This window comes from Cinclus cinclus, chromosome 7 (genome assembly GCF_963662255.1).
Source record: "Cinclus cinclus chromosome 7, bCinCin1.1, whole genome shotgun sequence".
Lineage (NCBI taxonomy): Eukaryota > Metazoa > Chordata > Aves > Passeriformes > Cinclidae > Cinclus > Cinclus cinclus.
In genome coordinates, this window is record NC_085052.1 from 3,707,147 (window position 1) to 3,851,325 (window position 144,179).

Genomic DNA, 144,179 nt, shown 5'->3' on the forward strand with positions numbered 1-144,179 from the left:
CTTCACCTGCCCTCTGTCCCCTTTGCTGTAAGAACTTTCCATAGCACATTACAAAGCTTTTTCCAGCTCTGCTATGATGCTGATAACCTGCAGTGGCCATGGAGCCTGAACATCTTGGTCCCTGTGGAATCTGTGGGGTAAAAGTCTCTGGGGATACCTGGTGCCAGGTATCTGCATAAATACGGAGACAACAGCAGCAAAAATTGGGTGGGATATTCCCTGGTACAGAGCACCAAACCTATTCAAATTTCAGGAAATGAGCACTACCCCTTACTGAACTGGCAGCTTTGATTTGATCAGCTTCTGCATCCAAACCTGAAACCAGAAATTCCCATGGTGGGCTTAGGGAAAATCTAGAGTAGGAATAAAAACCAGTAACACACTGCTGATGTGAAATGCATTATGGTCTTATTTCCAGAGACAGCCTCTGCTATCAGATGATGACAGACATGAGTGAAGCCAGTAGGTGGCTAAAAGGAGCATTTGTGGGATAAACATCACCCAGGCCTTCTGCTCCTATTGCTGATCATGTGGGAAACATGCTGGTAGGGCTGGGAGCCTTACAGAAGTTTTAGTTCTATATTCCTGTATGGGGAAAAATGAAATATTGTTCTGTTGTGACAGCTATAGAAAATGCTTAGATGTGCCCTTTAATTTCCTTCATCCATCAGCTCAGATTGTTTTTAAATGGGGATCATAGGGGAGCCATATGCTCAGAGATGTTCTCAGTACACTGTTCAGTGGAACAGAACTGCCCTTGCTCCTTAGCAGGCTAATTCTTCACTCTGATGCTGTTTTCTGATGGAGTTTCCCAGCAGTTGGTGGCCTGTTCATTGTGCAAGGGCCATTTCAGTGAACTCCAAGCTCATATGGCAGAAGAGCTTTTCCCACTTCCTTCTAATTGCCGCAGACCTCTCCAAATGCCAAGGATGCACACGGGTTTTGAGCAGAGACAAGTGCAGCTGAGCAGATCACAGCAGAAGATTGTTGTGAGGTGCTGTATTCATTCTTTGAAGAGTCTTTCCCTTGTCACAAGACTCATAAACGTGTCTGCCTTTTGCTCCCAGAGGGACAATGGGTCCTTCTCACCCCTCTGAGCACTCAGTGAAGTCTGTGAGCTCCCTCCCCACCTTTCCCTTTAATCTGCAAGGTTTGTTTCAGTGGGATTCAAGCTTTGCAGAATTCATAACTTGAAGAAGATCCTGTCTCAGATCCCTTCGAGTGTGAAGAGCTTCACCTTTTTTTTTTTTTTTTTTTTCCCAAAAATAGCAATTAGCTCTGAGAAGGTGCTGGCACCGGAATGCCCACAATTGTTATGAGAGATAAATACTCACAAATGCCCTTTTTTCTTTTTGTTTTTCCTCCCAGCCTTTTATTGCTTATGAAGGAGGCGCTGGAAACAAAAGGAGGGTCAGTTAAGGTGAGATTAAATTATTAGAATTAGATAAGGATGAAGTTTTACAGTGAAGGTGATGAGGCTCTGGAACAGCTTCCCTCATCCCTGGAAACATTCAGGTAGGATGGGGCTCTGAACAAGCCAGTCTAGTGGAAGGAGTCCCTGCCCATGGCAGGAGGGTGAAAACAAGAGAATCCATAAGGTTCCTTCCAGCACAAAGCATTCTGTATTCCATAAACTTGTTCATTTTCAGGGATGTGCAGTCAGACCCTGCTCCCTGGGCTGTTTCTCTTGGAAAGGAACAGGTTCCTGCATGAGGCTCAGCCCAGTGCCTGGGGGCTAAAAGGTGGCATCACGTCCAAGGAAGAGGAGAAAGAGTAGTTTTTAAGGCTGATGGAAATGGCAGCACTGGGCATTGCATAAATATCACCTGCTGCTTTCTGGGTGTGTAAATCAAGACTGGATCCATTCTGAGTACGAGATAAAATGTTATAAAGTGCTGTACCCTGAAGGAAAACGGGCAAGAACTCTGTTTCTTTTGCTCTCTGTAGTAACAGCATGGGAGATGTTTCATAGAACAACATCTGGTTACAGAGTGCAAACAAACCAACAATTTATACAGGGGCACGTGAAAAGGTTTGACATATGGTATTTATTTATGAAATTCAAAGAGCTGTCTGTATTCAGTTTACATTCGAATACTCCCACAAAGAGACCTCACGTGTAGGCTGAAATAATTTTGTTTTATTTACTCATGATGCTGAGCTAAGTAGCCTCTAATTAGCAGACTCACATTATACAGATATCAATCACAATTTTCCCCATGGAATAGATGGATACAGCAGTGTTTTCTACAATAAATACCAGCAACAAAACCAGAAGTGAGAAAAAAAATTCACCCAACAAAAACGTGAAAATTCTGTGGACAGCATTTGAATCAAAACAAATTTCTAGAGTAACAATATATAAAATGCAAATATTAAAATAATATTAACCACCCCAATCCTCAACTTTTAACATTTCTCATAGGGGAAACAGAAGCTGTAAATTTGGAATGGATTGTTATGATAATCCATTTTGATCTACTACATAATACCAGCTAGAAGGAGTGTTTTATTAGGTTATTTCTACAGCAAAATTCACTTTTAAAGACATTCTCACTTCTCTATCACATCTGCCAGCAGTTGAGCTGTTCCAATAAAGTTTAGCCTTGCTGTTTAAATTCACAGCTCATTTCTGTTCTGCTTTTAATTTGTTTTATCAGTTGGTTTCAGCTACTAGGACTGACAATTCCACCATTTGCTAAGCCAAAAGAGCCCTCTGCTGTTGGAGACCTACTTCCACCCAGGGGACTTGTAACCCACAGCCAAGAGTGCAGTTGCATAGTGCAGAAAAACAAGTTTTTAAACTTTTGGAAGGCAGAATTTCTTATGCTGGCAACCTTCTCGTAGCTGTGTTCTGAAACATTTCCAAAAGCTGCCAGGAGCTGTGTGGGTTGGCATTGCAAACCCTGGCATTTCAGCTGTGGTGGGATTCTAAAATACCCTCTCCCTCTGTCCCTTCCTTTTGAACTCTCAGATTTCACCTGGAGCTCATTGCTCTTCAAAACAATTTTGAGAAAAATGGCTCAAGTTGAGATGTTTCGTTTAGTGAGAGCCAGGCAGCCACAAAGCGTGGATTTGACACTCAGAGAGAAAGCAAATTCTGTGGTGTGTTGGTGCTGTTTTGGACTGTGTGTCACAGCATCACCACTCAGAGCAGGAGAAAGACCTGAAGTTTCAAAAATGTAGAATTACAGAGCCTGCAAATGCCACCAAAGCTAGAAAAAGTCCAAAGACTGAAGCTTCCTGACTGATTTTCACAGCTCTCATTAAAAATGTGGGAATGGACCTTCAACAAAAGCTCTGCTACTGCAAAGTGCAAGCAAAGCGCTGGTGGAAACTCCAGGTTTCTGTTCTGTGAACATCAGCTGTGAGAGTTTTTTTCTCTTCTGGCTGCTGCTCCCCTCACCCTGATGGACCTGGATCCCCGTGGGCTTTTCCTGAGGCTGCTGGATCCTGCAGAGCAATCCATGGTGAAGAAACAGGGGCACAGGGAGTGTCCCTCTGACTAGCACAGGCATTTAGGGGCACCTCAAAAAAGAAAAGGAAGGAGGAGTGGACAGGGCAAGCTGGCTGCAGGCACATCATTAAAGACAGTCCTTGGAGAGTAAATTCATTTTGTGAAAGCCAGGACTGGGTCATCTATTCCAGACAGGATGAAATGCTAATTTTCCACATTTACAGCAACTTAGAGCTGCCTGTGCCCCAGTGTGGCAGGATCATCTCAAACCAGCAGGCCCAGAGCACTCAGCTGTGGCAGCAGAGATGGGGCTGGATAAAGGAACAGGCATGGTCCTGGCAGCTGCTTTTTTATTATTATATATTGTATTATATTATATTATATTATATTATATTATATTATATTATATTATATTATATTTATAATGAAAATTTCTTTGCGACCTCTTGTAAATGGATCCATGGAAAATGGAGATGATTTCAAAGACACATTCAAGAAGCTGAGAGTGAATAGGTTCCCCTGAGACAGAGGCTGACCTTAGCTCTGCCACCAGTGGCACTGCAGAAATCTCTTTAGAGATTTCTAAAAATCTCTTTTTTTTTTTTTTTTTTTTTTTTAGAGATCTCTAAAAAAATTCTGAAAGTGGACTCTGCTTTAGAGGGCCTCCTGCACTAATTGATGCCCAGCTGAACTGAACCTGATCACCAGACCTCTCTCACCTTTTCCTGACGTTGGAAGGAGATTCCAGAGTCATAATCTCTTGGCCCAAATCATCACAGCATGTTGATTGCAGCCATGTAATTAGTTTTATTAGTGCTCTGGATGTGGTTACCAAATCCCAGTTTGATTCTCTAATTAGCCTGTCTTGTTAACTAATTGGGTTTTTATATCCATACTGTGAGGGTGTTTTCTCTAATAAACTTTTGTTTCAACTGGCCTGACTCATTGGATTTTGACAGAGAATATGGAGGCTACAGAGATTCAAAATTACTGCCACAGATTTCCTTTCCCATATTCTCAGTTTTATGAAATGCAGATTTTTGATGCTCTGGGTGAGGGACAGTCCATGGCTTGAACTGACTTGTTAACAGCCAATGCAGAATTTATGTGGGCAGATATATCATAAGTGGATCAGCCACCATAAAACACTATTAATTTTAAATTTTATTACAATGGGTTATTATGTAGTGTATGTTATAGGTTTTGTTCTGATTTTGAGACAGATTTTTGGCTCCATATTTGAATGCAGCTACTTCTTGGTGTCTGCACAATTAAGCCCATGGATTTTAGGGAAAATCAGGATCAATAAGGCAAATATCCCTGGAAAGCTCCCAGTCGCCCCTCCCACGTGGTGAACCCACAATATCATACAAAGAAAAGAAAGAAGATTTTAAAAAGAGGGAAAAGTAGATCACAAAATGAGGGAAATGATGGGAACCCAGAGGCCCTCAAAGCAAAGAAGGAATCACACTCCTGCAGCTCTCTCCCAAGAAGATGCTCCCTGGGTTCACCCACTGCCTGTCTGGGGGATACAATAACATTTGTCTGGGCACCTAAAAATCCCATTTACACCTTAAATTAACCCATCCTCCCTGGGCTTGTCACAGGATACGTGCTGGGGGGGAATCTGGGGACTCAAACAGGTCTGGGCAGGAGGGATGGCTTTTAGAATTAATATCAATAATAATAATAATAATAATAATAATAATAATAATAATAATAATAATATCAATTAATATCAATACAAGCCAGAAGCAGGAAACTCCCTGAGAGAGCAGCTACGTGTACAGAAGGGGACACTCACACCCTCCTCAGTTTAGGGTCATTGTTTGTACCGAGCTCGTTTGCATTTTAAGTTGTTCTTAAAGGTCAGCTTGGCTGCTGCTGCTGTTTATTTGGTGTTATGATCTGCATTTATTTAGAGATGAAACAGGAGCGATTTGAGCTAATCTGTTCTGACCACTATCATGCAAATAGAAGTGGTAATCATTAACTACCCAGAGCCACTCAGAAAGAAGAGTTAATTAATTGTAGGCACACACACGTACCAACCTTTTCTTTAAAAAAGCTGCATTATGACATCAGCCTTCGAGAATGTCAACAGACATTTTAAAAGAGTTTCTGCTGCTTTTGTCCAAGAGCGTTCAGCTCCCCAGAGCTTCTGGAAAGGGAGTTCAATATCCAATTATAACAATTTTTACCATCCAGATCATGAGCCTGTTCTTCAGAATTAGCCCGAATGAATGAAAAGTGTGGAGAAAAGAGAAGTTACACATCACTACCAGCTGCATGTTTTTCTGGACAAACCCAAATCCCCGACCTCAGTTTTAAACCCTCATTTAGCAGCGTTTGCAGAGGAGTTCAGGCTGCTGCACAACCACCAGCACAGCTGCTGCTGCATCTCTTCCTGGTGCCTCCTGGGCAATCCCTCTGACATCCCAAAGGGAACAGGGATTCATGGCCACCACCAAAATCCAGCCCTGACACAGCCCACAGATGTGATCCTCTAGGGGTATCAGCTCAAAATTCAGGAACTGCGGAGCTCTTTTGAAAAGCAACTAATCTTCTGCCTTTAAAAATGTTACCGCAGATCACGCTTGCTGTATACAGAAATCGATGTTTAGAGTACAAGTGAAATTTTTGCACACCAGATTTCCCCATCAGGGAAATGTTGTCATTTCAGTGAAAAGTATAAACTTTTTTTTTTTTTGCCTCATTTTTTTGAAAGTACCTTTTTATTTGAATCAACTATAAACATAACTGGTATTTTAGGTGTTTTGTTTTTTTCCTTTTGTGGCAAAGGAAAACCATGGTTATGCTTTATCACCAGTTTAACCAGGAAATTTGCAGAAATGAGACCTCAAAAGCTGCCTTAGCAGAAAAGAAGCTCTTACAAATCCCTTTTGCAAACGTGCCTGTAAAACCTATTGAGATTTTACAGTTTGTAGATTCTTCAAGAAATTACAAAACAGAGTGCAGGTGACCCTATTGGAAAGATGCCAAGATTTTTCCTGTCTTCTCCTCATTAGGATGGTGGAGCACCATTCACCATCAACTTATTAATTGCTCGCCTTAATATAAATTTTAAAAACCCCAACAAAACCACAGTTATCTTCGTTCAGTATACAAATGCACATGAAAGAACAAGTGAATAATGCTGATAGGTGTCCTCAGCTGCATAAAAACACATACTTTCCAAGGAGAATAAATGGAGGGAGTGAGTTACAGGAACTTTAAGCAACATGGGCAGAGTTCAGAGCAACACTTTGCTCTGCTATTCCTCAGCTTTCTGTGCTCGTGGTTGACCTTGTGTTGCTGCAGTGCAAAGAGAGTAAAATATGCAAGGAGCCCTCCTATGCCTGGGGAAAGGGAGTAACTCTTGGAAAAAGGGAAGTTTTCCTCTCTCTCTCGTCCTAAATCTGATGTTTAAAGAGTGCAGTATTGCTGGTTATCTCTTGAAAGATGAACTTGCATTCTTGGTTGTCCAGAATTAATAGTTTCTTATAGTTTATGGAAATGCAATGATGCCCACTCTGAAGAGACCATGATCACAACTGTGCCATTTTAAACCTTTCCTTAAATACTTATTTTCTGACAAGGAACTGAACGAGACTGACAGAGCAAGCACAAATGTCTGTCTGCAAAGGCAGTGTTGTCTCAATAGATGGCTGTTTGGGCTGATAATAAAACCTCCTGGGTTTATCCTATTTTCTTAGAAAAAACTGCTGCTGGAGAACACCAACACCATAACAAGAACAACCAGGAGCCACATGAAACAATGGCCAAAGGCATGGAGGCCCAAGCTACAGAATAACTGGGTTCTTCTGGAAGGGAATGGAGATAGAAATCCAGGGAATCCATCACTAATTGAGGTGGGCTGAAGGAAGCTTTTTGGGGCTGCTGGAGGCCGGAGCTGGCCACAGGCCATGGCTCTGCAGGCAGGGCTGCTGGGGGCTGCATGCAGTGTCTGTAAACACTGTTATAAATGAGAAACCAAAAGTCTCGATATTTATCAAAATTGAGATTGCTTTATTTGATATAGACGGAGCAAGCAGCGCTGGGGAACGTGAGGGGTCACCGCCCACTCCACGCTCCATCCAACCTTGGTTTGCAGCCTCTTCTTATAATATGGGCTCTCCTTGCAATCAATAATTTTTGGTTTTTTTGTTGTCATAACTTTGCCAGGTAAGCAGTGGTGGTCGAATAAACATCCATAAAGTTTCTGGGCAATAGTCAGTCTCATAAGTAACAATCTGGTCTTGGTGGATAAAAACGAGCAAAAATTGGGAAGTCTGGTCTTTGTAGGTAGGCAGCATTGATGAAACAAAGGCAGGAGATCTGATTTTGCAAAATCTCTTGGACTATTGGAAAGTCTGATTTTGCAAACTGATAGTAGATACAACTTATTTAGCATAACGGGGATTTAAAACAGAATGATTTAATAGTGTATTTTCCTCTTATCTAATGTCCATGCTTCACTTCAGACCTTAGTATTCTGGTTTATACAAACCCCAATACTTCTATGATTAATACGAATCTTTTATCAGTTATCACAACACCATCTCACTTAGAGCTTCCTGAGAGGAAAATCAGAGGATTAGAGCTGGGAGTGGGGTTTGCAGCCAGCACATCTCACGTTCCTGGCAGGTCACGGGAGGGATGAGCTTGGGGTTGAGTTTGAATCCTGGCTCGTGGCGCCGTCTCTGCCGTGGCTGCAGCAGGTGAGCCAAGGCCAGGCTGTTCCTGCAGCAGGGAGGGCTGAAATGCTGAAAAGAATTGAAATAAAGGAAGTTTAAATCAATGACAACAGGCACCCGCTTACAAATTGCAAGGATTCTTTTTTTTCCCCCCAGTTTAATGTTTATCTGTGGAATTTGGCTGTCTGTCTGGAATGTACTGTCTTGCTTTGCCTTTCGCTACCCTACTGGCGTATTTTAAGCTTCTGTGTATTTTAAACATTGCCTTTTAAGTATTTTTATCTTTTGTGGCAGTCTTAGACAAGTAGGCAGGAGGAATTTGCACATGATTGGGCAAAATAACAAGAAATAAATATTTTCCATTGCAATTACAAGGTTGCTGTCATCCTGTAAATTATTTATGGAAAAATACACTTAATGCCATTACCCAGATTTTCCAAGATAAAGGAAGATGAAGCTAAGGTTGCTGCACTGTAACCCATTAGTCTGGTATGTGTGATGGATCACAGTCAGAAGTAAACCATGTAGAAAATAGCTGTAAGTGATCCTCCAGCTGAACTTTTGGAGCTTATTTTCCACTACTAAGGTGTGGATACTTGTGGTAAAGCAGAAGAAACCTTTCTAGGCATATAACATCCTCCTTCCCTGCTGTGTTATTGGGAGGGAAGTTTCCTTCTCCCCTTGCACTCAGGGGGAATATGTGTGATTTAAATCAAACGTGCCTATAAAGCTACATTCCAAGCACTGATGTGCTGCCTACATGTCTGGAAGCTCACTCAGGAAGAACTTTTGGCATTGTGCCCTCCTGCCCAGCCTGTCAGCCTCGGGAGGGCTGTGCAAATCACACGCCAGAGATGTTGGTGCAGTACTTAGGGGAGGCTTATAAAAAAGACAAAAAGTGATTTTTTTTACAAGGAAAGGTAATGATAGGAAAAGGGGGAACAGTTTCAAACTGAGAGAGGGAAGATTTAGATGACGTGGTTGGAAGAAATTGTTCCCTGGGAGGGTGGACAGGCCCTGGCACAGGGTGGAATTCCCAGAGCAGCTGTGGATCCCCTGGATCCCTGGCAGTGCCCAAGGCCAGGTTGGACATTGGGGATGGAGCACCTGGGACACTGGGAGGTGTCCCTGCCATGGCAGGAGATGGAATGAGATGACTTTTAAAGTCTCTTCCAACCCCAACCATTGTTTGATTCTGTGATTCTTCTCCAGGGACTCAATGCCTAGGGCTGCTCATCACACTGAGTTCAGTTTTGCTTCGTATCTCCAACTCCCCTGTCCTAATTGAGTACCTTTGGCTCTCTTCCAGACCCTCAAATTGTCATTTTTGCAAGAGAATTCCTGTGCTTGGGTTAGTCTGCAGCTATCTGTATGTTGAGAAATCAGCTAGCTAAAGAAAACAGAAAATTGTTAAATTCACCAACGCAGTTTTCCATCCCTGGGGTTATTAGCTTGGCTGTGTTTTTACTATTCAGCCAATTTTCATGACATGTGAAGGGAATTTATTTGCCATCTTGAGTTTTCCATTCAGTTCAAATGAAATCCATCAGGAATCCCAGCATCACTAGAGATGAGGGCACTGCAGATGGACAGACTTCGGGGAAAATGAGCGGACAGACAGCTTGGTGACAGGGCAACACAATAGGACACGCATTTCCAAAGCAACTACTAAATAAATTATCCTCCATGGGGCTCGAGGGAGTAAAAATGAAAAAAAATATGATTTTGTAACAGTTTGGATCTGTTGGAGATGATCCAGATGTATAGGAAGAGTGTGGCAGTTTTGTTAAGACCAGTTTTCAAAGGACTGTTAGCAAGTGACTTCCAAAATTCATAAAATATTTTTCTCTCATATGACTGTAATCTCATCTAAAATACATGAAAAGTACCCTTAGAACCTAAAGCTGTCATTGAACATTACATAAAAATTTGTGAGTCCATGATGGAGTTCTCTGGAGAAAGAGGAGTCACGTTTTTATTTTTCCTCATTTGTCAGCAAAGAGGCCTTTGGTAACATTCCCTGCAAAGATGTGGAGCCTCACACGAGTTCCTTGTGAGTTTCTGCTGGGATTTTGTCTGAAGTGAATAAAATACAGATGAAGAATGCATTTGAAAATGCTTGGTTGTATTTAGAAAACACATCCTATTTATTACAGCTCCAAACCACCTGTGGAAGGAGCTGGGGAAAATAATTATGGGATGTACAGACACCAGCCCAGCCTCAGGCTCAGCTCTGCAGATGTCCCATTCCCCAGGCTGCCAGCCTTGCAGGAGCTCTGCTGATCTCATTCCCCAACCACTGCACATCTGAAATCTCCCGTGATCCGGAGCCCTGTGGTCACTGAGAAGCAGAGAGAAGCCATAAAGCACAACATAATCCCAAGTGTGGGGGAGATCTCCATAGCAAGATTTGTATGGAAATCTGGGGAAGTGGCACTGGGAGCCTCCTTGACTCTGTCATGCCTCACCACGTGGAGGAGAACCTTGGTTCAGCCTCTGGGCTCAGCCTCTCCCCTGACACACTATGCTAAATATCTTAAAATACCAAGAAGAGGAAGCCCTTCCCAAGGCAAATGTGTGGGGACCACAGGAAGGAGAGGAAGGGAAGATCTTAAGCAATAAAAGCACATAACAGCATCCCTAAAATTCCAGGAAAACACTGAAATTGCTTCCTACCAGTTTTGTTATCAATCCAGTTACAGCAATAAAAAAGGATTAAGAAACTCCCTTGTCTAGGTGCTGATCAAAGGAGCCAGCAGCTCTTCTTCCTTTTAGTCACAAGTGGTTTCCTTTCAAAAATATTATTATTATTTCTGAGATAAAGCCATTTAACTCCTGATGGATGGTTCTGGAAATTGCTCCCCACTCTGCTGACAAGCTTATCTGGCCTCAAGTGAGGCCAAGGTATTTTGCTTGGACTGAGTTTGCCATAACCAGTAGGGAGCAAAAAAACCCATATCTGAACTGCACTAGGGGGTGCATTTGGCTAAATCTCAGTGTTTCCAAAACCAAATTCAGTAACCTAAATTATATTGACACCCTTTAGGGTGAAACTGTTGGACTCAATAATATCCCTAGCACTCTTGATCCTATTAATGACTGGGATATACAACCACACTGTGAGAAATTTACTCTGTCTTAGAGACCCTAAAGCTTAAGCATACAAAGATAGTTAAAAAAAGGTGGATGCTGATGTCCCAAAAATCTCTTTCAACCTAAGCTATCCTGTGATTTTTGGAAACAAAATTACATTGGATAAATTTTAAAATGCATGGTAATTTTTTATACCCTGCTTTATTTGGCAGAATTAGTGCCAAGTCCTGTGTGAAAAATACCCAAAATATTAGTGCCTTTCAAACAGTGAAACTTTATAATTTATGTTATGCCACCTATTAGTAAGAATATGCATAGCATTAAAACTTCACTGTGCTTTTAAATCCAACCATTTCACCTCTCAGATAGCCTTGTCCAGCATGCTGGCACAAGCCCTTTTTTAATGGCTACAAGTTAAGTTCAAACAAGTTTATTACACAGCTGTGAAATTATACTGGCATATCCGGTAATGTAAGCCTGACACCAATCTCTGTGTGACAAGTGAAAACTCATTTCATTGCTTATTGCTTTCCCTTCACATTAATTCTTGCATTTTCACTGTTTTCACAAGTGAATGCACTATGGAAGGTACCTTCAGTATATTGTCAAAACTACACGATTACGAAGATAAAATTAGATCTTCATGTATTGACTTTAAATGTCACTAAATTAATCAGTTTGTGTTGCAATCATATGAAAATGTTGCATTACATTAAATATTTCTTCACCCAAAGTAATCCCGGCCATGAACACTGCTTGTATCCGAAAGGGATAATTCCTGGCTCTTCTGTCTTTTTACAATCTGTAAATGCAGAATTTTAAGGACTACTCTCCGATGATGCATTTGCCAGCTCTATCACATTGAGCATAACAAATATTTGTACATTTATGTGCCATCTTCAGTTCCCACTGGACTTTCATCCATGACTTCTCAGGCTACACTTACACTGCGGATATTGAAGAAATCCCAGGAAAAAATGACCTTTCAGACAAACTCCACACTGCATTTCCCTGCTTCTGCCTGGGATGTGTTAAACACGCTGCTCACACTCCACATGGCACATGTGCAGCAATTTCAGTCCAGGAAATTCCAGACTGAAATGTGAGAGTCGTTACTTTTTGGGATTCAAATGTTGGCAGGTAGATGGTGTCCACGGGGACTTGCTGGAAGTGGCTGCTTTCATCCAAGTGAACCAAACAGGGACGTTCCAGACAGGCTGTGAGCACAGCATGGGAATTTCATCCCTTTTACTGCAACTGCTCCATATAACCACCGTCATCCACTCATCTCTGTTGTCTCAATGCTGTCTCGGTTTTGCAGTTAAAATAAAATCTACGCATTCAGCTTGCCCATTTTTGGAAAATGCAGACAGCTGTAAACCATTGACTGGTGCAGAACTACAGTCTTTCCAATGCTGATGAATCAACAAAATACAAATAGAATAAGAAAAAAAATGAAAATATTAGCTCTCTTTTTTTGTAGTGCTAGCATTAGAGAATTTTTAATCCCAAGGCAGCCTCTCCAGTCCTTTTCCTAGTGATAATCCTGCTGTCTTTGGTCCAGCAGTGGCTGCCAAATGCCAGGGCAATGTGCTGTTAACACAAAATCTACAGACATTCTGGGGCATGAAGAAATGTATTTCCCATAATAATAAAAACCCACCAGGAAAACGATTACGTTCTTTGCAAAAATGCCAGAAATTCTTTCTTTGGCTTTGTTTATGTCAATGGTTAACCTTCCCTTTCTTAAAATTCTGTTTCTCCTCATGTGCTCAACACAGAAGGAAAAAGTAAAGAAAACTCTGGGAAAGTGTAGGTAGAGAATTTTCATTTCTCCAGAAGAATGGGGCTGATGCAGATGGATCTGACCTAAATATCCCCAAATAATGATGATGGTGGGTGCAGCCCCTGCTTGGCATTCACAGCATTTGTGCCATGAACTAATTCATCACTTTGAGGTGCTCGAAACAGGAAAATCCCACAATTCCATTTCTGGCTCGGGAAAGGGTTCATATAGTGAAAATGATATCACAGCACGGGGAAGTATAAGAGAACAAGGAACTTTTGTTTCCATGGCAATCTGAGCTCCTTCTCCAGACACAAGCACAAAGGCAATATGCTGAATGATTATCTGAAGGTCATGTTGTTCTTAGGAGAAAAACTTAGGGAGAATGCACTGGGATAAATTCCCCAACCAGGATGCACACTGCATTTCTAACCAGTTCAAATAAGCAACTGCTGAAGGAAATAATTGCCTTCATTAATGTCATCAGCTTAGTTTAAAATCTGTTTGCCTGAAGGGAACAGCAGACTGCTCAGGAGGATATTTTTTACCAGTATTCGACATGCTCAGAGACAAATGTTGAGATTCTGGGTATATTTGGCATCCCCCAAATATACTATATATTATATATATATATACACAATATGTATTATATTATATACACATATATTATTTTACCCACCTGGTAAAATAATTATATTCCCTGTAAAGTGAAATGTATCTTAAAAATATGTAAAATGTCTCCATATAAGAGCTTGTTTATGTTTCTAGTCATTTCTTCTGTGGCAAGAACCACTCCTTTAAGGATCTGCCTTATTAACAAGTGCAAACAGGGCTTTAAATGCCAGGATACTCAGGGTGTGCAGGTGAGCAGAACCTTAGTACCTGTCTCAGTTAAACGTGCAAGAAACAGGCATCAAAGAGCCACATAAATGTTCAATGCAGTTTCCTTTGTATTTCCCAGAGTCAGTTTTAGGTTTCCATTTCCTCTGAGATGGTTTGACCTTGTTGACAGCAGGGGTAAATGCTTTATGTGGCAAAGAAAATCACTTTAGAAAGTGTAATTCTCTTTTCTTGCTCCATTCTGTGCTTCATGATTTACTACAGAGCTGAAGTACAAAAGAACAGAAACTTCACTGGTGTTCAGGAGGAAAGTTATTTTTAGAGTCATTTTATTGCCAAAGCATATAGAAACCTTATGTGCTACCTCAGAAAGTTACCCTGGAATGGCAAGGAAAACAGAGATGCCTGGGGGGGTTTTTTTGGGTTTTTTTTGGGTTTTTTTGTTTTTGTTTTACCACGAAGCTCTGTTCCAACTAAGAAATGATTTTCCAAATGAGAAGTTGCAGAAGTCACTAAGCTGTTTGAAGCTGAAATAAGCCTACATGTGTGGTCACTGATTGTGTGGTACAAATGCAAATTAAGATCCTCAGCAAGGACTCTGCTTACAGGTACAGCTTTACTTTCTCCCCACTGAAATGCATTCCTGAATCTGCACTTTCCAGAGTCATGTAGGTTGGAAAAGATCACTAAGATCATTAAGTCCATCCATTAACCCATCCCTGCCAATCCCACACATGTCCCCAAGTGCCACAGGCACCCAGCTTTTAAATCACTGCGGGGATGGGGACTCCACCACTGCTCTGGGCAGCCTGCTCCAATACTTGACCACCTTTTCCATGATGGAACCTCCCCTAACATCCACTCTAAACCTCCCCTAGCAGGGAGGGTGCCCAGGGCAAGGAAGAGCTGGGAGTGCCTCTTTTTCCAGAGGTGGTGTTGAAATTAGCTCAAAATACGCGGCTTGAGAAGCACTAACCCAACTTAGAGAGAAAACCATCATCTTCCAAATTAATCCTTCTTGGAACAGAGGGGGAGCCCCTGCTCATTTGCAGACCACAGCGTTTCATGTCTCACTGCAGCAGGAGAACATTTAAAGCCTAGTGTAGAATGACTTCTACACTGTCACTGGCATCATTTCAGGGAGGGTGATGCTAGTTGCAGTTCTTTTCTAAAAAAATCTCCACTTGCTTTATCTCCTTCCACATCAAGGGCAGGTTTTTACAAGCTTTTGTGATACTTCCCAGGAAAAAGAAAAGAAACAGCCCTTAGGCCCAAAACATCTTGAGCCCTCAGTGATCTTAATACTTCTGTGCCACTCTTAGGAGAAAAGGCTCCTTTCCTCTAAGTTGTTTTTAGGATGCTGACAGGTAAAAAAAGGTAATAAAGAAGTAGATCAAAACTGTGCCTAGAGACAGACTTTTGTGTGGTCTCAGCTGGCTGAATTCATGTACATCCCAAAAAGAGAGGTGGGTGTGGAAGGTGAAGCAGTGAATCCATACCCACACCCACACCCACAGAAAGTATTAAAAACCCTAAAAAAGAAATGCAGGGAGCTGGTTATTTGCACAGCTTGATACCCAGGAAGGTCTATTGATGAGTGTTGGGATGAATTAATCTTTCTGAAAGGTAATTACAGACAGAAAGGAAAGAGAGAGATGTCTGTGGTGACTGAAGGAGGAGAAGCAATGGGTTTAGTGCTGCCTGATGTCCTGCGAAGTTCTTCCCAGTGAAATGCAAAACTTCTCCAAATCACATTCCTCAGGTCTTTAATTAAAGTACGCTCAACTTTGAATTTTATGAAAATGCTTCTTGTTATGCTTGAAAATGTAAATACTCGTCTCTGTGTCCATCTTTTAACACTACAGCGACTTAAATAATGAATTGCAGCTCAAGTTCCTTTAGTTTCCAAAAAGCCAAGTCCTTAATGACATCATGGAAGAATTTATTTTTCTACTAATTCTCTGGGTGTGCGAGTGTTCATAATGTTTTCAGAAGACTGACTGTGCTACAAATGGCAGAGAATTTAAATGGCAGAGAAATTAAACACATTTTCTGTACCTGAGCTCTGCCCTCAGAAATTGGATCAAGGCAGGAGGGAACTGGGTACTCAGGAAAGGGGAAACAAAGTAAGAATATTTGTGAAATCACTAAGAGAGGATTACCAGGATATTCAGCCTGTTCCCACACTGCTCCCAGAGGCAAAAGTGACAAAGCCATCTATTACAGATAAAAGGGTCTGAAAGTTTGATGGGAAGCAGCTCTTCATCAAATAGTTTATTTATGTATATATGTATAAATCAGTGAAGCAGTGAAAAAGAAAAGTACATATTATTCTAGTTTTAAAAAACAAGAATTTCTATATTTAAAATAGAAAGATGCCTAGTTTTCAGGTTTAAAGGGGGAAAAAGAAGTAAAAGCTCAGGATAAAAATACAGCTACATTTTTATAAAAGGAAGAACAACAGACACAACATAATCACTACATTCCTTTTGGGATAGCAACTGAGAAAGCAAGCCTGATCATTGCATATATGAGATGGGATCACCCACAGCCTGGAAACCAAATATATCAACAGATACAGGTACCAAGACATGAAATGATGCTTATTACTGTATTGAAATTATGAGAAACACACCAAAAATGCGAGCACAAAGCCAGAATAAAGACTGGGGTAACAGATGTAACGCTTTCTCCCAGCTGACTGGATCATGGCAAGAAATACAATATACATGATGAAAATATAAGCTGGTATTTTCAACACAGGAGTAAGAATTCGTATTTCATGTGAGCCAACTGTTGCACATTTCCTTCAGCACGGAAGGTTATTTTAGAGGTATGAAAAAGATGAAAGATAAGATTTTGCTCTCAGACAAATTGATTTCATTACCGACACTGGCTTGCGTGTGTGTAGCACAAAAAACACCCTGGTCTGCTGGGAAGATGTTTCAGGGAGAACAAATATCAGGATTAACCCAAAAAGAGTGGGAAAAAGGGCCACAGATGAACCATGCTCTTCGTGGTTTTCATCTGGGCTGAATCCAGGGACCTTCCACGTACCCCAGGAGAAGCCTCTTGTAACTTGGCACATGAGATGTGTTGAATTGTATTAGTTATAGATAACTTGCTATAAGATGCTATAAAATAATAAGCTACTGCAAAGCATAGCTAAAGCTGTGTGATTTAAACTATAGCATTTAAACAATAAACTATAGGTTACTATAAAGTAAGATAACTACAGATATATAAAATATGGTCCTATATCCATAAATTAAAATATAGTTTTATATCTATAAATTATACAGATTTTTTTTGTTGCATGTATGCAAACTAATATAAATTATAACTTGGGACATGAGATGTGTTGAGTTGTATTAGTTATAGATAGCTTGCTCTGTGTTGCTATAAAATAATAAGCTACTGCAAAGTATATCTAAAGCTGCATGATCAAAATGATATTATTTAAACAATAAAGTTTAAGTTACTGGAAATTGATGTTACTGTAAGTAACTTAAAGTTTATAAGTAAAGTGTAAGTTACTATAAATTGATATAACTATGTATATATATAAAATATAGTTCTATATCTGTAAATTAAAATATAGATATTTTAAAATAAAAAAACATAAAATTAAAAGTCAGATATTTTATATTTATAAGTTACAGAGGGGTCTTTTTGTTGTATGTATATAAACTAATATAAAGAAGCGAGGCTGAGACTGATGCTTGCTGGAGATGGATCCTACATTGTAAAAAGGTGTGGGGGCCAATAAAGCGCCACAAAAGGGAATAAATAACTTGTGTGGAACGGGGATCGTCTGCGTGGCCGGGGTGGCGGTGCCAGCCGATGACCCCGGCCAGGCACGGGCTCTGCTGCCCGCCCCCGTGTCCCGGGACAGGGAATCGCTCTGCCCAGGGGCTGGGAGGAGAAGGCTGCCTGCCAAGTTGGCTTTTCTTGGAATAAGCGCTCTCTTGGATGAGCCGCGCGCAGGAGGAGCGAGGAGCCCGGGGACGGAGCGGAGCTCGGGATTCGGGAGAGGGCGGCAGCTGCAGGGCAGGAAAGCTGGGGACCGCACCTGCCCGGTGTCCGTGCGTCGGTCCGGCTGTCCGTCCGAGCGTCCGGCTGTGCCCCCTGCCCGCAGCCCCGGGCTCCTTCCCCCGCCGCTCCCGCGGCGCTTTCCCAGCCGCCCGAACTCTTCCCTCTCTCCAGAGAAAGTTCCGGCATTGCCGCGAGAAGCGAGCGATGATCGCCCGCGGCCGTTCCGGCCTCTGCCTCGCTCTCTGCACCTTTGGGCTGGCACTGCTCGCGGATGTGTCCCGGGCTGTCCCCGTGGACGATCAGGATTACTACCTGCAGGAAATTACCAGCAGGGATCATTATTACTCCTTTCCGTATCCTGGGGAAGAGTTCTTTCCTTTCACGGAGCAACCCGGGGGGGAAGGACCTGTCCGGGCTGCAGAGACAGAGGAGCACCCAAGGTTCAAACCGAGCAGGAAGGAGTTAAAACAGAAGAAAAGCAACAAAAAAGGAAAATCCGTTCTTGAAACGTCACCAGGTAACTTTCCACCTTCTCCTCCAGAGTTCGGAGCCTGTTGAATCTCACGCTGACTGTGACATTTAGCACTAATGAATATCCAGTTAATGGCAGTCTTGGTAATAATAACAATAAATGCGGTTGTGGTGATGATGATGACAACGCATTAAATTTTAGTGTCCCACAGAACAGACCTGCAGAACTTTTACATGCTTTGGAACAATCTCTTCACTTGAAAGGGAAAGAGTTAAAGAGTCGGAATGTATTAATTCTGCTGTACTCCGGCTAGTCTGTGGTCTTTTCCTTCTTAATTATTCTTAATTACACTTGGCAACTGGCTTGCTGTGAAAGCTGCTGTTCTATAAGCCAAAGAACAGATTTCATAGTAAAAGGTGATTATATATAGTGACACCTTACCCCTTGTCACTTTCATCTAAGGGAGGTTGCTGAATTAATTTCGCTTCTAAACCTGGGAATTTCTCGGAGATTTCACTTTGAAGCCCTCCAGAGGAAGATACATAAACAGAGATTTTCCTGGTAAAGACTAAGCCCTAACGAGCTCAATTTGATTATTGACCAGTTAAGTAAAGAAATTAGACAGCAACAGAAACACCTTCTAATAAAAGGTGCCACCCTTAATTCCATTTTCTGAAGTTTGCAGAAACTTGGTCAGCTTTTACCACCCACTTGTTCCCATTAACACCTGATGCACAACCCCAAAAGAGTAATCCCTTTCTGTGTTCCCTGACTGTCTGGTAGGGACTTTGCTGGTTTGGGATACTTTGTGAGTTTGGTCCATGAACTTTAGAGCTGTAAAATTTTGGGGCTAAATCTCACTCCCCTACAGCTGAACTTCTCTTTACTTCAGGAGGAAACTTCATGTTAATGACTGGGGCATATGACACAAAATCTGTGATTTAGAACCATCAGTGCAGTGAAACAGGGGATCAGGGGTTGTGGAGTGGCTTTAACTTTGTCCAGTGACACCCAGCAGATAGCAAACAAAATGTTTTAAATTTAATGTTAACATTAACAGAAATTAATTAGCGTTTGTGCAGCAAAAATTTGGGCTTTTATACTAATAAATAGTGATAAGAAAATGTAATTTCCAACAGCTGGGAAACCATTTGTGGGGCAGGGAGCGTGGCTTGTCAGGGTAACTCCAGGCAGAAGAAATGAAGGGTGGTGGCACATGCACCTTGTCTGGGGAGCAGAGACAGGAGACATCCATGTCCCTGTCCCCTCAGGGCCAGCAGCTCCCCAAGGGGATGACACTGCCTGAACCACCTCAAGGACTGCCTTACCACGTTTATTATCTCATTAAGGTCACTGCAGTCTACATGAGATCAGCAATCTGTCATTTGTTTGTTTTTTTAAATTAAGGGGGAAAAGGCTCTGCTTTCCACCTCCACAGATGGAATCAGGTGGATTATGACAGGACAAAGGGGGAACCACTTCCCACTGCCAGAGGGCAGGGATGGATGGGATATTGGGAAGGAATTGTTCCCTGGGAGGGTGGGCAGGCCCTGGGACAGGGTGGAATTCCCAGAGCAGCTGTGGATCCCCTGGATCCCTGGCAGTGCCCAAGGCCAGGTTGGACATTGGGGATGGAGCACCTGGGACACTGGGAGGTGTCCCTGCCATGGCAGGGGTGGAACTGGGTGATGTTTTATAATCCTTTCCAACCCAAACCACTCTATAATCTAAATTCATGATCATGGGAAATGCTTGGATATTAAAGCTCTGTAATTAGGTTTTTGATTCCTCATTGTGGTGGAGACAATTGAGATTTCCATCCTGTGGTGGGATGCTCTGTGGTTCATCTCTGCTTTCACCTTCCCTGTTGGCTTTTCCCAATTTTCCCAGCACCTGGGGATTCACACTTGCTCCAAACATGACAGTGATGAGAACAGAATCCAATCCATGAGGGCAAAGTTCATTTATCTTTACAGACAGGCATCATCCTCGTTCCCCACCTGCTGCACTGAGCACAGGGGGAGATGCTTGAGATGCATCACCAAAAGCAGCTGGAAATGGCTCAGTCCCTCCTTCCAACAGCAAGTTTGGTCTCTTTGGACACAGCTGAGCTTCCAAACTTCCACCAACCATGTGCAGGAAGAGGTTTCGAAGCCTCTGAGCTTTGAAAAAAATAGCCAGAGGTGCAACAAGCAAAAGATCTCCTCCACCAAACTCCTGCTCGATGCAGGATATGGGTGATTGACATCAACTCAGCAAACTGGCCGCTGGATTTATTTATATGGGAGAATTCAGTGGATTTCCCTGGGAGCAGCTGAACAATTTGAACTGCAAGAGGCACAGTAAGCCCTGAGGTGAACAGCCAGCGAGGAGAACGGGCACCACTTGTTCCAGATGTGAGTGAAAACAGGAGGGTTTCAGCAGGAAGTGTCAGCCAGTTTGAGCTGCAGTGTTAAAAGTTCTGTCTATCGTATTTTAAAATCTCTCTTTTCTCCTCAGCCAGAGGCAGGCAAGGGCAAGGTCCTGCCAGGGCAGTAACTCTGAATGCGTAGCGCCATGTCCCCATGTCACCAGGAATCAGTTTGGAATGAAGATCTGAAAATCAGACCCTCACAGAGATGTTTAAATACTAACACATACCTACATTTACTCACATTTGGATAGTAAGAGGCCAGTTAGAGATAATAATAGCAGCTGTCAAACAGATACCAATAATAATAACAGCCATAAATCTGGCTGGGTAAGAGTGTGTGTTGTGCTTACATGTACACAACTGTGTTTATGCATCTCTCCAGAAGTGGAATTAATTTACTGGACATGCAGTAAATACCAAAATTTGGGGTTTGTGAGGCTCCCTGGCTGGCAGGACATGCGGGATTAATTAGCTGTAACAAACAATAGCCTGGCTGGGAGCTGGGAAGGAGAAGGAGGAGGAATGGGAATGTGTGATGTGCCCTTTGGCTGAGCAGCTGGTCCTGATCAACCCCAGCTTTGAATCAAAGTGGAAATCAAATGGAGCAGTCTCAAGGACATGGCACTAAACTGATGACACACACTCCATTTATTTCAGCTAATTACTGAAGGTGGCCAGAATATAGATGTTTGCAATCTGTGAAATATTCATGTAGAAAGGAATCCAGTTGATGCCCGTGGGTTTGTGATTTTTTTGTTTAAAATATTAGAATCAATAGTCAATTGCAAATAGTCAGTTCAGGTAAAAGTTAAGAGTATCTATCTGCCTCTTTGCCCTTTAAATGCCTCATAAACTAAGTGGTACTAGGTCATCCTTGGAAGGCAAACATTTGGATTGACAGGTTTTGTGTATATAAACAGATTTCCATTTTCTAATTCCATCCTTGTTTGCACAGGCCTCTGTCCAAAGCCCATTCAAATCAGTGGAAAGAGTCTTGTTAATGTCAGTGTTTTTCTTTTAATGAGGCTTTTAATAGAGTTTGATACATGGTGCCTCAGCTACCATCTGTGGGGCAGCTCCCTTCAGAGTCTGGGGGTCTGACTACAGGCAAAAATTCATCATCAAGAGATTTATGGGGCTGAGATGCCCAATAACACTCCCCAATGTGGCCCAAATCTACCACAGTTCAGTCTGTAATTATTTTGATTTTATCTACAAAACTTAAACTTGTCGTTCTTGTAGAGCCATACCTCAATTCTGAATGTATTTAGAAAATAAAGTAATGATGTTTATTTGCATGGCAGTGCTCAGAGTGGGGCTTGGAGCACATTTGTTCTGTATTTCAGAGTTCTCCCAGTGTTTGATCTATGCACATTTGTTTGTGTTTAGCTGAAATCAGGATTTCCTTTGTCTCATCTCATTTGGTGCTTTCCCCAGGCTTGATGAAACTCCTCAGATGCAGCAGTGTTTACTTGCCCCATATTTGTTTATTTTTCTGCAATCTCACCACCTGTTCAAGAATGCAATTCTTAAAGGGTTTGGTTTGTTATTTCTTTTTAATTCATGCGGTGCTCAGGCTGGGCCAGGTCTTTTCTGGGACATGTGTATGAGGAGGAGTCAGTGATGGAAGGCAAGGACAGGATAAAATGGACAGTGCGGGCAAACATGGAAATAATCCAGCAGCGAGAATCTGGATTTATAAAAATGGACTGATAGTACTTTAATTGAGATGTTTATTAAGATAATGAAAGCTTGGAAGGGAGATCAGTGAGTGAATGAGGAGGGAAAGCTGAATCACAGGGTTGTTATTCAGGAAAAACTGGAGATATTTTGGTGCGAAATGGAGGCGAGGATCTGAAGAGTGTGTGAAGTTAAAAACATGACAGGTTTGGGGTGTCACTGGCATTTGCGTGGTGATTCTGTTCACTAGAAAGAAGAAATGGCAGAGTGACACATAAAGCATTGAACTGACATCACTTGAGACCTGGTCACCAAAATACACCAGCACAGAATTTCCCATGTGCTGGGGAACCACCAGAGCTCTTTTCTAGTCCTTTGGTATCCCCTTTCTTAAACCTCCCTCTCTGAGCAGCCCAAAGTGGAGCACTCCTGTGACCTACAACACAGATTTTAATTTTAAAGCTTTTGCTTAAACTTCTCATAAGAGGAACTTCTAAGAATGAACCTCCCGGCCCTAGGTGGCTATCCCATGAATTTTAATATAACCTGCATTGCATCCTAATTGCCATATGTGACAAGCAATGTGGCTTTTAATGAGCTTTCTTTCATCTACCAGCCTCTATTTTCTCCTCAGCACACCTAAATTATGCAGAATAATGAAATGTTCGCTATTCCATTTAAGAGCCCGTCCTTTAAAGAATGTAACAACAAAAGAGGACAAGGGATGACTAAGAATGAATAATGAGCAATAGGCTCAAAATTGGCCAAACCTTTTTGATTAGCATCTTTCCTTACCCATGGCTTCAATGAATAATGTAACATGAGAAAGAAAAAAATGGGAATAAACACATTTGATTATGCCAGAGGAAACCACTTTCAAAGATAATTCTTCTAGCTGCCTTCTCTGAATTCAACCTCGTGTTTAAGGTGAGAAAAATGTCTCTTTAAAAACATCCCTTTAAAAAGGGGATGATTTCACTGAATAGATTTTAATAGTCTCAACCTGAGCCTAGAGTAGTTCCTGAAATGCCAGCATATTATGAGACATTCATTAGCTGAATTCAGTCTTGGGGTTTAATGTTATTATCTGTTCAGTGAGCTGGCTAGACAGGTCAAACTCATGGCTCACAACCAAATTTCACTTATTTCTTTTGGGTTTGGGATGAAGATTTTTGTCAGCTACATGAGCTTCAAATCTGTCAGAAAGATGAAGTAGTGGAAGTAGAGGCTGTGGTGCAGAAGAAGTAATTTCCTGAATTTTCAGTATCTGAGCTGGGATTTTTAAGTCTTGCCCAATTCACTGTCTGTGTAAAAAGCAAACTACAAAAGACTGGTGGTGTGAGTATAGAGTTGGGATTTAAGTGTCATATTCACACAGTGGTTGTCTGTGATTTTATTGTTATTGTGAACAGGATGCTCTAGATTTGGTCTTCATGTCAGGCCTCTGGTGAGGTGATGTCTCACGAGAGGTGAGATTATTTGGCTGATGAAAATATAAAGATGTGCCTTTAACACCGGGTTCTCCAGGAAGATGGGAACAAGTAAAGCTCTGATGCAGTCAAAATGACTTGCCTTTTAAAATGCGCTTTTAAATTCAGTACCTGGAAAATGAAATGAGGGTGTTCAGAGGAAAATGGCCAGCCCAAACGCAGGTCTCCACCACTGCTGCTGTCTGGTTATTTCCTGGTGAGGATTCCTGAGCCACAAATTCCTGCATCTTTCAAGTCAAGCCTTGCTCCCCTGGAGCCTTATTCTGGCTATTCCAAAAGGTGTTTGGTGTGATGTTTGCCTATCTAATCAAGCAATGAGAAACGCCTACATTAAACCATTAGTAAAACACACTGCAGTGTTAATTCATTACTTCTGATGCAGCCACATTTATAATTTCCTTGCGGCACAGCAAAAGCAACATTTCTGATTCCATCCCCCTGCGATTTTAACATCCCAGTGTGGGCAAGAGCAAGGTGTTCTGGGTGTCTGCTATGTGCTGGAAGGGATGGAGCCCTACCAGAGAGGAGCAAGGCATTTTATTCTTCATGCACTCGACAGGCAGTGCTAAATCAACCTGACAGATGTAAAAGGAAAACTGTTTCTCTTTTCTACCCGTAGCTAAAAATGGCAACGAAAAAAAGGTGAGAAAAACAAGAATAATGAAGAGATGCCAGATGGTGACTCAGGGAGTCAGAGTGCCTGTGGAGGCATCACAGGGAGCTGTGGATCACTTAAGGCATCTCCAGAGTGCTTGGTTTTAGCTGTTAATCCCTCCAGCCCTGAATTGAATTAACAAAAGATACTCTGGTGAGTCTGCTGATAGATATCTAAATTCCTCTTTCGGACATAAACTACTTCCCTTCTGCTGGGGAGCATCCCAGTGGTAGTGTGCAAGGCTTTGCAGCACCTTATTATGGGTTAAAATGGAGACAAGGGATTCATTCCTTATTTGCCCTGTGATTTGCATCATTTTTGCAAACAAAAAAAGGCTTTAAGTGACTTTATGATTCTGGAGGGCTGTTTAAGGAGCTGTCTTATAAATGGGAATCTGCCCCAATACAGTGTGAAGCATATTTTATAACAATACATTTCAAAGAATTGCATGAGATAATACTGCTTTGTCAGAAGTGGAGAAACTAATTTTACTCTTGGCTTAGGAAGAGTGAATCATTTCCTATTCTAACACACGAATGCCCCCAAACCTGCCCTGCCTGGGCTCTGTGGGGCTTTTTTTTTTTTTTGGATTTGACATTGCAGAAAAGTGAAAAAAAGCTGGCAAGCTTCAGAGGACCACAGTGACTTCCAGTAGCTGTGACTCGTGGCTGGAGCTGAGTTGATTTAGGAGTGAAAGTCCCCAGATATGGGATTAATCTTCTGTTTCTTTGTGGTTATTTACCTGTAACTGTACAGGCCTGTAAGTAACAGAATAATGAATAACCTGAATAATAGAGTTTTGCTCCTTCTATCACACAAGCATTAGCGGGATGCTGTAATTGCAAAAGTGCTGCTGCATCCAGCATGCCAAGCAAGGGACACAGTAAAAGATGTGTACATGAGTTAAACATAGATCAGTCACATGTCCTTTTACTTTCTGTTGCAAAGTGTATGTGGTCTATAGCTTCTAGCTGCTGACATAGAAAATATTATTGTCAAAGTGGATAGTGGAAGTGATTGAGTTCTTTTTTTATAGAGGGGGGGTTGATTACTTACAGATTTATTTTGTGTTTTTTTTTTTTTTAATGAATTGCTAGACAGACTTCTTGTGTGACTGTACATCAGGCTGGAGCTGCGGGTGAATTATTTAAGGTATGTGCCTGGTAAAACTGTTCTCCTATAATGTGTAACTCCCAAAGACCAAGTCCAACTGAGATCTTCCATGAAGTTGATAGTAAAGAATTATGTGTGTATCTGTGGTTATAAACCAAAAAAAAAAAAAAAAAAAGGCAATTCTGGAAGTTTGACAGTGGGACTCAGTTGGATAAAGCACCAGAGTCCTCTATTCCTGTTGATTCTTTCTTTTGAACCTCAGCAGATCGTCCAGACAGTGGCTGATAGACCTTCCTAAATCTGATTTTCTTGCTTAGGTTATTTGGATTCCTGAAGATGATTTCTTCCCTACTCTCCCATGTATCACAACTTTAGTGGTTTTTCTTGTTGCTTCCCCTCATTTTGTCTCTATGGGATTAATCCTTCTGGCTGGGACCTAGGGTGAACCCTCACCTGAAGGTGAAGCCCAAATGTCCCTGCTTGTTTTCCAGGAGGTCTGCAGTCCCCACTGTCCCCAGATTTGCTTTTTAGTGTTTTCCCATTTGAACTTTAGAAAGCGGAGCAGTCTCCCTTTTCAAGGGAGTTGTGTTTGAAAGGGGGAGCACAGAGTGAGGCTGAGCATCCCCTTCCTTTCCCACATCCAGGATTTAGGGGAAATGCCAAGCCCATCCACCCTGGTGTGCTGGGACAGGACAAGACACACTGTGCTGTTTGCAGTGGGAGCAAACTGAAACCCATCTTTGTCCCTCTTTCCCAGAAAAGAGAGTATTTTTAAATTCTCCCCTTCAGCTACAGTGGTTTATGGTGAGAGGATTATGGCTCCTCATGACTTTCAGGGTGCTCCTAAAACATCTGTTGAAGGAAGGGAACAGTTCAAAGTATTTTGGAAGACCTGGATGTCAGCACTCTGCACCTCTGGTACAACCAACCACCCCTTAGGGCAGATTTGGCCTGAGCACACTCTTTTTTTCTCCCCTCAAGATAATTTTCAACAGTGTTCTGAATTTTCCTCATGCACAAGACAGAGGATGTCTGAAAGCAAGGGACCAAATCTCAGCCTTCCCAAAAATGCTTCCCTGATTGGTAACAGAAACTGCAATTTCAGCCTTTTCTGTGTGATTGCCTAGAAGTAGAACTTCAGCGCTTGACAACAGGATTTTTCTCCTTTTTTTCCCTTAATTGCTCATGTACTGAAAAAAATACTGTCAAAGGTTGGACTGGATGATCTTGGAGGTCTTTTCCAAACTTAACGATTCTGTGATTCTAAGTTACAGGAGGCATTTCAGCAACAGTTTAGAATTGTGTCTGTCATCACAGGCTGGATGGGAAGTACCCTATCCCAGAGGACAGACCCAGTTTTATCCCAGACTGTGCAGACTGCACTGTCTTTAAATTCCAACCAAAAATTCCAACGAGAGCTCTGCCAGAAGTAAATCTGGGCTATATGTGGTCTATATAGATGGCTGGTGGGGAGGCTGGAATTTCCCATGGTAACTCTGGAGTGGATTTGGATTTGTTACTGGATGGGGCTTACCCAAGAACATGGGGATGTGCTCCAGCCTTCAGTGCATGTCCCTGGAGCAGGAGGCTTCCCCTCCTGAGGTGAGGCCAGAGCTCTTACACTGCTGGGGAATAGAGGGATGAGGAGAGGAGTAGCCAGGCCCAGCACACACCCCAGCTAAGACAAAGAACAGTGGCTGACAGCTCTCCTGGGGGATATTTTGTTCCTCAGGCTCCTCTGGATCATTCTGGATCTCAGCAGAACTCCTGCAGTCTCCCCATATGAGTGGCTCGGATCTAGACCAGCTCCTCTGCCTTTCATTAGATACATGGAAGTGACAAAAAGGGACCCTGAAAACCTTGATTCCATCTGGTAGTGGAACAAAGGACGGGGGGATCACACAGAATCAGAAATGTGAGTGATCTCTGCGTGTTCTTCCAAAGACCTTGGCAGATGCTGACAAAGTGAGTCCAGGTACTGCAGAAGCCAAGAGATGGGTGAAAGGCATGAGCCTCAGAGAAGAAAATGGATAAATTCCTCAGCTGCCAAACTTGTGGGAATGAGGGGTGTGGGATCCGAGGCTGCTGCCACGTGGGATACAAAATCCTGCAGGCACATCTGATTTGTTCCATATTCCAAATATCTGCTTGGCTTTTTTGGTGCTTGAATACAAGTCAAATGGCAATCAAACATGTAGATCCCCCTGCTGTCTTACAAGAGGAATAAAATGGGAAACTTTAAAAAATGCTAGATAAAAAAGTGCTAGTATGGAGTTAGTGCACATAAAGTGCCACAGAGCTCTTTGAAAAAGTGGGCAGAAAATAGCACAGAACTTTTCCTCTGCGAGTCTTTCTATATTTCTGCTCATTAATCCTGAATCAGGTATTTTTCCTTTCCAATTAGGAAGTGGAAAAATGAGGAGTTATAAGCTCAGGGAAGCTTGCCTTGAAGCTTTCCCTATTCCATGGCTTTTCAAGTGCAGAACACCTGTACTTAGCAAATACTTTTGGCTCCTGTGGATGGGAAGGAGGATAGATTCTCCGAGGCAGCACTGGAGTTAATAAGCCCCAAATCATGACCTGAGCTTTTCATATTAATACATTGATGTTTTGCAGTGGAGATGAATCTCTTGGTGACAAATGTGGGCACTTTTCTCCAGGGAAAGCGTGTCAAACCTCACAGGGCAACTGGTAAAAATTAGAGTTTATCTGGACGCACTCCTGAACATTCCTCCTTGGCTCCACGGGCTGGGAAATGCGTTGCCTTGGGCTTGGATTTTTGTGCTTTCAGCCTGGAGCAAGCAGACATGAATGCAGTCAGTTCTGTGCTCACTAATAACTCATATTCCAATTCATCTGGAGCTCCTGACTTTGCTTTTCACCAGTGAGGCCTCCAATGTGCCAAATGTGGAGCCTGTGATCATGAGTCTTTGCTGGACCACAGCTGAATTGTTAAACAAAGCAGAAAAGGTGTTTGGACAGAATGAATTTTGGGAATCTTTTGCAGGCTGCATAAAGCTGCAGGACCGTAGGAAGCTGGAACAAGGAGAAAGGAGCTCTGAACACTCAGTCATTTGGGCTGGAGAGGTGCCCACCCTTGGAGATATTTGTCTGAACCTTGCTTGAACTGCTTTATCTCCTTTGCTCCATAGCTTGGAGCCGGAGATTCACACCAATTTCCCAGCTTGAGCTCCAAACCTTCCCTGCAATCCTCTCAGAGATACCCAGAAGCAATGTCTTTCTCAATTTTAGCATTTCTCTTTCGGCAGCCCGGAAGCTCAGAGCCTTGAGAAAATGCTGAGTGTTCAGAATTAAAAAGATAACAGCCAAGCCTTTAAATCCACGGATTCCTGATGCTTGCTTGGGCTTGAGGCATTTTAAAATATTTATTAAGTTATTTCCATAAGATGACTTTTTCATTATTAGTTTGAAGGCAGGTAGAGAGGGGGAAGTTGAACAGAGAGACTCTGATGCATCCAAATGTCATCTTCACAGTAGACACATGAAAGCTAAAAAGTTACCTGAGAGCTGAAATCCTTGGGAAGATGAGCAAAAACTCAGGGAATCACACCTGATGAAATGTGGGAAAGGGAGAGCCTGGCTGCAGAGGGGTCTTTCTGAGCTCCTCAAAAATCATGCCTTTCTCTAAAATTGCTTTGGGGATGAACTGGTTCCCCTTGCAAGCTGGGCTCTGTCCTCAGATTTTCCATGTTTTGCAGTGGGATTCCTGTGCTGTCCTGGGGTCTGTGTCCCCTAAATGAGCCCACATGCAAATTAGAGAGCTCTTCCCAAGGGAACCCTCCCTCATGCACCCCTACAATTCCACTCCTCTTTTCTTTCTTTATTTCTAGGGTTTGGTTTGGGGTGTAGTGTTTCTGTGGTTTTTTTTTTTTTTGTTTTTGTTTTTGTTTGTTTTTTTTTAATAAAAGAGGGTACTCATACTTCAACCCAGGCCTGGATTTGATTTTCTCAGATCTCAGATATTTATTTTTTGAAATGTTGCTTTTTGATGCTTTGAACTCTTAAATCCTCTGCTCTCAGGGTGCTTCTCAAGGGTAAAACAGCTTGGACATAGTGGGCTTTAAAAGGAAACAAGAAAGCTCTGTTATATGAGTTCCTAAATCTTTTGCTTTTCTGCACTTCTGGATATATCTAAAGAACCTCTGGTTATTTTCTATGTGCACCTGGCCAGTTTTTTTCCTCCTCCACTGAAGCAGTTTTCCACTCTTTGGGATTTAATTGTGGAAGTTACTTCTGACATTTTAGTGCTGTCTTGGAACTGTGTGTCAAAGAATATTCAAGAATTCAAAGAATTCTGTCTATTCAAAGAATACACAGTCTATCAAATGAATAATCAGTTAAATGAAAAAAAGAGTACTTAAGTGAGAAGCGGAAAACCCAAGCAAACTCATTTTTTCTGTTACTCTGCTCTAGAACTTACAAACTGATTCCTTTTCAAGCTCAAGTTCAGGTTTATTGTAACAACACAACTTTCCCCTGGATCACTGTCTGAGCAGCAGCTCCAGGCACTAATAAAACCTGTATACCTTATGAGAAGTGTTTGTAATTATTAATTTCTCTTATTATTTCCTATGGAATAATAACAACAGATGTGATGCTAGAAACAAACAAACAAAAAGTGTGTGAATGTCTAAACTTGCTAGAGCACACACCAGGTCTTCATAAAACTCAGATCTTACACTTTATAAAAACCCAAGCTGGATTGGTTTGAGGTATTTCCTGTCACAGGCTCCTTTTATAGGTTGAGTATTTTTCGCAGATGTGCAGCCTGGCAGAGGGCTGGGCAGGGAGGGAGGGCAGGGTGACAGCTCCAAGAGACCCTGGGGCTGGAGCAGAGCCTCCCAGCGATGCTCCCTCAGCTGCTGGAGGAGAAGGGCTGGGAATTCCAAGGGCTGAGGGTGGGCTTGGCAATCCCAGCCCACGTCTGAGGCTGTCGCTTGTGCGAGGAGCTGCGTTTGCAGCCTGTGTTCAAACTTCGGTGGCATCACTGAGGAGCAGCACGTTGTTGGGAAGGTTTCAGATTGACAAGGATGAGTTTTTCCCAAGGCAGCAGAGGACTGATGATGAGGTCAGAAGGATGATCCTCACCCAGGTCTCACTGCAGATATAGACTGCTGCTACTCTGCACTCTGTTGGCAATTCGAGTATTTTTAACTTTAACAATAAAAACATGAAAGCCGACAGCTCTCAGCTGAGATGAGTTATGGCTCTCGGCTGCCTAAAGGCACAGCTCATGCTGCTCCATCAGTGTGGCTCTGGAGTTTTCTGGTTCACATCAGGAGCTAAGTCAGAAACCTAAACGGGGAGCAAACAGCCTATGAAACCCAAAACTGAAGAGCCAAGTGCTTCTATCCACATCCGTGATTTACTGGTGTTAGGCTTTGAGCTACATCATCGAAGGAAGTCAATTCATCTGTTTTGGTATCATTTTCAACTAATTTTCTGCCTTGTTGAGAAGTAAAAAAAATACAGTTTTGTCTGTGCTGGAGCTTAACTGGATTAAAATGTGAATAACATTAAGTGGAACTGACTGGGAAGCTGCTGATTTCAGTCTTACACAAGTGTAAATTTAGCACTTGGGAGTGGAGGTGTCTGTAGCAGTGGGGATAAAATTTAATGGCTCGTCACAACTAAGGAGAACTTTACAGTTTCTCAGGTTTTCCCTGCTCCATGTGTGTGGGCTTCATGGGTGTGCTGGGGAGTGTGAGAAGGTGAAAGCTGGGTGATACCAGAGTAGTGCCATTTATTGCAGTGGAATTAGGTGTTTCCAGAGAATTTCTGAAGCCATTCTTGTGTATCTCAGCCACAGGTAAGCAATTCTGATTCTCAGCGTGGAGCATTTGCAGCCCCTTTCCTGTGTCCTCCCACTTGGATTCTTCCTTTGGGCCACCTCAAGTTCATGATTTTTTTTTTTTCCCCAAAAGCATGACTGTGTTGCAAAATCCTCAAAAAAAAAACCAGCCAGAATTCTGAGCAAAAGTGTATTTCTAGGACCAGGAGTTATAGATGCTTTCCAGTTTATTTATGTTTTAGGGATTTCATGACTGTGCTGTCATTCTGCCCAGGGAATGTTCTATACCAGTTATGGATATATTGGATATATTTACTGCTGTGTAAAATTCCTACTACAGCTCTCGTGGAGGGGAAGGGGAATAATTGCACCAGAAGCCAATTTTATACAACTTCTTATATATTTATCCTATTTTTGGTAAAATGCACTCAAATGGGATTGCTAATATGGTTAAACTTGAGCTCTTCTAAGATGTCTCATTTATTGAGCCAGGGTTGTGTCTTAAGATCAGAGTTATTTCTGTCTTGCTTTTATACTTGTTAATAATATTCCAAGTTTTAATGTTTATTTTTGATGGCTACAGTTAATGCTCTCAGTGTAGAATCTTTGCTCTTGCAGTACACCTCAGTGACCTGGTATTTTTAGCTATTTCTGGCATGAAGATGTGTTTTTAATGGTAATTTTTGTCCTGTACCCAGCCATTGTGCAAGTGGTCTGTCTCAGTTTTGTTCTCCATTTTTTTGGCTAAGTCTGTTTTTGGCTCTGGTAAAAAGAGGATGGTTCTCATTTTTGATGGTTGTACTCAGTGTTGTGGCTTTAGCAGGAATTACAGAAAGTCTTCACCCTCTGCTTCAGAATAAAACCATCAGAGGATACATTTTAAAATTAATAGCACAAAATTCAGCCTTTGTCAAAGCTCATAATAAAAGTTAAGAACTTATATGATATTTTTCAGGCTGGGTTCTTTTGGCCACTAAAGAAAATGTGTTTTCTTCAGAGTGATTAAATTAAATACTTTCTCTGCAGAGAGAGAGGAGATCTTTGCAGATACAGGTACAAATTGGAGGGTACCTGCTGCCACATCACAGATCCCATCCTCTGCCAGCCTGGTGGCAGCAGAAGGCAGCTCAGGGAGTGAATGTAATGTCTGGAATTTAGATGAACATCTTGAGTCTGATGGCTTGGCCAGAAAACTCCCAGGCACTCTGGAAACTCCTGCCTCCAGCTGTGCCAGGAAGAACAGAAGCTCTTCCTGCGAAATGTTTTGTTGCATCTCGAGCCAGCCACAACCTGGGCTTGAGAGAGAGCAAAAATGGGAAAAGTTAACGGGAGAAAATGAAAAAGTGTATTTTCAGAATCTCATTTGGTTTCATGTCGGTCCTGACCCAAAGAACCCAGATAATTCTTCATTTATTCTTTGTTTGTTTTTTAATCTTCAAGAGCAATCACAAGTGTATGTTGCAGTGCTGTGATAAATATTTCCTCCTCAGAGAAGTCCCTGATGTTGAAGACCTCAGTGCAGCATTTGTTGCTTATCCTGGAAAAATATACAGCTTCAATGCAACATTAACCAATACTTAATGTGTTCTTAGGATAGGAAATTTTGGCATGTCCTTAATTCTTTATTTGCTGTTTGGTCTGTGACTATAAATCAATATTTTAGCTTCTTTGCAGGGGATTTGTTGTAAGTGCACTTTGCTTGCTTTGCTCTCTCAGTGCTCTGGGAATGGGTTTTTCAGAAAAAGTAAATAAGAGCAAAATGTGGTTGAGGAACTTTCAGCTGCCTCAAGATGCTGCTTCAAATGATCTGGGGGTGTAGGGTGGCTGGTGGCCTGAATTCAGGCCAGAAAGGAAACCTGTAATTGTTGTTAGCAACACTTCAGATATGAGCAGAGTCAGAAAACCACTCAGGAAATCCAAGGACATTTTTCCAGGGAAAAGCTGGGCCATAGCAGCTGTGGAGTGTAAGTCATGAACATCTGTGGGAATTTCACACTTCCATGATCACATCCTCAAAACAGCAACATTTAGAGACCAAATTTGCACCCACCCACTCCCCCCACCAATGCCCTCATAAATAAATTATTTATGTTATATATAAAAATATATAACAAATTGTTTAGAAAATGGAAAACTTACTCTGTTTAACTCAGCCCCTACAAAGGCTGTCCATCACAGAAAAGTAATTAAAAGATATTTTCAGCAAGGTGAAGGTTGTCAGAAATGTGCTTTTATTGTTATTTCACCTTGCACGTGCATTGCAATATTAAAGTACTTTGCATACCTGTGACCTAAGCATAACTTTAGGCACAGAAATTAGACTTGCCAGAGTTCCAATTAAAAGTTTCTGCTGTTGAAAGATGAATTACCAACCACACTTTCCATAGGAAAACCTCTAAATTTAGCTGCTGGGGCAAAATTTATGATACTGGCCTCATTAAGAATTTTTTTTGTGCAAGACCATAATGACCTAAGAATAGTACAGACGGTATAATGAACATTAAAGTCTTTCCCACAAAATACACGCTAATTTGTGTGCCTAATTTACCTGTTTCTGTAGGCAAAGTCACAATCTTGCCTCTTCACTGCACGTTGAATTGTTTTGTTCAAACAAGACGTAAATCCTGAGTCTCCCCTGGGAGAGGAGATTGTCAGAGTGCACAAAGCTGATGTTTCTCCATTTCCAGATCCCAGTATCTCTGTTCATGAGGACTTAGACCAGCACAGACTTGTTGGAATTGAAGAGGATTACAGGTGTGGCTCTTATGATATGGACTGAAGAAGAAGAAGAAGAAACGTGATGCTTCTCTCTGCCCTTCCATCTGAAAAGCTGAACATATTCCAAAATTGATGGGAAATCCTCTTAAAGTAAAAGAATTGTTTGTCTGCTTTGCCTCTGAAAGAGGAGGACAGAATGATTTCCTAAATGCATCTTTATTAGATACAAGAGCCATAAAGGCAGTCTGGACTTACCTGGCATTCTTTACTTAAAGCAGAAGGAAATAAAAGAAGTGAATAATTTAGGCAATAGAGATGACCACAAGTGTTTTCCTTGCCTGCTAATACAGTTGTGTGATAGAGAACAGCTAAAATTGCAGCACAGCACCTGAAATGATACTGCAGCAGAGAGGGAAACCATGCTGGCTCTGCAAAAATGGGGTTTTTGAGCAGAGCTTCAGTTGAAGATGCTGCAGCAATAGGACAAAGCCATCTTGAGGATGAAACTGCTTTCAGGTATCCCCACACACGATGAGATTGAAAACTGAGCCCCTGCAGGCTTGAGAGGGGAGCTCAGCTCCACATTCAGGTATTGTTTTGCTATAGGCAAACCCAGAATAAGAGGTGAATTCAGGTTTCGAGAGATGAGGTGGAGATTGAGCTGATTCCTGGGTGTTTCCCCTGCTGATTTTAAGGGACAGGGAATTTCCCCCAGTGCTCAGGTACCAGAACTGCCTTGGTGCCCTGGCTGGGACTCCTGGGAGAAGAATAATTTACATTAATGGACACTGAGATGTGGCCATTTAGCATTGCTGTAGGAAATCTACTCTGGAGTAAAATCCTCACAAGAACACACTTCCACAGACAAATGTTATTAACTCTGAATCCAAGCCCTGTCTCTTTTTACAGCCTGGAATTAATTCCTTTGATCCAGACATCGTTTTAATGGCCCATTTCTGAAGTGAAAACCTGCCCATGGCTGCAAATCACACACAGAATCATGGTTGAATATGGCCCAGGAAGGGAGAAATGTCCACACCAGCCCCTTCCCTGCACCTTCAAGCTTCATGTTTGCTTTTTGCCTCTCTAAACCAGAAATGCTGTAGGTGAACTTTTAAAATAAATTCTTATGTGCACAGGATGTGTATTTCAATGTCTCAAAGCTACAGCTGAATGCCCTGTGTTTTATAACTATTAATTTTTCAGCTGGTTAAAGAAACAACCAAATAACTGGGTCGTTTCCATCTGAATTCATTATGCAGTGGATTCACACAATCCCTGGTCATTCCCACTGTCCCATTTCTGTAGCTTTCGTGAGGTTTTTTCAAACTGGCATGGAGAGTACAAAATCATTAAGACAGCCCTACTGGTTGAGTGGAAATTTTCATTGTTTCATGAAATATTTCTTCAAGTTAAATAAAATATATTAAAGCAATACTTTAAAAAGTAAAGTTTTATGAATGCCATAAATCAGCTTCTTTTCCTGTATATTTTTCAAAGCTAGGCTGTCCTGGTTGTCCCCAGTAGCTTTTAGAAGCAAGGGACGCACACCCCAACAAAGTAATTTATCCAAAATTAAATTCACAGTAAGACTCAGAATTTTTTTTTTTCCAGTAGTGATATGGTAACTTCAGGCGGATTTTGTTGTATTATGTTGAGTAAATTTGAGGTAATCAGAAGAGGCTATATTGAAAAATTTGTCCCCACCATCTCTGTACATTACAAATTGTTAATGGTCTACCTCTTCCTCTTTTCATCCCCTTATTGATGTTGGACTTTGTATGCATGTGGAAAACATTTGTATTCCTAAAGTGTTAATATTCAAATATTATGGCTATAAATAGAAGACATAATTTTATTTTAAAGCAAAATAAAAAGTTTTCTTTTGTGGAAAACTGAATGAATGCCATACATCCAAGCTGTTGCAAACAATAGTCTTGATGATTCCAAGAATATCACCCCAAGGAGGGTTACACAGATGGAAATATCTAAAGGTCTTTGAAGGCAAATCCTGCTGCTCTGCTCTCACTTTGGGATGTCCACTGGAGGAAGAGGAGCCAACACTGGAAGAAAGTATTTTCATTAATTTTCAGCCAAGTATTGGAGCAAAATATTCACCTTTTTTCTTACCAAAATTAAAAACAAAACCAACAAAAACAAACAAACAACAACCCCAACAAAACAAAAGACAACTTTGATTTGGTTAATTAGTGAAATCACAGACTAAAGTCTAGGGAAAGCAGTGTTCTCCTATTAATTTATATGGATAGCTTTAAAAAAATAAACTCCAGGATACTACTGAATTGACAGTAAAGATCCTCATGATTTCACTTGGAATATTGTAAGGCTTGAGCAGACTGGGAAATGAGAGTGTTGTGAACAATGCATTGCAGGGTTTTCATCAGAGTTACCTGTTCTGCCTGTTGGAGTCACAGCCCAATCTTGGTTTTATTGACAGATCCTGCTAAATTGAGCATTTCCTAATATTTGCCTGGTAATCTGATGCATCCACAGACAACACAAGTAATTCATCCATGAAAAATAAAGAGCAGTCAAGATCCTTTCTCTGAAATCCATATGAACATTAATTATTAAGCTTCAGTTTTTCTAGAAACTGAGATAAACGTCAAAATACTCAGGGAATTTTTTTCGGCCTGGAAATTCCCATCTCGCAGCCTAAATCCACAGGCAGCCCAGGAATTCTGCAGCTTTATAATGAATTAATGACATTTTATTCAGAGTAAAACTAAACCCGCTTCTTGTAGCTGCATGGGCAGGTGAATATCACTGCAGGGAACCTCACCCTGCTCTGAAAGGAGCTGCCAGGCTCCAAAATACTGCATTTCCTAAAGGTTTCATCAAAATAGGGTTTTGCACAATGGAGAGCAGTGGTGGATAGGGACTGTGCCTGTGCATCCCATGGAGCAGGGATGTGACACCTGGGGTAGCTCCATAAACATTTGCTGCAGAGAACAGGATGTGAAACACTGAGACTTTTCAGCTTTTATTTTATAACTCCCAGCAGTACCTGTAGATCACCCCTTGGCTTTGGTAGGAGCAGCATAAACACTGAATTAATTGATATTTTATGAACTGAACGTGCAATACCAGCTTGCTTTTATTTTTCAGCTCAGACCTGGGACAGGTAGTTCTGGGTAACTTTTGAGTGTGGGGAATGTTGAGATTGTTCACAGAGGAGTATGCACAAAGTGCCAAAGCATTCTGAGGATTGCACCATGAGATTGATTTCCAAACCTGTCTTAAAGACCAAACTTGTTAAAAAAGGCAGGCAGTTCCCAACGATGTAATTTACTCCCAGTAGAGATCTGTCAGAGCCCGAGAGTTCTTCCAGTTGGAGTATGATGAAAGATGCAACAGTCTAAAAGGAAATGAAATTAAAACAATCAAACAATCAAACCAAAATCCTCCCAGCTATTCCTTCCTCTGGATTTCATTGCACATCCCGTTTCTTCTCTGTTTTGGATAATTGAATTGAAATCTCTTTGAAATGAGGAGCTGCCTGCATTTCAGCTGTTATGTAAGACTAAGATCACTCTTGGTACTTTAGAAAATATATTTATTTCTAGCTTTTGTCTTTACTCCTATTGGCCCTGGATTTGTGTGAGAACTTCCTAAGGATGAACAAAGAAACAGCAGCATGAATTGACAGCCTGTGTCATTTTTCCTGAGGGATTTTAGTTCGTTGTGAACTAAGGAGGAGCCTGGGAAATCTCATGTCTTGCCGGTTTGTTCCTAATAATGCAAAGCTGCACCTGAAAGTTAAATACAGCCAGGTTGAGATTCTCAGGTACATTCCCACTGCCCAGGGCAGAGTCCCCATCCCTGCAGGGATTTAGCAGAGCTGTGGATGTGGCACTTGGGGACAGCAGTGCTGAACATGGCAGTGCTGGGAGAGTGGTTGGACGTGAGGATTTTCGAGGGCTTGCCCAACATAAGTGATTCTTTCCTAGTTTGATAACCTCATGACATTTTGGTGAGTAAAAAGCCAAATATTTGTCTGATAATCACGAAACAGATTTTTCCCAACCTCTAATCTTCCAAAGCCAAAGCTCCAAGCAGTGCTTTGCTAAAGTAATGGCATTTGCTTTTCTGTCCTCGAGGACGTGCAGAATTTAGGGCTTAGAGAGCTGGTCCTTGGTTCAAAATTGCTCTGTTTGTGCTTAAGCACCACCTCTGCAGAGCCCAGCTCCCTCTGGGCTCCCAGACCTCTGGAACAGATGCTGTTGTGCAACGAGAGGGACTCTGAGTGAAGTTTCCAGAACAGATTTTAATTAGAAACATAACTTCATACAGTAGCTTGGAATGAGTACAGGGAGGAGAAAAAAAGAAAAATCCAAGCAAGAGATGAAAAAGAAAACACCAAAAAGGAAAATTAGAAGGGCGTTTTACTGGTGTTTTGTATTGAAAAGCTCTGGACAGGAAATACTGTACATATCTGTGAAAAACTGAAGCACAGAGCAAGCAGTAGTAACTATCTGAGCCCCTGAAAACGGTGTAAATCTGCATTGTCTCATTGATTTTCTGAGAGCTGCCATTCCTCATTGACCTCAGCATTGCTGTGCTCCTTTATTCCATGGAGGACCCCAGCCAAAATCCAGAAACTTTGAATACTTGTTTGTTTGGTGTTGTTTTGTTGTTTTGTTCCGGTGGATTTTTTTCCCCCCTGTTTAATTAAAATTTAATCAATCTTTTGTTTTGTAGATTGCCCTCCACTTGGTCTAGAGACATTAAAAATTACTGACTTCCAGCTCCATGCCTCCACAGCAAAGCGCTATGGCCTCGGGGCTCACCGAGGAAGGCTCAATATTCAGGTAACATCAATTTTTCTCCTAAGTGGGAGAACGGCTCCAGGTTGTGCTGCTGAATTAAGGGAACCAGTGGATAGTTATTGGTTCTGACTGCTTTGTCAGCTCATGTAATTCAAATGAAGGGGAAACACTGGGCTTGTAGAAGGGACTAAGTTTGATGGATAAGCTTTGGGTTCGTGGGCTAGTTAGGAAAATGCCCAAATTTGGTGTGCAAATCCAGACAGAGCTCTGTGAGCAAGCAAAGGTGGAGGCTGCTCCCTTCCCAGCTCCACATCATCCCAGCTCCCTTCACAACCAGCCTGCAAGGAAACTCACACAGCAAGTTGCTTTGTTCTTTGTTGTTTGCCTGTAGTTAATGACAGTGGTTAATTGGAAGTGTGGTTTCAAGTGAAACCCTTTCCCTAAGGCAGTCTATTTTCAGAAACAGTGATTATGGCATCCAAAAACTGCTTCAGTTCAGAACTCTCTAACATACATTGCTGTTCAGCTTCTTTTGTTTAAGATTAAAAATGTGTTTAGGTGCTTTGCAAATGCCATTTTCCCATTTCTCGTGTTTCTGTTTCCCACTTTATTATTAGTTCTCTGTCTGCTCAGGGCTGTTCTCTGAATTACAGTCTGTCCAGCTAAAAATGCATGATAAAGCACAACACTTAGAGTCATAAACAGGATATCAGCACTGAGCCAACAGTGAAAGATCTCTGAAGTTTATTTAATTTGTTATGTTTCATTATTAGACCCCCCCCATTTGTGCTTCTCCCCAGCTGCAGGGGTTTGGTGCTTAGGGGGCTAAGAGGGATGAGCTCTAATCAGCAGTGCCATTCCACATGGTTCCCTCTGGGAGAGGAATCACCCCTGGTTGAAATCCCACTGTCCACAAACATCCCTCTGAGCTTTCCTCTGGGGAAAATACCTACGTACTCCTCTTAATTTTTTTTTTTTTTCAGTGTTTGTTTTCATGTATTAAAGTAGGTCAGAAATCTCAGTGAACCACTTTGGAAAAGCCAGCTGGGGGGAGTGGCAGGCAGCCAGCACAGAGGTGGGAATGGGCTCTTCCCTTCCAATCCAGTACATGGGGCTGTGTGCAAGGGGAGCTCCCACCTGCAGCCTTCATATTTACTGTCTTTTGACAGCCCACTGGGGGAGTTTGTGTCTTTACTTGATATTTTCTGCTAGGAAAAAACCCCTCGTGATCACAAAAATGGAATGCAGATGATATTCAGGAGGGTTCTAGAGGAATGCTTAGTTATTTTATTACAGTCTTGTTTATAAATGGCATAAACCAAGGACTGTGATGCAAACCTCTGAGTTCTCTGTTGGTTCTGGCTGCTTATTTTTCATGCTGTCCATGAAGTTTTCATGAAGTTCAATTTACTTAAACACAAGACCACACTGGTTTAGACTAGGAGTCCATCCAGTCCCGTCATCACTGGTAGTGTGTTAAAATAAATAGAGAGGTGATAAATAAATATTTTATATTTTTATATATATATATATATATATATATATATAATAAATAGAGTGTTACCAATGGCTGATGTGTCCTCTAAATAAGATCTCCAGAGAAACCAAGGGCACAGTCTTTTACTGGGAAGCAAAGCAGAAGAAAAATGCCGCTCATCTCTTCCCAAAATTTCCCAAAGTTAGTTTAGACCAATTTTTTTTTACCCCTACGGAAACTGCAGATAGAGTAGTTCCCTAAACACCCTCACCACATAGGGTTACTACTGCTGTTAAAAAAAAAAAAAAATTGGGCTTGCCTTTATTTTTCTTTAAAAAACAGTTTTCTTTGGGCTTAGTTAAAAAATAATAGCACAAAAACTTTTCTAAACCTGCAATGTGCAGGTCCCTGCCACTGGGGGTTCAGTGCTGCGTTTTACTCTGCATGAAGATTTCTGAATTTCAGTCATATTTAGAAGGAATTTGCTTCTAACTAGGGGCAGGTCCTGCAGGTGGCTGAAGTGTCAGGTGGGTAATGAGATCCCTGGTGATTTCTCTTGGCTGCTCAGCACAGGAGGTTGCAGCGTGCTGGGGAAAGGCAAAAGGCACTGGGATTTCAGCTGCTGTGTTTTCCTGCTGTTCAGAACTGTACTTGAAGGAAAACACTTGGCTCAGCTCAGACACGCTGATGTGCCACTGGAATTCTGTGAGCATGCTGTGCTCTGGGTATGGTGACAGCAGTTTTATGGGCTGCTGCCCTTGTCCAGTGATCTGGGTATCACCAGAGAGCTGTCACAATGTTCATGGGACTGTGGTGTTCCTCCCCAAAATAATACAAACTCCTCTCTCTGCCCAGCCTCACCATCTGATGTGAAGTCAGCTGAGAAGCTCAGGGCTCTCCTCAGGTGACTGGCACTGCCTCGATTCACAGAGAATTTGCAGAATAATTAAGTTTTTCAAATGCTTTTCAGGGTTTGTTTTGGTTTTTCCCTTTTTCCTGTTTAGATTATCTGAAGCACATGAAATTAATCAGTTTGTGTGTGCTTTATTCCAGAGAAGGACAGGCTTAGGACTGGATAAGACTTTGCAGGATCTGCTTCTCTTGTGCCCTTGAATTGTGTGGGACTTGATTTTCCTCCCAGTCCTGCCTGAATGTGGGGATTAAGGTGGGATTTTCTCAAGGGCACAAGCCATGTTAGCAGAACCCCATATTTTGGAGATCCAGCTGCAATAGTGGTACAACCAGGAGTAATTTAACATCATCAAGACAAATCATGGCATAAAATAATATTAACTGAGGCTCTCTGCCTTCAGGGATAAAATTCATTAGTATTTGTCACTTATACGATAATTAAGAGTGGTTGAAACTTGAATAATTTGTCAAACTATTGTTTCTTTCCCTTCCTCGTTTTCCTGGTTGGAGAAACCCAAACACTGAAGATTAATCAAGTACAGCAATCCCTGCAAACACAGGCAGCTGTGTGCAAAGGAGACATCCCAGTGCCTGAAGGGGCTCCAGGAGAGGGACGTGGGACAAGGCGTGGAGGGACAGGACACAGGGAATGGCTTTAAGCTGAAGGAGGGGAGACTTAGATGGGATATTGGGAAGGAATTGTTCCCTGGCAGGGTGGGCAGGCCCTGGGACAGGGTGGAATTCCCAGAGCAGCTGTGGATCCCCTGGATCCCTGGCAGTGCCCAAGGCCAGGTTGGACATTGGGGTTGGGACACCCTGGGACAGTGGGAGGTGTCCCTGCCATGGCAGGGGTGGGAATGGATGGGATTTGAGGTCCCTTCCTACCCAAACCATTCCATGGTTCCATGATTGTCTTTCCAGGTCTCTGTTTTATTTGAAAAGCTGCATTATCTAATCACAAGTAAAAGACAAAATTATTGAAGATTTACTCACAGCCTGTGTGTTTTAATTCTTCCCTACTGGCAGTGCTTGCTATAAATATCTGTGATGAGTAATGTTCCCCCGCCCCACCAAACTTCTATGGTAAAATAATTTTTTTTTTATCATCCTGCTGGGAATGGAAAAGAATTTAAGCAGAGGTGGTTTGATATTTGGTGTATTTTTACTGATGCCCCAGCTGATTTGTGGCAGAGGACTGGAATTTCTTTTCTTTATTTGAATACATTTTGGTAGTATCATCTTCCCCCTCATTATAGAACAAGGCTTTTAGAACACTGATATTGTAAGCAAGTTTTTATTCTGCCTTGCACACAACTAATTTGGAAGAGAAACATGAATTAAAATGCAAAGTCATATCATTTGTGAGGGAATTTGTAACCTTCATCATATTTTCTGGGTACCTAATAAGCAGCTAATTTGGTTTAGCTGCATAATTTTCAACTTTCACACTTGGGAATAACTTACTTGTGAGTGACAGAAAAAAGTCTCTTTTTCTCTGTCCAAAAGGATTGTTTTTTTCATAAGACACTGCATGTTGAGAATTTTTTTTGGTATTTGATTGAAGCACAAACTGGTTTAGAATTGGAGTCACTCTTGAATATTCTGTGAAGAGAAAAGGGATTTGTTCCAAGACTTAGCCCTGGCTTCCAATTTTCATTAGCTCCTTCAGTTTCCTGCTTTTGAAGATAATTTAAGTACCTATGCCATAACTTGAATCTGCTTTTTGCAGTAATTCAATATAGATTTTTAAAGTTCAAGTGAACACCTCACTGAGTATCTTGATCTGTATTATTTGGTAGAATACTTGGTGATAACTGTACCCATCTCTCCAGAATGATCATTTTCCCAGAGAAATTTAATAGGAATTCTAATTACTTGACTGAGTCTGTAAGATTTTATTGTATAGAAACAGTTTCTTGAAGTGGCCATAGGGAAATAAAGCACCTTAAGTTAAAAAAATATAGACTTGAAGCTTGAGAAGAGAAATTGTAGCATAAATTTCTTGAGTTTTTTTTCCTTCAGAAATATTTTTTTCCTTCAGAATCAAAAATAGCTTTGCATTGATTTTTCATGTAGTATTTTGTGCTGATTAGACACAGATACCTGCTTGTTTTTACCCAGTAAAAACCTTTTCTTTTTAGCTTCAGAGATGCTGATATGAGAAAATAAGAAAGCAGGGAGAAGTAGCAGCATGGGGTTTCGTTTGTTTGTTTGTTTTTGTGTTTTTAAAATTATTTTTATTTTTAATGTATTTTTCCTCTATTTAAGGCCAGAGTATTTGAAGCTGTGGACAGCTGAGACTCCCCATATTTGATACGCAATTTAAGCTTAACCTCGTTTAAACCCAGTTGAAACCGTGGATACTCAAGAATGTAACTTAGGTGGGAGGGTTTTTTTTTTTGTTTGTTTTTTAATTTTAATCAGCACTTTTTTCACACTTTTTTCTTCTGCTTTCCACTTCTCATTGCAATGTGGAGGAGAGGTCTATTCTGTGATGAGCATCACACCAATGGGAAATTCCCTCAGCTTCATAAGGAACAGGGATTGGGAGACAGGGGGACTTGTTCTGCAGGAACTGGTGGAATTTCCCCAGTGTGAAGGGGATTAGCAGGATGCTGGTTCAAGGTGCTCTGTAGATCTTAACACTTCCTGGCAAAGTTTTAAAAGCCTCAGGCTACTTCAAATTCCATCTTATTTTAAAATGCATAACTCAGGTCAGTGACCGTGTTTGTGTTCTCGTGTTTTCCCATTGTTCTGCTCACCTTGAAGAATTTGTCTCTCATTGTTAATAGCTTCTTCTCTGTGTTTTTTCCTTTGATTTTTATACAAACTTCTCCTTAAAATACCAGAGTTACTGCATAGAAATAGGGGGCTTAATTTAATCTTGGTAGATGTAGGAAAACAAATAATTTTTAAGCTGCCTTGTCTCAGACCTGAATACCTGAGAAAATGAGAAGTTTTAGGAATTGAATCAGTATATTGTGTTTTGCAGCACTTCCTTTAGATGCCATCAGAGCCACCCTGGGAAAAGGGATTAACCACAGCATCCTCTCCGAGTTAGAGCCACCCATTTGGGTAGAAAAATTCTGTAAACCTCTTCGTTTTCATTTGGGAAACATTTAAACTATATCCATTCTTGGAATTGCACGGATGGCAATGATAAATCCACATAAACCACAGACGAAATAGCACAAAAATACATGTAGCCTCAGAGGACCACATGGCAAAGCTTCTGTGCTCTTTATGGCAGAATCCAGCTTGGTGCCAAACATTTCCTGGGCTTTAGAAGGAAAATAAATCTCTGAAGGCTTCAGATGCTATGTTTCATTAAATTCTACTTCAGATTTATTTGGAAAACAGCTTACCCAAAATACCTCCAGCTATTTCTTTGAAAATGCAGGGAAGGCTGTTGATGATGGGTTTCCCAGCAGAAATTGGGATACAGGTTGGTGCTCAAGTTGGGGGACAGCCAGAAATTCCTGAATTTTTAACCTTTGCCACCCTTGCTATGAAAATTAATAATTCTGGTTCTGGTGGGAACTAGTGTTACTGTTTCCTTATGCTTTGCACTCTGCTTTGCTGCTTCCAGGGAAAACAAGACTTTCTAATCACTGACCATTACTTACATGGGCTGGAGCTGGCTTTTTAGGACTTTCCAAACTCTGCAGACCATGTGGATAATTTGTTCTGGATAAAGGCTGTGGCTCTGGGTCTGTATCTCCATCAGACCACAAGAGCAGACTGAAGCTCTGTTTTATCTTTTCTGACTTAAATTTATATTGTAAATATTCTTCATTTTCAAAGGAACTTCCCAGAATTTCCTGCCCTGCCTTGAGTAAGGAAATATTTTGGTGAGGTCCTCAAGGGTCTTTAAGTGGTGCCAGAGGAGTGAGGGGGATGAATGATGTGTTCCTTTCTTTTTTCCCATGAAAAACCTTCGGTTTCTTAGCTCTGATTTATGGTCAGCTTTGCCTTCTTTTCAGGCAGGTGTTAACGAAAATGATTTTTATGATGGTGCTTGGTGTGCAGGAAGAAATGACCCCTACCAGTGGATTGAAGTAGATGCTCGAAGGCTGACAAAATTCACTGGAGTCATCACACAGGGAAGAAACTCCCTCTGGTCGTAAGTACACCCTGCCTTTTCTCCATGGGATTCTGAGCTTTCAGACCAAGGAATTCATGTCCTGATGTGCTTTGGTTCTTCAAGGAAAAAAAAAAAATCAGAAAGAGTGGAAATGCCATGAGAATGGGGCGACAGTAAAAGGCAAAGTCATTATATCTGGCATAAAATAGAAGTTTAAGGGTAGCAAACTTCTGTGGCCTTTACACTCACCTTGTGTTAATCTTCCTCATTTTTTTTCCAGTATTTAACTTGATTAGCTTAGGTTATATTTTCAGGGAATTTTTAAATTTAGTTTGGAATAACCATGACTCTTTGAGATGTCTTCATCCCTAGGTAATCACCAAGTAATTGCTGTAATTCCAAAATAACTTGATTTTTACGTAAGCAGATAAAACAAACTTTATAGTACTATATGTATATTTACATATATATTATATATGTAAATGCATTATTTATACATTAATATATATAAGTAATTTTATTAAAAATATGACTTAATTACATATCTGCATTTAATTATGCAAATATATATCTTGAATATATTAAAAATATGCTATTTTTGAGCTTTCTGGCCACTGCTTGTGCTAGAGGATGTGCTCATGGCACTTAGAAATAAGTGTTTTGCCCAGATTTGTCTGCATTTACTCCTCTGTGACTGTTGTGAAGTGTACATGAGGGATGCAGCAGTCAGGTGGCAGGAACAGGAACTGGAGGTGAGGATTTGGGGTTTTTTCCTGGTCTTTAGGTGTTTGTTTGGGTTTTTAATTTGTCATTGAGGCTCACAGCTTTATGTGAGCAGGTAATTCCACTTGTGCTGCTGGATCTTTCCCACAAGTATGCAGGAGATGCACAACCACTCTGACAGATCCATTCTGGTCAGAACTCTCCCTTGCAAAGTGAGTGTGACATGTAATTGAAGGCAAACCAGAAAAAAATGCCCCTATATCTTTGAAACAGAATATTTTTCTTTCAACAGTTTAATTTTCTGTGGGTTTTTTTGTTTAATTTCTTCTAACACGGTTGTGGGAGTAGGTGCTTATTTGGCAATAAGGTTTCTATATTTATTCCAGATTGTTCTGTGGTAGGTAGATAATTACAGTAGCAAAGCCTTACTCTTTTCTTTATTCATCTTCTTGACATTGCTGTTCCTCTCAATGCCAGAGCTGCACTGCTTCATCCTGTCACGCTTCTATTTTTAGTTCAGCTCTTCTAGGAGTTTACAGCAGATCTTGACACTCTATTTATAGCTGGTATTCACAGTCATCTTGGGGTTTTTTTGTTTTGTTTTGGTTTTTTTTTTTTAAATCATAGAAACACAGAATCACAGAAAGGTTTGGGTTGGAATGGACCTTAAAGACCATTGATCTCCAACTCCCCTGCTAGGGGCAGGGAATTTTGATTTTGCCCTCTTTCCCCATAAAAATTGGTGTGCAGAACCCCGAGGGTCCTGCAGGTCCAGGCTCCTCCTGGATTATTCCTTGGATTTGAGGAAAAGCAGGCACATTCCTGCCTGATAGGAGCAAAGATGGTTTCAAGAGAACCAGCTGTGCTGTAGGGCAGGTTAATGTCTCCTGAAAACACATCCTGCAGGACTGACCTGTGCCCCATGGGAGGGGCAGGGGGGTGGGGAGAAACAGTCCCAGTAAGGGACAGAAGAGTGGGTAGGACTTGTACTGGGGTGGGCAGGTTCCTTGGTGCCTCTTTTGCTCAGAAACCAAAGGAGACTCATCAGCTCCCTTCCCTCAGCCTCAGCTGCTGCCTGTGCTGGGATCAGAAAGGATTGTTTGTGATATGAAAGGTTGTACCAAAAGATGCCCTTCTGTTACCTGAGGCACCTTCCCAGCTTTATGAGGCTGTGTGACAAGAGGAGAGTGCTTTCATGAGTGATGGAAACATATGTTGGAGAATAATCTTATTGTAGGTGTGAGAGCCAAAAAAGTACCTCTCTGATCTGTGTTGTATTAGAAGTGAAATCCTGCCAAGCAGGGGAGCCGAGGTAAGATTTTTATTTAGTCCAAAGCCTTGGAGACTTTCCCAGCTTTATATTTTAAAAATAAAAAATCAAGGCACTGAAGGAGGACAGGCTTATATTAGATATTAGTAAGAAATTCTTCCCTGTGAGGGTGGTGAGACTCTGGCACAGGGTGCCCAGAGAAGCTGTGGCTGCCTCTGGATCCCTGGAAGTGTCCAAGGATGGAGCTTGGAGCTACCTGGGAGAGTGGAAGGTGTCCCTGCCCATGGCAGGGATGGAACAGGATGGTCTTTAAGGTCCCTTCCAAGCTAAAGCATTCTGTGATTCCATGACACTGGGGAAAAAGAACGAATAAACCAACTCTTTTGATTGAAAAGGAATTTTTAACCAAAAAAAAAAAAATAAATAAATAAATAAATAAATAAAAGGTATTTCAGTGGAAGATCTCCCTGGATCAGATTTGTCCCTGTCCTGGTCCCTGTAGTTTCCTGCTGCTGACTTAATGAGGACATTTAAAATGCCAAGGGAGGGCAGGCAAGGACACCCTGCTGAATCCTCTATCAAACATCTTAGTCCTTCACTGCAGCACTTGAGTTCACAGCAGCCTGGCCTCTGCTCTCCTGTGTGTGATGCTGCAGCCAGGGCTCCTTTACTGCTGCTGGACTCGTCCTTTCCCTCCTTGGGAGCAGCTCTGGCACCTGCAGCCTGGTTTTGTTCATGTCCACTGCAGTCAGACACGATCTGCTCACGTTCAGCTGTGCTCACTGGGGTTTTTTTTGGGCTTTCTATGCAATGATGAGCTGAAGGTTACACTTCACACAATGCAAAGAGCACAAAAATGCTTGGGGTTTCTGTCTCCTGTGCACTGGCAGGAGCTGCTTGTCCTCTCCTGCTGTTCCCTGTCTGTCTCCTCTGGTGGATTGTGGCTCCTCTTGTCCATCCTTGAGACAGGAGAGTCCTGAGCAGGAAGAGGCCGAGTTGCAGAAGCAGCTCTTGAAAACACGGATGACCTGATGGGAGAGAAGGAAACTGAGCCTGGTTTGTAACGAATACTTGGATTGTTTAATCATTTCCTTCTTAAGGAAAAACACTTCTGAGTCAAATTCTTTGCTTGGCTGTGAGTTCTGTGATGATCACAGGCAATCAAATGTTTATCCATTTTTAATTTTTTTTTTTAAGCCTGTAACAAGCAAAACCAGGCTTTGAAAAAAACAAATACACAAATCCTGGATTTGAGGAGTCCTTCCTTTTACCAGTCAAAGCAAGCACATGGGCTCGAGGGCTGTTGCTGTTCAGGCTCCTCAGTCATTCCTGGGAAACCTGAAATCATGGAAAAGAGCTCTTTTGCCACCATAAATGGGCTAATCTGCTTAGATCATCCAGAATATCTGCAGATGATGAATTTCACAGAAAAAGGGCAGCCCAGCTGCAAGAACCACGACTTCTTTTTGATTTTTACACTGAAGAAGTCCAAAAATCAGGAGTGCCACAAGTGCTGATTAATAGGAATAAAATCCAGTGCCTTGAAAGTGAGCAGAATATCTGTTGCTTTGGGGGAGAAATAATATCTGTAATTCTTCCATTCATATTATAAGTGCTACCACATTCATGCTGCTGCCAACACATCTCCAGGTTTTAGGAACCAAATATCTTTAAACAACTGTTCAAGGCTGTAGAGTGGGACAGTGGAAGCATCACTGTGGAATTGTGCCATGGATTTAAAGCAATGATGTGGTAGTTTAAAATATGCACTCTCTTGACAGAGGGAAAGAAACTATTAATCACTCTTAGCAGTTTGGCAGGAATTTGAAAAACAGAGTAAACTTGTTTCCCACAAATCAAACTCTCTTCTGATAATTCAGCATCATCTTTTGTATCAAGAGAAAACCCACATGTCAAAATAGAGTCAGTGGGTGCTGACAGTAATACAAAGCTTCAGGCTGTGTGAATGCAGAGGATGTTTTGGTCTTCAGGAGAGGATGTAATGTTGCAGTGAGTGAGATGTATTTTCTGAAAATTAACCTTTCAGACATGGTAAATTATGAACTGTCACCACATGTCATGGGATGACAAAATGACAACAATAAGAAGAAGCATGGATCAAACTATGTGGGCAGAAAGTTGGAATTCTGCAGAAAAATTATGAAATTTTTAGAGAAAAATTAAAATACACTTACTTTGAAGCATGTTCTCTTTAAGACCTTTCAGCTTCATGAAAATATTGAGGATTTTTTACTTTTATGCAAGATATTTGTCTTTAGGGAAAAAACTGTAGGGGGAGCATCTTAATTTTTCAAGTCTGATTTGGGCAGAGGTTTTTTTTCCCCTGTGTCTTCCAGAATTGCAATAGCTCTTAAAAGGTTTGAGGAGACACCAAATCAATGGTGCTTCTGGCTGGAAGGAATGACTTTCATTATGGTGTGGTTCTAAAGTGACACCCTTTTATGCTGGTCACTTATTTTCATTAATGCTGAAGAAATATCTTAGCTAGAATCTGGTGTGGACACCACTGCACACTCCCTACTGTGTCACTTGTTTGATTTCCCTGTGCTGCTCTGTGGGGACAGCAAATAATAAATATCCAGCAGATTGGATTTTGTGTCTGATCATGCTTTTCCTACAGAAAAGATTCTTGTGATTAAATAGGGGAATGATTTTGCTGGGTTTTTTTTTTTTTTGGTATCACACCCTCGTGTGCAGTGTAGCTCTTCATGATGCCCCAGCATCCCTTTTGACAAACTGTCCTGAGGGAACTGTAGGTCTGTAACAAGCTGGGTGCCTTCCAGAGACACAGTTGAGGATAAATTTAGGTCAGTGCAATTTGCTTGCTTGCTTCTAATTTCAGTGGTACATCGTTCTGCTCTTTAGTCACAAAATGAATGTGTTGCCCCACATTTCAACTTATTGCTGCACTCACTGGCATTTTCTCAGAAGCTCAGATTTGGTTTTTAGGCAGTCTTTATGGGGAGATGGTAATTTCCTTGCTTGCAAGGCTGTAAAAATCAGAGTCACAGAATCATTAAGGTTGGAAAATGCCTGTAAGATCAAATCCAACACTGCCAGGGTCTTTCCAGCTGTTCCTGGTACTAAGGTCGTGGTCCCAGTAGTAACAGTGGCTTCCTGAAGAGATCACATTAGCATCTTCAGTATCCCAACAATAACAGGGGAAAGACCAGTGATAATCCTTCCAGTGACACTGTGGTAGCATTCAGGAAAGTGGAGTGGATATTCACAGGTATTTTGAGCTGTTACCACAATCTAAGAAAGGAGAATTTTGCACTGTGCATATGCAGGGTCAAAATTCAGCAGTGCAGTGCTGCTTGTGAGAGCAGAGAAGAATAAACCCTAAACCCTGTCCAGCTCACAAGTACAACAGACAAAGCTGGCACTGACTTTCAGGGCAGTTCCTCCTGTCCCCATGCAGAGGCTGTGAAAACACACCTTGGTGAAACTTCAAGTCCAGTGGATATGTCTCAATGTTTTATCCAGATCATGTAGCAAAACAAGCAGCTGCTGTGTGCAGACTCGAGTAATTCTGGTGCATTAAATCAGTGCAAGCTGTTATTTGCCCTGACTGGGTGACAGGACTGCAGAGATTATTACAGCTTTCCCAGACTCAGCCTCATGGAGTGAATCTGTCCAAATCCATAGAAATCATATCAAGTGGATTGATGGGAGTTACAAAACAACCTGAACTCGTTGCTGAAAAAGCTCCCTTGAGATAATGATGTCAGCACTTACATGTTATACTAATGTTTATGATGGGTTTACCTAATAAGTTATATTTTCTCCTGGTGGAGGCTTGGTGAATCCTTCTCGTGGGCTTTCATGAGCCAGCCTTTGGCAGCTGCACCTCCAGGGCTCTCCATCTATTTGTTTAATTTCAGCCCCTGTGCCCCGTTGATTTTTCAGCTCAGTTCTTGTCCCCTGCCCAGGATTTTGTCACAGCCTCGGTCACCCTGGTGAGCACTCCCCACCTCCCCTTGGCTCTGGGGAGCAGCCTTGGTGACCAGCTGGGGTGATCCTGCATGGGTGGGGTGCTGACAGCACACCCAGGGACAGATTTATGCTTTCACAAGGTTTTTTGACAGAAATGTCAGAGCTGATGCTGTTCTGTTGTGGGTCTGATTTGTCTCGGGGATGCTCTGTGACTCACTGGGAGGGAGGGAGCAGGTCACTGCCACCCCCAGGGACAGCTCCTGCTGCTCACTCTGCACTCTCCAAGGGTGCTGAGGAGTGGACAGCACCTGCCCTGCTCAGTGAGCCTCACTGGGGATGCTCAGAATTGGGAAAAAAAAGCTTTTTAACCTCCACGAAAGGGACTTGAAATCAAACGAGCTGAATCCTTTTGGAAAAGGTGACTTCCAATGAATTTCTGCATCTGCTGCAGCAGATTACTCACACTCGCTCATCACAGCCTGGAATTGTGTATTTGGCACATGCACAATGACTTGTTGCCATGAAAGTTGTTGGGTGGGGGTCATGTTGGGGTCATCAGGCTCCTTGTCCCTCCACTTGTGCCCTTCCCAAACCAGGAGTGGCACTTGGCCATTCTCTGTGGGCTGGGTGGCAGTGAGACCCTTCAGCATTGCTGTAAACATTCTCTCAGCTGTGGACACAAGTGGCAGTGTTTGTTTGGTTGATTGCTCTTAGGGCTTCTCATTCTCCTGCATTTTAACATTCACCAGATGAGGCATTGCCTGTAAAGTCTGGATTTTTCTCCTCGAATGCACAGCTGATTTACAAAGGTGAGATAGGCACAGATAGAAGGGAAAATTAAGAATGCCACAAAAAGAGGTTCAGTAGAAAAGGCTTCACAGCTTGGTTGTGTTCAGCAGGTACAGAGGATCTGACGTAGAAACAATTTCAAACTCAGATCTCGTTGCAAAGAATGGCCCAAAATGAGGGGTGTTAAGACCAAAATGTTTGGGGCAGGGGATGTCTCTGACCCTGGCACCTCCAGGAATTACTGGCTGAATGTAAAACAGCAGAAAGAAACATCCACAGCTGGCACCAGATTTTCTAGAAAGTCATAAAATTCTTGTAAGAACCTGGCTGTAAGTTGCAGATGTTGGGTTGGAAAGGTATTTGCAACCCTAATCCCTGTTTACTGAGTAAAGCTTTGAAAAATCTGTGCTGAATTCAGTTCAAGCAAGTGAAATTCTGGCTCTGAGCTTTTCTTCATAGGGCCTCCAAAGAGGTGGATTTCACAGCAGAACGTTCATTTCTCTCAGCTAGAAGCAATTTTAAAAATTAAACAGTCAAAGATTTCAATTATTAAAAAAAATACCCTTGCTGGCTAGTCAGTCTTCGTCTCCTAAATCATATTTATTTTAATTAGTTTGCAAAACTTGCTGGGCTACCTGCTGGCTAGCCTGGGCATTTTTTGACTTGGCTGATTTGGAAGCTGTTTGGCAGTGGGTGATTTAAAATTTTATCAGCATAAATATTATTATAGAATATTAATATTAATGGTTTTACATTTAATTGCATCTGAGTACAAATTAATTTTTCAAGTAGAAAGCCATTTAATTGCCAGCCTGCTGATTCTGTTTCATGAGTATCATTTAGCATCAGGCTTGTCCAGCATTTTTTTTGGTATAGAGAATTTGCTATATCGAGTATTTTAGCATGTCAATTAATTTATTATTGCCGGGTACACATTTATTTGCCTGACTGGTTCTATTTTATATTAATTTTCATGGTTTATATTGCAGATAAATCAGGTGAGCCTGACAGCACAAGAATAAACTGCTCAGTTGGAGCCAGGTCTGTTGTAGATGATGGTCATGGGAGCTCTGCTGGTGTTTGCTGGTCTCATTCCAAGAATGGCAGAGAGTCATGGAATAGTTTGGGTTAGAGGAGGCATTAAAAATCATCCACTTCCAATCCCTCTGCCATAGGCACCTTGCACTGTCCCAGGCTGCTCCAAGCCCCAGTCTCCAACCTGGCCTTGGACACTTCCAGGGATCCAGGGGAGCACACATCTTCTCTGGGAAGCCCATTCCAGTCCCTCCCTACCCCCACAGGGAAGAATTCCTTCCTGATATCCCATCCATCCCTGCCCTGCCCATCCCATTCCATGCTGGCAGTGGAAGCCATTCCCTGTGTCCTGTCCCTCCATCCCTTGTCCCCAGCACTTCTCCAACTCTCCCGGGTCCCTTTTAGTCTCTGGAAGGGACTCTGAGGTCCAGTCCAGAGCCTTCTCCAGGCTGAACAACCGCAGTTCTCTCCAGATAGGAGGGTGCTCCATCCCTTTGTGCTCCATCTCTGTCACTCTGGGCTTGAGCTCCTGCTCACCAGCACCTCAAATCACCCGTTCACCTCAAATCACGTGGGGTTTCCTTGATGTGGAAAAGCATCCTCAGAGGTGAGGATCAAAGGGTTGGATTTATTTCACCTGTTGTTGGTTCAGCTTTCCATGATTTAGAAGCTTGGCCTTGAAACACTACATGCAGCTCAAACAGAATAAATCCAAACAGTCCCTGTTCTCAGCTGATCCACTGCCTGCTGCAGCCTGGGCAGGAAAAAGCCTGGATTCTCTCCACTGCTTCCCATTCAGCACTCGCTGTGTGTTCTCCTGAGCTGGGATTCAGAAAGAAAAGTCAGGAAATTGTGTCAGGGAAGGCAGGGCTGGGACATGTTTTGTTGTTCTGGTGCTGCCCATGCTTTTTTTTGCCTATGCTCAGCAGCCTGATGCCATGGTTGGATAAGGAAAAGATGATTACTGGGACAGGAACCTGCCAAAGCTGTAGGAGATCTGCTTTTAATTCTGTGCTTTGATTCAGGTTTACTCTCTCTGTCCTTGGGCAAGTTATTTAATCCCTGAGCTTTTCTTTTTGGATGAAAATGGAAAAGCAGGACGTTTCTATGCATGACAAGAAACTGAATTTGAAATGGAAGCTGTTTAAATAAGCTTTGTTTAAGGCCAGTGCATTACAGATAAAAATCAAGTAATTAGTAATAATTCCAAAATCCACCACATTAAGTGAATTTGAATCATATTTTGATTTTTGCATTTACTGCCTCTGAAAGGAACTGATTATTATTGTCAGTGGATACTGAGATTTTTCAGATAGGCTGCTTCTGAAGAGATAGGGCTGCCATAAATTTTAAAAAAGGATTATTTAAAAGGGATGCACCTGAATCCAAAGGATCCCTCTTAAGTCTTGTGATCTTTTTCCTGTGTGGAGGAATTTTGTAAGGCAGAAGTGGCAGAGGGTTGAACTGGGGGTAACCTCAAACCCTTGTGGATTGTCACTCAATGGCTTCTGCATTGGCTTACCCGCTACCAAGAAAGAGCTCGATAATTAATGCACTCTTTTTTGAGTGCTGGCCTAGGACTTCCCTGGAATTCTGTCTCCTTAGCTCTATAAACCCAAGAGATATCTCTATTTTTCTCTTAGGAGTCCATTGGTAGGTCCTGGGAGATTTTATAGAGCGAAACCAGAAGAGCTTCTCTAAAACAACAGCAGGGACATCCTGAGTCTTGGAAAACATAACAACTTTCTTTCAGCCTACCGTAGACAGCTTTATTGTCCAGGGCTGATGTGCCCCCAAAAAATTGGATGTGACAGAAACCTCTGTCTGCAAATCCCAAACCCGGGGAGATGGATCTTGGTGTCACCAGGTAATCACACAGACAAAATTCCCCAATGCTTCTCCGAGCACAAGGCTTTGCTTTAGCTGTCATGTTCCTCTGATGGATTGCCACAAAAAACCTTTAGATTTCTGTGTCTGCATGAATAAACCAGGTGTTTATGGAACTCCTGGATCCTGGCGTGCTGTTCTTGCTGCAAACAGGCATGGAGCACGTGCAGCACATCCAGCTGCTCTCACTGGGGTTCTCAACCCTCCTGTGCCACACTGGGGTGGGGAAGCTGCATCTCCCGGGGAGATTTGGTGAGCTGGATGTTCTTGTGCTGGTCTGGAGCTCTAGAAGTGTCTGGGATTTGAAGATACTCAGTTGGAGCCCTGAGCACTAGGCTCTGTCAGTTTTATCTTCCAGATCCTCTTGACCACAAGAACACACAGAGTTCCCCTTCCCCAGCATGGGGGATGTGCTTTTAGGGAAAAGGTGCCATTTCTCAGGGGAGTCTGAATTTACAGGAGTCTTCTTAATCTCAGAAGTTGTTTTTATTACGGCACTGGGGGAAGGATTTAAGCCCCTGAAGGCAGCTTTGCATGTAGTGCCAGTGAGGGAATGATCTGATCCCCTGTGATGTTTTTATTCTGCTTCTTCCTTACAGGCAAACACAACTGATAGTGCGTGGTGTGTGCCTTCATACATTGCACGATTTACCTCATCCATGACCCTCTGAGGTCCTTCTATCCTGCCAGTGGATGCAGTCCATTAGGATTTTAATTGCGTTCTGCCTTTCCATGGCACGTTACTTGTTGCCACTCAAGATGGAAAACGTGCAGGAATATTTGTCAATGTTTTCCTTTGGGAAAAGTTTGAACTTTTGTAATGGTAGGGAGTGAGAAAACCGAAGTATGTTAAATAAAAGTCCCAGCTTAGAAATGTCACTGTGACAGCAACATTTTCTCATGCCAGTAAAGTGAGCTTGTTCTTTTAAAACATCCTGTATGTGCCATGATTTTCTTACAAAAGTCCGTCGATGGCTGTTGTGGTTTTCTGTGACTTCAGGACTCTGTTTGAATTTCTTCTGCAGATGTTGAGCAATGAATATGGATGTATTGTGTTTGCCTTCCTAAACTGATCTGTGCAGTTGAAGTGAAAAAAGTTCTGAATACTTCAGAAGCAATGATGTTATTTGGTTTGTGGCATTGCCTATTTCGGTCATTTAGCATGATTTTGAGAGATGGCCAAGAATAGTAAAAAAAAAAAAAAAAAAAATATGCAAAACCCCCCCCAAGCCCCAATGTCTATCCTTGCCTTGGACACTTCCAGGGATCCAGGGGCAGCCACAACTTCTCTGGGTACCCTGTGCTAGGGCCTCACCCCTTTCACAACCAAGAATTTATTCCCAAAATCGGATCCAAAGCTACTTTCTTTCATCACCCACGTCCTGGCACTCCATGTCCTTGCCACAAGTCCCTCTCCTTCCTTCCTTGTCAGCTCTTTTATTTGACAGAGTAAATCAGCCTTTCTTCAACTCAAGAATACCAAGGGAAGAAAGTTCTTTGCAGGAGTTGGGAGAAACTTATCCAGCCTGCTGAAGTCACTGTTTATTTTGCTGTGTGTCATTTATCATTTTACAGCCAAATTCTAGAGATGCCAGCACGGCACTTCTCAGCTCTCCAGTAAATATCCTACCCCAGGAGCCCTTCCACTGAAAGGAAAACAATTAGGATTTTCAGAGTGCTGCTAAATTGTTACAGTTGTTTACCAAATACTAAAGTTGTGTGCATTACAAGTGATAGATGTACCCTTCTTTTCATTATGATAACAAAAAGTTGTCTGCTTGGCAATAGTCAAGATTTTTCCATTTAATCTAACATGAATGGCAAAATCTATTCAGTGAAGGAAGCTGGTGAAAGAGTTGCAAAGGACTGGTTTAGTGTCTAAAACAGAGCTGGGTTTGTTCAGTAAGTTTTGGGGGTTTTTTGTTTTTTTTTTTTTTTTTGTTTTGTTTTTTTCGAAATCTCATTTTTTAACTTTTGGGGGCATTAGTATAGAATGTCCAGAAGTGATTTTTTTCCAAATCCTACTAAATATTTCCCTCATCTTTGTTTTCAGATGTGTAAAAAACCTCAGTAGTCTGTTTTGTACAAGGCTGGGTGAACTGGGGCTGATGGTTTTACTCTTGTTCCATCCTTGTCCCTTTTTTGGTGTTCATTAGAAGCCTGACTCTCCTCAGTGAGCACATAAAGGCTGGTTTGTCCCTTCAGACACAGGCGCAGTGGGTTCAGTGTGGGTGTGTGTGTTCGTAGGTAGTTTGCTATTATTCGTTGATTTTAAAAGAAAAATCAGAACAAATCAAAGTTGTATTTGTATAGGAGCAGCACAAGGGGGACTTCTTAGGTTTGTCTGTCCTCCCAGGCACTCCCGATCTCCAGTTTTTATGCTCTGCTGCTTCTCCAACACCTGCCCCAAAGGCCCCTTTTCTTCTCTCCAGTGCCAAGAGCTTTCCTAACCCTGCTTTCACTCCCAGCCATGGGACTGTGGCTGAGCTATGAACCTGTGCTGAAGAGGAGCAGCCCCAGAGCCCTGCAAGTTGCACGGAATAAATACGGAATTTAATCATCCTGGGCTGACTTCATGGTATAAATGTTCCTCCAAGCCACAGCTCTCCTCCAAGGCCCTGCCTACTGAAATGAGGTGTTAGGGGGGAAAAAATAAATCACTGCTGTGCTTTTTGAGTAATAAACACGAGAGGACATTTGGGCATTACCTTCTCCAGCCTCCTCCACCCCTGTACACACGTTTCCAAGGGTAATGCCCAAGCAGTGTGAAACTCTACAGCTTTGATCCAGAATATAGGAAGCAGCATTTTACATTTCCTCTTCTTTAGATGGATCGAGATGAGGCATAACTGAAGTATTTGACTTTTTTTAAGATGGAAGGGGATTTTGCTGTAAATCAGATAAAATTAGAAAAATCAGCCTTTTGGGGATTGATCAAGATGTTGTTGGAGTGCAGTAGTCCTGTGATCAATTGTCTCTCTGTCCCTATCCCTTGCTAATAAATACAAGAATAACTTCAGGCACCAGTTATTCTTCGTTGAAAGAAATGGAATTAGCTGGTTGAAATTCACAGATGTTTTATCCTTGAGGATTTATTACTTTTTTTCCCATCCTCTCTGATAATAACAGCAGAACTAATAAATGTTCTGCAGCTGAAAAGATGATCTTTGAACACTGCATAAATCTGTTCTAGATAAGCCATTTATCCCAAACTCTGCATATAAAAGGAGAAGAGAGGAGAGGAGAGGAGAGGAGAGGAGAGGAGAGGAGAGGAGAGGAGAGGAGAGGAGAGGAGAGGAGAGGAGAGGAGAGGAGAGGAGAGGAGAGGAGAGGAGAGGAGAGGAGAGGAGAGGAGAGGAGAGGAGAGGAGAGGAGAGGAGAGGAGAGGAGAGCAGCAAGTCTTTCACCTTCTGGAATCTCAGAATATTATCTCACCAGGATTTTGCTTCTGTGTGCTAGGGTTTCTGAATAGTCTGCTGAATCAGATTGGCATGACTTTGCCAAATGGGATCTCCACTGCTTGCAGCCTCATAAGCCTGATTATATTAAATAATGTGCAGTCATTCTAAGTTCTGAAAAATAACTTACTTATTCTCTTTTTCAAGGAGTAACTGGGTGACCTCTTACAGAGTGTTGGTGAGCAATGACAGCCACGCGTGGACTGCTGTGAGAAACGAATCTGGGGATGTGGTGAGTAGAACAAAACACGTGTTATGAGGAAGAGCAGAGGTGGGAAAGCAGAGGCTGGCCGCAGATTATTCAGTGCCAGCATCTCTGAGTGGTCCCATTGATTTCAAGAGCAAATCCCAAGGTACAAAACCAGACACAGAATTGCCCAGGGGAAATGGGGGGAGTTGCCATCCTCGAAGAGCAGTTCTGGCCTGAGCCACCATCAGCCTGAAAGGTGATTTTAACATTTCTGCTACCAAAACCACTAAGAGACAGTTTGAAGCACTGACGTTGCCATCTCCCCCTGTTTGGCCTGCCCAGATTTTTGAAGGGAACAGCGAGAAGGAGATCCCAGTGCTGAACATGCTGCCCGTGCCGCTGGTGGCGCGGTACATCCGCATCAACCCCCGCTCCTGGTTCCAGGAGGGCAGCATCTGCATGAGACTGGAGATCCTGGGCTGCCCCTTGCCAGGTAAGAGCCTTTCTTAATAAATGTTGGCATGGCTGCCTGTGGCAAGACTCAAACGTTTCGTTTCCTTTGGGTGGCTTTGCTTTTGGTGTAATATTTATCTTTAGGGAGTGGGGTTATGCAAAAAGAAACAGAAATAGCTGCCCAAACCCACAGACAATATCAGGATAGCTTTTGATATGCAACCCATAGTATCTGTAAGCACCTTTATTAATAAAATAAGATTGCATGGATGATCTAACAAGACTTTCCTTGTTGTTTGGGCTTAAATGCAGTGCAATACATTTTCCTGAATGCACATGTACAGTGGAGACAACAGAATTATGTACTGGGACAGGCACTTGCAGATGTCTCAAGCTTCTAAGGCAGAAAATAACAATTAGATAGCCTGTTTTTAATTTTTTTTTTCATTATATAAGCCATAGGACTTCCCTGAAATATTTTGAAGGCAAATCCTGCTGCTGAACTAGTCCTCAGTTTGTAGGGAGGAAGGAGGGGAGTTGGGGCTGTAAGGAATTTCTAGGATATTTCAAGTGTTATTAAATCCAGCACCATCCTTGGTAAATCAGAAGTAGGGGGGAAATTGTCCTGTGCTATTCAAGGCCACTTAAAAAAAGAAACCCAAACCCATTCAATATTGTTAATTCTGCCAGAGCCATTATTCTGCCAGGCACGTTGTGAATAGTCTTGTGGTGGATTTATGTCTTAATTTCTGTTTGTACTTGTAAATAAATACTTAAAAAAACCTCTTTTCTCGAATATTTTCTAAATTGCTCACTACTCATTCAACACCTCTCATTTGCTTTTTTTCTTTGTTATTTTCTTTGATCTTACATTCTGGCACCATGGGGATTTGTTTTTTGCAAAAGTCTGTGAATAGTGTTTTAAGAAATACTATAGCCAGAAAAAAAAAAAAAAGCCTTTCCAGAGCTTTTTATCACTGCTTTTACAGTTCCTGCCTCTGTTCACAACTTGCTGCCTCCAGTTCCTCTGGTGATGTAGGGTCTTCACATGCCAAGCAGACACAGCTTGATTTTTGTCCTTGAGATGTTTAAATACTCAGGGGAAAAAAACCCAAACAAACAAAAGAAAAAAACAACAACAAAAAAATCTGTTTGGGGCGTGGAAGGGGTAATTCTCTGCCAAAGAGGAGCGTGGGGCAAGCACTGTGATAAAAGTTAGTCTGTAGATGTGTTAGCATGAAGCCCTGGAATTCAGCAGCACACAGAGAACTGCTGTCAGTGGGTAGAAAACACACCCTGGACTTGATGGCAGTGACCAAAGGTGCCTGTGCAGGTGATTTTCCCTGTTTTCAGGAGGATTTTGATTTCTTTTAGCTGTGGGTTTAGAACACTGCACCTCTTTGGTTCCTTGTTTCCCATCATGATGGGCAATTGCACAGCCAGTGTTTCCCCTCAGCTCTTGAAGGGACTCTCAGACAGCTGTGATTTATCCCAAATTCCCATGTGGAGCTACATTCTATAAACCAGGGCATGAAGCTGAAGGAAAATGAGCCTTTCTTCAGCACCATGACTTTTTACTGGCACACAGGACACACTCAGAGGTCTCCAGAAAATAACAGAGATGACACCCAAACTGTTCTGTAGGGCAGTTTGTGGGGAAGTTCTCAGGATTCCTTTCTCTCCCCTAAAATAGCAGCTAAAGAGGAAAAAGCAAAAACGTCAATATTTGGAAGGGTGATTTTTATTAAGTTCAGCAGTTCTTTAGCCTGGATTCTTACTGGCTTTACACCCATCCAAGGCCACATTCTGCTTGGCAATGTTGGCATTTGTTACCCTTCAGCTTCACGGGCCTGTGTCGGTGGGTGAAGCTGGGAACACATCTCCACTTTCAGCACTGTCCTGCTGAGTGCTCTTCCAGCTTTTCACAGATCTTGGATTCACATGGAAACAGCATCAGTGCATCCCCCTGGTAGTCATTTATTGAGTTAATTGCCCGCAGTGGCTGATTCAGTATGTTCCTGAAAGAAAATACCAGAGTCATTCATTGAGAAGCACAATGGGAATGGGGTGTGTTCATTCAGAATGTAATTGGGATGAAGAACTAATAGGTTTTGAGAAGTGCTGACCCATCTTTTTAGCTCAGAAAGAGCTGGCCTTTCTTTCTCCTTGCTCATTTTGCTCATTGCACGCGAGGTGCCCGAACAAAGCTCTTCCTCAGGTTCCAGAGTCCTTTCCATGCACGTGTTCTTCCTGTAGGATGGGACTTTTTTTTTTCTTTTTTTTTTTTTTTTTGCAGCTCCTTCTAAGTGGACTCCTCACCCTTTATTGGTGTCATTTTGCTTATTCCAGATTAAATATCTGCATGGTTTGGCCATGGGAGCAGTGGCTTTGACAGTGCTGCTCTAACACTCTGTATTGACTGTGGGACTGGAAATCAAGGGCTCTTCTTTGCTGGTGTTTTTCCATAAAAATGACCAATTTTCCTAAATTCACCAAAATTAGGAGGTGGAGCTCTGTTAGTTCACACACCTCTAGCCTTTCCAAAGGCATGGGGAAATACCTCAACAACTAAAGGAAGGTGGAAGGAAAAAAAGCTCATTTTTCATAGCTCTGAATTTCTTTTCATGTCTTCTAGACTTGTGATTTTAGGGTTTATGCCTTTATTAATCCCTTAATATATGAAAACATTTGCATTCAGGATGTGGTCTCTATCAGCTTTCCATCAAGCAGGCTCACGAGGGACGGTAATAAGGAATAAGGAGAAAGGATAAAAGAAAAAGAAAAAAACCTGAATAGGAATGATATTCTAGGAGAGGTTGAGATGAGATGGAAATGGTAAAAGACAGTTAAACCCCATTCCTGTGGGTAGGACTGTCCATAAAACCTGCTGCATGTGGCAGATCCACTAAAAATTGGATAAATCATGATAAAACACTATTTGGACAACAGGAATAGAGAAGTTACTGCTTATCTAAGCAGTATTATAGAAGAAGATTGTAATTTTTATCAGTGAAATGCTTACATCTTATCTATAACATACATTTTTGTTGTATCTTAGCCTAGATTGGACAAACAACCTTTTCTGGACTGTTACAGTAGCTCTAATAAAAAAGAAAGAAAGAAAAAAAAAAGCAAATCTGTGTTGCCCAACTATGTCAGTGGTATCTTTGGGCAACAGAAGGGATTTGCTGTTTCACCATGAGAAAGACATTTATCCATGGAGGAAAGATGCCAGAAAATCCTACCTATAGCATGAATCAGTGCTGCCATATCTCAAAAAAAGGGGGCAAAAAGAGGACAAAAACCACAAGCATTTAATTCCCTCTCCACTTCCCAAAAATGCTGGTATTTACATAGAGGGAGAATGACACACACAAGCTTTTGCAATTGCCTCAGAGGGATGGATGTGCTTTCTTTACCTTCTCTTTCTCAAACTTAAAGAAGGTCAAAAAGAAATTTCATGTGATCAAAAGCACCCAGAGACTGGAGAGAGAAAATTAGTTGAGTTCTTCATGCATTTATTTATATTGTAGAGTATTCAAGGCAAGAGGCAATTATTTTAATGGAATAAATTCGTGATGAAATTTAATTTTTAATAGTTCCTGTATAGAAAACTATCAGCGGTACCACGATTGTGCCATTACTTTGAACTCATGATAAAAAATGAACTTTAACAGCTCTGTAATGGAGCACTGTGTTTTGCAGTGGCTTCAGTCTTCGTTTTACTGCTTCTCTCTTAGTGCCAGGCTACCTGGTCAAGTCTAGAGTTGGGTTCATTTTTTGATAAAAATGTGATTTTCTACAAGTATATTTCATTATAAATGGTCTTGCAAACAGCAGTTCTAAATCCAGCAACTACTTCTGAGAATAAAAGGAGAAAAGAGTCAGTTTATAGTTGAAAAATACTATTTCATTGCTGATTTCATGTGTGATGTTAATGCTCATGAGCAGTGCTCATGAGGCTGCCATGAAATAGATCATGTGGAAAAAAAACTTAGGATCACCTGATGTGGCTGCCAGCAGATTTATTTCGAGATTAACATGTGCTGTCTGTGAGATGTTCAATTTAGTGAAGACAAGTCAAGTTCACTTAAATTACACCGAAATTAAAAAAAACCCCAGTCATTTGTGAAATAGCACGTTGGGGTTTTTAAGGCAGTCTAAAGGACTTAAACAAGAATATTCTTTTTATTAAAAACTTCTCTGAATCCCTTGGATTGCCTTCATTATGCCCTTCATTTGGAGCACTACTTCTGACAAGCTGAAATCTGCTGGAAGCATCAGAGCTTCACTGGCTGAGGTGCTGTAGAGCTGCAATAAGTGAAAATCTCCCCCTTTTTTATTAATCATCTGCTGAGGAATTGGTCCTTTCTGGTACTTTTCATGGGCAGTTTTCAGAGCCCTCATGGAGCAAAAAGTTGGGCATTGACCCACTTGGAGTTCTGGGGTCCCCAGCACAGGAAGGACATGGAGCTGTTGGAGAAAATCCAGAGAGGTCTCAGAGATGGTCAGAGGGATGGAGCAGCAGGAAAGGCTAAGAGAATTGGGATTGTTCAGCCTGGAAAGGAGAAGCTTCAGGGTGACCTAACTGTGACCTTCCAGTAGCTGAAGGAGCTGACAAGGAAGATGGAGAGAGACTTTGGACAAGGGTCTGGAGCGACGGGACAAAGGGAATGGCTTCCCAGTGCCAGAGGGCAGGGTTAGATGGGATTTTGGGACAAAATTCCTCCATATGAGGGTGGGCAGGCCCTGGCACAGGGTGGAATTCCCAGAGCAGCTGTGGCTGCCTCTGGATCCCTGGCAGTGCCCAAGGCCAGGTTGGACATTGGGGATGGAGCACTGGGACAGGGGGAGGTGTCCCTGCCATGGCAGGGGTGGGAATGGATGGGATTTGAGGTCCCCCCCCACCAGCCCATTCTGTGACCCTGCGAATCTGTGATTTAACAGCTTTAGTCACTTGTCCATCTTTACAAAGAATGGAAGGATGAAGGAGCAAGGCGCCTCTACCGGCAAACCTGGTCACCTCTATAGGTGATGGGAAGACAGATTAGTGCTGGAGAAAAGCTAATACATCCCTCTGCATGACTGTGAGTGCCACGGTTTTGGAGGCTTGCTCCTTGGAAGAAAGAGAAACTTTCTCCAGAATTTTGGTGAATAAATCAGTATCTTTCTATTATAACTCTTCTGTGGTTTGAATTTCTCAGTCTCTCATTCTCGGTTGTATTAAAATAATTAATTTTTGCCAAAGTGGACCCATCCAGCTGTGTGCAAGCTTTGTTTGCCTTTGTACATATTAGCTTTTAATGTTCTAATCTGTATTCCTGCTGCAGCAGAAATCCAGTGATCCAAGCAGCTCTGCTACAGCAGAGCCTGGCAAAGTATGAGTGTTAATTCCCTAGGGAACTGTCAAATTGAGCTCTGCTGTTGAGGAAGGGCCAGAGATACAATCATTCTCACTGCTCAATTTTTTTTTAAGTTTCCACCAACTCTACAGCATACACAGTCATTCCCATGATATTAGTGTTTGATGTATGGAAAAAGAGCCAGGCTTTGAAAGGAATGGGATTAAAGTATCAGGGAAAAAAATCGGTTGCTGTATATTTTGGCTCATGGGGATACAGAAAACCTTCAACATCCTGGCAGTTTTATGATGTTTATTTTTATATTTTTACAACGTGGAGATATTTTTTCAATTATGAAGATAATTCTGTGGGGAGTTAAATACATAGTTTCTTTTGAGGAGAAGTGGGGGTTTCCTATATGATTTCCATTTCTCATCCATCAGTATAATAATGAGTAATTTCTCCAAATTAACATGGGTTTTGATGAGACAAGATTTTTTTTTGGACATTTTTCAGTCATTGTAGAGCAACCTTCATCTGACCTTCCAGCATCTCTGCTGTAGATTAGGAAGTGGAAGTGGAGACAAGGATGGGTCATGTTACTGTGAAGCTTAATTGAACCTGCATGTTTCGTTTCATAAATAACTTAAATAGTGCAAAAGACCCCTAAAATTTTAGAATTTTATGGGAATATTTAAAGGTTTTAATGCCAGACATATGAAACTTGAAAACGTTATAAATTATTTTGTAGTGTTATGAGTTTTCCTTAATTTCATTAAGGATTTGTTGCTGTGGGATGGTAACTTCATATTTTTCCTACTCAGAATTGCTTTTTTTCCCCCCCCAAAAAAGTCACAGCTGACAGGTGATACTGTTTAAAATCTTTTTTTTTTCCTCCAGAGACAGTGTCTTCTTGTGTTGCAATAAGACAGGATGATATTTAGACTTTTTCGTATTTTGCTTTCCCCCCAATAATTTCAAACCAATGAAGATGATTTTGTGTGAAGGGAAACAATTTTTCACAGATGCCTGACAACCACTGGCTTGACAAATGATTACTCAAAATTCCAGACAACCCAGATGTGGCAAGTTAAGGAATGTGTCTGATGTTTTCCAAATAGACTTGTTTGTCTCTGAAAATAAATCATAATAGATTAGGCTAGGAGCACATTTATCAGGAACTTCAGATCTGAGCCACAGCAATCTTGGTCTGTTTGTTGTTTTTTTGTTGTTTTTTTTTTCAGGTGAAGGGCCTGGAATGTGAAGGAGACAAAAGATTCTTTTCTAACCACATACCCTCCTTTGATACTTCAAAATGAGCAAACTGTAAACAATATCCATAAATAAGTGCATATGTAGATCTTTAAGCAGCAAACACCTCTGACTTCCACTGGAACTCTCTTGGAGGATAATTAGGAATGTGTCATATGCCCAATTATTCTTTTCCATGGATGTGGAAAAATACTCATCAGGAAAACTAAAATTCCTTGCAATAGTAAATTAATCATGTGGACACAGAACATTTACTGTGGCTTTTTCCTCTAATCTGATTTTTCTTCCACTCTTTTATCTTCCATCTGACTCATCATTTCCCAATGACTTTTCCCCTCCTCTGCAGCCTAAGGCTGCCCTTCTGCTTTTCTCTTGAAGTTTAGAGGTTTTGTGCAGAGGAACTGTCTGGAAACCTGATGCCTCCTTGCTTTTGTTTGGATCTGTATGAATTGAACTGTGCAGTGATTAGAAATACTTCAAATCAGTTGTTTCTCGGAGGTTTTGGTTTGAAAACCTGTTTTAAGTACACACAGCCGTGGAATTCAGATTTCCACGTTCCCTACCTGTGCTGTGCCAAAGCATCTCTGTATTTGAAATTCCTAAGCACGTGAAAACTCTTTCATTTCTTTTCTCAGACCCAAACAATTATTACCACAGAAGAAATGAAATGACAACCACTGATAATCTGGACTTTAAGCATCACAACTACAAGGAGATGAGGCAGGTAGGCAGAGGTTGGTGTGTGATGGAGGGGGGATGGGTGCAGGCTTTTCAGCCCTGTGGAATCTGAACTCCACCTCTTCCAAATATCATTAAACTCTGTCTGCAATATGTTTTTAGAATAGTTTCCCTGTTTTAATCTATTAAAAGCAGCAGTCCAATAAAATCCCAAAGTCTTAATTTGGTATTAAAATGTAATATCTTGTAAACTAACCTGAAAGAGGTGACACTATGTGACAGAGGAGGTATTTCCATATAATGTGCCACTCTTTTTCTTCCGTATGTATTTGAGTGGTGAATGACACAGTTGTTTCTCCTTCTAGATTTGACTCTTGTTTTAACCATCAGTTTTCCCATATATTTCAGTGCATTTGGATAATCAGAATAAACTCTAGAGTCCAATTCCCTATTCACAGTTGTGAAAATCAGCAAAAATTCACCAGCAACACCAGAAAAAAAAAAATCTCTATTGGTATAATTTAAATCTTATCAGCCGTGTTAATCTTGTTCCTTTAACTTCAAACAGCCAACCTTGTTCTTGGCTTTGTTATTGTTTTTAATCTTGCTTCATATCACCACAGACACAAGTGTGGGTTGTCCTGAAGAAATATTTCTGCCCACTTTCTCTTCAGATATAAAGATAATATGTTTGGACTTGATGTGTGTGAATCACTTGCTGTGTGCTGGATTTTCAGGGTATTTATACTGCATGAATCACCACTGGGTTTTATTGAGCAATTGTGTACTGAGTCACACGTTTATTTTGGTAGAGATTTCATGGCCTATATTTCTTAGCACAAAGATTAGATGAGTAGGAACTCAGTTGGCATAATTACTGTCAAGAACAATAAAATAAAATGCATTTATGCTGTCATTGCAGAAAGACAGGTTGGTCAGGTTAGAAATATCTTGGGGGAAAAAACCACAGCTTTAAACAAGAATGTTTTTGCATTCTTCATACAAGTGGATAATCTGTGGCTGTGAGGGTTGAGCTGTGTGTGCTCCCAATTTTTGTTCTCCTCTGTGTCAAAATAGTTAATTTTTTTAGACCTCTTTGGATTTTAATTGCTGGTGGGCAGAATATGGTGGGTTGCACTGGGACAAGTCTAATATTCCCCAAATTATTCTCAAAGCTTCAGTGCAGAATGGAATAATAACTGCCAGAGTCAGTTTCTTATTAAAAACAAGCAAACAACAACTATCAAAACATCCCCAACCCCCAAAATATACATTTTTGTCACTTTTCATAGCTACTTCACCACTAGCCATGTTAGAAAACTGCTGTTCTCTGAAGTGATTTATTATCAGCACTGAAGGAGGAGGAGATGGTGTTCCCTGGGCCATGTTTTGGAAGCATTTTACATTGCAATAAGTCAAGTATTTGTGAGAGGGAGGGTTTTTCTCAGTGTCAGGTTATTTTAATAGGACTCTCTAGTTAGGAAGATTACATTTACAGATTTCTCCTTGTAAAAGGGCATCCAACATTCTTCCAATCAATGGGATCTCTCTTGTGTGCAGGATAGTTTTACAGCCCAAAATTTTTATTTTGTGTTCATTTCTATGTATATGTTTGTGTATATTCATGTGGTACAGGAAGATGTTCCATGTTTGATGTGGATATTTGAGTACAACCTTGTCTTTGAGACAACAAACCCAGATCACAGGTGAAATATTGTGCCATTTGTAGGAAATGGGAATGAGGAGATCAAATATGAAAAATGTTCATTTTCACCACTGTGTTCCCATGAACTCCACTGCATTACATGATACCAAAAGAGTCACAGTGAACGTTACTACAAAGGCTCTAATGCAGGAAAAGTTCTTTGACTCAGAAAATGATCACATGTTTGCAATTAAAGAGATGATGGGGAGTTTACTGAGGCCAATACAAATATTTCCACTGACTGTAATATACTTTGAACTTGGTTCTGGCCATTTTTCTCACTATTAATGAGCATTTCCATACTTACAACCACTTTTCTAAATTGATGTTCTCGGTATCCTGTGAGCACTGGAGGGCCAGGCATGTCAGGAAAGCTTCTGCACGTGGAAGTTTCAGAGTCAGAAGTTCCTCTGCTGGCTTTCAGAGACAACAGGCTCCCATTCCCTATTTCTATTTTAGGGTGTGGAGCTGCGTGGATGCAGGGAAACATCAGCCAGCTCAGTTTCCCTCAGTTTGAAGAAGGTGTGAGGAGAGAAATTAGTAAACACAGGTCTGAGTCAGTAACATTATTTATACAGTACAGTTTTAGCCTTTAGCTAAAATAGAACTGCTTTTAATGCATTTTCTCTACTTGCTGGCAGAGTAAAAAGATTAATATTTCTGTTGGGGAAAACGTGGCAACCTGCAAAATAAATTAATTTCTGTGCACTGACACCCTGGGTCACCTCAAGTCCCTCACCTATAGCACCTCACAGAGTGTGGTTTTAATTACTCTCCATTATTTTAATTACTCTTCATGGCATAATGTTTTAAAAATTAGATAGCAGAGCTATAAATTCACAAACTAAAGCTTTTACAACTAAGAAGTAATCAGAGAAGCAAATGAAGAATTTGTGCAGCATCCAATTTAGGATGAACCAACTCCTAGCGGATCTATTTTGATGCTGCATTGTTTAAATATGCTCTCTTTTCTTCTTCTTCTTCTTTTTTTTGTTGGCAGTTGATGAAAACTGTGAATAAAATGTGCCCAAATATCACAAGAATTTACAATATTGGAAAAAGCAACCAAGGACTGAAGCTGTATGCTGTTGAGATTTCTGACAACCCAGGAGAGCACGAAGTTGGTTAGGATTTTAATCTTAACTAAATCTGTTGAAGGGGTGTTGGGATTTGGCTTTTTTCCCCCTCCTCTGTCTCTGTATCTGCACTAATTATCACTGATGGAATTATATTCATGGCAGCAAAGATTTCAAATGTATGTGGGAGGAACCTCAGCGCTGTATTTCTAAATTGGGAAGAGGAGGGTGAGCACAAATAGAAGATATTTTGAATGTGGGATTGAATTCTTTAATGATAATTTTTCACAGTAATAAAATTAAAGTGAATTTTAATACTGGGGGATGGATTTTAGTCGTGGGATTGATGTAGCTGTGCATAGAAATTTTTTATCCTTTTTTTTTTTTTTATGTGGGGTGAATGCGTTGCAAGCAGGGACAGGTCAAACCTCCAAATAATTTTTCACTCGTGAGGGCTGGGGTTCAATCTCCTACCATGATGTAATTCTTCAGCACAGAAACTCATTCAGTCTTTGGTCCTTCTCACTGTGATAGTGCCTGGGACAGCTGTTGGAATAAAGGAATTTTGTGTTTTGCTGTATCCATGAATACCCTGATAATGTGTTCAGATTGGTTGTTAGGAAAACTCTCTTCTAGCAAAGTGTTTTTCATATGACTTTTAGACCTTCAAAGCTGTTAAAATCTACCTCTAAACATGCTGAAGTTGTGAGTATAACGAAAGGTATGTTTAATCAAAAATGGGTTTTGGAGGTTTTGCACAGTGTCTTTAGATAGCACTAATACCTAAGCCTGTTCTAAAATAGCAACAGAAAGAAATGTATTTCTCCAAAGTGACATTTCCACCTCTCCTCTGTGCAGCTGAGACATTTCTCCAGCACTCCTTAAGTGAAATGTTTCTGATTGACATCGTTGCCATTTGATAGAGATTTGATGTTCTGCTCTGACTACAGCTCTGCTCCGTGCTTTATTTCCACAGGGGAGCCAGAATTCCACTACATTGCAGGAGCTCATGGCAATGAAGTGCTTGGACGAGAGCTAATCCTTCTGCTAATGCAGTTCATGTGCCAGGAATACCTGGCTGGGAACCCACGCATTGTGCACCTGATCCAGGACACGAGAATCCACCTGCTGCCCTCAGTAAACCCTGATGGATATGACAAGGCCTATAAAGCGGTAATTTGGATTATAAACACATCAAAGAAGTCTTTTCTTTCCAGTAGGTGAATCAAAAATGCTCCTCTTGCCATTATTTTGTTCAAAGATCACGTTTTACAAGCGATCGAAATTTAAAAATGGAAAGATGGGCACATCAAAGTAAATACAAAGTATCTTGGGAAACAGCTGAAAGAAACGGTGTTTGATATGATGTTGGCTAACAGGAAAATGTACATGGAAAGGAGGGTCACAAAGACTGCCAGAACAAACCATCCTGAGGTGTACAGAGCCATGGAAACACCATTGTGGAAAACTGAAAATCCATGCAGTCTGTTTCTCACGAGAAGCCAAGCTCAGCACGTGAAAATTTGCATTCCTCCGCAGCTGAAATTTAATAGTGTGCCTTTAAGGAGAGCACAACATGTTGGGCATTGTAATAATTCAGTCTGGATGAAGACAGACACCAGCAAACACTGTAGGGGCTGGTTGAATGCATTGGAAAATCTTCCAGAGCAGTCTGCAGAAGACTGGAACAGGAAAGTCAGAATCATGGTCAGGGGAGGGAATGTGTGCTGTCTCTTTTGAGAAATATATTTTGGCTAACCTCAAATAAATTTTCATGGGTTTTCCTTCACCTCATTCAAAATTTCATACAAAATTTTTTAAAAGTGTCATCATTTAATTCAGTTAATAAAATAATTAACCTTCCATTTCTGTGTATAGAATTACCTCTGGCACATTCCCAAACATTCTGCAGGGGTTCACAGGTTGTCGTATTCTGAATGAACACTGATCTGTTCCTTTTCCTTTTCCTTTTCCTTTTCCTTTTCCTTTTCCTTTTCCTTTTCCTTTTCCTTTTCCTTTCCATCTTTTTTTTTTTTTTTTTATTATCTAAGGGTTCAGAACTGGGGGGCTGGTCTTTAGGACGATGGACTCAGGACGGCATTGACATCAACAACAACTTCCCTGACTTAAACTCTCTGCTCTGGGAGTCAGAAGACCACAAGAAGAGTAAAAGAAAAGTTCCAAACCATCACATCCCGATCCCTGACTGGTACCTGTCTGAAAATGCCACTGTGAGTAAGGCCAGGAGAGGGGACTGGGATATGCTGAGAGAGAGATTTACATTTCTCAAGAAATTGATAAGCTGGGGGTGAAGTTTCCTGATCTAAGTCAATAATTCCCTTTATGTCAGTGGAATTAAAAATGCACCCCAAAACTACCACCCCCTCCCTATCTTTTAGAGGCAGGTCTTGAGTAAAAAAACTGCTTCCTAGAGGATTTTCAGCTACTGCAAGAACCTGGGGGACTCAATACCCAAATTTTAGGGAGCAAGGTAGACAAGGACAGGCACAGCGTGAGCTTGGCCGTGCGGATCAGGCTGCTCCTGAGTTTTGTGGCATAGATGAGCTCTTTAAAATCTCACTCCCAGATTTGTCCTGGGATTTTCTTACTTGCTCTTACTTGAAATCTATTCTTATCTTGAAAAACACAGCAAGAGATCAGGCATATGCAAACCCAATGCTGTGGCTTATGTTAAAATCGTTTATTGGCTCGTAGTGCCAGAAATTTAACTTATTTAGGCCTGACCTTTTAAATATAATGGCAGCTATTAATAGCAGCTTCACTGTGGCAGTTTTTAGTACTTTAGAATCACATAATCATGGAATAGTTACAGTATAAAGGGGCCTCTGGACATCAGTCCAGCCCCCTGCCAAGGCAGGGTCACCTGGAGCAGGTGACACAGGAACACATCCAGGTGGGTTTGGAATGTTTCCAGAGGGGGAGACTCCCTGACCTCCCTGTGCAGCTGTTCCAACGCTCTGCCACCCTCATGGAACAGTTCATCCTCATGCTGAGGTGAAACCTCCTGTGTTTTAATTTATGGCCTTTATTTCCATGTTTAATCCCTTATTTTGGAAGCAAAAAGAAGGGGAGCAACATCACCATCTGACACCTCTGTCAGTTCCTGCTCTTGGCCTCCCTCAACATAGATGTTGCAGTTCCATAAATTACTGAGGTGAAGGTTTTGTTAGTTCATAAGGGATGTGTGTGACCTCCCAAGGATGGCTGACAAGCGCCGTGATTTAAAGGAGGTCTTCTCCTTGCCCGCATCCCTTCTGCTGATGTTTCTCAGGAACTCCTGAGCCTGCTCTCCCTTTGTCACAGCATTATCACATTTATCAGAATCAGAACTGCCGTTAATTTTTCCTCCCAGGTGGCGGTGGAAACGCGGGCAATCATCGCTTGGATGGAAAAAATCCCTTTTGTGCTGGGTGGCAACTTGCAGGGGGGAGAGCTGGTGGTGGCCTATCCCTACGACATGGTGAGATCCATGTGGAAAACCCAGGATTACACTCCCACCCCGGACGACCACGTGTTCCGCTGGCTGGCTTATTCCTACGCTTCCACGCACCGCCTGATGACGGATGCCAGGAGGAGAGCCTGCCACACCGAGGACTTCCAGAAGGAGGATGGCACTGTGAACGGAGCCTCGTGGCACACCGTGGCTGGAAGTAAGTGGTGGAAACTCCAGTTAGTGTTACTTTGCTCATTAGGGTGAAGCCGTCGCTGCCTGGTGTACGTTGCTGCAGCAGCGGTGGTAAAATGTGAGTTTAAAGAGGAATGTTTCCAGATGTCACTTCTGTTATTAATACCTGGCGACTGCTGCTTGTACAGCCAGGTTTTCCAAAAGTGCACGTGCAGAACATTAGCTTTAAGAACTCTGTGAACTCAAGATGGTTTGTCAGGAAGAAAACAGCCCAGTCCAAGCCCCCACACAAGGTGACAAGAGCAAAACTGCTGCCCAGCACCGCAACCAGTGTCAGAGCTGAAGCAGGGAGAGATTCCAGTGGCTCCCAGATAAGGAAATCCTGATTTCAGCTTCCTGCTGTCCGAGCTCAGCCTCAGCTCAGCCCCCACTCACATTCACTCTCAGTTGCAATGAAATGCCATAAAAAGCTACTGTTCGCCTGTTACCGTCTCATTTCTAAAACACCTGGATGTCCTCACACTTAAATTTTGCATGGGCTCCACAGGCATTCCTTCTGCCAGCATAAATCACAGCCTGGATCAATCTCCACACACCCAAGCCTGTCACCCTGTTAAGGAGCACAGAGGGGAAGCCATGGCCTGTGGTGTGGCCAAAACCCTGATTTCCAGGAAATCCCAATTAGAAGCCTGTTTTTAACAGCATTAGGCACATTTGCCTCTCTGGGTGTGCACTTGGAGCGGGCTGGGAATCAGACACTGCTGAATCATCACAGTTCTGCTCAAAATGCTCGTGTTTGTCTAAGTGCATCAGCCAAACAATGTATTCCCTGAAATTAGGAAATGAGACAGGCATCTGCCACCAGTGGGCTGACAACAGGAACAGCACTAATGGCAAACAGATGCAGGCCAGTGTCTCTGAAACGCAGGTTTAGGTGAATTTGGCTCGTGTTTGGAACTTGCAGGTACTTCCATTGCGTAAACATTTTGGGATTTTGGACGTGGCTTTTATGGCTTTTATGTTGGCCCACATGGAGTTAGTGCTGGCCAGCCTTTAAAGGCTACAGTTGAGAATTAGCTTTTAAAATATTTTTTTCAGGAGGTTAAGAAGTGTTGGGTGAATTTGGGGGGAAACCTTGAATTCTTAGGTCTGTAAGTACATGCCTGTGCATTTCTGCAAATTCTAAAGCATTCTCTGAGAGCTAACTTGACCACTTAATTATCTAATTTATGAACTTAATTTTCCTAAGTGCTACAAGCAACATCATTATGAATTGATCCAGAAAAGATGGCATTGGCCTTTTCACTAAGAGCTGTCACATGGAGTTCCATTAAGATGGACAATATAGATGCTGAATATTACCCTGATTTTTCAGGACCAATTACATTTTGCATTTGCTTCATCTGATTTGTTTTATTTCTTGTTGATGCTTTAATTATGATTTATGTCCTGCTCTGTTACATTATGGTAAGACCTCCAACAAAGTGCTTGCAGAATCTCTCCTGCCCATCCTTTTGTGTGGTTTCCATCTCCTCGTTGTACCACGCCTTCAAACTGCCTGTCCCCTCTCTCCTCATCCACCTGCTACCTTGCAGTGGTCCTGCACATAAACCTCTGAACAGAAGAAAACACAGAACACAGAAACTGCTCACAGCATGGGAAATCTTGGGATTTTCCTAATTTCATTTCAGTCCCTAGGGAAGCATGTGCACCACAGATACCCAACACCTCCCCATGCCTTTAAAACCCAGCCGTGCTATCTCCTGCTCGTTATTTTGACTGCAGTGAATGCAAAGTCTTCAGCAATTTTACATACAAACTTTCTGCACTGGGTGAACTGCACAGAAGCAAAAAAAGGAGATGGATTTAATTTTATTTCCTCTTGTTTTTGAGGCTGGATTTGCATGTGCAGGCACTAGGGAAGAGTCGCTATTGGCAACACAAAGCCATTTTCTTAAATACATGTATTAAAACTGAGCAATTACTGTGTATGGCAAAACATTTCACAGCAGATTAAGCAGGATGTTATACAGTATGTGAGGGGAAAATAATTGTGGCTGTTTTTCAAGTGGAGGGGAAGCACATTTATGTGGAGTAGCATATGCCACTGGCTGATGTTTAGGTTTTCCCCAGCAACAAAAGTGAAAAGTTTAACATCTGTATTATATAATCCTCCTGCTCTGCTTCCAGAAGGCACTGAGGGCTCATTAAATACTTGACTACTGCTCTGTGGTAACTGGACAGGAACAGGGATTTTGGTTTAACTCTTCTTGGTCAGAAGCACTCAGTGAATGCAACTCCAGCTAATCTTTCCCATTTAAGACACAACAATTCATGACCATTAACAAACATTTTTTAAAACAAATCATGTTAGAAATTATTATTAGGTGGAACAAGAAATGAAGCTCACAGAATTTCTTCCTCTAGTGCACATGTTCTGTATCTCATTATCTGTGTGAGGGTGGAGAACTAATAAGCAGGAAAAATAATGGTGAGGAACAGGAGAGAAACCTGGAGAATAGAAATATTTGAGCTCTGTGTGTAAAGACAGTCCTCCCTAGTGCTCCAGACCTTTGCAAAGGTTACAGTGATCTCTGTAATGCAGAATTAAACTGCAGCTCCTCAGAGGCTGGAGGCACTGAGGTCCTGGGGCTTGATTAGGACATATTTCTGATGGAAATCCTACTGCAGAGCAACAGTGCAGATCCCAGTCTTCTGCCACACCGTGTAGGGAGAAAAGAGACCCTTTCATTTCTTAGAAACTACAGACACCATATGTAACATAAAATAATTACTACTACCTTGATTTTTCCGGATTGTCTATCAGTTAGATTACTCAGGGAGGAAAGCAGACTGAGGAACTATTTCACCAACTGCTCTGATAAATCACTTCGATATTACAGCCCCTGGGAGCACATTGCTCTGTGTCCTGGCATTCTGAGTTCTATCAGCTGAGTTAGCAGCTGCACCTCCCTGCCACCCAGCAGAGACAATCCCATTTCTACCCAGGGCACTCATAAGGGAGAGCTGCTCCATGGGCAATGTCCAGGATTAGGGATGCTTAGTGTTTTCTTAAAGCACAGATTTTTGTTTCTCCTGGGTGCGTCCCCATCTTCTCCATCAATAGAATCCCAGAATGGTTTGGGTTGGAAAGGACACTAAAGCCCATCCAGTTCCAGCCCCTGCTTGGAGCAACTTTTCACTATCCCAGGTTGCTCCAACCCGTCTCCAACCTGGCCTTGAGCAGTCTGGTGCTTTGTTTACAGAACATTTGGCATTTCTAAAAACATTTTGCCCTTCCAGTTCTGCAGGCTAAGCCAGCCAGATGAATCCCCAACTCGTGCTTATAGAAACTACATTAATTCGCATAAAACCTCAAGACCTGATCAATAGATTTAAAAGGATATGAAGTTGTTCCCTTTTTCCCCAATACTGACAGGCATCAATGACTTCAGCTACCTGCACACGAACTGCTTTGAGCTCTCCATCTATGTTGGCTGTGACAAGTATCCCCACGAGAGCGAGCTGCCAGAGGAGTGGGAGAACAACCGAGAGTCCCTGATTGTTTTTATGGAACAGGTATTCACCACAAGTGTAGCTCCTTTTCAGATTGAGACATTAAGGTTCCCACTGTTTTTCTTGCAGGAATAATTATGTGGTTAGTGGTATTTTTGATAGACGTATCACTTCAGCCAGGCTGGTTTGACTTCAGGGAATAAAATAATGAAGCTTCTGAAAATTTGATGTGGGTGCTGAGCGTGCTAGAAAGGGCTGCTAGAAAAAGACCCCAATGTTGTGTCTGTTGCTTCAGCTGTCCTTTTTATCTATGAATCTTATTTATCCTGAATTTGATGCCTCAGGAATCCTAACAACATTCACAAACTGATTTGCAAGTTAATGCCTGAAGGGCTGCTACAGGGTTAATAATGGTATTCCACAATGTTGTGAGCCATAAAGTAGGAATATAAAAATACAATTCACTTATGGAATTAATGATTCATTTTAAATTCCTAGGAATATTACTGTTCATTGCTGTGCAGTATTTACTTGCTTTTCTTATTCTCTTCACAGGTCCATCGTGGCATCAAAGGTATTGTGAAAGATGTGCATGGAAAGGGAATCCCAAATGCTGTTATTTCAGTGGAAGGTGTTAACCATGACATTCGCACAGGTAAGAAAAACCCAATAAAAATACAAAACATAAGTGCAAAAAGAACAGATTTGTGGTTTAAAAACAAATCCACTAAACCATGATCCTACGTACCACACCCACATGTTTTTGAATGCTAATTTTATGTACTTTTACCTCTTTACTGGTGTTCTGTGTTCAGCATTTGCTGCCACTTCCATTTGCTTTGCCACTGAGATAGAGAGTGGCAGAACTGGACACATAAACTGATTTCAGGCCATGGAATATCATAGAGCTTTGTGACTTCCAAATCTTTAATGTTTGCCACAAGAGGTGATCTGAGCCGCTAATGAATCTTGGAATATCTAACTTAGTTTATGATTAATTTCAGTGCTACTGTGTCTCCATTGTAAAAGGCAGCATTGAATGACAGAAACTTAATTAGGCAATAATGATTCTGCCTTAAATATTTCCAAATGGGACCACTGGGAAATGACAGTGGGAATTAAAGTAATCAGCTGTTTTCTCTAGTCTTGGAAGCCTTGGCAGTGCTGAAAGTCTGCCATAAAGTGTGGGTTGTATTACTCTGTTAACAAAATTAATGTATTGCTCTGAGTTAGTGCAATATGTGATTAATCTCCAGCTCTCTGTACTCTGGATTGTCATGTGAAAAAAAAAAAGTCCAATAAATGTGCAAGATCCCAAAATCCACCTTGTAACACTCGGGGAATCTTACAGCTATTTACATCTTGACTTATTGCTGAGCCTCTGTGGCTCAAGGCCATCTGCACTTGTTAGTAAAAATAAAAGTACTTATTACATTCCCTTTAATTTTTCTTCTTAATGAGACGTTCAAGCTCACACTCTGGAATCACTGTGGAGATGGGAACATAAAATTTCTATCCTGTTTCATATTATTCAGATAACAATACACGTCTCATTAGTCCCTGAAACTGGAGGATTTATGCTGGAGCCAAAAAGCTAAAATGACATGTATAACTCCAGAGAAAGAAGGCAAATTGTCAGTAGTCTTCTTTCATTTATACCTTTTTAAATGAAAAATGTATCCATTTAAACTTCTGAGTTGCCTTGATGTAAAAATAGGCCAAGCAGGAGAAGAATTATGGCCACTATCTCTATTCACATAAGTTTTGTTTCAAGGGAGCTGGGCTCTGCTCTTTCACTGCTGCATTAACGTGGCCAGCTGCCCCATGGAGCAGACAAAAGTTGCCTGTAAAAGCCCTCTAATACCATTTAAAGGTTTGAGAAAATTCCTTTGCTTCTTCCTGTGGACTGAAATAAAAGCACGCTGGTTTGACTTTCTCCTGGATACAGTATCCCTGATGGAATGAGAGGGATGCTGACATTCACCTAACACCATTAATGGGCTAATTGAAGGCATTGATTCCAAGGGCAAGAGCTTTGTGGGAAATTATTCCATTTTCCCAGGATGCAGATGTAATTATTGATTAAGTCTGAGTGATTCCACGATGTTACAGTCAGATATGGGCTGGACTCTTATGAGAAAACCTCTGGAAAAAGAATTCAGTCGGGTGAACAAATGCACCTTTTCCTCCCCATGGTGCCAAGGCAGTTTTGGGGCTTTCTTCCTGTCATTTGGGAAATGACAAAGTAAATATTGATGGACAAATGTGCTGGTTCTTCCTGGTGAAACACCTGTGTCACAGCCAGACTTCAAAGACAGATGCTTCTCTGTGGTTTTTGAACCAAAGCATAATTAATTTCATTTCACACAGTGTCCCAAGAGATTTTGATGAATATTTTGATAAGTTTGCTGTGATTTCAGTATACTTTATGTACCAAAACCCAAGGATTTTGGAGCAGCATTTTGTAATGTTTAATATATTAAATATATTTACATATTAAATATTTATTTTATTAGTCCAAGCTAAGCATAATTCTGATATTACTCCAGCTCTCCAGCCTCACTCCTGGCTGTCTGGTCCATACAGAATAGTTGAGTTTGTTACATGCTTTGGGTATTGCAGCACTATGGCCAGGTTTCCTGGAGAGTTTTTGCTGGTAAAAGAGCATTAGAAAGATTCTTACAATGTATTTTTATCAGTGCAGTTTGGTACATTTAAGTGTAAAAATTGCTTTTGCACTTTTACTGTTTCTTACTTGTAAGTAAGGCCTGTCCATCCAGGCTCAAAGGACATTTCTCCTTATTGTAGAATTTATGGACTAATCTGACATATTAAATTCTTAGCAATGCTATCTTTGTCCTTTAATGCATTGTTATTTTATCTAAGCAGACATGGCAATCCTTTTCCAGCCCCAGTAGGTGGATATGGATGGTGTCTGCCTCCAACCTGCTCCCCTTGGAACCTATTATTTCAGCAAACCTATTATTTACTGAATTTATCTGTGTTTTTAATTGTGTTTCTTTTTTGCCATCTGTTCCGTTTTTTTTTTAACCGACTGGATTTATTCTGATTTTCAAAAAAAACCCCAACATCTTAGCCTGGTATTAAATTCTGGGCACTAACAGCTGACAGAAGCACTCCTGTCTCCTTGCTTCTAAATGGAAAGGAGGGAAAGTGCATCCTGCTGAAGGCTTAATACCCAGCTTTGCAATAAATTCCCAGCGGGGTGTGAATGTGTAAGTTTATTCCTGGCCCTGTGTGGGGTTGTGATGAACTGACTGTTAAATGTGTCAGAAAAATGTGGGTCAGGTTTGCAGTCCTGGGGCTAAAGCCAGGCTGGGAGCAGGGATGTGATCACAGCCACACATGGGGGGACCCAGAGCCCTCTGCCTGCCCTGTGGCATTGCCAGAGCATTTGCAGCTAAAAATGAGCCCTTGGGGATAAATATAAGGAATTTGGGCAGATTTATGGTTTGGCCTTTTGTTCAGCTTCCAACTGACCCAGTGGTGAGGGAGAACTGAATAAAGAGCCTCTCTTAGAGACTTTCCTGAAAATGCCCAAGGCTTGAGAAACAGAAAATTTGGACCTTATTATCAACCCAAATGTGGTCAAATTGACTGAAAAAAAAAAAAAAAAACCCTGATCATACTGGGTTGTAAAAACGGGCCTGATCAGGTGCAATTCTGGCACACTCAAGGGCTGCACTATCAGGGTATAGTCAATATTGCCATTTGTTAGCACTTGCTGTTTGCAAGCACGTTTTTTTTTATTTTACCAAACCCTAAATTAAAACACAGTTTCTTTAAACAGAGGCTGACCAGACTAATCCTTCCCCACATACAATATTTTTAGGCAAATCATCTCCAGTTTTTGCTACACTCTTCACTGCCAGTGAGCCAAGGCTGGTGTTAGTAAGGCTGTCAGGTCTCATCAGTGATAAAAAACCCCAACCCCTCCTCATGCAGGAGATGTTCCATTTCTATTTTTACATGGAATTGCATATTTGAATATGCACTATCATTCGCAGGGAGTTTCTCCAGGACAGAGTGCAAAACTAATTTTAGGCAATAGTTTTTCCTCTTTTCCAGTTCACAGCTAAGAATACTCAGTGGTTAAAATCATATTTAAAATGAGCACATATGGATACATAATATGGGTATATCTGAAATCATTCATGGGAAAAAAAGAAAAATCCAAAATCTCCTGATTCAATGAGGTGTCAAAATACATTTTTATGAGTAGTTTAGTTGATTGCAGGAGCTTGGTTTGTGCATTTGTATTTAACCAGGTGGTTAAACATCCTGGTGAGTTTACTTTCTAGGAAAATCAGTGTAATAAACCCCAATGTAAGGTTTTATGTAAGGGAATATTTACTTATACCTCAAAGTGAGTTGTAATTATGTATTCACACACTTTTCCTAATAAATAGCACTAAAATCTGTGTCACGGAAGTCTGGTCAGGGTTGGATATGTGTGATGTGGATATTTCACTGAGGCTCCTCTGGACCCCTCAGTTAGGATTAATTTGGGAAAGGTCTTTTCTACCCCATGGGAATCACCAGATTTTGCCTCCAGCCTTTCCAAGTGCCAAAAATCTACAGCTGGATTGGAGCCTTTTTTTTCATCACTTGGAAAATATGATCGAGGTGTGTTTTACTCTAGGGTTGGGTGGATGAAGAGGGGTACTTGTGGTGGGGGCAGCCCCTTGGACACCCTCCTGGCGTGAGGATGGAGGATTCTACCTGTGGTGTCACCTTACCCATGGCCAAGGACTTCTCCTGGGGATGATGCAGGGCTGGGAGTTGGACTCGATGGTCTTCGTGGGTCCCTTCCAAATCAGCTTATCCCATGTGATTCTGTGTCCTCACTTAACGGACTCGGGTTGCCCCAGGAAAGGTTTAGATGCCATGTTAGGATAAATTTCTTCATGGAAAGGGTTTTCAAGAACCGGGACAGGCTGACCTGGAACAGAGACTAAACGGAGCAAAAGGAATAAAATAGGTATTTATTGAAAGGATACACCTTGGGCAGTGCGAGAGCCTGAGTAGGGCTACAGCCAAGTCAAATCCGAGATGGATCCTGGTCACGAGGTTTACACTTTTTATAAGTTTTGGATCATCTACATATTGGGATCAATTGTCCAACCACAGCCCCAGGCTATGAAGTCTCAACGCCCTGATTTGCCCCCTTCCCTTCGCTGTTGTTTCTGCTTTTTGGGTACAGGTTGTCCTTGATTCTCCAGCTGGGAAGGGATTGTTTTGTCCAACTACCCTGTGAAGAGAACTTACTAACACCTAACATGAAGTTTCAGTTGCATACCCAGCAGCAGAGAGTCTGAAAAATAAAAAAGCTAAAACCCAAGGCATCATTCCCCCCCGGGATGCGGTGGAGTCCCCACCTTTGGAAGCGTTCAGAAAATCTGTGGATATGGCATGTGAGGCCACGGTTCAGTGGTGAACATGACGGTGATGGCTGATGGTTGGACTTGAGGAGCTTAGAGATGCTTTCCGACCTCAGCCATCCCATGACTTTATAAACACCGCTCCCCTGAGGGAGAAAGAACCAAAGTCCTGAAAACCATCTTTGTTCCCCCCAGGAGCTGACGGGGATTACTGGCGCCTCCTCAACCCGGGCGAGTACGTGGTGGGCGTCAAGGCCGAGGGCTACGCCGCCGCCACCAAGACCTGCGAGGTCGGCTACGACATGGGGGCCACCCAGTGCGACTTCACCATCTCCAAGACCAACCTGGCGAGGATCAAGGAGATCATGAGGAAGTTTGGGAAGCAGCCCCTCAGCCTGTCGGCGCGCCGGCTGCGGCTGCGGGCGCGGCAGTGGCAGCAGCGGCGGCGGCGATAGAGCTCAGCCCCAGCTCTGCTTCTCCCAGCCTGGCTGTAGTCGTAGTGAGAGTTGCATAGTCCACCTCTTCATGCCTTTTTCTCTGCACGAGGCCTTTCTTTAGTGGAGCTGGATGGAGTGGATGGATGCTGCTGGGGAGGGGGGGCGTTTCTCGTTTTCGGTGGGGAAAAAAATTGGAAATCGAGTCGAACACCAAAAGGAGCCCCCGGCTGAGGGGGGAGACGGGGAGAATGGAGGAAGGTGTTTTGAGTTGAGTTGGAATGAAATGTTGGGTTATTTTTTATTTTTGGGTTATTTTTGCTTGTTGGGTTATTTAATCCTTTGTCAATCTGTTTTCTTTAAAAATTGAAGAGGAAGGATTAAAAACAGCAACAACAAAAAAGAGATACTTATAAAGGAGAAGTGTTCTAAATGAAAAATTGAAAAATTTATCTAAAGTATAAAATTGGTATATTTTTGCAGCTCAAAAAATTTTGACACTCTTTATGTTTTATTCTCACATGGGAGGAAAAGCTGAGAGGCGACAACTTCAGTTTAATGTGATTAAAACTAAAAATATCTTTCTTTCTCTGAAAGTTCCCCTTTTGATAAGCACTATATTCCAGGGGAAAAAAAAAAAAAAAGCCTGCAGTGAATAACCCACCTTTCCTGTCCTGCTTAGGTTGTTTAGATTTAAGGATGTTCTGTGCTGACAGAGTTGAATGCCAGGAGTGTTTTCTCTTCTGGCTTTTTTTAAGGCTGCATTTTTACTCCATGAACTAAACCTGACAAAAAGGTTTTGGGGTCAGGACCACTCCAGCACTGTGGTGTGAGAAAAGGACCTGAACAAAGCTCTTCCTGAGGTCACAGCCACTTGTGTCATGTATGAGAGGAGAGGCTTAGTCACTGAGAGGTGCTTAACTCACAAATCCACTGATACCATCTTTTCTCTTCATTTTTGGCCTGACTGAAGTGCCTTTTGTGCTCCTGTACATCTCATGCCACTGTATTCTGTGACATGCACGGGGTTCTGGGTTCCTCTGCATCCTGCTCATCTCAGAAAAGCTGCTGCTTTTCTGGCCTTATGCCTCTTGGGGAGCAGCATTTGTGCTTTATCGTTGGCTTTTGAGTAATAAAATTGTACAGAAGGACAGGATTGAGGTTCGGGAAAGATGCAGAGCACATTTAGGAAAGAATCAACACTGGGCAAAGCACTAGCTTATGAAAATACAGCATTAGCTTCAATGTTACGACCTAAATTGTACCTAAAATAACCAGCCTCAGCTGCATGATTTTAGCCAGTCTGTGGCTAAATGAACGTCTCTTAACACACTTGGTCGCAGACTGAAGCATACTCTTCCAAATACAATTCTGTTTTAAACATTTTTATTGCTATTTACAGTTTTTTGCCAGTTTGATAGGACTCATGGATAAGACATTCAGCATAATATCATTGAAATGGAGGCAAAAATACAGCATGAGTAGAAAAGTTACTGTAAAAATACCATGTGCCATCTGTATTAATTATTTTTTTATTGTCAAGGAATATAGGAAACACATAAAAGGTAAAAGAATGCAGAATGAAAAACATAATCATGAGCCCTTGCATAGTAAATAATTATATTTTTAAATTTCTTGGCGATTTCAGCCCATGCTTGTTCTGCAGATACCATTAAATAACAGCAAAGGCGTCAGTAAAACAGAAGAGTGCACTTTTTAATTCTCTGTGTCTGAAATTAAGGTACACCTCCAAGTCAGTATCATTTCAATTAAGTAATAGAAGTAAACAACCCATCCAATCATTCCATCATGTGGAATTATATTTCACTAATTTCACCCTCTTTACCACCCTTACAGCATCCTGTGTGCCATATATTTTTGTATAGCAAATATAACTGCAGTTTGTCAAGAAGAGATTTTTTTTTCTTGAGAGGTGAGAAGGGATTAACGATGTCTTTGTGTAGGTAACAAAGTGAAATAATTTTGGAATCTGGAGTAATGACAGCAGACAATTTGTTTGCAGTTAAATTTGACTTGTTCACTTGCATATGTAGATTTTATAACCATCATGATAGATCAAGAGCACACAAGATTTTTTGGGTTATGAATGGAGTTTTTTGGGTGGATTCTCTCTGGAGTCCCACAAAGGCATCTTGCAGGGTAGCTGGAATGCTCTGGCAAGAGCAGAACAAAATAGCCAAATTTAAATGGGACTGAAGGTGGGAACCACTGTTTTAGTCCTGGCTGGTGAGGTCTTTCTACCTGGAGATAATGGTGTGAGAGTTTAACTTTCCAAACCTTGAGGTTCCTGTGCTTTGTTCTCAGAACTGAGGCTCTTTCTATGGGAAATTATTTTTCATTGATAACAAGGAATGGATTTGATGGAGAGTTCTTGGACATCTGTTAGCTACGGCTGGATGGACTCTGATTGCTGAAGGCCTCAGGTGCTGGGGACAGTGGCTTTGGTGTTCTTTCCTGGCTGTCACTAGTGCTTACACGGGTTTGGGCACAGCAGAACTGGGACTAATGCACGTGACCCGACTCCATTTTAGTCCAGGCATTCCTAAATAAATGGCCTAATAGCTGTCAAGTGGACTTGTCTGTGCAATTATTTTCTGATTGTCCAGCACTGGAAAACACTCGGGCTCCAAGGAGTTTTATCAGATGTGAATATCTTGTGCTGAGATGTTTATGCCTGCCCTGGATGTAATGATACCAAACTGATGTGTGCCCTATTTACTGCCGTAGTTGCTGTATTTACTGCACCTGGGAGTTAAAATGTTCCTTTCCTTTGACATACGCAGCACCGTTATTTAACCTTCAGACACATCCAAACCACAAACCAGTAAATCTGGATACCAATGTTTTCTATTTATCTGCCTTTTCCACCTCTTTAGAACAGGTGATTTTTTCTAAAGTCTTGTGCTTTAAATTTCTTTTCCTTTTAGTGTTGGAGGAAAACAGACAACCCTGCAGAGATGCCAAGAAATAAATCTTGAGTGTGGATTCAGCCCTTTTGTAATTACAGATCCATTTGAACAGCTTATAGCAGTTCTCTTATGTGAGAACTTTGCTAAATCTTGATCATCCCTGATATAAAAGAGAAAAATACAATTCCTTCCAAGTAATAAGAAATTCAGCTGTACAACCTCATCCACATAGGAAAGGTTAAACAAATGAAAGGTTAAAACGGGAGATCTCCACTCTGCTTGATAATACCAACCATCAGTCATCTGCCCCCATGCAGAGCCCTGACAATCATAAAACACAGTGGGAGCTGCCTGGCTTCTCCTTAACTATGCCTGTCAGGTTATCCAGCTGCTCATTTTTATTGGTTTAATTATCATCTGGGTTCTTCTCATCCAGCCTGATAGCTGCAAGTGCAGTAACCTCTCCAAGACTGCTCTCAGCACCTGCAAATCCCAGACTGGTTTGGCTTGGGAGGATCTTAAAATCCATCTCATGCTGCCATGGGCAGGGATACCTTTCACTACCTCGGGGTGCTCCAAGCCCCATCCAACCTGGCCTTGGACACTTCCAGGGATGGGTGAATCAGGTTGGGAATCTACAGAAATGAGACCTGCTTGCACATGTGGGAATCTGTAATCCAAGTTTAATTTGCTGGCAGCAGAAGAGTTTTTTTATGGCTCTTACCAGGAGTTTCAGCTCTGTGTGGGTAAAACACTGATGAAAATGAATGTGAATGAAATCATTGTCTATGCTAGTTGGGAAATCCATTTCTTCGTTGGATATTTTAAGCCTGTCACATATTTTCAGCTTCTGTCACCATCTAGTTTTCCCTTCTCTTACCCAGGCGTAGTTGTGGGTTTTTTTTTCCTCTAACTTCAGCTCATTATTCTCGCAGAATCTGGGACATCTCCCCAAAGTGTGGATTTCAGCAGTGAGTGACAGTGACCCAGCCAGATTTCCTGTCTCTTTTATCATGCTGTGGCAGGTGGCTGACCTTTATGAGAAACACAAACCAGAGATGAACCTGAAACAGAACACAAGTGTATTCACACCAATGCCTTCCACTAGTTAACCTTTAAAAAGTGCCATGAGATACCTTTGCTGTGGGTCTGAGAAAGCCCAAGTTTGGAGATTTTTTACCTTTTATTTTGCAAAGTGAAATTAGGCAGCAGCCCTAAGCCTGAGGGGGAAGGGTAAAAGCACAAATTGTGTGACTGGTGGTGGCATCACCTCCTGCTGCAGGACAAAGAGCTCTGTACACACGTTCCAACCCTCCAGCCCGAGCCCGGGGGAGCTCTGCTGCTTCACCCTCACTGAAAACACAACTTTTCAAATTCTTTTTCTCCTCCTACTGCAGCAGCTGCACACGTGGAGAAAGAATCAGTGATTTTTACACCTGATTTAATGGGTACTCCTAGGACCACTTTTGCCTGTGCTGCTTTGTGTTATCACAGAGACAAACAGTTTTTTTGGCTCTTTCCAGTCCTTCATAAACAGCTATGAATCCTCTTGGCTTCAGGTGATTAACTACAACAAGTTTTAATGTTTTCTGCTGATATCTCCTTAATATTCCAAGTTTAAATCATATCTATACACTTAATCTGAAGTGTTTACTGGTCTTTAATTCCCTCTTGAAGGTCATTAAACTTCAGATGACAATTTTGGATGTCACTGTAATGTTGTAAGATGCTTTAGCAGAAAAATTTACATTCAATGAAGCCATCAGTGAATGCAGTCTTATCATTAAATAACCATTCTCCGCCATCTTTCATTGATAAAATCAACATTTTGAAGCATCCATGGTCACTTTATAGCTAGGTGAGGTTTAAAAATCCACCGAGTCAACACTGAGATTTGCAGAACAATTTGTTGATCACTTTTGTGGCTTCTCCATCCTCTTAACCTGACAAGAGACTCGGTTTGATTTTGAGATTACAGTTTCCATTAAAATTGTAAACATTTCTCACATGCTTGAGTTTAATTATAATCTCTGGGTTTTTTCTCATTAGGCACATAAATGGTATTTTTATACATTTCACAAATTTCAGAGGGGCTGTATTGACTCAATTTTTGGTGGGACATTTCAGCTTAATAGGTAAATGAGTGTTCTCATCAGTAAAAAATGAAAATTACTGGACTTTGGAAAGCTTATGAAAAAATTCCAGGCAGTGAACACAAAAGTACTTTACAGGTGCAAATTTTTGATACTTAATCTGCCTTTTCAGTTGTTTGAGTGCCTTTGTTCCCCTGCTTGGTGTCACACTCAAAGATGTCAAATCCACCTTCCCCTCGCTGGCGTTTGGTGATTTCCACAGGCTGGATTAACCAATATCCCACAGTTTTCTGCTCTTTACTAAACAGATCTTCAGACCAGATCCTTTCCAAGCACTTGCCTCTCCCAAGGGAAGGTCCCTGGAGCATGGTTGGAGAGCCAGCATCCCACCTGGAGAGAACACTTGGATTTTCACATTATAGCAGCACTTTTGAACCTGTTTTGTTTTTTGTTTTTTTTCCAACCAAAACACTACAAAAGAGCATTTCATTGTGTATTCTGACATACTGGTGGTGTTTAGAGAAAACAGCAACAATTACCACCTATTATGAAGCTAAATAATCTCAGCCACCTGATATTTTAATTATTCTAGTCATTAACTCTCCGTTAATTTGCAGCAGCTGCCTTCTAAAGTTCAATACATCATTTATGTCAACAGCACAATAATTCTTATTAACTCTGCCCTCCCAAAAGCAACAAAAAAGAGCATTCAGAGTAAACTGTCATTTGAAGATTAAATATTCATCCAACCTTATTGTCAGCCAGTAAAAGCACGAAAAATGGAATTACTTTTTTGTGGTTAAGATGTGACAGAAATTCAATACCCGGGTTAATAAGGAGCAATGGCAGAATAATCTCACTTAACCTGACCAGGGGGATTTAAATCTGAGATCTGTTTCTGACCACAAGGATCTGGCTCTGGTTCCATGGCCTCAGTGTAAAAGGTGTTGAAATCACATTGCTATTTACTGCAGTTTTGTGAGGCCCATAACTCACAGGTGAATGGAAACATGAATGTGGGTTGGCCAAGCTCTGGCTCAGCTCAGGGATCATCTCCCTACTCCAAGGTTGTCCTCACAAGCAGAACAGGTGAATTTACAGAATACTTGGGAGAGGAGTGGGAAGTGATGGGAAAAACAGATTCTGTTTCTGTGATCCACCCTGTGTCTGTCTTATTTTTCTATATTTGGCTAATGAAGGGCAGCTGGAGCCACTGTAATGAACATAATGATTTCTGGGAACATTCAAACCCCAATGATTGCACTGAAGGACCAAGACAATCAATCAAGAGCTCCACCAGAGAGACAAAGGCTGTTAAATCTCCTTATTCATTTTAATTCTAAAGGGCTTTGCACCTGTTGGTTTCTGCATGGTCATCTTTAAATACTAAAACAAATTCCTTGAGTGTTAGAACTTTGAGAGTTGTTCTTCAGAGATATTTATCTGCTTTTATTGCACACTTTCTGTGACTTCTGCCCTGAAAAGGTCCTCAAGGACCAGTTTGATGACTCTGAGTCACTGGAAGTTGGATTGTCCTGATGCCAACAGCACCCTCAGTCAATGCACCTTCAGCATTGTGTGCAGAACATACCTTCTTTGGAGAAAATCCAGCATTTTAAAATTGGTTTCTCACTAATGAAAGTGTCCACAGAAATTAATTGCTGATTTCCATCTCAGCTTCAGAAGTCAAGTATCATTCTTATAGCAGTATGAGTCTCCAGAGGGTGCTTTTCAGATTAGCACAGTCTTTAGATGTATTATTAAGACCTTGACTGCTGCATGATTGATTTGATGTAAATATAAATCAATAGAGCTTCCCTAGAACTCATCCATGTCTTCTGCAGGGATCTTGATCGGTTTTTGGGAAATGAGACCAGAAAAATGTGAGACTGGGGTGGGAGAAACAGAGCCTCTTATTACAGAGAGAAAACTGAAAGCTGGAGTAGAAGATTCCAGTTGAAATCTTCTAGTCCCCTATTCTTCCTGAATAAATTTGCTTTTTCCTGAATTTTCAAATAGTCCTTGTTCCTGAAGCAGCCACTGAGGTGAACAACAAAGGGCATCATAAGTGGTGGCATTTGAAGATTGCCAGTCCAAGCCAGAGAGTTCAGAAGCAGACAGTGTTAAATTATATTTCAGCAAATGCTGATAACGAGTTTATCATAGAAAATTACTCTGATATTTGGGATCTGGCAGAAAGCTGAGTGGGTATTTTTCACATCAAAGGACCTCAAAGCTAATAAAAGCCCAGGGTAGGAAATGGGATGGTCAGAGCAGCATTCCTTCGGTGAGTTTTTGATTTCACTGTCGATTGAAATGTTGAGGATGTTGAAATCACCCATTTCCAATCTAAAATAAAATAAATGCCTGTTATTAGAAAGATTGAACTGTGGAACAAGACAACTATGGAGGGGGAGGAAGGAACAAATCAGGGTGTTAAAAATGAAGTAGAAATGAATCTCAGTGACCCACATCTGCAATGGGGTGTGTGTTTGTGTGGGCACACAAGAAATGAGGAGGGGGGCGTCAGCACTGCAGAGCTGCCAGTTGTTCCACGTTAGAAACTCCAAATTGTACAAATGCATCCTTAACATAGTAACAAACTCGAGTCCCCAGTGTTTATCAGCTTCCCTGATTGCATCTCCTCGAATTTCAGTGAGCCTAAGAACTCAGGATGTAAAATTGTGGTTAAAACGCCCCTCCCATCATCCAAAAAGAGAGAAGAAGGAAAAAGAAAACGAACAAAACAAAAGCCCCACCCTGCTGGTCAAACCCCAGAGTCTCCTGTGATTTGTGTATCTGAAAATGTTACCTTGAAATCCTTGGGAATTCGGCCACTGTTCATGTCGGGTTGTAAAGAGACTTTAGAGAGAAAACAACGTCTGCTGAAACCGTACAAAGTCTGCTGATGTCAAGATAAAACTGCCCAGCCCCTTTGGCACTGCATTTGATAGACTTCCTTATCAGTATTCCAAAGCTTGTCAAGAGTTTATGTGATTCCCGCTGGGAAAGTAGGAGGATTTTCTACATCAAAGTTCATGACCCATCCACACCTGGATGTTTATCAAAGGTCCAGCACGTTGTGGGTGCTGCTGGAACCAAACTACTAATGAAAATGCAATTTGAGATTTCTTCTTAAATTCATAGAGCCATCCCTGTAATAGAATGGTTCAGGCTGGAAGAGCCCTCTAAGATCTGAGTCCAACCATTCCTCCTGCCAAGGCCACGTCCCCAGGTACCACATCTACAGAACTTTGGAATCCCTCCAGGGATGGGGACTCCACCACTGCCCTGGGCAGATGTGTTAGAGCTGGACAACCCTTTCTATAAAGGAATTTTCCCAGTGCCCACCCTGAGCATCCCCTGGCCCATCCTGAGGCTGTTCCCTGGGAGGAGATCCCAAATTCCCCCCTAGCTGTCCCCTCCTGTCAGGGAGTTGTGCAGAGCCACAAGGTCCCCCCTGAGCCTCCTTTTGTCCAGGCTGAGCCCCTTTCCCAGCTCCCTCAGCCCCTCCTGGGGCTCCAGACCCTTCCTGAGCTCCGTTCCCTTCCCTGGACACGCTCCAGCCTCTCAATGTCCCTCTTGTCATGAAGGACCCAGAACTGGACACAGGATTTGAGGTCCTTTAGCAACCCCAGAACAGGGGCCAGGTACTGCCCTGGTCCTGTGACCACAGCAGGGACAATAAAATATTGTTTTTAATGGTTTAATACCTCAGTGCCCTGTCCACAGAGCCACTGGTTAGCACTGAGGCTGCTCCTGTTGCAGGCTCTGTGCACACACATGAATTAATGATGATAAGAACTCTGATAACCTCCTGAAGATCAGGCATTGCCACCAGCCAAGGAGCTCCCTGCAAAGTGCCCCTTGGCATTTCAGCCACCATTTGTCACATCAGCTCTCTCTAAACAACAGTGCTCCTGCCCCTCTAGCCCAAAATACCTGAAGTACCTTGGATAACTTCAGTGACTCAGCAGCTCTCTAACCCTTCAAACAGGCAGGGGGTAATTTGTAAGCAAACAGACCTAAATTCAATCAGCTGTTCACAACAAATAATTTGAACATCTCTGTGTGTGCAGTTAAGGCAGATCATCTTAATGTGAAAATGATGGCACGTATGGAATCACTTTAATAGGATGATTAAGAGCTGTGGGCTCCTGGGGGAAGCAGTGCAGTAGTGTGTGCACCTGCATCCATTAAAAGGTGCAAAATACAGGGAATAACAAGCTGGAACTCGCCAGCCCATCTGTGGAGCATGGGATGAGCTGGGGTGGACAGGGAAAAGAGAAAATACAGCGTAAGACAGCCTGGGCTGGTGTCATGGGGCCACACTGGATATCTGCCTCCCTCCTAAAATCCATGGAGATTTTGGAACACACATGGAATTTGGGGTATGGAGGAAGAAAAAGTAAAATTAGAAAGGCACAGGTAGTATCTGTTGTCACCTCATAAACTCAATCTACTCTGCTCATTTTTACCATAAGAATAACATGCCTCAGCCCCTGGAAGAAGTCTGTGAATTCTAGCCAAAAAAGTAGTGGAGGAAACAATCCAAAGTAACTACAAGTTCTGAGATGATCTCACTGCCCATGTATATTCATTGTTTGCTGCTAGGCAGAAATATCCTTTCAGTCCTCTTGACGCGGAAGAAATGGAAATTATAATTACAAAATACTAATATCTTCTATAAAATTAACCGACAATTTTTAACAGATAATAGATTTTATTGCCTTTGTAGTATTCCGTCAGAGGAATATGTTTGTAAAGCCCATACATATTTATAGGTGCTACAAATATAGAAGTATATAAATATGAAAAAATGCACGGATACGTATTCCCTTCCTCTTCTTTCTTTCACATTGCAAAGAAGGGACAAAGCATGAGAAATATCTGTAACAAAGCGACCCAGGCTGCGACAGCTGTGTTAAGGCTACCAAGGTCACAGAGGAAGATGATGTGTGGCTACCAGTGACCAATATCAGCACTAATGTGATTTTATTGACAAGCACAATGGTAGAGAGATGGCCAGGAAAGCGAGGTACGGGCCCTGCAGTGCACACAAACTGATAAAGTGATTTCTCATCGAATAAAGGATGCTGTTATGTCCCTCCTGGATTGGATGTATGTCCTTGAATTATCAGGCAGCACTTCTTTACATGGAACGTCTACCTGCTGCTAAACACACCATTATTTAGGGAATGGTGTGAGTTTATAATCATTTACATTTTTCTTTAGATTCAGATACCATCTGCTGCTCTGTTTTCTTTTGCCTAATGTCACAGTCATAAGCATGTAATTACCATACTCCTACTCATTTTTTTTCATGTTCTTACTCATTTCAAGCTTAATTTCAGTCAGTTTTTGCCCTTAGCTTTCTTAAAACCTGCAATTATTAGAAGACACTTAATGGGATCAACAGCAACGTTTCATGCTGCAAGGATAAATTTTGAAATGGATTAAATGAGGACAGATGACAAAGCACTGAAAGCAATCTTTGGATCAGAAAAAAAACGGAAGGAAAAAGTAACCTTGTAAAAAGTCACAAATGTTGGCTTTGTATGCATTAAAAACTCTAAATCTTGGGTGTTTTACTCATAGTGGTAAAAGAAGAATTTGCAGCCCTGAGGAAGTGTAGGCTTTTGTAAATATTAATGGAGGAAAGTGGAACCCTGGCTCTACTCTTCTGTCCAAGTTCAGAAGAAACTCAACATGGATCAGTTGTGGTCCTGCCAGGTTTGCTGTTTGTCTCTGAGTTATTCTGTAGTTTAGGGGGGTTATAAAAGCAGGGGAAGAGGGGCATGGTATACAGACAGCTGGTGACAGGACAAGGGACAGTGGTTTTTAACTGAGACCACCCTCCCAGGGAACAATTCCTTCCCAATATCCCATTTATCCATCCCTGCCCTCTGGCAGTGGAAGCCATTCCCTGTGTCCTGTCCCTCCATCCCTTGTCCCCAGTCCCTCTCCAGCTCTCCTGGAGCCCCTTCAGGCTCTGGAAGGGGCTCTGAGCTCTCCCTGGAGCCTTCTCCTGCCCAGGTGAGCACCCCCAGCTCTCCCAGGCTGGCTCCACATCAAAGGTGCTCCACAAAGAGATGTAAATACCAGTTTGGGTCAGCTGCTTGTCATCAAATGTCCCAGAAGCCTCTGAATGGCTCCCAACCTCTTCCCTTCAGAGGCTTCTTGGGCCCCTGGTGCTGAGCTGAGATTTGCTGTGCTGCTCCAGTGTCAGGGACCGGAGTGGCTCAGGGACACACCTGAGCTCTTCATTTTGTGCTCTTTATTTTGGGACTCCTGCAGCTCTGGCTGGGCCCCTTTTCTACACTGCTGGTGCTGCTAAGCACAAAGGATTCAAACAAACATTTGCATTGTTTGAGGTGCCTTGCCATGCTGGGAACGTGCCCACTGTCTTGCTGGCATTGCAGCTGCTTCCCTTCCAAAGCCAGGCCAGCAGAAGTTGTCATGAGGCTTTTAAATTGGTTCTAGCATGATGATGGCAAAAGAAAAAAGTTATATAATGATACGGATGGCAAGTCCTTTGAAACTAGACTTCCTTGCATTTTCCAGGGTAATTATTCTGTCTCTGCTAAATCTCCAGGCGAAACTTTCCAGGAATTAATATTCCTTTGCATTTGCCTTTGTACTGTGAAAGACAATATTTAGGTCCTTCCTAAGGGATGAAAAAAAAGAGTTGTAATGGAGACCAGAGCAAAATAAAACCTCCCACAGATTCAGAGAGGGAGCAGCATCCCAGAGTCTCTCACATGGTGTTAGCAGCTTTCCTTGGCCTGTTTGTTTGAGCCTGGAGCCCAGGATGGAGCTGTGATTTTGGGAAATGCCTTTCCCCCCGTGTGAGAACACAATTGTTGTACTGAGCTTTGCAGAGCCAGCTTCTCCTTTCAAAGACAACAGTGAAATCTTTGCGTGTGGAGCCTGATCTGTGCCTTGCTCTCAGCACAAACGAAAAGTGGCTACAGGCTGAATGTGAATAAATTATTTACCTCAGCCAGCCCTGCCAGCCTGTGTGAGAGCAGGGTTTCAATCTGTGGAGATTCCTGTTAATGTGTGCCTGGCAGGGAGGTGGGGCATGCACAGAGAAAGCTGGGGAAATAGTTATTTAAAATAATGGGGGGAAGTGGGAATAAAAGACACAGCACAAAGGAATCATGTTGGTTAAATCAGAAATTATTTGATGTCTGAGAATTTTCAGCTCTTCTGGGATCTCGTCTGCTTTTCTACAGTGGAGATTTAACACCTGTATGGGAAGCAAAAGAGCCCTTAAGGGGCCTAATCTCTATACTGGAGTGGAATTTAATCTTCAGCTCAAAACTCTGTCTGGAGATCACAGGGAGAAGATTGGAAATGTTGCTGATTCCAGTGAGGGGAAGGTGCCCCTGCCCAAGGCAGGGGGTGTGGAATGAGGAAACCTTTAAGGTCCACTCCAATCCAAACTATTCTCTGATTCTGTGTTGTTAATAAAATTCATTATTAATTATTAAAGTATTAATGATTAATCCCTGTAAATCAGAAAAACCCATTTGGGGACCAAGAATTTGGGCTTTACACGGACAATGAAAGACTGCTCTGTGAGGACCAGAAGTTTTTCCCTTTGCAGGGTTTGCCACTTTGGTGGTGTTGAGAAAGAATCTTCAACCCCGGACCTTTCAGTGGGAACTCTGAACTGGGAGAATGTCCAGGGAGCAGGAAAAGGAAGCCCCTCAACCTTGGTTTCACACCAACCCTGAAACCTGCCAAGATGTCAGGGAATAACTAAACTTAAGTAGAATCACATGTATTAAGGCTAAACATATCTTCAAGACTGGACATAAGCATTGTGTATTCAGATTCTCCAATTGTTCCACTTGTGTTGCACATATTGGAATGAATATTCCATCGAAATGGACTTTGTAGCTGTTTTCCAAATAAATGTAAGGGACTGACCAGGTCATATCATTGCAATGACACCACAGGCTTGACTTTTGCAACAATGAAGTGAAACAGACTTTTTAGAACAATAATTTTATATGAAAAAATAGCTCATGCCAAGTCATTTATCATAATCACATTTCATTAACAGTAAAGTTAACAAAATCACAATATACAGATTTAGTATGTATTTATTTATATATGTCACTTTGTAATAACCATTAACTCTATGTAATAAAAATATATTACAACATTTGATATGTATCCACAAAGCACAATTGTAAACAGAGCAGACAGCACAGGCCCCATTATTCGAAATCTGAACTCGGGAATAATAATTATTTTGTCGTAATCCTTTAAACTGTAGACATGGAGGATTTTACATGTCTGCCTTTGAATTAATGGATTTGTTTCTCTGCAATATCTCTCAGGAGAGTCTCAGAGGTTAGCTTACCTGGGACCCTAAAATCCATGTTAACTCATGGCACTCTCAGGTGTGTTGTTGTTACAAAGAGGTCTGTGCATCCCTTTATCCATGCAGTTTAGAAAGGTTTCATTTATATTCCCATTTTCCCCCTAAATAAATAGCCCCTCTAATTACCCCCCACTGTTATACAAAAAGAGTTAAATGCAATAAATTATAGTGGAATATTTATAATAATATAATCAAACATGCCCTATCTACAGCAGCTATTAATGTTATTTCATAACTATCTTCCTTCAGACTGGCTCTAGGTGCTTTTTAGAAATAGGAAACCATCTATTTTCAATATTTGCAAAACAAAACAAAATACTTTAAATACTAAACGAACTTCTTGTATCTCTCATGATATGAATGGTCCTCACTCACCCAAGCAACCCCACTGCCCTTGCAGCAAGGAGTTGTAAAACCAGCTCCCAACAGTTTTTTAAAAAATCAAATAATCTTCATAATAGTCTAATCTAGGGACAAAAGTTTATATCCAACTGTATCTGGGAGGATTGGTAATAGGTTACATTCCTGCAAGAATTCAGAAGGGAATGATTAGTGATTGCCAAATACATGGAAATTTTAATCCTAACATAATCTTCACAAATAAAAACACTGTGAAAAAAAATTCTAAGGAATTAAAAAAATGCCCTGTGTATAAATAAAGTTAATCAAGGCACCTCTTAGTTACCTATTTCTATTTTCCAAGGCAATATGTGATAATAGTTTTCAAATGTCTAATCTGGGAAGCCCTGTGGTTTCTGCTATAAAAAGACCCATTCTTTAGTCTGGCTGATGCAGGTAGCTTTATTTTATTTGAATGAGGCTGGGCACAAAGCAAGAGAACTGGTCCCCAACCTTGTCACATGTTTGCTGTGTGACCCTGAGGGCACCGAGCATTTTACTGACTTTTTTCCTCACAAAAGTCACTCAATTAATGAGATTTCTTCCTTTGTATTGTTTTCTCTCTGTTGGCCATCGATCCCATTGGCAAAACAGAAAGAGAATTTGCCTGTCTGTGCACAAGGGTTTAGTGGTCAGGAGGTAAATTAAAACACTTTGGTATCTGACAGGGCTCTTAAAAGGTTTTGTTCCAGAGCTCCGAGTAACACAAGTGCAGTACAAGGACAGTGGGACAGGCAGAAAGGAGAAGGCTGCAGCCAGTTCTGCACCATGGACCTGCTGCATTCCCGCTAACATCTCACTGGGATGCTCTGGCATTTCATTTAAAAGAACTGCATCCAAATCCCAAGGGAATGGGGACTTCTGATTTTTGCTCTTTGCATTACTTGCAAAAAAAAGTTTTACTTTAAAGCTCTAACTGTAGAACTGCAGTGACTAGAAAACAGTTTATAATGCCAGAAAGGTGGAGAGGAACTTTGGACGAGAGCAGGGAGTGACAGGAAAAGGGGAAATGGATTCAAACTGACAGAGAGTGGGTTTAGATTGGATATCTGGGAGAAATTCATGTGCCCTGGCACAGGGTGGAATTCCCAGAGCAGCTGTGGCTGCCCCTGGATCCCTGGCAGTGCCCAAGGCCAGGTTGGACATTGGGGATGGAGCACCTGGGACAGTGGGAGGTGTCCCTGCCATGGCAGGGGTGGGAATGGATGGGATTTGAGGTCCCTTCCGACCCAAAACCCCTCTATGATTCCATGAGTCAGTAATAATTCCAAATGGAAATCCTTCTCCTGACATGACTTTGTGTGTAAATAATCAGCCATATGGATTTGTGCCTTTGGGTATATTGAAACCATGTGAAGTAGCATTTCTTCAACAACAATTAAAAAAACCCACGTGGTTTTACTCCACGATTGCCACCCCTGCTGTCACAGCCCTGATGATTTTGCTTCTTGGCACACACATTTCTGAAGGGCACTTAGAGCCTGTAGGGCTAATCCTCCCTCTTAGAAATATAGACATTTATGATAAACTACAGCAACTTCTCCAGTTCATTAGATCAGCAGTGTTTGCTTGAAAACCAACAATCCTAAATACATATTTGCACCAAACATACCAACAGTACAGGTAAGAAGCTGACATTTTACAGACTGCAGCACCTCTTTTCTCCATGTAAACTTTTATACCCTCCCAACAGGGACAGCTGCCTTTTGGAGCAGGATGGTTTTCCTAAAAGAAAAAAAAAAACTTCACCCATCAAAAATATTCACCATATTGAATGTTGAAAGCATAAAAAGCAAATCAGAAATAAATAGATTTAAGGCTACAATGTCGTTGTTCTCACTTATTCATGTCCAGGGAGGTTACAAAGACATAATCCCTGATTCTGCAGACACAAAATCCTGTGCTGAGCCCTCACAGTGCAGCAAAGCAAACACAGTGACTCTGGGGTCGGGATCTAACTGAGCTTTCCTTGCTGATCAGTGGTTTCTGGAGTCAAGGAGCAACGAACTGACAGAGGTGTGAGGTCTCTGTCTTTGCTTTTAAGCTTTGTTTAATCAGAAGAACACTGAGTGTGGGGAGAAGACAGATCTAAGAGCAGTGAAAAGCAATTCCCAAAGGGTTGTTCCAGAGATATTCACTGTACACATAAAAATGTGTAGGACAAGATGTTCAGAGGATTCACTTAGGATTAAGAGAGGTGAGGGAACTATGAAGCCTTAGGCACGTGGGTCCAGAAAAATACACATTCTGCAAGTGACCTAAACCTCTTGAATTTAAGAATTAGACTCTCTGGACATTCAAACATGAGTAGTTTCCATCTAAACCATCTGAAAACATCATGAGAGTCTTCCCAAACCCAGAAGGATCCTTCTGTGGCAGCTGTGCTGTTCTTGCAGCCTCAGCCCAGTTTATGGCACAGCCACAGGGCTTTGATGGGATTTTCACTTTTTTCTTTGGAATGAGGGAATGTCTGAGAGACCTGGAGAGCTCTCAGGGTGGAAACAGGGCACTGGGGAAACTCATTGCAGCCAAGGAATCCCAAATCACTGCAGCAGAGCCAGCTTCTCCTTCCCAGCCTCCCTGACCCTCAGCCTCCCATTCCCATCCAGTCCTGCCTCACTTTTTGGAACCTCTTAAAGATGCTCTGATACAGCTGGTTTTTGATGTTTAGTCTAAAATGTCTTCTCGAAGTTTTTTGGTTTTTTTTTATAATATCCTTGCCAGTAGATTTTACTGTTCACCTGAAGCAGCCCAAGATAATTTCCTAGATGCACTGGCAAAACTGAGAGGGTAAAGCACTGCCAGAGGCAGGGATGTGGCTTTTGGGGGCTTCTGGGGGCTTTTTGAGGTTCCTTCCAAACTCAGCTGGTTTGGGATGCTGTGATATGTGTGGGTACAGCTGCAGCAGTCATCAGGCGCCATAAGGATTTGTCTGGAGCATTTTTAATAGCTAATAATAATTAATATAAGACATGAAGTTTTTTTTTTCTAAAAAACCTGATTTAGGGCTGCTGAAAAGAAGTGTTTAGGGTCATCTACTCAAAGTGTAAGAACAGTGGTAGAACTTAATTAGTTATGTGGTTGCCTGACATTGGAAGTGAGCACTTGCACATCAGAGGAAGTCCCTAAATCCTGTTTACATCATTCCATTCGTAAATACCATAAAAACAGGGCCCTGCACATAGAGAAGGAATCTATAAACCCTGGATAAAGTCATCTAATGGACCCAATCCTCAGGTGAAACCACCATTATTTTATGTCAAGAGATGGCCTGATATTTAATAATTGTTCAACAAACCCTTATCAGTCTCTCATAGTTTTTACCACTTGCAATTACCCAGATCTTCACATTCAGGCTGGCTCAAGAGCATAGCAGAAACCAGGATCACAGTCCACAGTTAGGGCTCGGAAATGATGTAAAAACCACTAAAATGAGCAAAAGAAAAAGCTCAGAATCCACAAAACGACGCAGTGGACTACATTCTCTTAATCATCTGCCAGTGCTCTGCCTGCCAAATTTCCAAGATATGAAGGAAATGTTAATTGAACATGCATGTGAGGAGTAGCTGTTGCATATGGGTCACAGACACAACAAACAGAGAATGCATATTGCCTAAGCAGCTGCCCAGATTTTGCACATGCAGCTCCAGATTTTGGGCACAGGTTGCAGCCAAACTTTACAAACTTTTTCAAAAATATTTAAGTAACAAATGGAAATTTCCCCACCTCCCCCCCACCCTTGCACACACTTGTGTTAGACAAGAGAACAGCTCTGCTTCATGGGCAGAGGTAATAAATACTGTGCATTACATTTACCAGCATTGTTTGAACTCACTCAAATAAGAGTGTTGTATGGTACATATAATACTAAGCAGACAGTTACTCATATCTACATTCATCACTGAGACACATGTTTTAGAAAATTTTGCCAGTTGCCTATAAGAATTCAGCTGAAAATCTAGCATTTAACAAGCCACAGTATCATATTTTGAGTATCCTATAAAATGTCATCAGGAAATGTTGGGGTGGTGTTTTTATTTCATGTACTGAGGCAGTTTGTCAAGCACCAGCATTTACAACTCCTGCTTGCTTCAAATGGTCAAAATATGACAGAGAGCTGATGCAAGGAAGGGGAAATTATATCTATTCTCTGTTATAAGATTAATTATAGAAGAAAGGCACCATGAAAGAGAGACAAATTTTTAAACACATACACGGGGAGAGATTTATTGCTCGTGGTGGGATATAAATCAACCAGTGACTGACTGTGATACACAAGCATAATGAGACAAGTCCAGTGCTGTACTCTCCATCATTTACTAGATATCCTAAGTGGATTATGTTTTTCACTCCTGGGAAATTAGCTTACTCTCTTTGAATTTGAAGGTTTAAATGTTTCTGGAGCTGCCCTTATTGACGTACAAACCTCCCACTGACTTTGGCATCAGCTCCATATGTAAGTTTACAACAGCTGTGGACTTTCCTGGTGCAATTTGAGTCAAACTTGCTCAATATGGAGCTTTTTATCTTTTTAAACTCAATAATAATCAACTTTAGTACACCCTGTATTCTAATACAATCCAATCATCAATATGTCTTGAATTTCCTAAGAAACAAATACTGATCTGGGTGTTTTTATCTACTGAACCTGAGAAAATTATGTTAAGCCTAAAAAAGCAAAATGATTAAGATGAGGTAGACTATTTAATCTGGCTAAGGGCTCATTTGAATGCAGTGTTTTAAATGTTACTTTAAGCTTTCTTAAATTCTGTAGTTATAATTATATGTGGATTTAATTGTAATTATGGTACTTTTTATAAATGAAATTAAGAATAAAGCTGAAATTTTTTATTTACATGCTAGCTGATAATCTTCAGATAATAACTGAGGTGTTACCCCACATTCACTGACTTTGGGGTGAAGCCCCTCACTGAGTCCCCAGTCTGGGCTTTGTATCAGAGGCCAGAAAATTCAACAGTGGGCATTTTCTGCAACATGCCAAGCCCTTTTTTTGCATGAGAGAAGGTGGCAACTAAAAAGTAATCCCACATTTTTTATAGCTTGAGGCCTTATTTCCTCAGAACAGCTTTGACAGTTGGAATATGAGTAGGGATAGATGGCAGTACAGCCAGTTGTGTCAGCTGTTATTGAAGCTGCCATTGCATTCATGAAGCCTAATTAACCAAACCTATTTTAAAATCTGGGCAGGCATCTGAGTGCATGGTAAATGTTAATAATGTTCCTATGCAGAGCTGCAATCCAGAGCTATAAAGATTTGTACTGACACCTCCAGAGATTTGCACATTCAGTTGTGGATTCAGACTATTGGCTCCACTTTCATGGTGGAGAGGGGAGCCTATTATTTGTGCTCCGTTTACTTTGGAAATTATACTTGAAACTCAGATTTAGGCTCATCTTTCCTTTAAGTAGGAAAAAAACCCATGATTAATAACTCCTCAGAAAAAGAGATTTGTTATTTTTCTTCCTGGGCACAGGGCCCAGATCTGCAGCTTTGGGCAAAATCCAGCTATTCAGAGCTCAGATATATGGAAGGCAGGCAGGAGGCATCCTGACCTTTCCACCCTGTCTACCATTTGTATTTTCCTGAAATTTAATGGAGAGGATATTAGAGTGGGATTCTATGTAAATAACTTTAAAAATTTAGAGAAGACATGGCTGAATCCAGCACACTCCTAAAGTGGTTTTTATCTTCCTTCAATTCTATGGGATACATCCTAAAGTATATATCAGAAAAGGCTGAACTGCCCTCTGGATGAACATTTATAATTATTTTTTTTTAAGCTTTCCCCATTAAGATGTTTTCTACCCACAGCCTTCTCAAGCCACTGGGGTGGGGTGGTTTTTGTAAAGCCACATTGGCAGCTACATCAGAGGGAACTTTACCTGCAACCAATGACAAACACAGCACAAATATCCCTGTGCAGCTTTTTGGAATAATTTTACACCAGCAGCAGTTTGCTCCCATTGCTTTCACGAATCCCTCTGCTGAGGACTAGTTTGTTTTCTACAGATGCAGCTGCTGATGGAAATCAATGGGAGATTTGTATTTGTGGAGCCTGCAAGACCACTGTTCAACAAGCACTCTTCCAGTCAGAGGGAGGAGGTCCAGAGCAGCCTGGATGTTACGTGGGCTACTGGAGGGGCATGGTCGGGGCTTCACCCTGCCCACAGCTGCCTCCCAAAACCTGGACAGATGAGGAGAGCTACTAGGGATGGGCCAGTTGCTGTCGTTTCACAAATATCACCTTGTATGTCCCATACCAGGCTCCTCACTCATTCAGCTGCGGAAGGTTCTGGTTGTGCGACTCGCCCGCCAGCGCCGAGGAGTTGATGGAGCTTCTCTTGAGGATCTTGTTTATGATGTCCTTCCACGTTTTCCTGTACTGGTGCCGTAGCAAAGAGTACACAAAAGGGTCTGAGACAGCTTTGCTGTAAGCTAAGCACTTGGATATGATCCCCCAGTGGGAGTTGATGTGGACCACAGAGGATAATTCAACAAGTCTGGGGAAAGAGGGAGGGTGAAAGAGTGAACATTAAAAATCACATTAACCCACCCCAAACCCTCAAATTATTGCTGGGCAGTTGCAAGAGAACTACAGAAAAGAAATCCCTACTCATGAAAATGTGTACGTTGTCTTCCTCTCATAAATTTTAAAGGCTGCAAATGTAAACTTGGGGCCTATTTGCCAAAGTGCCATTGCTTGGTCTCGTGGGACTCAAATTCCTCTACTATGAGCAACCCAAAAACCCAGCAACAGTCTGAACTCGTGGTTCTAGGTCCGCTCTAGAGCATCTGAGTCACCTCACCAGGGCTGCCCAGCTCTCTTGGCAAGTCCAGCCCCTAGAGAGAGTTTGATGCCTTTAAACAGTTCGTCTGAGTCGTAGAAGGACACAAGGAAAATTCATCCCTGAGAGATGGATTGTTCCTGAAATTAAAAATCTGGCCAGTTCAATGGGTGAGGATTCACATTTGCAACAAATTTAGCAAGATAAAATTTTAAGTCATGAGGGGAGTGGGAGAGGGAAGAGGTCTCATATACTGCTCATAACTAGCCCAAATAATTCACCATGTACTGAGAGAGGGCATTTTTGGCAGGGAAATATTGATAACTCCCCATGTCTTTGAGCAACATCAAAGGGCAGCTCTGTTCAATACGTCTCTATAGCTGTTAGAAACTATTGATTTTTATAGAGGTCAAACAGCCACGTGTGCTGTGACAGAGCCCCACATGGCAGATCAGATCTTTGCTGGGCCTGTCTGCAGCAGCAGATGTTCATAAATCTGCCTGGGAAATACTTCAGTGGCTCAAGTTTCTCCAGACAAGGAGCATTCTGAAGTGTGGTTCCTGCAGCAGCAATGACAATAATGTTGGTACTTCAAGCAGTTTAGAGATGAGGACTTTTTTTGTCCTCAGTCATTTTATTCCCATTCCATAACCCTTCGCTACAACATACTATTTAAAATAATGCTGGCAGATGTCACAGTCCAATCAATGTGAGGGATATTTCAGGTGACCAGGGACTGTCACATGAAAATACTTGGGAATTGTTTGTGCCCCTCCACTGGTGCAGCTTGGCTCAGCAGCTCTGAGGTCCCAAAGAACCCTAATCTGTCCCATTTCCCTCACATCTCAACTAAACAAATGTTCTTTCAACATCTCCTTGTAACGCATGGTTGTTATCTTTCCTACAAAGATCAGAACTGAGACATAATTTTCATCTGCTCAAGTTTCCAGGTGGTCTCATCTGGTGTATTCTCTCTTTAATGAAATGCAACTTATGGAATCCACGTTAACGTGTTCTAAAATGAGAACTGACAATTTGGAAATTAATCATCTACCGAGTCATATTTGCTTTGTAATCTACCGTGAGCCATCCTTGTTGCTCTCCACTTCATTTATTTGATGCCTACTTCATGTTTTCAATTTCATCATGTTGGATTTCACTTGGATGATTTATTTTTACTGAGTGCTTTACAGATGTGAATTTGATTATGTTTAATTAAATTCAGCGAATGCCTTGAATAAGCAAAATATGACAAATCTGTGTCTGAGGCTCTGTCAGTCAGTTCTATGAGACATTAGCAATCTCCATTTAAAGCACATCAAGTAGACACTTCAGGGTTGCAAGCCTAGACTTGCTAATTTTACCTTCATTGACTGATCAAATGAAAAGCCCACACTTTTATTAACAAAATCTTAAATATTTTCCTTGCGTTCCGTAAGCTTCCTTGACATTTGCACATTTTTCAATTCTCGTGTATTATTTTTTATGGTAAATTAAGTTTGCCGTTATCAAGCAGCAAACGCAGAAATGTAGCCAAACCCTGAGCTGTGCATTTCCATTTCATGTACAAACAATTAAATGTCAGCCTTTCAAGGCATATCACAGGATTTATTGCCTTTCAAAGGTTTTGTTTCTCATTTGTGAGGGAAATTATATGCACAGCTTCCATTTTCATGAAACGTTTCAGCCTAAAAGAAGACATTTTCAGTGAAGGAACATTAATATTTCAGTGCTACCTGTAAATTAAATTTTACAGTATCAACTACATAATTCCCTGGCTTGCTTTCATAAGCCTCTCTTCTACTGTCTGGTCTTCAAGCCCTTTTTATTTCAAAGCTGTAAGCTCTTTTTCTGTGATATATTGTTCATATTTTAGAAGCTTATAACTCTGCAGATAGTGTCATTTCCTATGACTATCCAATTATTTTATTTCCCCTTCAGTAAACAAACGAGAATGCCATGTTGAAGAGTGTGACCTTGATCTCTGCACACATAATGCGCACAGGAAATCCTTTATTTACATGTGCAGTTTATCACTACACTAAAATGTTTTACTGAACGTGTGCCCACCCAGCTGGGATGCTGTAGAACACAAATTGCAGAAGAATTCTGAGCTTCTTGTGTGCCCAAGCAGGATCTGCATATGCAGAGGGCAAACAGCAGTTTAAAAGCAGGGTCTGCTAACCCTCTATCCCCCAGAGATGATACAACAGAATTTTAATAATCTTCTGCCTGTCCCACCATCCACTTCTATAACCTCAGGGTTTGGGACTATGAACTTCTGCCTGCTATTACTTCAGGATTTTTAATTTAGGGCCAATTTCCTCACATGTTGACAGCACTTATTAACTTACATGAGGAAAGTTCTGTATTTCAGTATGAAATGCCTGCAGTTGGAAATTAATATTAGAAACTTGTGTAACTTATCTTCATTTTTCTTATGAAAAAGTTCCTTGGAGGAAAGAGGTTTGGAGCAAGTATATTTAATTGCATAATGACAAATATAGCAAAGAAAGATATGTGTACCAGCAGATTATTTTACGAAACAAGAAACAAGCTATGCCTAGAAATAGCTAATGCAGAGGGCTACACCTGTCATGCTGGTAAAGTGGAAACACTGGATCAAAGACAATCAGATTCTGATACACTACTTGAGGTCATCCACTGAACTAATTAGAAGGGTGTTTTCTTGATAAATGAAGTGCCTAATCTGATTTTTACCTCAATGTGATCTGAAAAACTCTGGTTTACCCAGAGAAGTATTTATCTGTCTGGGGTCAGGAGCATACCTCCTTCACTCGTTCACGGAATATTTTTAGAGTGGAAAGAGGGAGATGCTATAGTAAAACCTTGCGATTTGCTGCTGTCAACCCCCAGCTCAGGGAGTGCATAAAACATGTTTAATTGCAATATATTGCTGATTGGGAGAGGCTGAGCCAGGCACTCCCTCTCCTGACTTCTGTCCACGGCCTGAGCTGTGATTGATTGTGTCCCTCTGGAGAATGCAAAGCACTGGATGTAGTCCAGAAATCACTACTTGCTCACACAACAAAATCCCAATTGTCCCAATCCCCTCGGTGCCCAGGGAAGGCAGGGATGAGTGTGCTGGAACACCCAGCCCTGCGAGCGTCCAGAGAGGTCTCAGGGAGCTCAAGAGGGAATTGCCCTTAGCCTGCTGTGCAGTGATCCTTTTGCACGTGTCAGAATCTAAAAGGCCAGGAACGTGGGAGACTTCTCCCCTCCTGACATCTCTGACCAGCTCCCAGCCTACCCCAAAACACCTTCATGCATCCAGAACCCTGCATTCGTCCTCTCCTCACCATCACCCTCTGTGGAGAAGCTGTTCCTCAGCAGAACATCAAAGTGATCCTTGTACAGACTAAAGGGAGGAGGCTCAGGACTTTTCTACCCCCTCTTCTGTATCTTAAGGCTACTGGGACACAAACTGGGATGCCACAGAGTGAAGAGGAGGTGGGGAGGTGATGCCTGAGCGCTGAGATGCCTTTGGAGGAGCACAAAAATACTCCTGACAGATCTGATTAGAGCACTCAGTGTCACTCAGGATGAGCTGCCAGCTATTCTGTGACTGGAAGGATTTTCTTTAAGTTCAGAGACCCAACATGAAATGAAAATCAACCATTTGCAAAAAGACAAATAATTTAATATCTTTCAGCTTGAGAATTAAGGCTAAATGTCCTTTCATACCATTTGAGTGCCTGGCTTGCAGTGGTGTCTTGTGGCCACAAAGTGAAAGTGAAGGTAATTCTAGTAAATTATTTTAATTTTCTAATTCTGGAAATTCAGGGTATTACACTGCATTGGAGCTCAAGGTTGGCCAAATGTTCAGTTATACTGACTCTTAATCAAGATTTTTCAAGGATTTTTTCAAGGTGGATCTGAGTTTGACTGAGGTCAGCCCCACTAATTTCTTCTTAATAGTACTGGAATAGGAGATACCTTATTATTATTTCCTTTCTCTGTTGTGCATAGCAGCATCTCAGTTTTTTCCCAAAATCTTATAATAAGGAATGGAAGCTGCAAATTTCTTTCAACACCTAGATAACTTTTTTCAAGATGTACTCACTTCCCAACAGTTTTTTATTTCATAGAAGAAATTTAGTGTTTCCCACTGGAGCCATTTCCAAAGATAAGCTGGTGGATAGACATCTACCATAAATCATGAGAAGATTCTTCAGTTATGAGCCAGCACAGCTTTGGTATTTGATATTTATGACTAATAAACCCTACACAATCAGAGAAAACTACCGTTTAACTGTGGACCATGTTCTCACCTCAGCTGAATCTTGTTGACCAAATTTTTACAGTCTAAGCTATTCAGGTGAGTTTCTCCCTGGAGATCAACCCCTGGACTGGGAAGTCAATCAGAGCAGTAGGTGACAACAGCAATAACAAAAAAGACTGCAAAACCCCATGGACTGACTTCCTAAATCCTTCCCTTGCAAGCAGCACATTGACTGGGCTGAGTGAGCAGAGTCTGACCCTGACTGCAGCAGGGCTGAGTGGAGAAGCACTGTGACATTTTACATCATTTGTTAGCTCAGTAAATGCAGCCTCTGCTACAGGAGTGGAAACGGGGCATCAGATTTCCACAGGAGACGGGAATCCTGCTCTGGCTCAGAGTGCCCTGCTCCCCTGAGGTAGGAGTGCATCTCAGCAGCCCTTTCCAGGATGTAGGTTCACACTCACCTGGTGATCACATAAGGTGCAAAGCAGAGTATGAAAGTACCAATAAAGGTACTTATTTTCTTCGTTGCCCGCTGCCGCCGTCTCCTCTGCTCTTCGAGACAACGCTCTCGCACGCTGTGTGACATTCAACACAAACAACATCAATCATAGCATCAGGTCACAATCTGCAAAGGCTTCACCATGGAATGATGGGGAACAAACTGTTTTATTTGCACATATAACAGGGGTGCTGCTTTTACACGGGACAACACCAAATATTCATGCATTGTCTGGTTATCTTACCCTCCTCTAAGTTACTGACAAATACGTGGTCGTGTATTTGTGTGCACACACCCCCATTCTATCAATTGTCAAGTAAAATTGGTGGAATTCATCCTTGAATTCAGTTTGCAGCTCCTTTTTGAACTACTGTAAGCTGTATTTGCAGGCAAGATGATACTCAGAGATTTGGAAAATATCCAGAGTGGGATAGGCAGCCCGCTTCTTCCCTAGAAACAGCAATTCCAACACCAGTGCCTTGGAGAGGAGAAACTTCTCAGCAAGACAACCAACAAAACAACAAAATCACAACGGGAAAAAGATCACTCTGAACCTTGAGCCCAACATGGGAGTTATCCTGTATCCCATAGCTGTGAGCTGTGTGGCCATAAACATTCCACCAGATCTGCAGGGCTGCCATGAATGTTCCACAAAGCTGGAATTGTTTCATAAATCCACAGGCCTGGGATATCCTCATTGCTCACCTCGAGCCAGCCCTGTTTCTAACTCGACAGGTGCAAATTAGTCACACCTTGGGGTTTTTTCTTACCTATGGTATTTTAGGACAAGAGCCTTTCCTTTGAGTTTTCTGTCGATGGTCTCAGCAGGCCATCAGAGAGCTCTGAATCCCCTCAGTGTGCCAGCAAGGAGCACAGGGCTCAGACCTTGCTTTCAGTGCAAAAAATCCCTGAAATCACCACATTCACTCATGAAAACTGTGATTAATGTGAAAACTCTTCCTCTGAGTGGCTCCTGTGCTCCCATGATTTCGGAGGGAAGTGGATGAGTTCCTGTCTACTCCAGTACTGGTATCTCCCACTGTGCCAGAACTGCCTGTACCTCAAGAAATCCCTTTGGAAAGGACACAGCAAAGCCAGACTGCCATCCTGAGCCCCTCTCTGTGCACGTGGCAGAGCTGCCACGTGCTGACTCCTTGTACAGATCTCACAGTGGCAGTCACTTCTCAGGCAAACTGAATGGGCTGCCCCATGCCCTTATATATATATATATTTAAAAACAAAACAAAACAAACACCAAACCAAAACAAACAAATAATAATAAACCTATTTGGCATTGGTCTTTCCATTTTTGTTGTAAATTTTTAATTCATGACTCACTCTCGAGCTCCACACGCTCACAGCTCTGAGGCTCATTGCCATTCCCTTACATTATTTACTTCATCTGTAAATGTTTTATCAACATCCAAACACATGTTGTGTCCTGAGGATCTCAGTGTGTTTCAGTGATCTTTGTGGCAATGAGTTCCTCTGGTTGCGTTAGAGAAAAAGTCTTTCTTTTGTTCCATTCTAAATTTGCTCTTACATTGCCAGGCCCCAGCAATCACGATGTGATGAAATAGATACTGGAGGAAAAGTTTGTTCTTCTAACAAATTGTCTTTCTCTTAAAGAATATGACACATTTAAAGGTGTTACATGTTCTATGTGTGAGTTATTTGCAGCTAGAAATGACAGCTGAGAAGGGGAGGAAAAATTCACCTTTTCAAGGGAACCTATGTGCTTTCAATTCTGCAAGAGTTGGGGAACTTGGAGCATTTTTATGCGCAGAAAAGTTATCTGAGAGTTTCATGAGCTTTGTTTAAGACCTGTGTCCTTAAATTTGTAATACCCCAGGCACATGGCAATACAGGAAAGTGCATCTCCAAAACAGGTTCAATTGAGGTGTTGTTAGGGAGGAGAGGATGGTGTAATTTTTGTCTCTGTTACCCCAGTTACATCTTTTCCTTTCTGGCACATACAAAGCTGTCTCTCACTCCTGGAGCTCACCCAGGACTGTCCTGGTGGACTTAAACCCATTTCTTGTGTTCAGACTTTCCAGATATATCCAATAAATACCACATCACAGAGGAAGATATTTTATCTCACTTCTTCCTGTAGACAGTGTACACAGATGAATATTTTGTTTTTGCATACACTTTTATGCACTAAGATAAGATACATGTGAGTTCCAGTAGTGACATCAGTAATAGAACAGAATTATTGACTAAGCTTTCATTTAAAGATTTTAATATCCTGGGAAATCTGAGCTATATCCCTTTGAAGGTTTGGTATTTTAAACAAAGTTTATGGGATATTGGACCTTAAGATGTGTAGAGCTGGATATACCAAAAAGATAGTATAGCTAATTTGAATTAAGAAATACATGGATTAAGCACTTGAGTGAAGTTTTGCCCAAATCTCCCACAATACCCAAGATATTTTGGTCTTAAGAACAAAGAAAAAGCAGGATCCACTCAAAAAGCCTGAACTAACTTGAAATGCCACGCGCCCTAAACATTCACAGAAATTTGAAGGGTATTTGGAAATATTTGGAGATTTCCTTTGTGCTCCTCTTGAATGATCTTCAGGAGATCACTTTCAAAGTCACAGGTAATAAAGCCATCTGTCACAACGCTGTCATTAGACCCCCCTTGCGGGTGGATTCTGAGTCATAGGAAGCAGAAAATTGTCTGTACTCATTTCCCAGTGTTGAAACTGGACCCTGCAAAGAGCCAGAGGAGTCAGAGTAGTCTAAAGTGGGATGGCAAACTTTGTTCTCTCATTTGGACTCTCCCAGCATCCACGGCCGAGCTGTCAGGTACTACAGAGCACCCTGAAATTGCCTGTTACATAATGCAAACGATGCCTTTGTTATGTCAGGCATTTCTGAGCATCACTGACTCTTCCAGCAGAGCTGCAGTCCCTGTGCAGCTCTCACAGGAGGGAAGGTGACCTGAGATCTGCCCCTTACAGCAGCAGGAACTGGTGAAAGCAGCCCCTCCAGGGCTCAAATCAGCCACCAGTTCTGTAGGGCAGAAAAGAAACTAAAACTCTCCTTTCTTAGACAGAGGCATCCCAATAACCTGATGCCAGAGTTAAAGGTAGTGGTGCAGGTTACTCACAACAAGGCGCCTGCACAGCTCTGTCTCCCCTGAAGAAAGGAAATATAATTCCCACAGCCCCACTGAATCCATCCCGCAGTGAGAGGACAAAATGCACGAACACCCTCACATCAACCTCAACCAGAAAAAATGCAGAGGAGGAGAAGCAACACTGAGATTTTTGCCCTTTTACTAAACTTTACTGTGCAGTCCAGGCATACTTTTAGCATTAGGCAAAGCGAATGAAGTTTCAAACAGAGCTGGTGGGTTTATGGCACTGTCCTGGGAGTAACCACCACATCTTCTCATGCTGCAGGAACTAAGGCAGTCGAGGCACAATTCATCAGCCAGACAGCACGTAGGGCAGGAGGGTGTTTGTTCCTCAGTGTGATTTGGTGAGTAAGGGAAGATTTATACCTGTATTTCTCAAGAACAGCAACAAGGCTTGCCCAAAGTTCTGCTCTGCATTCTTGGTCAAGAGACAGCTCAAACAGCTTAACAGGAGAATTCTGAGCAAATGTTTCTGTTCTTCTAAAATGTGCTGCCTGCCCTGATCCTTCCAGACTTATTTGTCTTAGCCTCCGGCATCCCCAAGCCATGACCTGTGTTTGAGGACAGTCACATGTGCTCTGAGCCCTGCAGCTCTGCTCCTGGCTGCCTGTAAATGGAGAGGCTGCTGAAGCAAAGGGGAGCAGGGATGGTCAGATGGGATGTGTGGTGTGGGACTGCCCTCTCTGTCTGCTCTCTGCTCTCCTCTCCTCCAGGCAGGTTTCTTCCCTGTATCACACACCATGCTTGCATCCCTTCCAGATCTATACATCGAGTATTCATGCAAGATTCATGGCTTGTGCATAATTCCTGGTGTGATTTTTGCACACATTCCTCTCCCTGTTTGGTTCTTGCCTTCCAGCCCAAAATCCTGCCAGTCCCTGGGGACTTTTCTTCTCTTGTCTTGAGGCACAAGGGATTTGCCTAAAATCTCTCATTTGAAATGAGCTTTATACATCTCTTGTTTGTCACATTAACATTGCTACTGAATTCTCTCTCACTTAAGGTTTAAGTACAGGCGTTCGAGCACATGAATTTTGCAGATGTAATTCCCTTAAGGATTCTGCCTTCAGGAATGAAAAAGTTACAGAGAGCACAGCAACGGGGAAACTGCTGGGAAAAGGAGCAGCAGGCAGTGCTCAGCTTCCCTTCCAAACTCCAAGGGACATGTGCAGCCTCCTCCCTCTCAGGGATCCAGCAACGGGTTTTGGGCTGACAGTGCCCAAAATACACAAACCTATCGACCACTAAATCCACCTACAGAGACAAAGGGCAGAGATCTGATCACTGTCTCAAAGGAAAGTGCATGCTTGGCCAAAACTGCCTGTTCATTTGCTTCCCCTTCCAAAACAAGTCCTTAAGCATAAAGAAAACATGAGTCCTGTAATCACAGAATTAAACACAAGTGAAAAGAAGCATGCAGAATAGAAACCTGCCGAGGGGATGTTTGTTTTCTCCCCCTCCCCATCCCCTGCTGTGAGACAGATTAGTCTCCTTTTACCACAACACTGAGCCCCCTCCTCACAGCTGCTGAACTCCCAGGAAGCTTACCTGGGATGGATGTCCACCAGCAGCACCAGGGTCTGCATAGTGATCACGTCGATCCGCTTACAGTGGAACCGTGCCACCTTCAGCACTTTGAGATATGTGAAACACAGGACTACGAGGGAGAGGAGGAAACTGAGGGCGTGAAAGACCCCAGTGAAAATCACGAACTGTGTCCTATCCTCTGGTCTCTTGTTGTAGAGCGTGCAGGAGGCGTAGAGGTGATGGAAACCCACCCAGGAGAGAGAAGCTGCCACGATGGGGAACGACGCTGAGTGCAACCACGTGTAGCTCAGAATGAGAGCAGCGTCTCGGTACCTCATCTTGGAGTGATAACTTAGAGGGAAGACCACAGCAATCCACCTGTCAATGCTCAGAGCTGCCATGCTCAGCATGGAGTTGGTGGTGAGGAAAGTCTCCAGGAAGCCCACAACGTGGCAGACCTGATCTCCTCCCGGCTGACTTTTGTAAATGATCCCAGCCAAGGTCAGGGGCATGCTCGAGACGGCCATCAACAGATTGCAGAAGGTGAGGTTGAGGATGAACAATCCCGGGACCTGCTTGCGGATGTCGGTGCTGTACAGGAAGCACATCAGCACCAGCACGTTGGCCAGCAGGGCCACGAGCATCAGCACCACCACCACGAAAGCCAGGAGCAGCTCCCAGATGCTCATGGTGCGTCCAGTCACAGCAGGGACATCTCCGAAACTGCGCCGCGCCAGCACCGGGGGACCATGGTGTGAGGTGTCCCCACCTCGCCCTCCTCCCCAGCCTGATCGCTCCCCTGCATGCCCTCCGTGTTTTTGGAGGAGCTGCAGTTTTCTCCTCCAACCTCCCCCTCCTCGCTGCTCCTTTCCACGTCAACGCTTCCCGAGACGTGCACAAAAGCACTGGGAATGCCCATCAAACTGCAAGGAGGGCTTAAAAAATATCAGCAGGACTGAACCACTGTCTCCCGTCAGTCCATTTGGAGGAGAGCACCTTATTCTGAGAAGCTGCTCTCCTGAGATCCCTAGTTATCAGCTCCAAGCTTGCGAGCAATCCACCGAGTGAATTGTGCTCTTTCTCCCTTGCTTTCTGCCTCTCTCTCCCTCTCTGTCTTTCTCTCCCCTCCCCTCTCCTCCAACCCTCACTCCCTTCCAGGCTGAATGTAACCTGCTTTTTATGATCACAGATAAAAACCCCATTAATGGATTAAAGCATGCACACTGCTGGTGATTCGCAAACGTGATTATGTCATCCCTGCTCCACAACCCCTCCCCTTCTCCTTGCGACCGTGACTAGACTTTCCTCAAGAGAAACCCCATGCTTTCATTTAATTCATTTAGCCATTAATTTGAAAACAAGCCTTGTAACTGAATTCCTGCACTCCAGCGTGTTCCCTACATTTCAGTGCATCACTGGCAATGCTGCTACTTGCTCTCAGCCAGGGCAGGGGCTTTCTTTTCTCTTGATTAGCAGTGCTTAAAGAGATGGGGGGGAAAGGATATATTCTGCTACTTCTCTGGAGCTGTCATTAGGCTACGGGAATGGTTTTACTGCTCGTTGCAGTTCCTTGTCTCCAAATAGCATGTGGAGGAGGAAACTGATTGCTTCCTCTCCTTCAAAAGCAGGGAAATCCGAGCCCAGATGCCAGAGGCACATGCCCAAGATCACAGAGCAGGTGAGGGGCTGAGGCAGCATCGTGCTGCAGGTACCTTTATTCACTCAGCCTTTCTCCTCTCCAAGAGTTTCTCCTTCCTCCTAATCGAAGCCTCCCTCCCTGTGAGGCTGAGCACCCTGTGAGATCAAAACTAAAAAGCAGCTTGGCAAAGGAAATAGGAATGAGCCTGACTTGCACATAATTAGGTGTCAAAATTAAGTTTGTTTTAAAGGACAGAGCAGGAGCTGTTTTCTCATTGCTTCTCCTGTCTCTTTAAATCAGTTTTAACTGGGGAGGCTGAGAGTTTGTGAGCAATCAGGACAGCTTTCTGATCAAGGCAGCCAGGCTTTAATCCCTGCACAATAAGAAGGCAAAAGATATCCTGCAGCACAGTTATTGGGGCTTGGTAAGTGGTTCTGCACGTGCAGGAGGGCTGGATGCTCGGGCAGTTTTCCCTCTGAGCCCTCCAGATCTGTGCATCTCCATGAACAGCAGCTGTTCACTGCAGCTCAGGAGCAGAGCTGGCACCCTGCACGCTGCCAGAGCTGGGCATGTTGGAGAAAAAGCCTCTTTCACTTCAGTTTTGGTCTGTTTTGTTTTCAATAGCCAGGCTTTAAAGGGCTGATGGAGTCGTCAAAGGAGAAGCTCAGGGTGCAGAGCCCAGGTCTGTCCCTCAGCCCTGAGAGCTCCCTGCTTGCAGAACACAACTCCTCATGCTCAGGGGATGAGGAGAGAACTACAGTGTCTCTCCTTTCCAAAATCTGTGAAGTGGTGGAGTGACCATCCCTGGAAGTGTTCAAAAAATGTGTGGATGTGGCACCTGAGGACGTGGCTTAGTGGTGAACGTGGTGGTGGTGGTGGTGTTGGGTTGGGTTGGACCTGATGATCTCAGAGGGGTTTTCCAACCTTAGATTCTATGAAAAAAAGCCTGAAGGTGACTCCTTCTTTAAAAACAAGGGGTTGTTACACTCTTAGAAGAGGTGGACTAAGAAAATGAGGGAGAAGATGAAGGTTTTGCTGCTGCTTCACAGAACCTCAGCAAGTTTCCTCCTTGTGTAGGAAGAAACAGCCCTGGTGAGAGGGCTCTCCTGGCATCAACAGCATGACCAAGGTGTCCTGGGGACAGTCAGGGACAGCTTAAAGCCTTAAAGCTCAGCAGGCAAAGGCAGCCTCAAGACTACCGGAAGGTGCTCTGTGAGCTGGGAGTCACCGTGAAGAAAAATGTGGGAAAACTTGCTAGGAAGAGCAGGGGGGGAAACATGGGAAATCCTGGTGATATATATCTATATGTGTGAGGCAGGTGCTCTGTGACAGTGGTAAAGGGCAAACTCACCCCCAGCTGGCATCAAGGTGATTCCTGACTCTTCTTCCCATACTCAGCCTCCTCCTGGGCTCAAATGAGCCCTGCAAGGCCCCCAGCTGCACGAGTACTGGGGAATTCAGGTTTTCCCCCTGCCTTCAATGATGAGGCCATGGGTTTATCAGGGTGGTTCCCTGACACAGGATGCTGTTGTCCCTTCAGTGAGCTGTGGTGCCTCCAGGATTGAAAAGCTCTGCTCCTGAGTAATTCCCTGCTGTGACGGGGGTCTGGCATCAGTGACAAGCCTGGGTGAACAGTGGAGGAGGAAATTCATGCCTGGAGAAAAAGGATTAGGGATGACAGTTGGGAAAAGAGGATTCTCTCTAAGCAATGGATGTGAAATAATGGAAGGTAGAGTGAGAATTCAGTTAAGTTGTGATGGAATACAGAAGGTCACATCTGGGGGAAAATCTACAATCAAGGTGAAAACCTTTGTGGATATCAGGAGGAAGATGAAGTTTTCTCTCAGTGAGTAATTTGATCTCTCGGTTTGTATTTTGTATTCTGAAGGCCCAAGTGATTTACATAACTCATTCCCCTTTTGCTAATCCCTGCAGCAGAGGGTTTGCTGAACACTTCTGGGTTTATTTATCATGTGTACCTAAGGGAGCACGGTGGCCCCGTGAAATGGCTTCATTTCATACAAATCAGGAGGAAAGAATCTGCTGGGCATCTGTCGAGGGTTAACCCCAGCTGGCGACTGAGCAGTGCTCAGTCACTGCCCTTTCCCCAGGGGATGGAATCCTGGGATAGAACTGTGGGATAGAATCACAGAGTCACTGGGGTTAGAACAGACTTGAAGACCACCGAGTCCAAGGAAGACAAGGAAGCTCTTTAGGCACCCGTGTGGGTTAACTTGGCTCTCTTCAGCCGGTGCTATGATGCAAACCCTTGGCAGGGTTGCTTCATGGAGACCGAAGCCACAGGTCTGTCTCTCTTTGGGGTGTCAGAAGTGACCTTTACACCTCCCCTGTCACCTTCACTGACTAAAAATTAATGTACTTCAGCCCCTATACTCTAGCCCCAGACAACAAGCGTCACCCAGTGGATTCTTGCCTGGTTCCTTCATCTCCAGCAGGTCCTGTGTGTGGTACACTGGGAATAACTGGGAGTTCCAGATGGTTTCTCATGGGCCACCACTGGGGATGTGGGGAGAAAAACCCTCCAGTGTTTCAGCCCTCGAGCTGAGAGTGCCAGGACAGCTCCACAGCTGCTCCCCAGAGCCCTCCAGGTGAATTATTCATGGTTGGGCTGTCACTGCTGCTTCTCTTCATGGAATTAAAGAAACATCAGGTCCACAGGCACATGGCTGGTGCTCCTGGCACTTCTGCCTGCTGGATGCGTTTTTAAGGACTCTTAGGGCAGCTAAGGAAATCAAACAAGCCAGGAAGAGCAGAAAGGCATGGGAAGCTTTGAGTCAGGGAGGTTTGTGGGTGGATGTGTGTGTAGGTGGATGGAAGCACTCTCTCCTTCCCTGAGCTCCTTTGGAGCCAGGTGAGAGCTTCCTTCCTGGGGACCAATTAGGGGATGAGCAAGCTCAGTGACTTGGTCCCTCTGTGTTATTCTGGCAAATGCAGGATGTTAAATGACATATTCTAGCACGGGCTGTGGTTCACAATTCGTATTTTAGAATCAGTCCCTATCAGCACTGTCAGTGATGCAGATATTGAGTCACCCCTCATCTTCGTATGGAGCTCTGTTAGAACAGCATTCTTTTAAAGGAGAGAGTGCGTGGATGTACCTGCTTCATTTGGTTTACCTCAGAGACAAAAAGGGGGGCTCAAAATAGAGTTTGGGCATTAGATTTTAATTGTGCTGCCATTCCTCGCCCCCGGAAATATTTATTAACAAAACATAATTAGCTACATTTTAATGCTTTTAAAGATGTAAGAGACTTCCAGTTTGGTTTTTTGATTTTTTTATTTTTTGTTCTCAGCCTATTTTTACTCCTCGCCTCTTGCTTAATGCTAATGAATAAAAGAGTAACTAATGCGAAAATTAACATCTTTGAGGAATGTTGAAAAACTCCAATCAAACAAACAAAATTCCATCTTATTTAAAAGGAATTAAATTAGTTTATCCATAATACCACAGCCTGTAGAATTATTCAGCATGTACCAACACCCTTTCTGTTTCAAACTTTTCTAGAAAGAATGATTTCCAGCCTCCAGGAACTGTTGGAACATTATTATAGAATCTTAGAGTGGTTTGGGTTGGAAGGGAGCTAAAAGATCATCCAGTTCCACCCCTGCCATGGCAGGGACACCTCCCACTGTCCCAGGTGCTCCATCCCCAATGTCGAAGCTGGCCTTGGGCACTGCCAGGGATCCAGGGGCAGCCACAGCTGCTCTGAGCACCCTGTGCCAGTTTTCCCATTTCCCTTTCTCTCTGGGGTGCTTTTTGCAGCAGCTGAAAGAGGATTGTCTTTGCAATCAGAGCTGCTTTGTGAATTAATGTGAGAGCCTGAGCTTTGCTTTGCCTTGCCTTGGGAAGTTTATTGTTGTTCAGAGGACCTGGAAAGAGCTTGAAGAGATTTAGGAACCTGTATCTCAGTGGGGAGGTGATGGAACTGGAAGGTTTTTATTCAGGAAGAGGAATTAAGCTTGGGGTGGCCTCTCACAATGTCACCTGTGATGTGCCATCACTCTGGGATTTAAACTGTCCTGGATATTTGAAATGCAGAGGAAGAAGGAAGACAGTTGGTAATTTAAATACCCCAAATATTCTTGGCTGTCTGAAGACAGGTAAAGCAAACTGATTCCCAATTTTTTAGGAGGAAAGGCAGGAGTGAATTTGCTAGATGTAACATTTTATATTGGTCCTGTATGTGATATAAGTGATATAAGTGACACCTGTCACATCTACACTGCTCTAGATAGAACTTGTTCGCTTTACCCTGTACTCCTTCAAAATGTCAGAGCAGAAATCACTTTTGTCACACTTGCTCTTTTTAGATGTGTGGTATTTCAATTTCCTCTTGTTTTAAACTGGGCTGGCTCCTTCTCACTCAGCAAAGATGAAAATAGAGGCTTGAACAGAAGGCTTTCAAAATGATACGTAGATGTCAGTGCCTGCTTCTATATAAAAAGTCACACATGAGCATGCACCCTTGTAAACTTCCATTTAGCAATTAGCTAAGTATTTTATTTTTCATAATTTCCTCTACTATAGCAATTTTATGTGGATATTCTTATCTATCCACTTCTTTGCATGACATGTCCATTATTAATCTTGTTATCTTGTGATTGCAATATTTGATTTTTGCATCTTGGTTGGTTTGGGATTTGTTTTTTTTTTTTGGTTTGTTTTATTTTTATTTTTTTTTAACAGAACAGAATAGCATTTCTGCTCTTCTAATAAGTTCTGCAGAGGAGGAGGTTATGATACATGTGGAGATGATCTAACCAAATATGTCTGTTTAATAATGAAGGATATTTGGATCTTTGCCGCAGGCTGGGCTGAAGAGTTTGGGTTCAAAAATGCATTTAATTCCCATGAGCATACGTATTTTTTTGCAGAACTTGGTTTTGCTTTGCCTCCCTTACTCTGCTGGGATTTTGAACTTCAGGGCTCAACTCCTTGTGTGCCACCTGCAAGTTCTGCACAACTCATTTAAATATATTGGAAAGCTTATTAATGTTTTTCTAGCTCAGGGAAGGAGACATCCAATTCATTCTCTCAGAGACTAAAAGACTCATTGCAAAGCACTCTATTAAAGGCTTAAATTATGTCCCGTAACAGCTCTTTTGGGGTTGTCATTCCCTTGGATCTGTGACACATTGACAAAGTTTTATAAGGCTTTTTTTCACTGGCAGCTTTTCTACAAGTCCAGTAGGTTTAAGGATTTTGAAATTCTAATTGTAGTTATTGATTTAACTGGCTTACCTTGGTAATGAAGGAATTATGCAATCCCTGCAATAAACTCAGCAGCCTTTTGAAAAACACATAAGTTATTTCCAGGCCATAGTATGGGAAGCACTATTAATGAGGTGTGGCCTGCCCTTGCCATCAGTTTGGCATTTTCATTTTAAAATGTTATTAGTGTAAAAGGGCTTTGGTTAGAACCTGTAAATCTCAGTCAATATTTTACAAGCTAAATAGAATCACAGAATGACTTGGGCTGAAAGGCACCTTAAAGATCATCTCAAGCCACCTCCCTGCCATGGCAGGGACACCTTCCATTATCCCAGGTTGCTCCAAGCCCTGTCCAGCCTGGACCCTTCCAGGGATCCGGGGGCAACCACAGCTTCTGTGAGTAAATGGAGGGCAAAAGGAGGTCAATACTCACCCCACTTGATTTCTGTGTCAGTGCAGTGCAATCCTGTGTCCATCAACCAGAACCAGCAGGTTCTGAGACTGACACTGGAAATCACCAGAACTGCAGCAGTCCTGGCATTCCCTTGTAATCCAGGAAGATGGATCAGTGGCTGCTCTTTGGAAACATCTTTTCTTCTTGTATCAAATTATTCAGGTCACAATAAACTGGAAGAACAAATCCTGACATCCTTTATTGACACCAAACAGGACTTTAGCTCTGAGATACCCATTTGTAGCTCTACCAGCTGCTTTCTACAGCAAACATGACAATCATTTTATGGCAGGTCATCTGTGATGGCTCTCCTTGGGCCTGGAGCAGAGCAAGTTCCATAAAAAAAAATACAAATGCAAAATTGGTGAGTTATGTTAAATTACACAAGAGTTAATTTATAGATATATTTTTTTCATTTAGTAGCTCGACCCAAAGAATTCCGAGGTCTGGTTTCAGGAGTTTGATCCTTTGCCAAGATGCAGAGTTTGTGTTCAAGAGCTCAGCAATGTCCCTCATCTCCCTTCTAGTGCAGGACACGGGGATAAAACTCCTCCAGAATAGTCACAGCCTTTCAGTCAACTCTAACTCTGCCTTGTCATCCCCTTTATCATTTTTTTTTCCAATGCAGTAAATGTTTAAATAACACAAACAATGAAATAGGAAATATTGGCCACTTTCTACGGTTCCTCTGCCATTGGTCCATGTAGGTTATACCTGGAATGAAAAAAAAAACTCAGACAGACACAGAACCAGCCTGCTGTCCAAGATCAGCAAGCTCCTGAGGGAAAAATTTGGAAAACTACCCAGTCCACAGCACTACTGTGCATTTATTAGCTGTAAATGAACAGGGATACCTCCAGTTTATTTTTACCAAGGACTCCTGACCTGTCAAAAGTGAGTTCTTCCCATGGAAAAAGTTGATGGGATCCACATTCATGTACACTGTTTCCATGTCTACTGGTTCATCCATTTGTCTTTTTAAAGTACTCATCTGCTAAACGTTCAGAGAAATCATGAGAAAAGAAAAAAGCAAACACACAGGAAGATATTAGACCTGTGGAAGGAGCAAGTGAGGACAGAGACTTCGAAGTGAGCTGCTATATCCTTTATATCATAATATTCTAGATTATTTTTTTACTTTTTTCATATTAAATTTCACCTGATAGCTGAGATTCTAGCCACAAAACCTAATTGTAAGGCAGAAAAGAAGAAAGTGGTGAAGTTTTGTCTATGTCCTTAATCACTCTTTGATTTTTTTATCAAGCCAAGGCATAATAAACATCACCTGCAATTATCTCCCACGCAGAAAGATGACTTCCTTTTGTCAGGAATACCTGTCAGGCAGACCCAGGAGCCCTGGGTTTTTATTACTTGGGGCTCCAGGAACACCTGCATTTTCTTGGCAAGCTCTGGAGATAAAAATGCTTTAACAGTGTTCATGTTAAAAATTTCCTCTGCAGTCCTGAGTGCCCCATTGATCTGGTAGCTATAAAGAGGAATAAATAAAAGGAGTTGCTGACAGATTTCTTTTCCCAGTGTTGAGGATCTCTTGCTCTTCATCACCAGTTTATTATTAAATTAACTCTAAGTCCCCACTTTTGTTATTTGTGTGAAAGCCAAATCCCCTAAAGACTTGGACAGAAAGCTACAAATGGGGATTTGCTTTCCTCTCAACATGCTGATCTTTTTCTCTCATGTGAAAGAAAAAAAAAATTAATTATCACTAACAAAAGGTATTATTTTAAATTTCCATTTGAAATCAGTATAATTCAATTAGCTTCAAGGAGATATTCCTCCTCATCCTCTGGACCTGGGAGGTGAGGAAATGGTGCAGGAGGAGCATCCCTACATCTGGAGACACAGGAATTGTCCCTCAGCCCCACAGCCAGATGATGCTGGAACTTCTTTTTACTTCCAGGCATGCTGCTTGAAATGAAACCATGGCTTCAAAAATGGCTTTAAGTGCAGAGAAACTGAGGTTGTCCAAATACAAATGCCTGCAATATTTCCTCCCTTGCAACCAGTGCTGTAGCCTTGGATTTGCAGCTATCACCATTCCTCCCCTCCGGGCATTGGCTTCCCCCTTTCTTGATTCCAGCTGCGGAAGGTCACACTGCATTTTGAATTTGTTTTCTTCTAATCTTTCTTGCAAACCTTCTGACGTTTCTTCCCTGTTAATGGGGGGAAGCAACCAAAACTCAAATCTTTGCTGCTTCCCTTCATTTTTTTGCCCTCACCAGAGCTGTTTAACATCTGACAGTCTGCCTTTGGTGCTGACTTAAGGGATGGGAAGAGCGTTCCAGTGAGTGATACTGGAGAGCACACGCACAGAATAAAAAGTTCAATCCAATTAGCAGAAACTGCCTGTCTGCCCCTCAGGAAATCCTCTAACTCACCCTGGCAGGGCAATGAACCCTCTCAGATCAGGGGATCACAGAATGGTTTGGGTTGGAAGGGACTTTTAAAGGTCATCTTCCCAATGTGTTACATGGAGATGGCAACAGGACTGAAAGGGCAGAAAATACAAATGTTCCGATTTCAAAAACTTGAAAATTTCTACCCGTGGTTTTCATCTAGTCTCTGGAATTATTTCCAGACAAAAAAAAAAATCTTGTAAGAATTTGCCCATTTTAGGGACAAGTAAAACCTGCCTTAAAAGATTCGTAGGGTTGTTGTAACAGGGGGAGATGAAAAAGCAATATTGAAACAAACTTGGGGGCTTTATCAACAAACAGCTTGCTTGGACTAATAAAATGTAATTCCAGAGATAGCCAATCTCCCTTTGCAGCACTGACACACAAAATCTGTATGCCCAAGCTTTCCAAAGCAAGATGAAAGCTCATATTTATCCACTGAGTCAGGAATCAGCTAAAATCAGTATTTTTATTTAAAGTATGCTTTGGGATTTTTTTTTTCTTTATAAGCCTCACAGGATGAGGCCTGCACTGCCAAACCCCAGCTTTAAGATGATTTTTTCTGACAAGACATGCATCACTGAGAATATTCTCCTGTAATGGAAGTGATGGCACAGGTTTATGGCACTGTGAACGCAAACCTGCACTGACAGAGGCTCAGAGAATCACTCTGTGTTCCACATGTATGTCCCTCAAAAGCCATTTTGCCTCTGTGATACCCCATGAGGGTTTAAACCACAACAAATTTGAGCCAAACTGTGTGATTTTCCAGCATTTATCGGAACAGTCTGAGCTGTGGTGGCACGGGGGATGAGCAGTGTGTAAAATCCCTGGTGTGGATGGTGATCCTGGATGCAGCAGTGAGGATTGACTTCCTTTCTTTGCTCAGATCCTATGAGGTATAGGGGCTATAACTGGTGAAATCCTTTTTCCATCCCAGAAAGGACTGGAGGTTCTTTACAGCCCTAACTTGCTCCAAGTTGTCACAGAGATCCCAGAATGAGGAAGGAGGTAAAAAAAAACTCTTCTCCATCCCTGAGCTGATAACAGGAAAACTGGACTTAAAATCTTGTTCCTTCTTCTCACACCTCTCTCTTTCCTGAGCATGAGAATAACCCTGGCTGCTGTAATTGTTCCTGGAAAGCAGAAATAGAGACAGAAGTACAGATAAATCCATGAATATCCCAGGATATTACCTTTATCCACCAAAGACAGGATTAATTGCTGTACAGCTTTATTAAGCACTGTGTTGGATGACATCACCAGTAAAAGATGTATTATAATGGGGATGAAAAACAGCACAAGACCCACAATAAAAACTCCAAGAGGCAATATGTTATCCAAACAGAACTTTATCTGTTTTAAGGGATTCTGGTAGCCAACTTCTTTTTCTCATTTCCTTAATTTTTTTAATTGTCCCGTTGTAGGATGCTATACTTGGCATGTAGAGAGCCAAGGAGGGATTTTCTCATCATTTGATTTGGAGAAGAACATGGAATATATGTTTTCATTGCCCTGCTCCTGGGTCAGGAGTATCATATTAGCTCCAAAACAAATTCAGAGAAGGATTTTGCCTGAATGGGCATTAAAGGAGCATGGGTTCTAAGAAGGACTGGGTTTGTGTGAGCACCTGTAGGTCTAGGTGGGTGTGGACTTGGAAAAGTGGGAACTGGAATTGGTGGCACTCCTTACAAAAACAATGTCCTGCTAGAACTTCCAGCCATCTTAGCAAAATATACTCTTAACTGTACCCTTGCATTACTTGGGCTCTCTCCTGACTGCAACCACCCTGTTTATCTGCTGCTGTCTCTACCAGAGGAAACTGCTTTAAAACATCACTAAAACATCACTAAATTCTCCTTTGGTGATTTACTGAATTTATACGGAAAGAGCTTAATTGGATTTTTTTTTTTTAATAACAGTATTCTTTTTCTCTTTTCTCTAAAACTGCTCCTCCTGAGTTGGCTGCCTCTGTTAGCCCTGAGCATTTTGTTACCAGATGAGTGTGGCAGCATTGCTTCTTTCCTCAATACAGCAGCACAAAAGGCACAAGCAAAATGTGGTCTTTTCTAATAGGATCTGAAAAGCTGCACTTTCTGCATTAAGGTTGCTTTTTGTCTAACAAAAAAAATCTCATAGGTAAGAAAGACATGACAAAAAAAAAAGGCTTTCTGAGCTGAAACACTGAAGAAAGTGTTCAGGAACAGCTAATCCCCCAAAAGATATTTCTTGAGCAATTCTGGCAATAACTGATAGAAAAGGCTATTACTTATGTGTCTTGCTGTTATTTGCAGCATGGGCAGGAGTTGTCAAAACACTGGTCTACTGCATTTCAATATTTTAGGTCATTATTTATGCTGGAATCAGGATTATTTCTCATTCATGTCACTTCTATCCCCTGCTCATTATTTGATTTATACATACATCCCTATGGCACGCAGTATTTAAGTCCTGACCCTGAGCTTGCTGGAGGAAAGACTCACGTAAAGATCAGTGGGAAGAATTTGAGGGTTTTTAATTAACCTTTGTTAAGCTTTTCAGCGAACAGGGGAAAGTTTCCAAAACAGGCAATATTACTTTGCTTTAGTTGCCTTCCTGCATTAATTGGGAAAAAGTGAGTACTTCCCAAAGTGGCAGACCACGAATCAAGTTATGAAACTCAAATATTTAATATATTTATGCTAAATAAAATGGAAAAATAAACCCAACAGTCAGTTTGCAGTCAGTCACTCAGGACACTGAAGTTTGTGTGATCTCAGTCACCCTTAAGTAGATAAACCAGCACATGGAGTAAGCCACTATTTTCACTTGATGGGATTGAAAGATGAGTGACAATCCAGCCCTGTAAGTGCCTGATTTAAAGCCTTCACCCTCTCCCAACACATCTTTGTCAGCAAAGTGTCTGCCAGCTTAAAGGGTTTTCTCCAATCAATTTTTACATTAGTTGTTGATAATTGAAAACCTTCAGCATGTGTCTGTGAAGATCTCTCCATCTTTTCGTTCTTCAGGGGGAAAATGATGAGTTCTTGTCTCAGACTGGGTCCCTGTGAGTGCCACAACTGCTCCAAAGAGTGTCCTGTGACCATGGTCAACCCTGCACAAGGTGTAATTAAAACATTCTGACCATTGTGGAATTCACCAGGGAAAACGGAATTCAATAAGAAATTCTGTGTCTTAGCTGTGTAAATGCATTCAGGCATAGGAAAGATAAGACCAATCTAAATTTGAAGGCCAGGCTGAGACCCCTTTTAATAGTTTGACCTGTTACTCATAAGAAATGACCAAAGAAAAGCACATTAATCCTTTCTGTGAACTATGACACATTTCAGGAAGGGAGCAGTTGTGTTCTCCTGCTTTGCCCCAACAGGCAGAATTATATGCAGTCAGATTTATTGGCACTCTAATTCTTAAAAAATTAGTTTCTGCTCATAAACATGATCCAACCTTCTGAACAGCCATAATTTCTTTAGCAGATAGATTTTTACATTTGTGTGGCCCTTGTTCTATTCATGACTTTAAGTGAAATAAAAAGACTAGTAGGTAAGATATGTTACAATCTTTAGAGCTAATTTAGCTAGCTAATTATACATACTCAGCTTCTTATCAGAAAATTCTCAGCCTGGAAATAAATACTCTGGAGCCAAGGTAATCACTCAATATTTAATAAACTGTGTAGGCATCTCCTGCCATTAGAATTCAGTGACACGGGAATTTCAAAGAGCATTTTGGATAAGGGCTGATACACACCCAAGTGGTTTGTGCAATACAGACATGCAAGGAAAATGTTCCAGCTCTGAGGAATAAAACAAGATTAGGAAGCCATGACAAATGATCCAAAATAGTAGAAGTCCCAGACATCATCTCCAGTGTAACACAGGCTTAGCCAGCAGACTGGTTTAGAAACCACTCTCTCGTCTCTTATCAACAGCCCAAAGATATTCACCTCCCTTCTGCTACTCTGCCCTTTCCTTGTGGCTGCCATTACATTAGAAAACTGATTTTCCATGTGATTTATCTCCTAGACTTGAAGAACCACAGTGAAATCAGCTTGGTGTCTGTGAACCATCACAAACCCAGGGAAACAACATTCAGATGTTGTGGGCATTCCATGTCGGGCCAGGCTGCAATCCTGAGTTTTGATTTCCTTTAACAAATCCAAATTACACACTTTGACTTGGGCCCATCCAAACCTTTTGCTTCCATTTAAAAAGTTAAACGCAAATGTTTTGCTGTATCCGTGCTGCCTTCAACTTTCCATTCTGCAAATCACTCAGCTTGCTGACTTCTCAGCTGGACTTAGGCACAAAAACATCAGGCTTTTCCACCGAGTGGAAAAAGAGCTGGGAGAAAAAAAAATTGCTCATGCTAAACGTAATTGGCAGCAGGGAATAATATCAGATTTCTGAAAAAAAACCTTTATGCATGACAGCCCTTGCTGCTTAACTGGCAGAGAGGCTGAAAGATGAAGCTGGATGAGCTGGGTCAGACTTTTCATTTTGACAAACTGGGGACAAACATTTTAGCAGGTCCTGCTGTGGTGGGACAAGGGGTGAGGGTTTGGAGCTGAAGGAAGAACAGTTTAGATCAGATTTAAAGATGTTTGTTTTTTTTTTTAACAATGAGGGTGGGCAGGCCTTGGCACAGGGTGCCCAGAGCAGCTGTGGATCCCCTGGATCCCTGGCAGTGCCCAAGGCCAGGTTGGACATTGGGGATGGAGCACCTGGGACAGTGGGAGGTGTCCCTGCCATGGCAGGGGTGGGAATGGATGGGATTTGAGGTCCCTTCCAACCCAAACCAGTCTGGGATTCTTTGTTTTTTCTGGCTTTCCTGAATAAAGTGGCACTGGCTGACCTGGATGCCGAGCAGCAGCAGGGAGGGGGCTGAGGAGCAGGGGACCCAAATCTGTCCCAGTGCTTCCACAATTCTGCTGAATAACCAGAACCAGAAGCTTTCCATGGGCCAGCTGCAGCTCCCCGACAAGAGCTGATGAGCACACATGTCCTTATGCAAAGGCTTCTGCTATTTAAGGAGTGTTCAACTGTACACAGAAGAATTCATCTGTGCCCTTGCACTTTCCTGCCTCTTCAGTTCAGGAGAGGATTCCAAATGGCAGCACCTCTGTGCTCTGTCAAGCCTCATTGTGGTCTTACTCCATATGGAATGTGCTGAATGCAATTAAGTTCATGTTTAAATTAGAATGAGAAGTAATTGACAGTCAAAATCTGGGAAGTGTTTTAGACAGAAGATAAGTGATGAGTTTTGCTTTCCCATAAACTTTCTGAAAGCTTAAATTTCACTGTGCTCTAGAAGACTTTGGGTAAAATGTTATATTTGATTCTCAAAAACCCACATGAAAATGGCATTTGTAAATGGGAATATTTTTGTTTTCACATTGAAATCCTCAGCAAACATTATCCTCTCCTCCTCGGATTTGTGTGACAAGTTTCACTGGCTCAAATCAAACGTGTTTACTTCCAGAGAACAGTTTCAAGAAAATTCTTTTGAAATGAGTTGACTTTGGTTGTTATCCTACACTTTTTCATTTTTCATTAACTTGACTTTTAACAGCTGGTGTTTAATGAATAATTACACAGTAATGAAAAATACATCTTGCATTTAAAGAAAGCTTTATGCAGATTTGCTAATCAATTTAGACACTGTATCTTATTTGTTTATAGTACATCTCCCAATTGGAGTGTAATTATCAAACTTTGCATCTATATTTAACTGTCTAAATTGAAGGAAATAAAACAGAGTTGAAGCAACTAATTGTCAGTGTTACAAACCAATTAGTATTCTGAAAGATTATTCTGTTAAAGCTTTTCCATCCAGTATAACTCATCTTAAACACCCCTGGGCTTTGGTGTTCTGTCCATACACTCCAGGTATTTTTCAGCCCTAGCTGCAGATTTTGGAAGAATAGGACTAATGGGTCCCTTCAGCTACGAACATGAAAATTTTAGGCAAATATGTGAAATTACAGATTAATTCTCAGTCTCTTATTTCTTCTAACACCTGAGATAGCCTGGAAGGACTGAAAGTTGTTATATCTTCTTTTTATTTTAAAAAAGCAGATATTGTAGTTGATCCAAATAACTGATAGAAAAAAATAAGAAAGCACGTTTCATTTTTTGATTTACAGCAAAAGTAAGAAAGGAAAAGAACTTGCATTGTTGCTGTTCTAAAATGTGTTGCTGATATTCTACATTACATCGAAAAGCACTTTTAAAAGGTCATTTAGCACATTAAATAAATGTCTGCACCAAGAAAAGAATGTCTGCACCAAGAAATCCTGACAAATTCAGCATTATGTTCTGAAGAGCAATAAAACCTCGCTCCCTGGTTATAAAATGAATTCAAATGAAAATAATTGAAAGATTGGATTTCCTTCCTGTGGTCTGCTCTACTTATCTTCCATATTATGGGGGGTTTTACAGTTCCTTAAAATGTTCTAAGGAAGAAAGATAAAACATAAAGAAAGAAAAGCTCCTGCTGTAACATCAAATGGGACACAGCAGCTGGGTGCAGATATGGAAATCAGTGTATATGTGGGATGATAATAACAATGGACCTAATGTAATATTACTCCAAATACAAATATGCAGATTAAATGAGCCACAAATGTGTCATTTCTCAAAGTCTCCAGGAATACAGCATTTCCCAGTAAAACCAGAATTTTCTCAGAATGCGAATTCAGAAGAATTCAAAATTCCAGGATTCCCTGGAAAAGATGAGGAGATGTGCTCAGGCTGTGCACCAACCACCAGGCACGGACGTCACTGATTCATCACAGACTCGGGGGGGGGGGGGGGGGGGGATTGCTGCCACCCTGACAGCAGGGATGCCCAGCCAAAGGAAACCATCACACTGCCCAAACCCCAAAACCCACTGCTGTTGGGCTTTCCTCCCTCTCCTGGGGATGTGTTGGGTTTTCCAGGTGGTCAAAATCTGGGCAGCAAGCAGCAGGCATTGAAAAAGCATTGGCTGCTCCCTGGAGGCACTGGGCTTGCTGCCCATGGGGGAGGATTGTGGCTCCACCTTGGCTCCTTTTCTTCTTTCCCATGGCACAGGGAGCACAGTGGGATTCTTGGGGTGTCCTGTGCAGGGCCAGGAGCTGGACTTGATGATCCCTGTGGGTCCCTTCCAACCCTGGAAATCCCGTAACTCTCTGGTTCCCCTGGATCCTCTTGCATCACTGCACTCTCAGAAGAGCAAAAGCCGATTTTGACCTCTTACCGTATTGTAAAACGTGGAAAACTCTGACCATGTCACTTTTAAAGCATGTGTGTGAAATTGTCTTGAGGTCAGCAGGTTCGGAGATGCCTGCAGGGTATTTCCAAGAAGTGGGAAGGTGTTAGGGAAGCACTGGGCTCCACTCAGCTCCTGTAGCACAGGACAGGTATTTTGTGCCATCAAATAAAGTCACTCCATACAAGCTAAATAAATCCTGTGTATGCAGTATGAACACAGGATGTAGTGGGTAGAAATCCCTTTTTTATTTATGAGTTGCTGCTTTTGGCTGAAGACACGTGCAGTGCTGTAGGGGTGGCTGTCACGGGACAACTGGGGATAGAGTAATCCAGAGAGATCAGGACTGATCCAGATGCATTTGGATATAGAAATAGGAGGGGAGGTGTGGCAATTGCAAGTGGTGAACCTCCTGGCTGCCTGTTTCCCTGGCTGCTTTCTCATGACAAGTCACTTTAGGGAGGTAATCCAACAGTTTGTGGCATTTTGCCTACAGGGAGCAACTTCTGGGGATGGGAAAATGTCAACCCCAGTGAAGGAAGGAATCATTAATCCTTCTCCAGGAGGGAGGAGTGTTAATTGCTAATGAGAGCAGGGCTCTGAGCAAACCTCACAGTCCATTTTGCTTGCACCACCTTTTGAAGATTTGCTAATGACTCTTCCGACTCTTCTGCAAGCACAGAGCCCCTGATCAGGAAGGGTGAGCAGTGCTAGAAGTCTCCTTGTCTGACCCGGGGCAAGGTCAAGCCCAGTCCCCAGAACCCTCCCTGGGGCAAACTTGGCCTCCAGCTCTGCAGAGGACTCAGGGGACATGTGCCAGTCCCACCAGCTGAAAAGAGATGCCTACAGAGATATCGAATGGGTACTGTTGGCTTTTGCCAGGCATTTTTCCCCTCCTAGACTCAACCCACTTGGTGTTTATTAGCTCCATGCTCTTGTGCTACACCTTGGTTATGGAAAGAGAGCACAGAAAAGGAGAAATCCAGTGGAAAGTTGCCCCTGCCCATGGCAGGGGGTTGGAACTGGATGATCCTTCAGGTCCTTTCCAACACAAACCACTCTGTGATTCCACGGTAGGATCCGACCCTGTGAAGCTCTGTGCCAGGCTCATCTACTCACACAAAGGATGGAAAAGCCCTTTCAGGCCTCTGAACACAGCAGTGGCTCACAAAGCCTTCCATTGTTGCTCTTGATCCTTAAGAATACATACAGGGGGGGAAAAAGGAGATAATTTGGGGTAAAAGGCCATGATGTGCTGCTCATATTTGTGGCGGTTCACAGACTTCAGTGTGCAAGATCAGCTATGTCAGGCTTGTTTGATTATGAAATCCAGATAATGTCCTAGCAAGAGCCATGAAAACAACTCAGACTCTGCTGTGATTTGATTGTCCCATGATGACCACATGAGAGCACAACCCTTGTGCTCAGGTGACACAGCAGCAGGATCTGCTCTCCAAACCCAAACCCAAACCCAAGCCAAGTGCAGAGGCACTAAATCAATCCAGAACCAAAGGAAGGATATAATGAGGCAAGAACCCCAAAATCTGGCCATTCTCTGTGATGACTGTGGTGAAACCACCCTGCAGCCAGCCAGCTGAGGTGATGTGGGAGAGATTTTGAGAGGTGTATTAGAAGCTCTAAGCAATGCTGCTTTAGATCTACCAGGTTAAACATTTCTGCACAAAGCTTATTTTTGTTCATACATCCTCCTCACTTAGAAACATATTTTAAACAGACACACTCCATTTTTAAAGACTTCTATAATAATTTATGTGCCACAAAAGGGGGAGATTGCCAAAAGAGTGAGTAATTTTATCTTGTTTGAAAATGTTATAAGGTAAATGTGAAGTTATGAAGTATTTTAACACTGTTATGTGTCAGGAGCTTGATGCAGGATGAGATTTAATGGGAAATGGTCCTAATAGTGTGGTAATTGCCAAAATAGATGAAAGGCTTAGAGCTGGCTGCAGCAGGAACAGAGGGAAGCCTGTCAGAGGGGAATCAGACACACAAATCCCACTGAGATGCAGCGGATTTAGGATGTCTGATTCTGCTGCAGCTCCAATAAAAATCCCAGCCCCAGCAAAGAGAGCTGTGAAGGATCTTTTACTCTTGCAAGGTGTGTGATTTGGGGCTGGTGCCGTGGCAGTGGGAGCTGTGACAGCTCTGATTCCTGCAGGAATCTGGAGAAGCTGCTGGGAAAATGCCAGAGGTGACCAAGAGTTTCCCTTCTTGCAGAGCCCACTCTGGGATGGGAAGGGGCAGAGTGTTGTCTGAGCACAGGTATTATAACCCAGCCCCTGGAAGGGGCTCAGGGAAAAGCAAAGGCTTTTAATGGTGAGGGCATCTCCTTGCCTTGATTCTCCCTCACCTCTGTGTCAATTGGGGAAATTTGCTATTGTCACTGAGATTGTTAAGGAAGATATTTGAAGGCCTGAGCTGTCATACAAAGCACAGGGGGAAAGCCATGATCATCAGGAAATCCCTCAAACCAGAGGATTTCTCCTATCTCAGCTGCCTGCCAGAGCTCCAGAACAAGGAAAAAGCCTCCATAATTGCAGGGGACACCCCAGTAAATTGACCCTTACCCCAGAGTGCTGAAAGCTGGTGACTTCCATGCCTATCCTAAAAAAGGCTCAGTGTTGTTTAGCTTATTGTCCTCTCGTGCTTTTACTCAGTTCCATCAGGTTCTGTCATAAATGATATTTAATGACTCAAATATAGGCACCTAGTTCCATTCTCACCCCTGAGGGTGACTGAGACCTCCTTTGGGGCTGTGGGGGATTTGGGGGCAGCTCAGGTGGCAGCAGAGACAGCTTGGAAAGACTGAAAAAGCACAAGTGCTTAGTTTGGGCACTCAAATTGGTCCCACAATTTGAAGAAAAAATAAATTAAACATGGTAATTTTTGCAAGGAGAAGACTCTTGCTGAGTTACCAAGGCAATGCCAAGCCCCTGGATAACTCTGGAAGCAGCAGCAGCAGCAGTGAGTTGGTGCAGGGTGAAGTTCCTCAGCCAGGGCAGGGACAGATCTCTGTGCTCATGGATGCTTCTCATGCTGCAACTTCTCCTCCCTTCACACACGATCCCTTAGAGCCCCCTTCACCTTCTCTCTGGCTCTTTGAGGAGGCCACAGAATTCCAGGGTTAATTCCTTTGTGCAGCAATCAAGCGAGTCAGGTCTGCCATGCTGAGCAAGATCAGAAGCAAAATTATGAAGGAGAAAGTGAAACCCACCAAACTGGGAATAAATCCCATCTAAAAAAAATACTTTTTTTTTTTTTTTTTTGGGGGGGGGGGTTTGGTTCTTTTTTCAGGGATTTTTTTGGTCTGGTTTGGTTTGGGGATTTTGGGTGGGTTTTTTTTGTGTTTGTTTTTTGGAGCTTTTGGGGATTTTTTTTTTGCTTGTTTGTTTGTTGTTTCATTTTGTTTAAATTCATTACAGTGTTGAAGTTGAATATCCAGCAGTGTGATGATGCTGTCAGGTTTTTAAGAACACACTATGACAGCTGTTTCAGGATTGTATCCCAGCATTATTATTATTATTTAATAAGCTACTTCAGCCAGAGCATTCACAAATAAATAAATCAACAGATTAAGGGCAGAAACAACCCCCCTAAAAGGATGTGCTCCATTTGCTCTGGTCAGGTGTTGCTAATAATGAAAATATCATGGAGTAATTCAAAGTGGGGCAGAAGGGTTGAGTCCTGGAGTGCACAGGGAAGAGGATTCCCAGCTGGACAGGTTCTGGAATCACCAATTAGACACTGGAGTCACCAATTAGACACTGGAGTCACATGCTCTCCAACTAACTGGGGAAGGGAAGAAGCAGCCCTGGGACACCCTCCCCCAGCAGCAGGGCTTTAACAGCACTCCAGTGCCAGTCTCTGGAGAAGGGAGCATTCCCTCCCAAGAGTTACCTCTCCAAACGACAGGCACAGTATTTATCCATCAGCAAATGTGCATTTGAGAAGCTCAGCTGGCTGCCCTGTGCTCTGGCAGCTCCAGGAAAGCCTCCCTCGCAGGGCACTCTGCTTCCCAGGGATGCCAGCCGCTCCTTCCCACTGCTGGCTCTTTTCCACCTATTTGCTTACTCTTTTCCATCCCAGTTAGCTCTGCATAGCCTGGAGGGAGTGAACTAGATTCTCTTTCTGGGGCATCATCAAAAGAAATGTTTACGGGATGGCAGACAATCACATCTGTGTGGATCTGGTGGCAGCACATGTGCGCTGCTGTGGCTGGCAGAGATTTGAATTTCCCTGAGAGCGTGGGGGAAAAAAAGCATCCAGTGCCCCCCACCCCAAGCTCAGGACCATTGCACAAGCCCTGGCCAGGTATTAGCACTTTCTGTCTGCTTGGAAACAAAAGCGTTTGAACTGGGACTAATTAAAGTTTATAAATCCCAGGGTACCACTTAAATCATGTTTCGAAACAATCTTTCTCTGAAACAATCTTCATCAGTTGTCCTCCATCAGCTGCCAGATTATCAACTGCCATATGAAAGAGAAGTTTGTATCTCCTTGGAACAGATGTGTCAGCCAGAATATTAAAATATTCAAAGTTTTATCCAGTTAACATGCGTGCTTCCTGAGGCAGAAAATATTTTTCCTGTTTCATAAGGCACCAGATCGAGTCTCAGCAATCAGGCTTCACTGACAGAAATAAGACTTCATTTTCCATCGAACTCCTTGATTTCCAAATACAGTTTTCCAAACAATCTCTCCTTTAGAGCACATATGATGCCTAACAACAACTCAGTCCAATGCCACGCCAGGAAAAGCCAGGCTGGCTCAGTGCTGGAACATTCTCATGGAAACAACTCCTCTTTTCTGAAATTCCCACCCAAACTGGCCAAAGAAATAGGCACATGCCAAAGTGGAAGCACTCACATTTGCAAGTTTGAATCACGTCAAAGTTGCATTTTTCCTTACGCATCCCCTGGGTTTAATAATAACTTTAACAATTTTATCTTCCGCAATATTTGAGGTTTTATTAGTAAGACTTTGGCTGGGGCAGGGGGACATGTTCAGCTTCCAGGTGGTGCCAGCCAGCTGTTCCCTCCTGTGGGGTAAGGCTATGATCAGGGACACACATCCCAGGGAGGTCAGACATCGATTACCACATTCAGAAAGGAAATCACTACTTAGTGCCAAGGGCAATAAGTTTATGACCTCTGGAGATCTCCGCCCGAGGCTGGTGACACAGATGCACCCACAGAGGGGGTTACAGGACACACCACCAGCACAGCCTTTCCACGTGGGGAACTGAGCAGCCACATCATCTCCTGTGGGGATGGACCAGGAGAAATATGGGAATGAATCTGGTGGGAAAAGAGGTGGGTAAATATGTCGTATATGAGGGGCAGTGAAATTTTTAGGTGGGGAAAAGTCACTTTAGCAGACAAACTTTAGACTTTGATAGCATCCAGCATTCCTACCTTTCTACTGGTAATACTCAACTTTTTGACTTTCCTCCTGTATTTCTCTCTGTCTATCCCCACAGGAGATGATGTGGCTGCTCAGTTTCCAGGTCTCTCACACGCCCCATGTGGAAAGGCTGTGAAATCCATTGTTCTTTGACTGCACATGAAGGTTTATTTTACTTCTAACTCAGCTGGAGTATAAGCATTCCAAAAGAGTTTATTTCCATGTGCTCGGTGTTAGAATGCAATTTCTCTCACCAGTATTTTTACAACGCTGTTTGCTTTGTGTTTTGTTTTATTTACTGAAATTACGCGTGGTTTATTCCGCCTGTGCTTTATTGCAAGAGCAGCACTGCTAACCGAGAGGTTGTTTCCACTTTTACTGGAAAGGCTTTTCTGAATATTACCTTTGGATTGGCAAATTTTCAGTAATTTGCACTCTCGGCAACACATTGCTATGAAAATTGGATTTGGGCTATGGGCACTCCCTGAGCTCCTTTACTTTCAGTGTAATGGTTTTAGCTGGAAGTTGAGCATACATCATCCTCCCAGCCACTGCTTTCTGCTCAGCACCAGCTGCAGATTTGGGGTCCCAATCTTTTAACCCTTATTCATGAGAAAATACCATCACCTTGATTGACCTGCAGAGCTTGAGTTCAGGCCTCCATTAAGAAACTGCTGTGAAAATTAGGGAATAATTTAATTGTGCTTAGGTAAAAATATGACCCCTATATTTTTTTTTCAAATTACTGCTCCATGGTACAAACCACTCAATGATTCCTTGGGTTTTCTTTCTGTCCTTGTGCCCCAGATTTGTACATCTTAAAAGCATCCAGATCAGTGAAAGATGGTTTCAGATATAAAAGAAAAAAAAAAAAGATAGAAAAGGGATGGTCGATGTTGATTTCAAATCCTAAAAGGAGAGATAAATATAAAGCATTTTCTCCATTCCTCACCACCAAATACCCAGGAATAAAGCTCCTCATGAATCCCATGCTGTCACTAAGGGAAAGATCAGAGAGGTGTGTCTGTCTTACCTGAACTCATTTAAAAGTGGCATTTATCTCCTGAGGCAGCTGAAAGAAAGAAATTGCTGCTAATTACTTTTTTTTTTTCAACTGTCCCCTGCCTTTGGATGGGGTGATAATGATGGTCCAAGTCATGGAGCCTGAGGATCCAGGACAACTAGTTCAGATTTTCAAGTCTCTCACAGCAGTGAGATGTTTTCTGCCTTAGATTAATAAGATTAATTAATCTTGGTAGTCATCCCTCAGGAAATATTTGTTAAGAAAACAGAGAGAAATAACTATGTCCACTTCTGTGGGGAAAGTTCTTCCTGTAAACAAACATACTTTCAAGTAACAGAACTTAATTACTTCTCCCAAAGCCTCTGAAATCCCTGCTTTATCCTTCTGCATAAAGACCCACTGCTTACAGTAATTTGCAAGAGCTCTGAAGACCTAATTTTGCACACTCCAATTAATAATATTCTAGAGAGACAGAAGATATAAACAGTTTTTCTAAATTAATACTCATGCTTCTCTTCAAGCTTTTAATCAAAGAAGACAGCATGACACCTCCAGAGGCTTGTATGCCATTGTGTTGCCAATAACATTATATTGTTCTAGTCAAAATGTATTTTATTCCCCTATTCTCATGGTGTTTTTCAGCTCCTTATAAATTGCTTCTAGTTATTAGTTTTGTCTGTGGTTGGTCTTCAGTTGGGGAGAATGATTTGGCTTTGGAATGGGGTTTTATCCTATGAATTTTTTCATCGTTGCTGTAAATTATTTTTTATCAAGGATCTGATTCATGTGCGTTTCCAGGGTAAAATGCCTTCTTTATTTATATCCCCATGGATATTGTTGTACACACTGAGGGCCCAGGAAGCTGGAAGTCCTGCAGGACTTTGTGCATGGCTTTCGACACATGTGCGAGTCCGGGAGAGCCTCAGTGCCAGCAGAGTTTGTGGGATGGATCACTGGGGGCTCCCAGACTCTTCCAGAAGGTGTTATTAACACTTTCCCAGATTTTCTCCATGTTCCCATGACAAACCTCACATCCCTGGGGTGCATGTGCAATCCAGTCATTTCCTTCTTCATCAGGACAAAACTTTGTCATCAACACACCCAAGACAACAGGAGCCACACTGCTGGGTACACCATTCCTTAGAGTTCAGGCCAGCAGCCTTTCCAAAGGATGAAATATCTCCCCAGTTGTCTTGGATTCCCAGAAACCTCAGGAATGTAGGATGGTATCTCAGCAGGTGCTGATTTTATCAAAGGAAGAGCTGAAACCATGTCTGCATCGTAGCAGAGATTCCTGGCTCACAAGAGTTTGCAATCTATTCAGGGGCACAGATAAAGATTTTTTGAGGAAAACCTGTCAAAGAAAAACTCAAAAAAACCCCCAGTGCTTTGCCATATCAGTGATCATAACTAGGAATTCTTGGTTCTGTAGTCAGGTGTGCAGGAGCTTCACCAAATGGGGTTGCTCTTGGCTTGCTTTCCATTTCATGAGGACATTTTGGATGCAAAGATCCTCAGTGAGCTTGAGGGTTGGCATTGGCATGTTTTATTTCGTTTGCCTATAGTTATACACAAGTATGTGTATATATAAATACTCACACAAGCACACATATATATATATATTTTATATTTATATATATGTGTGTCCATGTGTGTGTGTGAGTGCATAAATTCACACTCAAGCACAGTGCCAGCTGTGTGCAGCTTCTAAAAACATCATTTACCTGCTCACCTGAATAAAAAAAAATAATTTTTTTCTCCTGGCTACCTTTGCAATCCCTCTTATACAGTCTTCATGAATATGTCTGCAAGTGACCTTTTTTTTATTTATGAAAATATTTTTAGGAAAAAAAGAAGCTGATAAACTCTTGGTATCGCTATGGATTTTCACTACTATTTCCCCAGAAAGTGTTTCTTGGGGCTCATGGAGAGCTAAAGTGGCAGGGAAGTAAAAATATGTGCAATTGGGCTTTTCAGTGAGAAATTATTGACATGAGTCCCCAGAAGACACCGAAGTTGAAAGCAGACAGACCCTTAAAAAAAGAAAAAATTACAAGGGACACATAAAGGATGGGCCAAAAAGATTGTCCTGGTTCTTCTGCTTCATCTCACAGAGTCAAACACACAATGAGTCTATCCCAAAAATATGAAGATCCTACAGCCTTGATATTTGTGCTGTGAAGCTTAAATATTTTTCTTGCCCAAGAAAAATGTCAGAGGCACAGAGAAACAAATTATTTGCTTTGTGTTATAGGCAACTGCATGTGCAGCTAAGGATTGCTCTTCTGGAATTTTTCCTCTTGCAAAGTTATAAAAAGCTTTGGAAAAAAAAATAGTGAGCTGATGATTTTTATTTTCCTGAGGTAGGTTAATTAATTTGGTTTAAATTAGCCTGAGCTAATCCCATGATTATTGTTTTCTCCTAAATACATAATATGCAATTTATTTTGACAAGTGGAGTGGGTGATGCACAAGGAACTGCTTTTTTTGGGGGGCAGGTTGCTGCTTCTTGGCTTAAGCAGAATAATATTTGGGTCATAGGGATGGAAACCCTCCCAGTCCCACCAGTTCCTCTCTGAAGGAATGATTTTATTTTCATGCCTTTTTATGCAGTATGTTGTATAGGGAACATTCCTTACACATGGAAATATTATGGTTTGCCATTAACAAAATAAAAACGTGAATTAAAGGTGGCATCAACACTGTCCTTAGCCAAGGGAATAAACATTTTTTCAGTAGAACTGCACCAGTTGTTTTTTGCTATTTTTTTTTTAAGAAAGGAACTGAGTAAATTTAAATGAATATAATTATTATAAAGACACCGAAAATTTCGAAAGATTCTTGTGATTTTAAGCATGTGACCTGGTTTAATTCCTGTTTTTAAGAAGACAAATTATAAGATTAATTCAGGTTAGAAAAAGAGATGTCTGCCCTCATAGAAAAGATAACAAGAAATACAAACCTTCAATTGGTTGGTGAAAAGTTAAAATGGGGAATAAGAAACATTTTAGCCCATAGTGTTACTTGTTGAGTGATATTCAGTGTACTCTTACCTGGCCCTGTTTGTACTCACTCTCTGCATTATGGCCTCTGTTTTTAACAACATCCTCTTGCATTTGCAAGTCTTACAGGACCCATGCAGGCAAAATTGCTTTGCTTCTAGAAGGTAAAACTGCTTTTTTTCACCAACAAAAAGAAAATTCTCCCCCTGAAGTTATTGATTTCTAACCACTAATTTCAAAGCTTGTTATTCAAGTGGACTCTGAGATTTTGCTCCCAGGAGCAATTAAAATATAAAACCCTGTGACACTCCCTAGCAAAACTCAGATCAAAAGCAGTGGTGGAAATAAAAATTACGTATTTTTTCATTGGGCTTTGTGGTCTTCCAGGTTGCTCTGTGAGAAGGATGATGCTTCGATAGATGAAATTTGACTTTCTCCCAGTTTTTTGGTGACCACAGTTTGCCCTAATTTTGATAGCATGAGAAGAGTTTCATTTCATGTTGCTGCGGAAGAGGGTGAGGGGCAGAGAGGTCCATAAGGAAATGCTGGTGTCACAAGCTGTGCCACTCTTGGCATCATTCTGTACAAGGGCATTTCCTTTCCAACACTGACAGAAATTGAAGAACATTAAATCTTTGCCTTCCAACCTGAAGTTTTCTGCTCTCTCTCTCCCTGCTCTGGCTGTAGCAATGCAAGGTTGATCTCTGGCTGCCTTTGGGCTTGAAGTGTAAGGAGAGTCCAAATGCACATAAACACTTCTTTTAATTCTGTCCTGCTCCTGCCTTTCCCAACATCGAGACAAAAATCAAAAATGGACTTAGAGAAAAAGATTAAAAGTGAAAAGAGAAATCACTAAGCAAACTATGCAGCCCTCCATTGCCTGGAGGTGCCACTGGAGAGCCAGAGAGAGACTATTTACAAGGGCATGAGGCATCAGGACACAGGGAATGGCTTCAAACAGAAAAAGAGTTGGTTTAAATTCGATTTTAAGAAGGAATTTTTCCCTGGGAGGGTGGTGAGGTCCTGGCACAGGGTGCCCAGAGCAGCTGTGGATCCCCTGGATCCCTGGCAGTGCCCAAGGCCAGGTTGGACATTGGGGATGGAGCACCTGGGACAGTGGGAGGTGTCCCTGCCATGATTCCATGATCCCACTTGTTTTAAACCAACACACCAATCACATAATATTGGCTTGGTTCTTGAGGAAAGTACATATCTTCAATAACACATACAAAGACTTTTAAAAAACTGTAATAACATGTATCTGACTGCTAAGAAAAAGCTAATTTTCTTCTGGATGGGGGAATAATTAGTCTTGAATTTAGAATAATGACGGATGGATGTTTTTCCTGAAGACAATTAATTTACTGGGACAAAAATAGAAGATAACAGCATATTTGAAATGCAGAGGGAGGCTAAACCATTGCTAGTAATATCTAACTTTTGCACAACAATTAAACCATCATTACTATTGAGTGTGGAGATGAGTAAGCAATAAGAAATGTCTGAAAGGATCAGTATATTTAAGGTTGCTTCCTTTAGGTCCCCGTGCACTAGGAAAACACTCCATGGGCAGAGCTACCTAAGGCATGGTTACTGCTGTGCCTCCAAACATAACATCACAAAAAGCTACTACATGTTTGTCTATTTTTTGCCCTTTATATTGCACCTCTTGGAAATTTTAAGGGAATAAACTGATACTTTTTTTCTCTCTTTTTTTTTTAAAAAAAAAGGAACTGTCACTGGGAGCAGTTCAAACTTCTTTTCACTGATTTAATTATTAATTAAATAGATGAAAAACTGTCAGGAAAAACTACTTCCTTCATAAATGCTTTGAGGGGTGGGTTTTTTTGGTTTTTTTTTTTTTTTTAAGAATACAAAAGATAAATTTATTAACCAAAGACAAGCTTTCCTCTCCAAAAGCAGGAGCTGAGTGTGTGGATGCTGTTGGGACACTCCTGGGCTGTGTGGCTCTCCTGGCATGAGTGACTTTCCTCCAAGCACCAAGGCAAACCACGGCACATCCCTGCAAATATTTCCGGGCAAGAAACCCAAAAAAGAGTAAACTGAAACATCACTGACTGGGGAAAATTGTTTTATTTCGTTTTTCTCACCACAAAGCTGTCCCTGTGAGACACAAATGGAGGTGTGTGAAAGCCACCGACACCTCTGCTGCAGCTGGTCTGGCTCATGCTGGCTGATCATGGAACTCAGGCATCGCAGCTCCATCCAATAATTTTGATTGGAGCATCTTCAGAGAGCTGGATTGCTTTTTCCAGCTTGCCTGTCAGAAAGTCTGCGTGCAGGAGTTGATAATTAAGCAGAGATTATTCTCTATTGCTTGGTAATTGCCATATGCTCCTGAATGGTGTTTCCTTCCCCATCTATTGCAAATCTGGCTACGCTGGATTTTTCCACACAGACTGAAGTCCCCTGTGATTAACCCACTTCTCTCTAAAGATAATCTTTAAGCCTCTGAGGGACCCCAAGTGCCCGAGGGACATAGCTATCTTCAATAAGGTTTAATTTCATTTAATTTCATTTTTACAGCATCTGTGACCTTTTCCAACACACAGACCATAAAAATACTTTCCTTCATGGATATCTCAAACGACATGTCCACCTAGGCTTGCTAATAAAGCTGCACTGCTCTGTTCCTGCTGGCCCCTGGCTATATTAGCTGTCTGCTTGCCTTATTTGTGAGTTATAAATAGCCAAGGACTGCATACTCACTGTCTGGTTACATTGAACAAACTGTGATTTTAATTCTCTCCAACAAGCCTGGCTCCTGACACAGGTCTGTCCTGAATGCTCAGTCTTACCTGCTTTCCTTTATTTCTGTGGTTCTTACATAGCTGGGAGATTCTTAAGCAAAATTCCCCCCGCTGTAAAATATCCCAACAATTAACAGAGCCACTGAGGGACATCTTTCCAATGTTAACAAGCTGCAAAGAAATCTTCCACATCATTTGTTATTTTCTGATTTGGTGAAATGTTATGTACTCAAGCATTAACTCTTATTTCATTTTCTCTCTAACTTTATTTATAACTTTGTTTTCCTTTCTAGCTTTAAGACAAAAAAAGCAGCAGTCAAAAATTTCAGGCTCCCGGGGAGTAACTATTTTTATTTAAATAATAATTCAAAGTTTGTTGGTTTTTTTTTTTTTTTTGCTCCCATTAAAAAAAAGTTTAAACAAACTTAGAAATATTATTTAAATAAAAACATTTACTCTTGGGAGCTGAAATTTTCTACTGCACCAGAGATATATTTTTTTCCTTCCTTTATATATGTGCTATATAGGGCCCCTAATTAGAATTCCGTACAGGCGTAACTAATAATTACCTTGTTGAGCCTTACATGCCTACTCCCTTCCGGAGTACTAATTAAATGACGCTATTAACTAATTACATCCTTAATTGGTTAATTGGACAATTTCTTAATTAATTAGCTAATTAGCCTTGCGTGGGGTCACGTGGCTGTGGGGAGGTGGGGCCATGTGGCTCATGGGATCACATGACCAGGACAGGGGGGCACGTGACATCGCAGGGGGTCATGTGATCATGGTATGAGGTCGTGTGACATTGCAGGGGGTCACATGGCCAATGGTGCAGGACTAATGTGATGTCACAGGTGACACGTGTCTGTGTCACATGACATATGTGGTCACGTGATCAACGGGTCACGTGACCTAGGGCGGGGCCATGTGTTGGGGCTGCAGGGGTGGGGCTGCAGGGGGCTGGGCTTGCGTGGGAGGTGAATCTTTTAATCAGCCAGCTCACAGAAATTTGGCTGGTTACTACTCAGTTAGCATAAATGAAAGGTGTCAGTTTGTGAGCTGCTCTTCCTGGCTGAGCAAGTACCAAGAAGTCATGAAATCCTCTCCAGGCCCTGCTGGAAAAATGTGTTGCAAACCAAAGGCAACAGGCGTTCACTTCCAAATGGCAGCCCCAGACCAGAAATGCTGTACAGGTGAACTGTGGCAGAGAGAGCTGAAGGCTGCACTAAATACAGGATTAAATTTCCTAAACAAGGGTTTAGGTGGACTTTGGCGCCTAAATCTAAGGCTGCAATCTGCAAATCGTCTACTCCCAGAGCTCGTACCAGACCTGGGCATCTCCCTGTGTGACCGGGGAGGTCTCTGGGGTGGTGGATGCAGGAGCTGCAACCGCCCCTGGTTCCTCAGCATCTCAGTTTGTGCTAAAGCTCGGTGAGCGCTGCTGTGCTGGAGCATGTCCAGGGCACACCTGAGCTCTGTGGGTCACACCTCACTGGGAGTCTGAGGAAAAGGTCACTCCACTCTTTTAAGGGCGGTAAAATCCAGGGACCCCAGCAGGCCTCGGCCATTGTTGAAGCACCAGGCAGGGAGGCCCAAAACCTGCTTCTCCTGTACCCTCATTTCAGGAAATGCAGTTGAAATGGCTCAGTGTCTGCTCCTTCCACAAAAGAGAATGAATGTTCCAAACTCTGTTCCTCTTATCTGGTTCCCAGGTGAGTCATCTGCTCAGCTTCCTGAAAAACAGGCAAGAGGTGCTTGAGCATTCATCATGGAAAGACTTCCCTGGGACACCTGATCCTTAGGTGCCAAATTCAAAATCCAGAATGCAGTGCCTCCCATCCATCAGAGGATTCCAGTTTAGGGAGATTCATAGAATCACAGGATGTGTTGAGTTAGAAGGGACCCCCAGGATCACCCAGCCCAGCTCCTGTCCCTGCACAGACACCCCAACAATCCCACCCTGGGCATCCCTGGGAATGTCCAGACTCCTGGAGCTCTGGGGCTGTGCCCGTTCCCTGGGGAGCCTGGGCAGTGCCAGCACCCTCTGGGGGAAGAACCTTTCCCTAAAGTGCAACCTAAACCTTCCCGGGCACAGCTCCAGCCGTTCCTTGGGTCCTGTCACTGGTCACCAGAGAGACGTTGATCCTCCCAAGCGCTGTCCTGCTCTTGTGCAGCAGGCCCTGGGCAGACCCAGGGTAGCCAGCGGGACACGTGGTGGGAGATGCCATCCTACAGGACCAGAAGCAAAGCAGAGAAGGGCAGAAATCTTCAGAACTAATTGCAGGCATGATTAGTGTGAGAAATGAGTTCCAATGAGCACAGTCCTCGAAGATATTACAGTCTCTGGGGAAATAATTTAAATATCCATGATGAGGAATATCTCACTCCGTGACTCTGTTGACTTCCATCTTCCCTTCCCTACACTGAACAGTGAGGGTGAGAAAGATCAGCTCAAAGTTTCCATGTGTTTATACTGGCAGGAACTGCTCCCAGTTTTATCAGTTTTATTAAGACTGATGTGGCATTTGTGTTTTGTTCAGCCACACTTGGAGCAGCCTCAC

General features: G+C 42.2%; 2 protein-coding genes across 2 annotated transcripts; one reads left to right on the plus strand and one right to left on the minus strand.

Annotated features, from left to right (window-relative positions):
• The first annotated feature begins 18,097 nt into the window (after positions 1–18,097).
• On the plus strand, positions 18,098–82,378 carry CPXM2 (carboxypeptidase X, M14 family member 2). Its single transcript, XM_062496605.1, has 13 exons — positions 18,098–18,425; positions 38,984–39,093; positions 45,424–45,563; positions 58,791–58,875; positions 59,176–59,326; positions 66,536–66,624; positions 69,284–69,407; positions 70,336–70,532; positions 71,411–71,590; positions 72,733–73,030; positions 76,445–76,584; positions 77,077–77,176; positions 82,119–82,378. The coding sequence occupies exons 1-13, from the start codon at positions 18,113–18,115 to the stop codon at positions 82,376–82,378; spliced, it is 2,187 nt and encodes a 728-aa protein (XP_062352589.1). The 5' UTR covers positions 18,098–18,112.
• Positions 82,379–102,467: 20,089 nt separating this feature from the next.
• On the minus strand, positions 102,468–113,095 carry GPR26 (G protein-coupled receptor 26). The gene is made up of 3 exons (XM_062496684.1): positions 112,428–113,095; positions 107,692–107,805; positions 102,468–102,699 (listed from the first exon to the last, which is right to left on the minus strand). Exons 1-3 carry the CDS (start codon positions 113,093–113,095, stop codon positions 102,468–102,470), a joined length of 1,014 nt encoding a protein of 337 aa, XP_062352668.1.
• Between the last annotated feature and the right edge of the window lie 31,084 nt (positions 113,096–144,179).

Bases quoted from the DNA above. Each gene is read 5' to 3' on its own strand.
- CPXM2 (XM_062496605.1), top strand. From the start codon at position 18,113: ATGATCGCCCGCGGCCGTTCCGGCCTCTGCCTCGCTCTCTGCACCTTT. The intron at 45,564-58,790 runs GTAAGTACACCC...CTCTTTTTCAAG, and splicing joins GGAAGAAACTCCCTCTGGTC to GAGTAACTGGGTGACCTCTT. The intron at 77,177-82,118 runs GTAAGAAAAACC...TGTTCCCCCCAG, and splicing joins TAACCATGACATTCGCACAG to GAGCTGACGGGGATTACTGG.
- GPR26 (XM_062496684.1), bottom strand. From the start codon at position 113,095: ATGAGCATCTGGGAGCTGCTCCTGGCTTTCGTGGTGGTGGTGCTGATG. The intron at 107,806-112,427 runs GTAAGCTTCCTG...AATGTCACACAG, and splicing joins CTGGTGGACATCCATCCCAG to CGTGCGAGAGCGTTGTCTCG. The intron at 102,700-107,691 runs GTGAGTGTGAAC...CTCTTTCCCCAG, and splicing joins GCACCTTATGTGATCACCAG to ACTTGTTGAATTATCCTCTG.